Genomic DNA, 135582 nt, shown 5'->3' with positions numbered 1-135582 from the left:
TACTGTCCACATCTTAAGATGGAAATCACCGCTGCGCCGTCCAACTAAGAATGGAAGAAGCTGGTTTTAACTCAGTTGGGCAGGTGGCCATTTGAACTGCAAAGTCTTGAAGGTGTCATTTCAAACCAAAGCGACTAAGGCCCAGATTCTCGCAGGCTGCCACCTTGAGACAAAAACAGCCCCGTTTGCCATCATGTCATCAAGCTGTCAGTGTTTCAAGCTGGACTTGGGGGATATCTGGATCGCTTGTTGGGGATCTTTCACAATAAGCAGGTGGGCTTTCATTCAGGTTTCGTTTTCTTCTCACTTTTAAAGAACGAGGGTTGTAACTTCTTATTCGTGGTGGGTTCTGAGTTTGATCCTCTTCCCAGTTGGAACCCTGTTTGCTGGAGACATTATTTGGAATAATGGGAGGGGATAGAAAAGCCTGAGAAACCCTTGTCCCTTATGGCGGTCTTTCTGCTGTTGAAACACAGGGATTGTCTCCGCAACACGGAAGGCTCAATCAGTATTTTTAACATTCTGCCATTTTTGATGGACGACCAGGTAGGACTTCTAGCAAAAAAACCTCACGAGTGTATTCTAGTCTGAATGTTCCTCACTTTGTCCCTGACTGATCAGGTGACCTGACCTCATGGTGACTTAATAGAAACTCCAGAAGCCAACCCTAAGGGGTGTTCAGTTTGGGCTGGAAACTCAAATGCCAAAAGGGGGTGGAGTCCCTTCCCTGAGGCCGGGGTTTACTCTGAGTTCAGATGAGTTTACCTGTGATTCAAAGTACCTGGCTCCAAGTGTGTGAGCAAATGACCTTTTGGTGATTTGAGCAATGTGGGAAGAGAGAGGACCTCCCCCTTCGAGAGTTACCAGCCTGTCTCTGCCCTGGCCCTCCATGTCATGAGGTTTGCCTGAGCAGCACCTCACAGGCCTTTGAGCTCTTGGAGGTGCTGGCTAGAGTCTCAGACCGCTAGTCCCTGACCTGGAGAGGCAGTTCCAGCCGGGACCTGAACATCCTCTCTGTCTGCAGGTTCTGAGTGTCTTCAGAGGGGAGGAGACAGTGTTCTGGCCTCCAGGACAAACCTCTGGAGCATACGGCAGCTCCACGGGTACTTGGAGATCCTGCCGAGTGCATCTGCCGAGACTGGCAGTTTTTAAAGTTTTTTGAAATGTTTTGATACTTTTTGATACCATTTGCTAATAACCGTTTTGTAGGTTGCCTGCCGGGGTTTTCCACCTCACCCCTATCCTCACCCCCTTGAGCTTGCACTAGACAGCAAATGTCCTGTGGTCAGTGCCAGGATATTGCCCGCCTCCTGTGGCTTTGTCTTGGATCTTGCTCCCCTCCGTGGCTGTGATCTGATACAACTCTTGAATGTTTGTAAGGTCACACATGGCCAATGAGTATGACCGTGACTGTCTTAGGCCCCCAACTGAGCAAGAGGTCACTGATTTGCCAAGAGGACACTCTCACTCCCTTAAGATGCCCCGTACTCCTTCCAAAGCTCCTACCTCAGCAGTGTGCACAGAGTTGAAAAGATACTTGAGGAGAGATCCATAGATCACCTTTCTCATACGGGTTATTTCTCAACCCAGGGCATGGCTGGGGTCCTGATCCACCCTCGTCCACCCATTCCTTTAAAGAAATTTTAACATGGTATCTGTAACAGTGAACCATCCTGCACTTTATAGAATTATTGCCCTCGGCATTGGAGGTTGTTAATTTCTGTGTGTGTGTGTGTGTGTGTGTGTGTGTGTATAACATGGATAGAATCTGTGGCTTCTGAGGATGTTTTGGGGATCTCAAGAAATTGTCTTTTGATTGCCTTAGTTAAAAGAGTTTAATGAATGTACAAATTTGGTGGGTGGTGGGTGGAGGGCAGCGGGGATCAACTATTGCAGATCAGTTTTCTTTGAGAAAAAGAACACCCTTTCAAAGTTACTTAAAGCCCTCTTTACAGATTTCCTTGAAATTGACGGACAAAGTCCTTTGGATCAATTGAGGTTAAGCATTACCAGCAGTCTTCTGTCAAAATTAGTAAGCTATTTGACAATTAAGTAATTTATTGGGTATGTTCTGGCTACTAATGTTATCAAAATCTGTAATCGTGTGTGTTTGTTTTTTAATTTGCTGCTTTTATAGTTGTAACTATGACACTCGAAGCTTTTCTGTGTCTTATTTCTTTTTCATTAATTTTCTGCACGTTGATTCCCCCCCCCCCCCTTTAATTCCATGCAGAGTATTCAATTCTCGAAACACATTAAAATGATTAGCCTGCTAGGGTATGGCTTATTTTATAATTGCATTCCTAGTCTTGTGTGGTTATTGTAATGTTCTTCAGTCCTATTTTCTCTGTCCAAATAAAAAAGAACCCCTTGCATGTTGGGCCCAAATATAATTTGGAAATTACCAGACTGCCTTTTAGCGTTGTGGGATACTGAGACATTGTGCTTCTAATTGCTGCATTTTGCCAGAAATTTCATTCAGAGTTTTGATTGCATCACTAAGTTCTGTGACCTGCAATGAAACTGTTTGCTTAAATGTGTGTCAGTTGGGGTAATTTGACTAGAAAATGAAACTAGACACCGGGGAGACATAATTTATGACAAGCAATTTATTATCTTTATCAGAAAGATACAGTAACATCTCTATAAGAACGGAGGTCACTTGATTTCCCTTAGGGCCCAAGAAGATGGTGCCCCTGCCCTACTGTGGTTTTGCAAGGCCGGCAGACAAGCCCAGTCACGCACGACTGGCATCTTTAGCAATTCAGCATTGGGAGGATGGTGCCAGCGACCTGCCATGCTCACACCTGCAAAATGGATAAGAATTTGCCTCTGAGCCAATGGGACACTGGACACCAGATGCTAAAGGCACTGGGATTCTTTTATTTTAACCTCAGAAGAATCTTAGATTCCAAAGGATAGTTTTCCCATTTGGGGATGAAGAATCCAAGGCTCTGGTTAATGATCTTACCCAAGCTGAATGACCCTTACCCACCCAGCTGCTCAGAGCTAGAATTAGTCCAGGTGCTCCCGAGTGCAGAACCTTAGACAAGGACTTGAAGGCAGGTGGTTTCCTGGGGGAGGTGGTCCCCAGGAAGCCAGAGCGAGACAAGAAAAGAGGATAGTGGTTTAAAACCATAATAATTGATTATTCTTGCTGACAAATCTGAGGGTTGAGTATGTCAGCCAACCAGCTCTCGCCTGCATCTCCTGGGCACTCAGCTGGTGGCCCCGGGAGGCTTGCTGCAGGATGGGGCCTGTGGGCCACTGAAACAGCTGGGGCTCCTCTGTATCCCCCCCCAACTGTCAGTCTCTCCCTCTGTCCCTCCCCTCTCCGCCCCTCCCCCTCTGGCCCCTTGGGTCTCTCTCACGGTGGCCTTACCCAAACTTCTTATGCTCCAGCTCCCAGAGCGAGTGTCTCAAGTATGATTAGCAGCGGCCACATGGCTCTTTCTAACCCGGCTTGGAAAGTCGAAACGTGTCGCTTTGCTTCATGCTGCTCCTTGAGGCCATCATCACAAAAGTCCCTCAAGGGTAGGGTAGGGGAGACAGAGATGGCACCTCTTGCTGGGGGAGTGCCAGCACATTGGGGCAGCAGGTGTGTCCCTGTGTCATCTGCCAGAGGAAGGTGGGAGGAAGCATTTTACTGGTCTTGGGCAGGGCTCCCCCATAAGCCTGCGTGCCCTCCCCTCCTGGGCTGCTCTGTGCCCAGCCAGCTGTCCCGTGAGAGGCCTTGGACAGGAGGAAGCATGGTGTGTGAGGAGGATGCTGTCGGGGTCGTTGAGCCACCAGAATCAGAGGACAGTGGGCCTGTATCAGACACCAGTGGCACCTGCTGTGCATGGAGCTGGATTTTAGCACATCTGCCAGCTCAGACCCCTCTCTGTCAACCGCTGGAAAACCACTACCATTTAAAGTCCCCATGTGGGGTGTTGTGTCCCCAGAAGGGCCCCTAGGATGCAAATATGTGAGCAGAAGGGTTAGTCAGGAGAGTCCTTAACTTTCACTCAACCATCAGCCAAGATTGCTGTCCCCTAACTCAGAGATGGCAGCAAGACAGGTTAGTCTGCACGGGCTCGGGTCAGCCGAAAGGACCAAGACCCGTCTCTTCAGAGCCCCTGTTGGCTGAGGCCGGGCTGTTGTCTCAAGGACCTGCCCATATCCTTGAACTAAGACCAGCTCCTATATCACATTCTCCATGGAGCTTACCAACTATCTGTTCAAGGGTGACAGATTCCCGAGGCCTGGGCTCTGTGCCAGGCAGGCCCTGCTGGAGTTGCTGGAGATTTGATGGTGAACAAGGTGGCCAGGGCCTGCCCATGGGCTGACTCCTCGTGGGGAGAAACAGACCCACATACACAGGGCAGGGAGGGGGATGAATGGACTATACCCCAGCAGACTGAGCACTTTAAATGGACAGATTTCATGTGCGTGAATTGTTTCTCAACAAAGCTTTTTAAAATTTTTCCACAAGGGCAGTGTGCCTGGCAGGTGAGAGGAACCAAAGGCACTGGGTGGGAGAGAAAGTGGAGAAAAATGAGAGCTGGGGACAGATCACAGACAGGGAGGGCCGGGTTCTCATCTTCAAAGGCAAGTGTCTGCCACAGAGAGGGGGAGGTGAGGGGACAGGGGAGGAGGAGGGAGACCCTCCTGACAGGAGGCATCAGGAGGCCTCTGCCCTCATCTGCACCTGATGATGCTGGCCAGGGCAGAGACTTCCCTGATCAGTTCCTCTAGGGAACACACCACTGCTGCCCCAGTCACAAACTACACCTAGACTTGGTGGCTTAGAACAGCAACAATTTAATTATAGGTGGGACCAGCTAGGACATTCTACTGCTCTAGCCAGGGTCTCTCGGTGGTACAGCTCCCCTCACACATCTTTGAGGGGAAGGCAGGCCTCAGCAGGGACCAACTGGAATCCTGGCCTTTCCCACATGGCGGGGTCAGAGAAGTCTGAAGGCAGCTCAGGGCAACCCCAGAGAATGTTCCAAGAGATAGGAAGTAAAAACTGCCAATTTCCTTTTTCTAAAACTTAACATACAGCAAAATGTAGTCTATGTGTGCACAGTTCTCTGACTTTTAACAAATAGCCAAGTCATTATTCACTGCAAAAATAAAAGCCCAGCAATGGATGAATGGATGAATAAAATGTGGTCCATCTGTACAATGGAATATTACTCAGTCATAAACAGGAGTGAAGCACCGACACACTACAACATGGATGAGCCTTGAAGACATTATGCTAAATCAAAGAAGCCAGACACGTAGGACCACATATTATATACTTCCATTTATACACAATGGCCAGAATAGGCGAATTTAGAGAAACACAAAGTAGATTAGCGATTGCTTAGGGCTGGGGTAGGGATAAGGAGGGCGGATCGACAGCCAAAGGGTACAGGTTTCTCTTCATGGTGATGAAAATGTTCTAAACTTGACTGTGGTTATGGTTGCACATATCTGTGACTATACAGAAAATCATGGAATTGTACTCTTTAAATGGGTGAATTGTATGTTATGTGAATTCAATCTCAATCAAGCTGTTTAAAATATTACAGCAATAATTCACCCCAAACTCTGAGTCCTGTGTGTTGGTCTCCCAGAGAGCAATAGGTTGGGAGCCCGGATCTCCCTACTTGGATTCTAAAACTGGGGACAAAATGATGAGAATGGAGGGCAACATTCATTTTGGGTCCACTGTGGGAGCAATCCTGTGTGTGCAGACCTCAGGGGATCCTCCAGGGGCGCTCTAGAGCAGTGCGCCTCCAAAGGTGGTTCTGGAACAGAAGCATCACAGGGAACTTGGTAGATCCGCAGAGTCTGCAGATTTGCAGGCCCCGCCCCAGATCGGCTGAATTTGCTGAATCATCCCCAAGCAACGTGTGTTTTCACAAGCCTTCCTGCTGAGTCTCAGGCATGCTCCACTGACAACCACTGCTCACTAGGAGGTTCTGTCGCTTCCCTCCATCCACAGGTGTTCCTGGCTGAGTCTCTGCCAAACTGCCAACAGCTGTGTCGGGTTCTCACTGCCAAAACCTGGACCACAGGCTTCTCTCCAGCTTAGCACAACTCAGTCTAGGGGGAGCTGAAGCTCCCAGCCTGAAAAGGCTAGTAAAGGTCTTGGAGCAAATCTCTGCAGGGACCACACACCTGCTGCTTCCCAGAGAAACTGAACCGTGCCCGTGGACTTCCTGTTGACAGGGCAGGAAGCCCTGAGGCGTGACCCAACCCTTTGAATGGTCTCCAGCTCCGCTGGCTCCATGGAATCATTTCACCAGGCAACACAATAGTGATTCATCCTCCCTGGGAGTCATGGCCCCACCCTTTCAGTCATTCAAATGTGCTAAAATATGTAATTCCTATATGCAGCTCCGAATTTCTCCGAATGTGTGCCGAAGCTGTGGGCCTTTTGGGCTCCAGACTGAGATGAAGAGACCTGGATTCCAATCCAATGTTCATAACAGTCTCCACCGAGGCTGCACTGTCTCCTGTTTGCAGAATGGGGGCCAGGTCACACTTCTGTGGCATGGACAGAGCATGGACTGTGGGTCAGGAACTTGGATTTTAGCCTTGGCTCTGCTGCATGCTACCTGGGCAGAGCACCTGATATCTTAAATGGGTCTTAAGCTGTGGAATGAGATGGCTGGAGATGACTAGTATCCCTCAAAGTGTGACCTGCAGAACCTTTGTCTCCTAAGCAGCTCCCTAAAGGAGTTCAGGTCAGGAAAGGTTTGGAGGTGATGTCCTCCCTCCCGGAGATTTACATGTGGGTGCACATTTGTATATTACAGCCTCTGAAAGTCCCATCGAAGATGCCTGTCTGACTTAGCTTAAATCTGTATTCCCCAAATTTGTTTGCCCCTGAGCTCCTCCTCCTGCTCCCTCTATCGAGAACTACAAAGACTGTGGGAGACACACCATTCATAAAATGGGACACTGAAAGATTTTTGTGTCCCATTTGTTACCAGAAAGAGGACCTGGCCCTGAGCGGGTCTGCCTAGAGCCAGCCGGTAGTGTGTGGGTTCTTGACTTCATGCAGGAAGTCTCACAACACGAGTCCAGGTGAATTTTAGAGGACATTCATTAAAGCTGGGGAAATGAGCCTACTGGGCTGCTTCAGCTCACTGAGAAGTCAGAGAAAAGGGGGCCTTGGGAACAGGTTTGGGGGCTTCGCCCGGGATGAATGGCTGATGCCCATTGCTGCCCTGGTTGCAAGCCCCGTGGGCTCCCTTAGAGTTTAGGAGGTGCGTGCCTGTGTGGGAAGAAAGTTGGGGGAGGTGTGAGGATGCTCCTGGGAGAGAGAGAAAGCAATGACTAGGTCCTTTGTCTTGAGGTTTTTATTTCTCTTTTAGGGGCCATCTTAGGGGAGGGTTTCAACAGAATATTCATCAGTTTTCTAGGTGAGCTCCTTCAGGGTCATGGTCCTCACTGATTGGTCCGTGCCAGGGCAGGGGGTTGTTAGTAACTGTAGCTGGTCCTGGTGTCACCCACCTGGTTTTGCTGCTTTTCTGGGTTTAGAGCTGAAATACACCTGAGGCCTGGATGTTATTTCTAGGGAGGTAATCTTCTGTATCTGCTGTAAATTGCTTTATTAGTTTGTTTAGCTGTCTGCCTCAGTTTCCCTGTTCCACTTGTCCTGGTTCACTGGCCTGTCTCACCATCAACTTTTAGTCAAAGATTCAGTGACTGTTGCATCACAGGGAAAGATGCCGTGATGATATCAAAGAAGATGCTTAGCTGACTTTTTAGGATATGTTCCCCAGAGAAGACAGTGGCTTCATGTGGTTATTATGTTTTAAGGTCTGGCTTTCAAATTTGCAGATCAAGAATCTTGATTTGATTAATGTATCTGTGATGGTTACTTTCATCTGTCAACTTGGCTGGGCCATAGTGCTCAGGCATTTGCTCAAATATTATCCTGGGTGTTCCTGTGAAAGTGTTTTTTGGATGAGATTCACATTTAAATTGATGGATTTTGAGTAAAGCAGATTGCTCTTTAACATGTGGGTGGGTCTCATCCAATTGGGCAAAGGTCTTAATTTAGAACAAATATTAAACTCCCCTGAGCAAGAGGAAATTCTCCAGCAAATGGCTTTCAGTCTTGAACCACATCAACTCTTCCTAGGAACTCCAGCCTGCTGGCCTACCCTGCAAATTTTGGGCTTGCCAGCCTTTGTAATAACATGAGCCAATTCCTTAAGTCAATTTCTCTCTCTCTCTCTCTCTCTCTCTCTCTCTCTCTCGCGCGCGCGCGCTCTCAAACACACACACACACATACACACACACACACACCCACACACACATCCCATTGGTCCTTTTCTGTAGAGAACACTGACTCCTAGGGCATCCACAAGAGAACAGACTCGGGGACACACCACAGGAGCCGGACTCTAAAAGACAGCCTTCAGGGGAACTTTTCCCAAGAAGCAAACTTTGGCTGATACAGCTGGTCATCCACTTTGTGGAGAAGGAAAAGTAGGCGGAGATAAGAATGGGTATAGGTTCATGGGCAATGGCAACTGGCTTGACTGGTTGGTCAGGGACCTGGAAGAAAAAGATGACTGGGGACAAACAGGGCTGGAAAAGCGGCACGTGGGTACAGAGTAGATCTTTGGATCACATGTAATGTGTTCACTAGAGGACTTTCACAACGCAAGATGCATTAAGCAACTGAGTAAGCAGAATGACTGTCAGTAGATGTCAGCCAGTCTGTCCTTGGCCACCCCGGTGCTGACACATGGGCACATGAACAGAGTAGTCTTGGTGGCAGGGGCAGAGACCCTGCATGGGCTCCATTCACCAAGGTCATCTACCTGCTGCCACTGCCAGTTACACAGGCCAGTGTTGAGCTCCCAATGTGGCACCACGCATCAAGGAGACCCACCTACCAGGTGGTGGCCCGTGGGTTACCTTAGACCCCTCTTACTCTGGAAGGCTCAGCAATTCATCTCCACTGGAACTGATAATATTTCAGGTATAAATTTGCCTTTTTCGTCCACAGGGTCAAAATATATGTTCACCACATTGCTTGGCTCTGGAACTGGAACTTACACCCTAGGCTCCCCTGCACTCAGGCCTTCGGACTTGGACTGGAACTTACCATCCGCTCTCCTGGGTCTGTAGCTCGCAGATGGCAGGTAGTGGGACTTCTCAGCCTCCATAATCACATGAGCCAATTTCTTACAATATATCATTATATATTTATATCTATTTAGAGCCTATTGCTTCTGTTTGTCTGGAAAACCCTGACTAATACTTTATGATAACTTGAAATGTAGAGAAGAACTTATGCATGAAGATGCTCATCAATATTCGTAAGAATGAATCATTAGAAACAATGTATATACATGAAACATGTACAGGACAAAGTATTGTACAATCACTTAAGATAATGTTGATGAGCCCTGGCCGATTTGGCTCAGCGGTTAGAGTGTCGGCCTGCGGTCCAGAGAGACCCGGTTCGGTTCCCGCTAAGGGCACCTTGGTTGCGGTTTGTCCCCAGCCCTGGTTGGGTGGTGCGGGTGGCAACCACTCGATTTGTCCCTTTCACGTCGATGTTTCTCTTCTCTCTCTCCCTCCCACTCTATCTGAACAAAAAATGGAAAAATGTTTTCCGGTGAGGATAAAAAAAAAGTATAATGTTGATGAGTTTTTCTTCTTAATAAAATGGAAAAATACTTGCACTAATATTATAAGAAAAGCCAGAATACAAAATCAGATATCCAATAATAATAACAATAATAACATTCTTATTTCCTAAGCAGTAACTAAGTGACAGGCACTGTCTTGGGTGTTTTATATGCATCATTGAACTTAATTAAATTCTCACCATTACATATATATATATATATATATAGCCTTGGGGATTATATACCAAAAAACCAACAGTGTTTGTCTTTGAAGAGAAATGAGTTTTTTTCTTATTTCTTCTTTGCTTTACCACATTGAGCTTATATTGCCTTGATGATGGGAATGAATTTTTAAAAAACTGGATTTTTTAAAAGTAGAATGGAGCCCTGGCCAGTTTGGCTCAGCGGTTAGAGCATCGACCCAAGGACCAGTGAGTTGCAGTGTTCAATTCCGATTAGGGGAACATACCTTGGTTTCGATTCGTCCCCAGCCCTGGTCAGGGTCATGCGGGAGGCAACCAGTCAATGTGTCCTTCTCACTTCAATGTTCCTCTCTCTCCCTCCCTCCCATTCTATCTGAAGATACATAGAAAAATATCCTCGGGTGAGGATTAAAAAAAAAGGGGGGAGGATGGAGCTTCAGTCTCCTGTCTCTGATCCTTCAACCAATTAATTTCAGATCATGGTACTAATGGGAATAGCCCATGACAGCTCCCTCTCCTGGAAGGCTCTGAACCCCAGAATCTGCCAATGAAGTTAAATTCAAAATTATTGTATAACTAATGTATGAATAGTGCTAACAGCAGCAACATCATCTTATATGCAAATCACTTTTATTTAATTGTAGAGCCTGCACAGCATAGTAATTACCTATCACATGGTGATTATGCTTTTATTATTTTTTAAACTTCCATTACAAGAAATCATCTTAAATTGGAAAGAAACAACCCATGTCACAAGCCAGTTAGTCAAAAACTGTTTTTCTGTTTGGAGGTCCCAGCGTGATCATCATCACATTCACCCCCAATGAAACACCATGTACCAGGCATCGTGCAATGCATTTGATGTCTCAATATGCATACCTCGCAGCTGTGCTGGAGGTTTGTCTTGTTATCACAAGATTACAGATGAAGAAGCAGACTGAGAAAAATCAAATCGCGTGTTGAACGGGCAAAGCTAGAATTCGAGCCTAGGAGCACGTAACTCTGAAGCAAGATCTGAGTCACCAGACTGTGTTGCTGATAGACATGTGTTCTTAAACGTTGCTGTGATGTTCACAAAGGTATGTTGATGGAAACAATCGAAAGACAAGACATGTACTCTGTGCCTCCAGATAAGCACTGCCATTCTCTTGGCTTGTGATTGCATCATCAGATTGAGAGCAACCCGAGAGGTTCTACGTGTAGTTAAACACCTCCTCCTGGACTGTCCCATCTACCCAGTCCAACAAATCAGAACTATGGCATTAGGTTAACATTGTCCCCCCCCCCCCATCAGTTCTTTCTGTTCTTTCCCCTGTTAACCAGCTCCTCTGCAGCATCCTATTCAGGATGGCTTCATTGGGAAGTCTATGAATTTTCTTTGGTTTTAGGTATGGCTCTATCCAGGAGTCCAGAAATTGTCTCCAGCTTGGGATTCAATTACAGTCTCTTTAAAAAAAATTTTTTTTTCCTTTATTGATTTTGGAGAGAGAGGAAGTGAGAAGGAGAAAGAGATAGAAACATCGATGAGAGAGAACATCGATTGGCCACCTCCTGCATGCCCCCCACTGGGGATCAGGCCCACAACCTGGGCATGCGCCCTGACCGGGAATCGAACCGGCAACCTCTTGTTGCATGGGTCGACGCTCAACCACTGACCCACACCGGCCAGACTCAGTTAGTCTCTTAACTTGCACTGTCCGCCTGTCTCTTTGTACTCCTCCAGTGTCACCACCTTCCCACCTCACCTCCACTGGTTTTCATGCCAATGCATGTAAGTATCCCACGTGGGGACACCAAATGGCCTTCCATGTCACATCAGACTACTACAGCGTCGTCTTCAAGTCTGCCCAACAGCTATCTGACTCTCAAGGGCCCTGGGAGACCCTGAAGGATGTTACAAGGAAACCGAGGCTTCCAGCGCTGGCCTTGCTCAGGGTCACCCGTGCTGAGTGGGCAAGCTGGAAACTGGGCGTGGACCTCTGAGTCCAAAGTACACTGTAGATTCCAACTGCATCCATGTTAACAAGCTGGGGAGGGCGGGTGAGTTCAAACAATCACGTTTGTGCCAGAGTGCTAGAGTCACAGATTTTTTTTTTCTTCAAAATCTCTTGATTTTTGTGGAAATAATCCTGCCTTTAGAGAAGCAAAGATATTTGTTTATGTAGGCTAAAGGTGATTGAAAAAATGCCACTCCTCCCCCCCCCCCCCCACTGTCTGCCTGGCAGAAAAGAAAAACCTACATCCAATGAAAATCAATGAAAAACAAGAACTTTCTGGATGAATGGGAAAGGGAAAGGTTTGGAGGGGTGACTAGATCAAGAAAAATGAAAGGGCATTAAGTAGCGATGTCACCACTTTAGCTCATTCATAATGTGAATGCATTGCCGTTAATGGATCGTTTTATGTAGTTTAAATTGCTGTCCCATTCATCATCCCGCTTGGTCTCGGTATCGCCCCTCCGAGGTGGGCAGGATACATTGGATTCTCCTCCCTGTATAGGAACCAAGTGACAGAAAATCCGCGAATCTTCCAAGGTCTTAGAGTGACTTAGAGTCAGAATTAAGAATGCAATCAAGACCCATGGTACTTCTCCAATTACCAGTTATAGAAACAGACACGGGAATGTAAAGTACAGCATAGGGAATACGGTCAATACTATTGCAATAACTGTGTGTGTTGTCAGATGGGTACTAGACTTATGGGGGTGATCATGATGTATATAAATCACTAGGTTGTACACTCGAAACTAATATAATATTGAATGTCAGCTGTAATTAAAAAATAAATGCTTAAAAATGTTTTTAGAAGACCAGTGGTACTTCTTACACTTTCTTTACTCCCTTTCTCTAGCAATTGTTCCCCTGGCCAAGGTCCTTTTAGATGGTGGTGTCTGCAAGCTGTCATACTGTCTGGGGAGGACAGAGACAAGGAAATAGATGCAATGTATAAGTGAGGAACTGTATTATACAAATATTTTACTTAAGAAGAGACTTCAACTATTGAGTTCTGCCACAGAGAGAGAGAGAGAGAGAGAGAGAGAGAACAAGAAGAAATAAAAGGGGAGTAATTCAGTGAGAGAATGGATCTCAGTGAGCATGACATGAGAGGTGGCAATCTGCATTCCCCCTGCCTGCCTGTTCCCTTCCCTCCCAGGGGCATATTGCTGGGCTGAGTTTGACACTGATGCTCATCAATAAACAGATGTCAGATAACATGCCCTGCAGAGCAAGCCATAATTAGGGGCTCAGGAGGACAACCTGAGATTTGATTGGGCTCTGGATTGAAAACTCTCTGTGTTGTTTTTATTATGTGACACAGAGACGGAACCACCCAGGGAAGAAGTCCATGTGACAATGGAGGAAGACATCAGAGTGGCGGAACTACAAGCTGAGAAATGCTACGGATGCCAGTAACATCAGAAGCTGGAGAGAGGCACGGGAGAGGTTCTCCCTCTGAGCTTCCAGAAGAGCTGACACTTTGATTTCAGACCGCTGGCCTCTTGAGCTGTGAGAGAATCAATGTCTATTGTCTTAAGCCCCCCAGTTTGTGATTATATGTTACAGTGACCACTGAGTACTCATGTAGTTCGCTACTAGGCGGGATCTTTCCTGAGACATATGGGACTTCTCTGAGGGGCAAATTTGGCTCAAGGACTCCCAGACAGCTATGTGGACTTTTCAAGATTGTACTGTATCTGAAGACTCTTCCTATCTGGCCCCCTTCCTTCCCCGTGTCTTCCACAGGGGAGAGCCCAACACCCCTCTCTCAAGTCTCTCAATTTCCCGCCCAGATGGGAAGGAACTGCTTCTCAGAGGACCTGAACTAACACTTCCATATCTCAGGTTCAATGGTTGTCAAGATCTTGCCACATTTGCTTCACCTATTTTTTTTTCCCCACTATGAAAATGCTTTAATGGTATCTGTAGAGCATATGACAGTATGTTTTTATTTATTTATTTTTATTGATTTTAGAGAGAGAGGAAGGGTGAGGGAGAGAGAGATAGAAACATCGATGAGAGAGAAACATTGATCGGCTGCCTCCTGCACACCCGCAACCGGGGATGGAGCCTGTAACCGGGCATGTGTCCTGACTGGGAATCGAACCGGGACCTCTCAGTATGGGATGACACTCAATCCACTGAGCCACACCGGTGGGGCAAGAAGCAGTATTTTCTAGTATAACCATCATGCCACTAGCATGCCTAACACATTTGTTGGTAAATAATATCTTGGTATCCTGTAGGCTTTACCTAGACTCCCAGATGGTCTCAAAACTGTCTTCTCACAGTACTTGGTTTGACTCAATTTCCAAGTAATATTCGAACTCTGCATTTGGCAAACCCATTTTTATTTATTTTTATTTATTTATTTTTTTAGTCCTCACCCGAGGACATTTATTTATTTATTGGCATTTATCTTTAGACAGAGCGAGAGGGGGAGCGGGAGGGAGAGAGAGTGAGAAACATACACGTGAGAGAGACACATGGACTGGTTGCCACCCACATGACCCCAACTGGACCCGGGGGCAAACTGCAACCTAGGTACGTGCCGTTAGCGGGAACCAAACCCGGGACTCTCTGGTCTGCGGGCTGACGTTCTAACCGCTGAGCCAAACTGGCCAGGGCAGCAAACCCTTTTTAAAATCCCAATCTGCCTCATTTATAAGAGGTGTAATTTTAGGCAAGATTTAGGCAATCTTCTTTTAGTTTCCTCTGCCCTAAAATGTGGAAACCAATAGCCTCCACCTTACTGGATGTAGTAAGAATTCAGGGAGGTCACTCATTCGTTCATTCATTCATTAATTCATCTATTCATTCATTCAACAACTATTTACTGAATGGCTGCCAAATATCTGGATCTGACAAAGGTGCTGGAAAAATATCAGTGAAAAAGGCCAAGAATCTGGCTTCATGGAGCTTAGAGTCTGGTGGAGGAGATAGGCAATGCCCACATAAGATAACGATGCCAAGCCCTGGCCGGTTTGGCTCAGCGGTTAGAGCGTCGGCCTGCGGTCCTGAGAGACCGGGGTTCGGTTGCCGCTAAGGGCACGTACCTCGGTTGCAGTTTGTCCCCGGCCCTGGCCCTGGTCGGTTGTGTGGGTGGCGACCACTCGATGTGTCCCTTCACGTCGATGTTTCTCTCTCTCTCTCTGTTCCTCTCTCTCCCTCCCACTCTACCTGAACAAAAAATGGAAGGATGTCCTCGGGTGAGGATAAAAAAAGAAAAGAAAAAAAAAGATAACGATGCCAAAGCCTGCCGGCTAGTAATATATTCTGCAGAGAAAAAACAAAGCAGATACCAGGAGGGAATGTGGTGGGCAGTCATTATAGTCAGAGTGGTCAAGGAAGTCCTTCCAGAGGAGGTGGCCCTCAGAGACCTGAGTGAGTGAGGGGACAGAGAGTTTCGGGCAGATGGAAGGGCACCCACAGAGTGAAGTGGGAGCCTGCCTAGTGCCTCAGAGCTGTGACTCTCAAACTTCTTGGTCTGGGGGCTCTTTGCATTTTCCCAAAATTATTAATGACCCTCCCAAAGCTTTTGTTTTTGTGAGATATCGATTGCTATTTACCATTTAGGAAGGAAGACTGAGACATTAAAAAATATGTATGACAATTTAGTAATCATAAGCTCTTTGTATGTCACTGCATAAAAATATTTTAATTTAATTTATTTTATCCTCCCCCAAGGACATTTTTGCATTTATCTTCAGATAGAGCAGGAGGGAGGGGGGGAGGAAGAGAGAGAGAGAGACATCGACATGAGAGAGATACATCAATTGGTTGCCACCCACATGATCCCAACTGGGGCAGGGACAAACCACAGTTGAGGTACGTTCCCTTAGTGGGAACCGAGCCCAGGTCTCTCTGGTTCGTGGGCCAACGCTCTAACTGCTGAGCCAAACTGGCCAGGGCCATAAAAACATTTTTAATGGAAAATAAATATTTTCCAAAACAACAAAAAGATTTGGTGACAGGAGTGGCATTATCATCATTATTATTATTTGTAAAGCTCTTGAATGTCTGGAAAACAGCTGGATTCTTCAAGTGGCTATTAGAGACAGTCTGTTATGATATGTTGTTTTGATTGAAATAGATGAAAAAAAAATCCAGCCTCACCCAGATAATGTAGTTGGGAAAGGGAGGGAGGAGTATTTTCCTGAAAAGGATATTCCTCAAGAGGAATGGCCTTCTTAGATAACTGTGGATATTTTCCTCTGTTGTTCTGCCCAAAGAAGACACATTTCTCAAAGGAAAATTGCAAAGTGGAATGTAAAATCATATCAATTAACTTTTTGTACCCTGTTTGATCAAAATCCATTGGTCTATCTTGTATTTTGAATGGATCTTTTACTCATGCAAGATTTCATAACATCCTACATGGGTCATTTGGAAAATATTGATTCATTCAGTTATTCAGGTCTTCCAAATGTTGAAACATTGCATTATTAATTGTTGTTGTTTTTTTAAAAAATTTCATTTGTTACTATCACCACCAATCTCACCAGAAAAGTCTTTTAAGTGTTGGGAAGTTGCCCAGATTACAATAGTGGAGATGAGTTTCCCAAAACTCTAGTTTTTGTTTGAAATCTTGAATGTTTTAAAAGTGATTTTACAGAGAGGAAAAGGAAAGAGAAAAAAATATTCATTGGTTTGATCCACCATGGAGATCAAACCCACAACCTGGCATGTGCCCTGACCTGGAATCAAATCCGCCACCTCTTGGTGTTCAGGATGATGCTCCAACCAACTGAGCCATACTGGCCAGGGCTGAAAATGTGAATTTATTATGGACAATAACTCTTGTCAAATAAACCCTTCCTGTGTAAATATCACCTTCCTTCCCAAGCAGTCTGGGAATAATAATAATTCCCACCATTTAGTGAGCTCTTGCTGTATGTTCCATATCTTGTTATTATATTTATTTTCACTACATCTCTGCCAGGTATTATTTTTTCCATTTTATAGATGAAGAAATTGAGGTAAAGAGAGATTGGGTAGTATGGCCTGACGTCACACAACTAGTGGTCTTCCTCTATACTTTCAGAGTTCCAGAAAAGAATTTTCTAGGTAAGACAAGCCTTGAAATATTCTGTCCTGCCCTGGCTGGTTTGGCTCAGCGGTTGGAGCGTCGGCCTGTGGACCAGAGAGTCCCAAGTTCGGTTCCCACTAGGGGCATGTACCAAAAAAGAAAGAAAAAAAAAAAGAAAGAAATATTCTGTCCCTTTGGGGCCAAGAATTAACTCCTGCTTGTTGGGTCATGTACCCATTTATTTAGATGGTGAAATATGGATCTCTCTGACAAAGACATACTCATCAAGACTCAGCACAAATGTTACCTCCTGCCCTGGCCGGTTTGGCTCAGCAGTTAGAGCGTCGGCCTGCGGTCCTGAGAGACCCGGGTTCGGTTCCTGCTAAGGGCACGTACCTCGGTTGCAGTTTGTCCCCGGCCCTGGTCGGTTGTGCGGGTGGCAGCCACTCGATGTGTTCCTTTCACATCGATGTTTCTCTCTCTCTCCCTCCCACTCTACCTGAACAGAAGATGGAAAAATGTCCTTGGGTGAGGATTAAAAAAAAAAAAAAAAAATGTTACCTCCTTGGGGAAGGAAGCCTTACACCCTCCCTGGGTTATAATAAAAACTCTTACTATTTGTTGAAAAACTCTTACTATCGCTGCTATAACAACGATTACAAATTTCCTGGCTTGAACCAACACCAATTATTTATTTTACAGATCTGTAGGCCCCAAGATTCACTCTGTTCCTTCTGGAAGCTCCAGGAGAAAATCTTTTTCATTACTTTTTCCAGCTCTGGAGGCTGCCTGCTCTCCTTGGCTCATGGCCTCTCCCTCTATCTTCAAAGTGAGCAGCAAAGCATTTTCATCTCTCTCTCGCTCAACTACCCCTCCCTCTCCTCCTCACTCTCTTTCTTTCCCTCTTCCTTTCTCTCCCATCTGCTTTTTTTTTTTTTTTTTTTTTTTTTTTTTTTTTATCCTCACCCGAGGACATTTTTCCATTTTTTACACAGATAGAGCGGGAAGGAGAGAGAGGAAGAGAGAGAAACATCGACGTGAAAGGGACACATCGAGTGGCCGCCACCCACACGAACCAACCAGGGCCGAGGACAAACTGCAGCCAAGGTACATGCCCTTAGCGGGAACCGAACCCGGGTCTCTCCAGACCGCAGGCCGACGCTCTAACCGCTGAGCCAAACCGGTCAGGGCTCTCCCATCTGCTTTTTAAAAATCACGTCTGATTGTCTGACTCTCCTGCCTCCCTCTTATAAGGACCTTGTGCTTACACAGGTCCCACCCAGATAATCCAACATAATCTTCCCATGTTCAGGTCTTTAATTTCATCACACTTGCAAAGTCCCTTTTGTCATGTCAGTTAACATAGGCACAAATTCCAGAGATTAGGATGTGAACATCTTTAGGATGGGGGGAGGTGCTGTGCCATTATTCTGCCGACCTTATCTCCTTTTACAAAAGATTCTCAGAAAGGTTAAGTAACCTGCTGAAGTTCACTCAGCCAGGGAGTGGGGGAGTAAGGATTTTAATTCTCGCTTCTCTTCACTCTGGGTTCCTCCACTGCTCCTAGACCTATTGGAAGTTCCGGGGTCTGCTAAGCACTGCAAGGCCCACAGTGCTTGTTCATATCTTCCTTTTAAAAGCATTTATCTCCTGCCCTGGCCGGTTTGGCTCAGCGGTTAGAGCGTCGGCCTGCGGTCCAGAGAGACCCGGGTTCGGCCCCCGCTAAGGGCATGTACCTCGGTTGCAGTTTGTCCCCGGCCCTGGTTGGGTCATGCGGGAGGCAGCCACTCGATTTGTCCCTTTCATGTTTATGTTTCTCTCTCTTCCTCTCTCTCCCTCCCACTCTGTCTGAACAAAAAATGGAAAAATATCCTCCAGTGAGGATAAAAAATAAATAAATAAAAAAAAGCATTTATCTCCTTAAAAATACACACACATATGAATGAAAGCACCCTGGCCAGTTTGGCTCAGCAGTTAGAGCATTGGCTCTCGTATCGAGGGTTCGATTCCCAGTCAAAAGCACATACCTTGGTTGCAGGCTTGATCCCTGACATGTGGGAGGCCACCAATAGATGGGTCTTTCTCACATCGATGTTTTTCTCTCTTTCTCTCTCCCTCCCTCCCTCCCTTCCACTCTATCTATTCCTATATCTTTTTTTTTTTAATCATCACCTGAGGACATTGTTACATTTATCTTCAGACAGAGTGGGAGGGAGGGAGGGGGAGAGAGAGAGAAACATCAATGTGAGAGAGACACATCAATTGGTTGTCACCCACACAACCCCAGTCGGGGCTGGGGACAAACCACAACCGAGGTATATGCCCTTGGCTGGAACTGAACCTGGGTCTCTCCGGACCACAGGCTGATGCTCTAACTGCTCGGCCAGGGCTAATTTGTATTTGTTTTGTTTAGGCACCATTATGACAAAAGTTAGATACAAACCATAATAAGTCACCAATGGGTTTTCAGATCCCTTCCAGTGTTTATCCATATATAGACATAATGTTTCTGTGGTTGTAACCACAGCCTGGATACAATATTATATTCCATTTCTCCAGTTTTTTGTTATAAAAATTTCAATTACACAGCAAAGTTGACAGTACCACTTAGATCCAACAGTTAACATTTTGCATTATTTGCTTTCTCTTTATGTATATTTGTATTGATATGATTTTTTTGTTGAATCATTAAAAACATTAACTCATAGGCACTATGACATTCACTCCTAAATTCTTCAGATATATAGCCTAACAGTAAGAACATTCTCTCACATGAGCACAATATCGTTATTACACTATGAAAATTACCAATAATTTGCTAAAATCATCTATATCCAAAGCATACTGAAATTTCTACAATTGTCAAAAAAAATGTTTACCAGCTAAAAAAGAAAAACACACCAGTCCGGCGAGTGTGGCTCAGTGATTGAGCATCGAGCACCAAGAGGTTGCCAGTTTGATTCCAGGTCAGGGCACATGCCCAGGTTGTGGGTTCGATCTCCAGTGGGGGGCATGCAGGAGGCGGCCAATCGATGTTCTCTCATTGATGTTTCTATCGCGCTCTCCCTCTCACTTCCTCTCTCTCTCAAATCAATAAAGGACAAAAAATTAAACAAACAAACAAAAAACCACCAGTGTCCATTCAAGATTCACACATTGGATTCTGGAGAGCCATGCAGGAGTCACTGATACCTTCTAGGAGGACTCTTCACTTCCCCAGAAGGGGCAGGAGAAAATGACCAAGTGCCAGAAACCATGGAGGCCAGAAATAAGTGGTATACTATTTTTCAAATGCTTAAAGAAAAGACCTTTCAACTCAGAATTTAGTGTCCTGATTCAGTGACCTTCGAGGATGTGGCTGTGGTCTTCACTGAGGAGGAGTTGGGGCTGCTGGACCTGTCCCAGAAGAAGCTGTACTGAGATGTGATGCTGGAAAACTTCCAGAACCTGGTTTCAGTGGGTGAGGACAGGCACCCTCTGTAACTGAATGTCAGCTCCCAGGAGTATTTTGATTTCAAATGTTTAAGACTTTGAGACTCTTGAAATGTGTCACCAAATCTAGGGATCTGAATTTTCTAAGTTCTGTGGGATATCTTGTCAATACCGTTCCTATGTTTTTGCAAATTGCAGTTGTAACAACTTGTTGGATTTTAAAATCAGTTGGTGAGTTACATTTTATTGTACTGAATGAAACAATAAAGATAGCATAGCTCATTGTCAGAACTGCATACAGTGTAGCCAATATTGTGAGTAAATCACAACAGATGATCATTTTATCACTCATTGTTTTTAGTACAACAGGTAGTGATCAGAATTTAGAGAAATACTACTTAGAGTGCATGAGAATTGCAGTACTGGAATTACATTTTTTTTTTACCTGTAATGTGTAAAAAAAAAAAAATTCACACATTATTTGATTTTTAAAAACATTGATTTGAGAGAGAGAGAGAGAGAGAGACATCGATTTGTTGTTCCACTCATTTATGCATTCATTGGTTGATTCATGTATGTGCCCAGATGGAGGGTCAAACCCATAGCCTTGGCATATCAGGACAATGCTCTAACCAACTGAGCTACCCAGACAGGGCTCACACATTTTATTTGTCTTTTTAGCTCTTTGATTTCAGAACATATTTTTCATGGCATCCCATTATTTTTAAAAAGACCAGGCTACATGTCTTGCGGAATGTAGGACTAGATCTTTGTGTTGATCTCTGTGGCTTAGCACAGGGTCTGACAATAGTAGGCTATGTTGTTAATGGTTATGAATAACAATCACAGTAGCTAATTTTCGTTGAGGGCTGGCTCTCTTAGCCAATGTACTCACACTCATCTAATTTGATCCTCAGAGAAAGCTCCTAAGACATTTTATTAGTCTCATTCATAGGTGAGGAAACTAAAGGCTTAGGAAAGAGAAGCAGTTTGCTTGAAATTTTTCGGCTAGAAAGGTGGCCAAACCAGATGGTAAACTGCGAAGTCAGAAAGGGGGCTCACTGTTTCTTGAACCAATGACCCCAAAGCTGGTAGGTCTAGTTACACGCATTATGTGTGTAACAGGTAACACTGGGTGTGCTTACTCTTTGCCAGGCCCAAGCGCGTTGTTCGTTTTTCAATCTCCTCCAATTGCCTAGTAAACGGCGTGACAACAGAGTAGGCTCTCAATGTTTACAGATGAATGAAAAGTAAGTGAATGAATGGACGGAAATGTGATCTTCATAAGCCAGAGGACTCTGGATTTTCGCGCTCACTTCGCGGAGATCCTGGCCTAGGGAGACTTTGGGGTTCGGGACCCCGGGGCCGACCTCAGGCTGCCGTTCCCGGCACCTGACGTCCCGGGTCCCGCCCATCACTTCGATGGCCTCCCACCAGGTGAGAAGCCAGGACTGGCGGGGTGCTTTGGCGTTTTCATCTCCGTCCCCTGCCCTTTCCCCTCTGGCACCGCAACGGGGCTCCAGGCGGCTCTTCGTCCGCTCTGGGAAGGACGGCGTCCACCCAAGAGGCGCGGGCTCAGAGTCCACCCAGGGCCAGCTCCCGCCGCGCACGCCCACCTGTCGGCCGCGCAAGCGCAGCGCGCGCCCGGCGCGCCCGGCCTCCCCGCGCCCCGCGGTGTGCTGCCAGTGCGCAGGCGCGGCGGCCGATGCGAGTGTGTATGTGCGGGCGAGAAGATGGCGGCAGCGGGGGAAGCAGCGTGAGGAGTCGGTGGAGCGACGAGGCTCATTGAAACGGGCCGCCATGGCCCTCCGCGGCCCACAGGTAACTGGCGACCCGAGCCCTCGGCGGGAAGGGGTCCCGAGCCGCGGGCGGGCGGGTACCCGGGCGGGCGGCGGCGGGCACCCGCACCCTGGCCCGGAGCGAGGCGTGTGGGAGTGGGGGAGGGCGCCGGGACACGCTGCCCGGGACTAGGCCCGGAGCCTCCCTCTGTCTCCGCACCTCGGCCGCCGGCAGCCGCGGTCCGTTCCGCGCCGGAGCCCCCCGATCCCCCGTTGGAGGGAGCAGCGGAGAGGAGGCGCCGGGCCCGCTCGAAGAGGGCGTGGGGGCGCACGAAGGGGTTAAATCTCCCCGGCTGGACCGCGCCGACCGTGGAAATGGGGCCCTTGTCGCCCCGAGAGGCAGCCTAGGGGCTGCGGGAGGCCCCCGTGGTGTCAGAGCCATCCAGGCACGCTCGTAGCCTCTCTGTCGAGAGCGAGCCACCAAGATTTGGGGGTGCCCCATTTCCCCCATGCCTCCAAAGGTTGCTTTCTCAGCTTGATTGACCACGGAGGGGCTGCTGGTTTTCTTGTTTTTAGGCTCAAGTCTTTTAAAGAGCAGCTTTAGGTTACTGTTGCAAAGAGAACTCAAAATAAGTCTCCAAGACCATACTTTTACTTGCATTTGAGTGACATCTTTTGCACGAATCCATCTCCGCTGGCTGACACTAACGCACCCTGTCACAACAGTATCTAAAGCTTAGGGGACATTTATAATAATCCCATAGTGGAAAGAAAGTAAAATGCACCTTTCGATTTTATGGAGATGTGTGTGTAGAGTTAAGTTGTATCACATCCCCTCCCCCCATTACAGATACTCTGGATAAAAATCGGCATGTAGTAGTATTTGTCAAGCTTGCTGTAGACTGCTGATTTGTTAACATCTAATCCCTAGAAATTGTTGCACTTTTATATCATCTCAATGTTATGCCATCTCAATGTGCTTTTGTGTTAAATACGGGGAGATGAAACAAAGTAGCTACTCGGTAAAATAGTGGCTGGTACTGGTTTTTGTTGCCTTTTGGGAAATGAAGTCGATTTTAATAACTGTTGTTAACTAATGCGCGTTGTGGAATTTAAAACCTGAAAATCTTTTTTAAAAATTAGGTTTTTACAGGGGGCTTCAATTTCGTTAAATTTTTGGTACTTTGCACTAGAAGTTTTCCCCTTTAACTTTTTGTTCACGTGTACATCTACTTTTTAGTATTTAGCATAGTTCTTTGCACGAAAAAAGGGCTTAGTAGTTGAATAATTTTTACAAATGTGTAATTAAGACTTTAAGAGACTTGGTATTTGCTTTTTTCTCAACTTAAAATATTAATGTAAATAGCTTATTAAAATAAGTACAGACAGGTACAAGGGTCATTGTGAACTAATGTGTAATAGAATATTCAGTGATTTTGAAATGAGAAAAGCATGTTTAGGCACAAATCACTTCCATTATTTATTTATTTTTTTAATTTTATTTTTTCTTTATTGATTTTTAGAGAGAGAGAAAGGGAGAGGGAGAGAGAGAGAAACTTCATGAGAGAGAACATTGACTGGCCTCCTCCTGCATGCCCCCCACTGGGGATTGGGCCCACAACCTGGGCATGTGCCCTGACTGGGAATTGAACCCTGCAACTTCTTGGTCCAGGCTCAACCACTGAACCACACCAGCCGGGCCACTTCCATTATTATAAGCACCAATCACATTGCAAAACTGATTGAAATGTTAATTAGTGGTGATAATATGTAAACTTAATTGTAATTTTATTTTCATTCATTGCTCTAGTACTGTACTTAATGTTTTATACAACAGTGTGGCCTATACACATCTTTATAAAATTAGAGTGGCAAAAGTTAGCTGAACATAAATGTTAGCAGCACTTTGGGGTTCTTCTTTTAAAGTATGATTTAAATGATATTAAGTTCTAATATAGAGAGTTTAGCAAAGAAAATGGTATGATTTCTCTCTCTGTTTTTGAAGTAGTAATGTAAACGAAGTTATATGTGATGAGATATAATGACTGGATCCTGCTTGAATCATTTTGAGCATTTTAATAATTTTGTTTTACTCAGTTACCTGCTGCCTTAAGGGTTTTTCAGCCTTAAAAGCCATTCATTCATTAATTCAACAAATATTGAATGCTTACCCTGTGCTAAGTAAGCACAGTGATATGCATATTGTTTGTTTACTATTGGGAATGACAATCACAAAGTAACAGTAAGGGTCCTGTTTTAAAATTGGATTAAGCTTACAGTTTTAATACTTTATATCGATTATATCTTATTTCCATACTGTTGATTGAATCCTGTTTCCCGAATTGACATGAAACAGTGCAAAACTTGGAATCATTTCTAATGCCAGTAGCTTTCAATATTTTAACAAATACAAATGATGAACTTTGACAACTGAAATGTAAATATATCTCTAATTTATGAATATTTGTTGTTATGAGAGAACTGATAAAATTATTTGGGATAATTAATTTGAACAGACCAGTTCTGCCTTAAATCAGAACAAATTTTTGTGATCATTGAAGTCATATAGTGAAATATTCACAGTAATGTTTCCTAGACCCTATTATCATGTGGCTACTGCTGTCCTGGTCCTCTGTAGCAGGCTCACTAAGTCTTTTCATTACCTTGAAATAGAGAGACCCCCACATTTTACAGTATGGGATTTTTTGGATCCAGTTTTCAGCATATGGCTGAGTATTACTGTATTGTTCAATATCTTTATATCTGACAGCTATATTAGTATATTAGTAATTCTTTTTTTTCTTTTTAATCCTCACCCGAGGACATTTTTTTCATTTTTTGTTCAGATAGAGTGGGAGGGAGAGAGAGGGAGAGGGAGAGGGAGAGAGAAAGAGAAACATCGAAGTGAAAGGGACACTTTGAGTGGCTGCCACCTGCACGACCCAACCCGGGCCGGGGACAAACTGCAACCCAGGTATGGGCCCTTAGCAGGAACTGAACCCGGGTCTCTCTGGACCGTAGGCCAATGCTCTAACTGCTGAGCCAAACCAACCAGGGCATATTAATAATTCTTTTTAAAAAATGTTTTATTGACTTTTTAGAGAGAGAAGAAGGGAGAAAGAAATAGAAACATCCATGTGAGAGAGAAACATTGATTGCTGCCTCCTGCATGCTTCCCACTGGGGAATAGAGACCACAACCTGGCATGTGCCTGACCAGGAATCAAACCGGGACCTCTCAGTCCATGGGATGATGCTCAATCCACTGAGCCACACCGGCTGGGCATGTATTAGTAATTCTTGAAAGGGACATTTTTATTGGATTCTCACAAAGCAGCTGAAGTAAATAAAATTATTTGAATACAGGATAGTCAGAGATACCTTTTTTCCTTTGCATAGTGACAACAAAATATTGAAACATGTCCTAAGATTAGTTATGCTATTTAAAGTTCTTGAGTTGATAGTTGTTGCCTCAGTGATTTCTATAGACCAGCAGTGCAGATGAGCCATATCCAGGGCCTCGCCCTCATGCTCTGGAGCCCATCTTGTTGGTACCACAGTATATTGAAAATATAGCAAATAATAAGTGGACCCACCTCGTTCTAAGTTCCTCTTTGGAGCAAAAGTTAGGAGGTGTATTCCAGGCCTTTTTTTTTTTTTTTTTTTTAAATGTGGAACTGACATGATTTAATAGTGTTCACATAGGAAAACTTAGAGGATTACAAAGCTTAATGATTATTTAATGCCAAGCCAACTGGCACATTTACTTTGTGCTTTGCTCGGAATATAGTATTCAAGTAATTGAGAAAAGTTGTATCATCTCTACTTGAATTAGTTACATCAAGGTTATTTTTTGTTTGCTTTGTGTTTTTACAGATTTCAGACTTGTAAGTACTTGCTAATAATGGATCTGGTTTTTCAAGTGGCACATTAAAGGTGGTTGCTGAGGACACTTCTTACTGATAATATACTAAATATGAAAAAGAGGAAGAGTTGGCTTTTGAATTTGTAATTAGACTGTTATATTTTCTGTTTACTGCCACACATGCGAGAGTCACTGTGGCATGAAACATATATTTGTTTAAATGGAATTTACTGGCCTTGGGCCATTGGATTACTGTCATTTGTCACTTTAGTGCTATTTCAGCAGTGTAGATGTTCATTTCCAAAGACTTACATGTGCGTGGACTGCAATTTTCCTGTTTATTGGCGTGATCTCCTAAAAAGTCTGTCTGTGACCATTTCTGTCCAAACAGGCTGGATTAAGAATTTGTGAAGGCATAATAAAGGTAGCCCAAGGGGTATGTTCATAGTATTTGTTTCAAGACTCAGAAATTATAGAATCTATCATAAAGCTAGATGGGGGGCCTTCAGAATGTAGACTCACTAGCTGGCTCATTTCTGACTATTTGAAAGCTCCTCAGCCATGACCCCATTTTCAGCAGAAGACATGAGAAACCAAAATCTGTCAGCCAGTTAACGCCATTCTGCCCCATCTTGAAACATGCCATGCTGTGGTTGCCCTCTTCTGTGAAAAGGGTAGGTGAGGTATGAAGGAAGAAGTGTAGTTTGGGGCTGAGAGAAAGGTAATGCAGAGAATTAAAGCATATACTCCTAGACTTTTTCTTTCTGGCTTACTTGATAATTGTTAGATGATAATATGCATGTAGAGCCCAGTGCCTGCCACCACGTGTCTATGCACTCATGATGACTACTCTTGTGATTAATTGATTTTTTGGGTTATCTGCTTGAAGGCCATCTCCTAAGTCTGCACTCTCCTAAGTCTCACAAATTGTGCATTAGAAATGAAACTGCATCGCCCTGGCCGGTTTGGCTCAGCGGTTAGAGCGTTGGCCCCGCAGTCCAGAGAGACCGCTAAGGGCACGTACCTCTCTTGCAGTTTGTTCCCGGCCCCAGTTGGGGTTGTGCAGGAGGCAGCCACTTGATGTGTCCCTTTCACGTCGATGTTTCTCTCTCTCCTCTCTCTCCCTCTTACTCTATCTGAACAAAAATGGAAAAATGTCCTCGGGTGAAGATTAAAAAAAAAAGAAAGAAAGAAATGAAACTGCATCCCTATAGACAGGCTGGAGCCCCCACTATTCTGCCTTCTTGCTATTTACATTTAGCCCCCACCTTCCCACCATATCTGATGGTGGTGGATTTTTGTCTCCCCATTTGTCTTTATGAAGAAATGCTCCTTTTGCCCTGGCAGGCTTGGCTTAGGAGTTAAGAGTGTAGGCCTGTGGACCGAAGGGTCTTGGTTTTGATTTCCCAGTGAAGGGCATGTATCTGGTTGCAGGTTCGATCCCTGGCTGTAGTCATGTGGGAGGCAACCAATTGATGTGTCTCTCTTGCATCAGTGTTTCTCCTTCCCTCCCTCCCACTCTCTCTAAAAATCAATGGAAAAAGATCCTCAGGTGAGGATTAACAAAAAACAGAAAAGGAAAAGAAGTGCACCTTTCATCTCTGTTTACTGGGTACAGACAAATTGGTATGCACTTGCTCTTTTCTGGAAAAGTAGTCTTAAAAGGATTAAAGTACCGCGATAACTCCAAACTTATATTCTTATTGGAGGTACTGTGAAAAAAAAGTTTAAATGTTAGTTGAATAATGTTAGACATACCAGGTATGTCCTGCTGTAAAGAGACTGAATGTAGGAACAAATACTCATTAAGATTGCACCTGTTGTTGTGGACGGCTGGCTTGAGTAGAAAGGAAGTCCTGTGAGTAGTGTAGCCCCCCCCCGCCGCCGCCCCCCCCCCCCCCCCCCCCAGCTATAGTCCTTAGCTGAGATCCACTGGTTGCACTGGAGGTGGTGGGAATGGTTTTTCAGACCATTTTCTCAACTTATTCTCTTCACTGTAGACAAAAATTAGAAGTTTACCATTATTGTAACTACATGTGAAAAATACTCATTTTTATGTTTTAATATATTGAGTAAAGCTGGATATCAATATAAATTATATTTTGCAAGCCATAGACCTTATGAACTAGAACCGCCTAGGAACATTGAGTATATGGTTCTGCATAGAAAATTTTGATTTGCTTTTTGGTCTCATGAGGTGTTACAGTCTGCATTCATTGTTTTCACATAAACATAATATGTCCTTTGCCCTGGATATAAGCAGTGCATTTTTATTTTTATTCATTTAAATTTAGCCAGGACCAATTAATTTGTGAGTTTAATTGATGTTCTGAAAACTTGTCAGAAGGATTGCTAGTGTTCTTTTTCTTTAGCGTTTCTCCTGTTTTAGACAGTTTATAACTCAGAGGAGGGAAGCAATGCCTCTTGAGAGATTTTCATCTTATCTCATTAAATATATACTCTCCCTACTCTTTCTGAAAATACAAGTCATTTTCCTTTTGATAGGACATGTGGAAGCTTTGGGGGAATAGAAGAGAATTTGAAAATGAAGTTTAATTCTAGAGTTTGGGGACATGCTTGCCCAATGTGGTTAAAAACAAACAAAACAAAACAAAAAACTTCTCTTGATATTTTAAGTAGAAATTCCCATTAAATGGCTGCCAAGATGTGTATATTTATTTGAGAGCTGGGTTGATCTGATAATTGGACAAGGAAGAACATGTTTATTATAAAACACTAAGCACTGCAGTAATTGACATGTGGCGAATGTTGTGCAATGTATAAACTGCATGGTTTATACAGTGCTATGGCTGGTTTGACCCTTGCAGTAACTCTGTAATACATTGTTATTACCATTTTACACAAGTAAAGTGTGATTTAGTTTGTGACTTGAAGTTACATGGCTTCTAAGTGGGTGATCAGGGACTTAAAAGCAGGCCTTGAGACTTCTAAATTCTTTTTCTTTTTTACTTTGCCAATCTGATTTTCTAGAAGAGACTGATAAAAGGAAAACATTTCATATTATGACTTCCCATAGTAATTCCTCAGTGAAATTGATGATGAACAAATGAATGAAATAAAGATTTAAATATTTAAAAACATAATTCTCTTCCTTTCAGATCCTTAATCTTCAGTTTGATATATATATATTTTTTTCCTATGCCTTTATCTTTTTTTAAAAAATATGGTTTCATTGTTTTTTGTTTTTTTTTTTTAAGAGAGAGAGGGAAGGAGAGAGAGAGATAAGAGACATTAATGTGAGAAACATCGATTGGCTGCCTCCTGCATGTCCCCTACTGGGGATCAAGCCCAAAACCTGGGCATGTGCCCTGACCAGGAATCAAACTGGGACCCCTCAGTCCATGGGATGATGCTCAATCCACTGGACCACATCGGCAGGGCTCTATGCCTTTTTCTGTTAGGACATTTTTTTGGGTGGTTGTTCCATTTCGTCATAATACAGTCTGTTCTAACCAGATAGCCATTGAGCTGGATTTTTTGGAGCAAATCTTGTTTTTAAAATTACTGGAGGCATCTATTCAAATATAGTAAGTTTTCTTATTTTTACCTGATTTTGCCAGGGAATAAAGCAGATATAGTGGAGGTTAAAGTGGCTCATTGGGACCCATTATACCAAGGACTGTGAAGTACTGTAGAAATTTCTGAGAAAAAAAATGTCCAAACAACTTTTTTCTTTAAAATAAATGATATTTTGAAGACACTTAACCCCTTAATTATAGCAGTCATGCTTCCTAGTTTTTCTGTTGTAAAAGAGGTCTGGTTCAAATTCAGATGATTATCTCTGTCAGTCACCTCTACACTAGAAAAGATGACTGAGAAGACAAACCTTTTGTTGGAGAGATTGGTAGGTCACCAGCCAGAGTGAATATTGGGGAACTGGGGAATTAACCTGGGTGTTCTCATACCTTCTCCAAAATCAAGTTTTCTCCCCATTTTTTTTTTTTTAATCCTCACCCAAGGACATTTTTCCATTTTTTTTTTTGTTCAGATAGAGTGGGAGGGAAAGAGAGGAAGAGAGAGAGAGAAACATCGACGTGAAAGGGACACATCGAGTGGTTGCCACCTGCACGACCCAACCAGGGCCGGGGACAAACTGCAGCCGAGGTACATGCCCTTAGCGGGAACCGAATCCAGGTCTCTCTGGACCGCAGGCCAATGCGCTAACCGCTGAGCCAAACTGGCCAGGGCTCTCCCCCTGTTTTTTGTTTTTATCAAAATACTGCAATGGCAAAAAAGAAAGCACACCCACTCCCCGCCCCAGGTCCACCTCCTCAGAGACAACTGCATTCACCCATCCACTTCTGATTAATAAAATACAAAATCAGTTCTTCAGGGGTAATTTGATTTTATTTGGAATTAATTTGTAGGACATCAGACCCTTATTCAAAAGCACATTTGAAGGACTGTGTCTTTTGTGGTTGTTCAAAGATTTTTGGTGGCTGAGCATTAGCAATATAGAGCTGAAAAGAGAGTTTTTCTGTGCTTTAGAAGTTCACTGAGTAGTGGGGAGAGAAACAGAGTAATTGGTGAATCCTGTTTTAGGTTGGTAATTTCTGTAACAAAGGTGTCGACAACATAGTCAAGAACATTCACTTATTCGTCAAATAGTTGTTGAGTGGCTCCTGTGTGCCAGGCACTGAAGATGGAGTGATGAGCAAAAACAGTCATTGTCCTTCTTACCAGGGAACTGGCTGCCTAGTGAGGGGGAGACAGTGCTAGTCAGATAATCACAGTAAGGCATGTGTTACTCCAAACTGAGAAAAGCCTCTGGAGGAAGGGAACACAGTCTGTTGGCATGGCCTGGGGAAGTCAAGGAAAGGTGCCCGCAGAATTGGTGCCTTAGCTGAAAGCATGAGATGGTGGGAACGGCATGCGCAGTAGCCCTGTGACTGGAAGGAGTTTGGAACATTTAAGGAACTCAGAAAAAGCCAGAGTGTCTTGAGCTCAGTCCTGGAGATGGGAGGTAGACAGCAACCTTGCAGCCTTTCTTAGAAGTTATTGTCTATCCTGAGAAAAACGTGGAGGAGGACATGATACAGTATTTGACCACAGAACCTCATAATCACATTGTATTTGGGGCTCACACTCTGACTGCCCTATATGGAATGGACTCTAACAGGGTTATAGTGGCAATAAGATCAGTCAGAGGGTTCTTGGACTTTTGATTAGGGAGGGTGTAGTAGATAGAAATGGCATGATCCAAGAGATATTAGGCATAAGATGAATTTAAAAAGGAAGAGTGTGACTGTCAGGGGAAGCTGGAAAGACCTTTCTTCTAGAAAGGTGACATTTAGAGAGAGAAGCATCAGGACAAGGGCATGTAAGAGAGAACATATGGAGAAACAGTCACAAAGCCTGCAGCATGTTTGGGAACCCAAGATAGAATTGTAGCTGATTGATGTATAGGGTGATATGATTGGACAGGAATCTGAGGAGAGGTGAAGGAGCTTGGGAGTCTAAGCCAAAGACTGTGTTTGATCATGTAAGCAGGTGGGTGTCTGGGAAACCACAGCTTTTAGGAATAAAACCACAGGTTGTAGGAAGTGGACAGGTAGTACACGCAGGGTTGTCAAGGGTATTACTCTTCAGGCTCTCCTCCAGATCTGGCTGGGAATGTACTCTTTGTTACCTCAGCATCTGTATCATCTTAAACCCCAAAACTTTGAGGGGAACGTATAGGGCATTCTGTTATGGACATCTGAGACAGATTAATGCAAGGAATAATAGCCCTTGTATGTCATCTGTGATAATTGGATAGAGTCTTTATGGAAGATCATTTGGGATTATTCCCTTTATTTTTTAGGGGAGTCACCTTTAAAAACAATCATTTGTTTTTTTATGCTCCTAGGAAATAAGAAAACATGAAAAATATCACCCATTAGATCCCACGACTCTGAGATGACTGCTGTTAATATAGGCGTGGGCAAAAAAAGTCGATTTATAGCTTGTATGGAAAAGATATGCATGTTATTAACTCAAAAAGAGTTCACAGTGGTACCATAATAATAAGACAAAATACTACAATAATATATAAATAACACATGAGTAAACTCTGTTTCGTGTACTCACAACTGTAAACCTACTTTCCCCACCCCTATATTTTGAAATACTTCCCTTCAGTACTTTTTGTAGTGAATTTTAGACATTTGGGATCATTTTTTTAACTTATTTTTTTAATTAAAATTTTTAAATTACAGTTGATAGTTACTATTAATTTCAGGTGTTCAACATAATGATTAGACATTTAATAACTTGGAAAGTGATGCCCTCGCCTTGATAGTCTAGTACCAACCTGGCACCATCCATAGCTATCATTTTATATATATACACACACATACATACACTACACACACACACAAACAGCTATCATAATATATATACATATATGTATGTGTGTGTGTATGTGTGTGTGTGTGTATTTTAACTTATCTGTATTGTTGAATGTATTACAGATGTCCTTCTTTTTTCCCCCTTGACTCTCTCCTCCCCAATCCTGTCCCCCTCCTGCTTTCCCCACACTATTGTCTGTGTCTGTTGGTTATGCATATATGCATTTAAGTTCTTTAATTTCTCTCTTCCCACCCCACCTCCCCCCCTTCCCTTTGAGGTTCATCAGCCAATTTGTTCTTCCTAATCCCTTCACCTTTTTCACCTAACTTCCCTCCCATCTGGCAGCCAACAAAAAGTTCTCTGTATCTATTTGTTTCTGTTCTGCTTGCTCATTTTGTTTGTAGATTCAGTTGTTGATACAGATATGTATTTATTGCCATTTTATTGTTCATATTTTTTTTTTATCTTCAAGAAGACTAATCAACATTTCATATAATTTCATACTGGTTTGGTGGTGATGAACTCCTTTAACTTTTTCTTGTCTGGGAAACTCTATATGGCCATTGATTCTAAATGATAGTTTTGCAGGATAGAGTAATCTTGATTGTAGATCCTTGCTTTTCATCAATTTAAATATTTCTTGCCACTTCCTCCTGGCCTGCCAAGTTTCTTTTGAGAAATCGGATGACAATTGGAGCTCTGTTGTAGGTAACTAATTGCTTTTCTCTTGCTGCTTTTAAGATTCTCTCTTTGTCTTTAACCTTTGGCATTTATTTAATCCTCACCTGAGGACTTTTTTTTTTGCATTTATCTTCAGATAGAGCGGGAGAAAAAGAGGGCCATATAGAGTTTCATCTTGTTTGGGACTCTTTGTGCTACCTCGACTTGTATGTCTGTTTCCTTCACCAAGTTAGGGAAGTTTTCTGTCATTACTTTTTCAAATAGGTTTTCAATTTCTTGCCCTCTCTCTTCTCCTTCTGGCACTACCATGATGCGAATGTTGGTACGCTTGGAGTTGTCCCACAGGCTCCTTATACTATCGTCATTTTTGGGGGGATTCTTTTTTCTTTTTGCTGTTCTGATTGGGTGTTTTTTGCTTCCTTATATTCCAAATCGATGATTTGCTTCTTGGCTTCATCTACTCTACTATTGATTCCCTCTAAATAATTCTTTATTTCAGTTAATGCATCCTTCATTTCTTTTTCCTTACTGATTTGTGAAAGAGAGAGAGAGAGCTAGACACATCCATGAGAGAGAATATTGAGTGGCTGCCTCCTGCATGCCCCCCACTGGCGACCGGGCCCACAACCTGGTCATGTGCCATGACTGGGAATCGAACTGTGACCTCTTGGTACATGGGTTACCATTCAACCACTGAGCCACACCGGCCGGCCTGCATCCTTAATTTCTGAGTGGTCCTTTATTATATTCTTGAGGCCCTCACTAAGTTCCTTGAGTGTTCTTACAGCAGTGTTTTGAAGTCTACATCTGTTAGACTGCTTATCTCCATTTCATTTAGTTCTTTTCCTGGAGTTTTATTCTGTTCTTTCATTTGAGACATGTTTCTTTGTCTCCTCATTTTGGCTGCCTTCCTGTGTTTGTTTCTATGTATTAGGTAGAGTTGCTATGTCTCCTAGGCTTCCTAGGGTGGCCTGTTGTAGTAGGTGTCCTATAGGGACCAGTGGCACAGCTTCCTGATCACCCAGCTGGGCTCTTGAGGTGCACCCCTCTTGTGGACTTGACACCCTTCTGTTGTAATTGAGTCTTGATTTCTTTTGGCACGTCAGTGGGAGGGTTTTACTCAGGCTGATCAGCTGCAAGTACTGACTGTGCCCACTAACCACCGACCTCTGACTACCTTGGATGATCAGCTGTGCAGGGGCTTACCACACAGAGCAAGACTTACTTCAGCAGTGCTCTGGTACGGACTGAGTCCATTCCTTGCGTGTATCACTTGTGGAGGTGGTTGGGTGGTGGTGCCTTGATGTGGTCTGAAGCTGTCCACTGGGTGTGCTGCCTCTGGGGCAAGGTCAGCCACTGCCTGTGTTCTACCCGGGGCCATAGGTATAAGCTACAAAGTGATCTGCAGATGGCTGCTTCTTGTGCTGGGCTTGGAGGTGCCCAAGCGAAGCCAAGCTGTGAACCAAGGCTGGCTGCTTCTAGTGCTGGGCTTGGGGCCACTTAGCAAGAGGTATGGGGCTCGCTGTGGCCAGATGCTGCTTGTTTGAAAGAATTTAGGAAAATCTGAATCAGGATCCAAGACAGGCCCATTCTTATGGTAAGGCCACAGGGAACAGCTTGGGTAGGCCTGAAAGTTGGGTCAGGCAGGGCCTCAGGGAATCACCAGGGTGGGGCAAACAGTATGGGCCTGGAGTTCCACACATGGCTGCCATCTGCCTGCCCTGTGGGGGAAGGGCTCACCAAAGGAACAACGGCCTCCACCAGCAAGTCTGTTCAGGAGAAAGCTGCCTCTCCAGTTTTTACCCCAATGCCAGACAACTCAGTTCTTCCCCGTATGTCTCTGGTACCTTTCAAGCGGCCTCCCCTTCAAACTGGAGCTCAGAGGGAGCAAGTCCAAGTAAGTCGGTGTGTGGGCCCTTTAAGAAGAGCTGCCTGGGGCTCCAGCAGCTTCAGCTTCTCTCAGCCTCAGTTCCTGCTGGTTTTTACAGGCAGAAGGTATGGGAACTTATCTTCTTGGTCTTGGAACCCTGAGCTGGGTGCCTGGTGTGAGATGGGGACCCCTTACTCCTCAGGGAGGGCCTTCACAGCCGAGGTGTCCCTCCTGAGTTTTATCCGCCGCATGTGAGTGTGGGACCAGTCATTTGTTTCTGCCTCTCCTACCAGTCTCGATGTGGCTGCTGCTTTAATTTTGTAGTTGTAGGACTTCCATTCAGCTTGATTTCAGGCAGTTCTGAAGGATGTTTGTTCTGTAGTTTAGTTGTAATTTTGACACGTGGGAGGAGGCAGGTAGCATGTTTACTTACGCCACCATCTTGACCGGAATCATTTTATATAATGATATTTTAGTTATGATTCTTGGTCATGGTCTTCTCCCATGAGAATCAACTGGCACTGTGATCATCATCCAGATGTACTGAGTAGGGATCCCTGTGACCAGGCCCCAAATCTGTGTTTTGGACAACTGCTGCATGTTATTTTAGCCACACTCAAGTTTCAGAGACTCCATATGTTTTTGTTTACAGCTTTTTCCACTTAATCTGTCGACCACTTTCTCATGAATGGGAGTAACTAAGTCATACTTTGGACAAAAATATTTTAACTTCTTCTGTTTAGGTTAGGTGTGAGCAGCTACCAAAAATACAGGTTGTGCTCTGGCTGATTTGGCTCAGTGGTTAGAGTGTTGGCCCTTGGACCTAAGGGTCACTCATTCAATTCCTGGTCAAGGGCAGTACCTGGGTTACAGGTTCAATCCCTGGCCCCAATTAGGGTCATTCCGGAGTCAACTTATTGATGTGTCTCTCTCGAATCCATCTCTCTCTCTCTCTCTCTCTCTCTCTCTCTCTCTCTCTCTCTCTCTCCCCTCTCCCCTCCCCTCGAATCCATCTCTCTCTCTCTCTCCCTCGAATCCATCTCTCTCTCTCTCTCTCTCCCTCCCTCGAATCCATCTCTCTCTCTCTCCCTCTCTCCCTCCTATCCCCTCTATATAAAAATTAATGGAAAAATATCCTCAGGTGAGGATTAACAAACAAAATACAGGTTGTACCACTCTGAGGTGACATTATCCAATTTTAGCATTGAGTGGAATGAATTGTGGAAACAGAAGCAGCTGAAAAACCAGAAAGTTTTGAAGATCCATCACATTGGATCTTCACAGTGTGATTTCAGTTTTGTTGAAGTTCATTAACTAAATTGATCAGTTCCTTTTTCTCAAACATTTATTCAGCTTTTGGCGTATGCTGAGGGCTGTGTTGGGGTTTGTAAGTTGTGAAACAATTACAAAAAAATCTGTAAATACAAAAATGTTCCCCAAAGCATGAGTTGTTCCGCTTGATGACTGCTGTGCTCCATGTCATGAAACAGGACCCTAATGGACAGTATGGGAGCAGCACCAACCCCATCACAGCTCATTTTTACTGTGAATGTCTGTTGTCCCAGAGTTAGAACTAACTTCTAATTCATCCTAAAGCCTGGTTGTGGACAAAATCTCTTTGGGGGTGTATCACACAGCCAGCCAATTTGCCATCAGACATTCTTTCTGCTTTTGGTTGCCGGTCATGGATTTATCAGCTTAAGAAATTTTTGCCTTAAGTTTTTCACAAACTAATGCTAAAAAAATAATTACTCTTGTTCTATCTTGGTTTTTATACTCTTGGCTTTTCTATGCCATAGCTACATAGTGTGAGTTAAGTGCCAGGTGCATAAACTTTCTTTTTCATCTGTGACTAGAGTTCTATTTTGTGAGAAAAAGGTAAGAAATAGCTTTTAAAAAATCTTAAAAGCATGCTCAAGCCCTGGCCAGTTTGGCTTAGCGGTTAGAGCATTGGCCCGTGGACCAGAGAGTCCCGGGTTTGGTTCCCACTAAGGGCACATACCTCGGTTGCAGTTTGTCCCCGGCCCCAGTTGGGGTCGTGTGGGTGGCAGCCAGTCGATGTGTCTCTCTCTCATCCTCCCTGTCTCCCTCCCCCTCAACCTGAAGATAAATGCAAAAATGTCCTCAGGTGAGGATTTAAAAAAAAAAAAAGCATGCTCAAAACTTTAGTTTTGGTTGGAAGTTTAGCTGACTATAACTTGAACTTGACACACAAGGATACTGTAGCTATATTCTAGCAGTGACTAGACCTGGATACAGAGTTACCAGGGCTGAGTTTGGAAAGAGTTTACTTTTCATCCCAAGATAACATGTTGAACAAATGAGTTTTTGTTGTTGTTTTTAAGGTGGACAGAAAGTAAAGTACATTGCCATTTTGTTTCTTTCCTATTGATTTCTTCTTGGCTGATAGATTTGAGTTAGCTCTGTTAATTAGTTCTTCACTTCTCTATGAAAAAGGAAAGGACTCCAATGTATGTGGTGTGCATGATGAGCTTTGAGGACCCTGTGGACTTCAATTCTGTAGGTGCTCCATCTTTTCTTCTATAGTCCATTGGCCGTTTGTGAGTCCATTGGCCATTTGTGGAGGCCTACAGCCTGCTGGGCCTGTATGGGCCCTGTGCCCAGAGTGGTGGAAGGAAGACATGGCCCTGCTTGGCAAAGGGTAATACCACACAGATGGTTGTTTAACTAGAGCTCTGGCAGGTGCCCTGAAGTGAAGTAGGAGTTCAGGGGCCCTGGGAGTGAACTGATTGGCTCAGGAAGGTTTATTTTTTTATTTATTTTTATTTATTCTTTTGGTACGTGCCCCTAGGGGGAACCGAACCCGGGACTCTCTGGTCCGCAGGCCTTCGCTCCAACCGCTGAGCCAAACTGGCCAGGGCTCAGGAAGGTTTATTTTAATATCATGTATGGTTCTCCTCCAGGGCCCCCACTGCCTCTAGCACAGCATCTTGCCTTAACTGTGTGTCAAATGGATAAGTTAATTGACAAAGATATCAGTTGAAGGAAGTAAAAGAGAACACCTGGTCATCATTTAGTATGTTCAGGACTGCATATGGGTTTTGGTGTTTTTAGTTCTGGCAGGACAAAAACATACAGAACCATGATTAAGAAGAGGTGGGCTACTTCTCATAAAGTATTTCAGATTGATTATAGTTTCTACATTAAGAGTACATGGGTGACCTCTAAGCTTCCTTTAAGGTTTTTCATGGCTCTGTTTATCTCTGTTATGTAGTTTCTTTTTCTTTTTTTAAAAAAATTATATTTATTAGGGTGACATTGGTTAATAGAATTGTATAGGTTTCAAGTGTATGTCTCTATGATATATCATCTATATATTGCATTGTGTGCCCACCACCCAAAGTTAAATATTGTTCCCTCACCATATATTTGACTCCCTTTGCTCTTTGTTGTTATTGATGTTGTTAATCCTCACCTGAGGATATTTTTCCATTGATTCATAGAGTGGAAGGGATGGGGGGGGGGGGGAGAGAGAGAAACACATCAATTAGTTGCCTCCCGCACAACCCCAGCCAGGGCCTGGGATTGAACCTGCAACCCAGGTACATACCCTTGTCCAGGAATTTGCACCCTAGACCCTTCAGTTCGAGGGCTGACATTTGTAACTGCTGAGCCAAACTGGCCAGGGCATGCATGGCTCCCTTTACTCCCACCGCATCCCCCTTCCTTCTGGTAACCACCATACTGTTGTCTGTGTCTATGAATTTTTGTTTGTTTTTCTTATTCATTTGTTGCTTTCAGTTTTATGTCCTACATGAGTGAAATCATATGGTTCTTGATTTTTTTCTGTCTGACTTATTTCACTTAGCATGATACTCTCAAGATCCATCTTTTCTTATGACTGAGTAGTATTCCACAGTACATATGTACCCACAGTATATATGTACTAGATCTTTTTTGTCCAACGCTTTGGTTGTCTCTGTGTCTTGGCCACTGTGAACAATACTGCAGTGAACATAGGGATGCATATATCTTTGTAAATAAATATTTTCAATTTTTTTTTTTTATGGTAGATACCCAGAAGAGTTGGGTTGCTGGGTCATATGGTAACTCTGTTCTTAATTTTTTGAGGAGCCTCCATACTGTTTTCCATAGTGGCTCTACCAGTTTACATTCCCACCAGCAGTGAATGAAGGTTCTTTTTTTTTTTTTGCCACAACCTCTCCAACATGTAATTTCTTGAATCCAGGTTATTTGTATCTGTTTTGTTTCATTGTTTGGGCTGTGTTTCAAGAAATGCAGTCCTGAGATCAGAGAACAATTACTGATGCAAATAAAATGCTTTCACCATAGCTTTCCCATGCCCCGTTGGTGGGCCATGGCAGTGATCCTTTATTAACATGGCCAGAGCAGATGCCCTTATCCCCCAAATTCAAGAGCCAAGGAGCTGTCAGCCTTTAGGTAAAGAACCTAATTGTGTGTCAGTAATGAGCTTGGAAAGAGAACTTTTCAGTTGGCTTACCTGTAATTTTTATATTTGCCACCTTTCTTACCTTAGATATCCCAGCCAGTGTCATCATTAATCCGTTAATTTTGTTTTTTGGAGCTCAGCTATATGCCAGGCACTGTGCATACCAAAATGATTTGGAACAAGTCGCCTCTACTTGAGACCCTCTGCTGTAGACAAAATCCTTTCCTCTGTCCACGTGGCTTGCTCCCTGGCTTTGGGTCACTGTGTTGATTACATTTTCTCAGGGAGGTCTGCTTTACTGCCCGCTTTAAAATTGCACCCGCTTTCCCTCTTGACATCTTCTTGCCTTTGTCTTCGAAGCATTTACCACCTTCTGATACTCTGTATATCTAATATCTTACCATAGTTATTTTATCCATTTTCTGTCTCCCCTTACCAGAATGTACCTTTAATAAGGGCAAGGATTTGTATGTTGTTTTTTTTTTTTTTTCACTGATACATTCCCAGGGCCTAGAACATAAGTGTTCAATAAATATTTATTGATGACTAAATTAATGAAAGATGCAACACAGTTTGTATATTCAGAAAGTCCACAGTTGAGTGTGTAAGAGGCTAATCATCTGTTAAAATCCAGAGTGAGTAACTCAGCAGCTTTTTTAAGAAAATAATTTGCAAAGATGGGACTCTGGAACAGTTTTATAGTGCAAGGAGCAGTTAGCCAGGCCAGTGGAGGCCCCAGAGAAGGCACTCAGTGCGGGTGATACCATGTGCACAGCATGCGGAAGTGCATGGAGACACCTGTAGTGCAGGGCTGTATGGGGGGATGTGGCAGATGAATCTGTAATGGTAGAAGGAGGGAGCCAAGTCCTGAAGCCTCCTGTATGCTCTGCTTGAGCCTTTTACCCTGAAAGGTACTGGGGGACTTGAAAGGTGGTTCCTAGGGACCAAAATAACTAGATTCACATTTTGGAGGAAGCTCTGTGGTGGCCATGTGTGGTTTGGAGGGTGAAGGGTGAAACTGAAAGCAGGAAGACCAGGTAGGCACTTGGAGTGATCCATTTGAGAAGTGCTGAAGGCCTCAGCTCAGGCATTGGCAGCAGGTAGTGGAAGTGAAGGCTTTGGGATAGTCAGGGTGTATTGGGAGCTAGGCAGCTTCATTGTAATGTAGTTATAATAATGCTCTCTTTTTTTTTTTTTTGTTAATCCTCACCCAAAGATGTTTTTCCATTGATTTTTAGATATAGTGGGAGGAAGGGAGGAAGAGACAGAGAGAGATAGAGAAACATCAGTGTAAGAGAGACACATGCATCGGTTGCCTCCCGCACAACTCTGACCAGGGCCTGGGATCCGGCAACCCAGCTATGTGTCCTTGACTGGGAATTGAACCCTTGGCCCTTCGGTCTGAGGGTTGGTGCTCTTAACCATTGAGCCAAACTAGCCAGGGTGCATTTCTTTTTTTCAATAAAAAGGATTAGAATTATACTATATGTTGTTTAGGAAAGTGTTCCTCCCCATTTCTTGCGTTGTGAATATTCTTCATTATTAAATGTTTTTTCTTCAATATTATTAGGTACTGCAGAGTATTCACAAGTTCTATCTTATGCATACTGAAAACAGTATTGTGTGGCATCTTGGGGACCAATTATTTATTTATTTATATGTTCTTTAAGTTTTAAAATTTATCTTTATTGTTGAAAGTATTACAGATGTCTCCCCCCACCCCCTACCATTGACCCTCTCCTCTCCACTCCTGTCTCCCTCATGCCTTCCCCACACTATTGTCTGTGTTCATTGGTTATGCATATATGCATATAAGTTCTTTGGTTTATCTCTTTATCCCCTCCTCCTCCCTTCGCTCTGAGGTTCATCAGCCTAACAACCAATTTGTACTTCTTAATCCCTTCACCTTTTTCACCCATGCCCCCAAACCCCCCTCCCATCTGGCAACCAACAAAAAGTTCTTTGTATCTATGAGTCTGTTTCTGTTATGTTTATTTATTTAAAAAATTTTTTTTAGTTACAGTTTACATTATTATTTTGTATTGGTTTCAGGTGTATGAATCTTTTAAAAAATGGTTTCTAATTGTGAGTTGATTCTCTTCTCAGAGCTAATTATAGCACAACAGTAAATTGAAAGATAAATGTCTTTAATTCATTAGTTATTTTGGAGGCACAGCGGGAGATATATTTTGCTAAGTAATACAGAAAAAGAATTAGTGTTAATTTAAAACACTGCTTCTGGCCCTGGCTGGTATGGCTGAGTTGGTTGGGCATCGTCCCATGCACTGAAAGGTTGCTGGTTCGATTTCTGGTCAGGGCACATGCCCAGGGTTGTGGGCTTGATCCCCAGTAGGGGGTGTGCAGGAGGCAGCCAATCAGTGGATCTGATCGATGTTCTGCTTTAACATCAATGTTTTTCTCTCTCTACCTCTTCTTACCTCTTTCTGTAAAAATCAATTTTTAAAAATCTTTAAAGCCCTGCTTCCTCAGTGGGATGTGGCAGGTCCTTAGCTATCAGTACCCCTTTTGCATCCTTATTTATTTATTTTTTTATCCTCACCTGAGGACATTTTTCCATTTTTTGTTCAGATAGAATGGGAGGGGGAGAGAGAGAGAGAGAGAGATATCGACGTGAAAGGGACACATCGAGTGGTTGCCACCCACACGACCCAACCGGGGCTGGGGACAAACTGCAACCAAGGTACATGCCCTTAGCGGGAGCCGAACCTGGGTCTCTCTGGACTGCAGGCCGACGCTCTAACCGCTGAGCCAAACCGGCCAGGGCTTGCATCCGTATTTTTTATTTTTTTAAATTGATTTTTCTTTTTTAGAAAGAGAGGAAGGGAGAGAGAGATAGAAACATCTATGTGAGAGAGATACATCGATCTGCTGTCTCCTGCATGCCCCCCCCTGGGGATTGAGCCCAAAACCCGGGCATGTGCTCTGACCAGGAATCAAACTGGGACTTCTCAGTCCATAGGGTGATGCTTACTCCACCGAGCCACACCGGCTGGGCTGCATTCTTTATTGTAAGCAGATTATAATTAATTCTGTAGCTTTTACTGCTTCTACCAGTTCTTCTAAGTAACTTTGTTTTTCACTAACAACCAGAACAACTCATTAAGGGGAACATTCCATACTTCCTCCTTAAAATTGGAAGGAAAGGGGTGTGTGTATTCACTAACATAAATACTTCTTGTTAGGCAACTCTAGATTTTCCAAGGTATTTGAAGAGACCATTGGCAATGGCCAGTAAATTAGAAGAAAATCATTTATGTAGAAGCTCCGATTTAGTGATGCACTTTCCTTTCTGGCAGGTGGCTTTAGTAGCCAAGCTTTTGTTGGTTTGGTTCCAGCATATTTCATTAAGTGAGAAATCCTGTAGAACAGATGCACTTACAAGTTTTTGCCCATGTAGCACTCTGTTTAATGAAACACGAGAATTTTGATTCAGTGTTGTTGGCAGTAGTTTGAGTAGGTGGTCAGGGGATTTAGGCAGTTATAAAGGCTGAGCCAGGCACCAACAATCTGAGGTGGTAATTGAGTGATGATGGCACAGAGGCTTAAATAAGGGCAGGCACCCTTACAACGGTAACATGGAGCAAAATACAAATATCACGCACAATAGTTTAGGTAGTGTTTGTTTTGTACCACTAGTAAGAGTGTTTGGACTAAGGAACATGAAATCTTTTTTTAAATTTTATTTCTTATCCTCACTGGAGGATATTTTTCCATTGATTTTCAGACATAGTGGGAGGAGGAGGGCGTGGCAGAAGGGGGGAGAGAGAGAGAGAGAGAGAAACATCAATGTGAGAGAGACACATCAACTGGCTGCCTCCTTCCCGCACGACCCCGACCAGGACCAGGGATGAACCGCAACTGAGGTATGTCCCCTTGACTGAAATTTAACCCGCGACTCATTGATCTGTGGACCGACACTCTAACCACTGAGCCAGGGCGGAACATAAGCTCTTTTTAAAAAATTCCAGCCCTGGCCAGTTTGGCTCAGTGGTAAGAGCGTCGGCCTGCGGCCCGGAGAGACCTGGGTTCGGTTCCCGCTAAGGGCACGTACCTCGGTTGCAGTTTGTCCCCGGCCCTGGTTGGGTTGTGCAGGTGGCAACCACTCGATGTGTCCCTTTCATGTCAATGTTTCTCTCTCTCTCCCCTCCCTCTCCCCCTCCCTCCCTCCCTCCCCCCCACTCTATCTGAACAAAATATCGAAAAAAATGTCCTCGGGTGAGGATTAAAAAAAAAAAAAAAAGTCTTGTACTTATGTAAAGGTCCTTGGCAAGAGGTCATAGGAGTCCCAGTAGGGAGCCTGCAGGAAGCAGCCGATTGATATTGATGTTTCTGTCTCATTAATGTTTCTATCTTTCTGTCCATGTCCCTTCCTCTCCCTCTAAAATCAGTAAAAAACATGCTGTGGTCTGTGGTCTCCTTATTTGTAGATATGCATTCGTTAATGAATTTGTGCATGAATTTAAAAAATCAATTTTATTGTGGTATACTTTAATTAACAATAAATGTACCCTTTTGAGTTTGCAGTTGAGTTTTGACAAATGCATACACCAGGGTAACTACCATCACATTCAAGATATAGAATGTTTCAGTTGCCCAAAATGTCCCCTCATGACTCTGTCATGAATCCTCACCTATACCGAAGCAATTACTGATCTGTTGCCACTGTAGGCTAAGTTTCTCCTTTCTAGAATTTTGTTTATGTGGAAATGTACAGAGTATACTCTTCTATCTGACTTCTTCTCTGCATCTAATTTTTGAGAGTCAACCATGCTGTATGTGAGAGTTCATTCCTTTTCAGTGCCGAGTAGTATTCCATTATAGGGATATTTCACAATTCATTTATCTCTTCACCTCTTAATGGACATTTGTTGTTCCAGTATTTGACTACTCTATGAAATTGACCACATTCATGTACAAGTCTTTGTGTGGTCATATATTTTCACTTCTTTGGGTAAGATACCTAGAAGTAGACTTGTTTGGGTCATATGGTAAGTGTATGTTTTATTTTATAAGAAACTGCCAGGCTTGCCTGGCCGGTGTGGCTCAGTGGTTGAGCATTGACCCATGCACCAAGAGGTCGCTGGTTCAATTCCTGGTCAGGGCACATGCCTAGGTTTTGGGCCTGATCCCCAGTGGGGGGCCATGCAGGAGGTGGCCAATCAATGTTCTCTCTCATCGATGTTTCTGTCTCTTCCTGTCTCTCTAAAAATCAATAAAGAAAAAAAAAATTTAAAAAAAAAAAAGAAAGAAAGAAACTGCCAGGCTTTTCCAAGGCAGCTGTATCATTTTACATCCACATCAGCAGTGCACGAGAATTCCCTTTCTTCCGTATCCTTATCAATAGTTGGTATAGTCAGTCTTCCTTTATTGTGCATCTTTTTTAAGGGAAATATTTTTTTTCCTCAGAAATTTGACTCCATGTTTATGACAGGAAAGTAAATCTGACTGTAAACAGATAGTTAATGGAGAGAGAGAGAGAGAGAGAGAGAGAGAGAGAGAGAGTTACAAGTTTAAACAAAAAAGAGATGCATAAGAAAGACTAGGAGAATGCCTCCCTCTTCACATTGGACACAGGTGACTTATCCTTGGTGGTCAAGGATAGTGTGATGGGGAATAAAAATGGATTTTTAAAAGGTTGACCTGCTTTCATACTTTCTGATCACATCTATGGTCTGTTTTGCGCCCCCCCCCCCCCCCCCCCCCCCGCTTCTAGTTTTAAAAATTTGGAAGTTGATTTTTCTTTAGTTTGGGAGTCCATGTGGTAATTGTGAATGTTTTTTCTCTAGGTCAAAATAGATATTCTTGTAAAGTTTTCTTTACAGCTTAATTCAATTGCCTTGATGATGTTTAAGTTAAAAATGAGATATTATATCTTAATTATATTGAAGGATTAGATTTAAAAATAAAAACTGTGCTCCTGGCTGGAACATTTCTAGTGATAGTTAAAAACAAAAACTAGTCAGAGCAGTCAAGTTAAAATTTTGTGAGCCCACTTATGACTGGGTATTTAAACTATTGTTGTGAGTATGCAGAGGTTATCATTCCTTATCCCTAGAACTTCATTTGTTGTGGCTTTTCTCTTTTTTCTGAATTCATTTGTTCAACACAGCTATTTTAAGCACCTGCTGTATGTCAAGTATTGCATTAACTTCTAGGGATTCAAAGATGAATTTAACTTGGTTCCTGGTTTGGAGGCATAATAGTTTGTGTGCAGTGCATTTGACTGATTTAAAGTATATCGATTGATGAATTTTAACAAATGTATATGTTTGTGTAATCACCTCCACAGTCAAGACGACCATATCTTTCATTTTCATCACTCCCAAAAGTTCCCCAAAATTTCCCCTGTGCCTTCTTGCAACCTGTCCTCATTCATTCCTGGCCCCAGCAAAGATAGAACTATGGTTGAGAACAACTCGGGTTAGAGGCACTGACTCCTGCAGTCAAAAATTTGCATTTAACTTTTGACTCCCCAAAATATAAGTTTTCTCTTGGCATACAGTCAGCCCTTGGCATCCAAGGACTTCCAGCCACAGATCAAAAACAGTACAGGTATTTATTTGGGGAACAAAAAAAACACGTTAGTAGACCTGTGCGGCTAAGCCCGTGTTGTTCAAGGGTCAGCTGTACTGTTTCAGTTTCTTTTGTATTGATGTACTGCTCTTTTTCTCTGTCCCCTCTCCTCAGTCTCCTCCCTTCCCCTGATTAGCAACAAGGTATTTGTAACGGATGTGAAAATAGGTGGGATCTTGAACTTCTAGTAGGTCTATACCAAATAACATGCACTGAATTCATTCTCTAATTTATCAGCTCTGTTCCATGTGATAAAAATTGTATATAGCAAGTTATTGAATAATGAGGGGTGTGTCTATTATCTTGCTGTTTAGTACCAGTTTAGAGCAAAACAAGTTAAAATTTAACTGCCATTGTGTAATGTAACTAATGTAGGCATGGGACTGGAAAGTTGGTAAAAGTGGCTTTCCGTTAATCACATTTTCCAATTTGGAGATGTAGTCTGTCAATACAAGTTTTAGCTCAGAATCTCCATGAAAGCACTTAAAGTATATAAAGCCAACTTATTAAAAATCTTTTGACGGGACTTTAATAGTCAGAATAAAATACATGCAAACCATATGAAACTAGACACTAAATTTCAGTACTTTGACATTTGAATCCTAAGAAGGAAGGACACTGTCTGTGGGTGTGGCTTTGTTACACAGTTTATCCATTTTCAGGACCCATCTGCCCCAAGAAAGTAAAGCAGAATTCTTTTGAGGAACAAGCCTTTTCTGCCTCCTTTTCTTTTGTCTCTCTCTTTTTTTTCCTTTTGTAACACTCATTGCAACTTGCAATCCACTCGCACTGTTACAAAACTAAATGTCACCATGTCCTGAACCCTGTGTTTGTCTAATTCAGAGTTTATTCCCATAATCTAGCACAGTTCACCATGGATAGTTGGTGCTCAATACACAAGGTTAAATCAACGAAATTCCTGCTGTGCTTTGGCTATTTAAACAGTGTCATCCCCAGATATCCTCAAAACCCTCCACCTGGCTTTCCAAAACCAGTTAGCATCCACCAAGTACAGGACTGTGATCAATAAAATTAAGTAAAGAAGTTAAAATGTTTATTTTTATGCAAGTACTGACCTGGTTTTTTTACTTCTTATTTTTACTGAGATACAATTCAAATAACATAGAATTCATGCATTTAGATAAGTGTACATTCCATTGGTTTTAGTGTATTCACAGAGTTGCGCAGCTGTCATTACAGTCAATTTTGGAACACTTCATCCCACACCTATTAGCAGCAGGATCCCCCCCCCCCCCTATTTCTTCCCTCCCCCAAGCCCTTGGCAACCACAGTCTACTTCTTGTCTCTAGGAATTTGCCTCTTCTGGACATTTCATATGAATGGAATCATACAACACGTAGCCCTTTGTGTCTGGCTTCTTTTACTCAGCATCATGTTTTCAGGGTCCATCCATGTTGTAGCCTGTATAGTCTGAGAATATTTCCAAATCCATGTTTCTTAGTCCTTGTTTGATCCAGGAGATCCTTTTGGGACTAGGAAGAACTTTGGAGATTGTCTAGTCCAGCATCCCCTCATTATAGAGATAAAATTAAGGCTTTTATTACTCAAACCAGTTTATTAGTCCTTAATGTTTCTTTTTAAATATGTTTTTATTGATTTTTTTAGAGAGAGAGGAAGGGAGAGAGAGAAACATCGATTGGCTGCCCCTTGCACACCCCCCCACTGGGGATTGAGCCTAAAATTCCAGGCATGTGTCCTGACTGGAATCGAACCAGGACCTCCCAGTACAGGGACGATGCTTCCTTCCTAAATGTTTTATGGGCATGCCCCCTTTTTCCTGAAGTATTTCTTGTATATATGTTTTTCATGGCCTGCCTAGAATGGATCAGAGAATAATCAGACACGAGAACAGTGGGAGTTCTGAAAGACTGAGCTGGGGTCAGCTGGAAAGGAGAGGAAACTGAGCCTCCCAGGCTGGAAGGCCTTGTGGTGTGTTCCCCTGACTGCAGGCCTTTCCTGTGGGTGTTTGCAGCAGCTGGGAAAGGACTACTTGATGTAGCTTTCTTGACTCCATTATTCTTCTACCTTTGGTGGGGGTTGCTTAAAACCTAGAGCACGTTCCAGCTTTGACTTACTGTATTTGATACAGTTATTAGAAGAGTAGTTATCAATGATGACTTATTATTAACGTTTCCAAATACAGTGTGGCTGACAGAGGAACTTCAAGCACGTTCTTTTGTCTTCTCATAGCCCCTGTTTATTGAGCATCTATCTGTATGTGCCAGGCCCTGCACCAGGCTTTGGAAATGCACTTACTTGTTCCTATAATGTAGTCTCCCATGCAAACTTAATTGTCCTATGTTATACCTCACTCTGCTCTTACCGGGCAAACCTATTATGTGGTCAGTGGCATTTTCTTCCCCATTGATTTTATTTTATTTTATTTTTTATTTTTTTTTAAATCCTCACCCGAGGACATTTTTCCATTTTTTGTTCAGGTAGAGTGGGAGGGAGAGAGAGGAACAGAGAGAGAGAGAGAAACATCGATGTGAAAGGGACACATCGAGTGGCTGCCACCCGCACGACCAACCAGGGCCGGGGACAAACTGCAACCGAGGTACGTGCCCTTAGCGGGAACCGAACCCGGGTCTCTCAGGACCACAGGCCGACGCTCTAACCGCTGAACCAAACCGGCCAGGGCTTCCCCATTGATTTTAAATCCTGTGTCACCAGGCACAGAATAATTTTCATCCTTTTTTTTCCCCTTCAAACAATATTTTTTTCCTTATAAATCAACTTTAAAATATATTAATCCTCACCCAGCCAGCGTAGCTCAGTGGATTGAGCGTCGTCCCATGGACTGAGAGGTCCCGGTTTGATTCCTGGGGCACATGTCTGGGTTGCAGGCTTGATCCCAGTAGGGGACGTGCAAGAGGCAGCCGATCGCCCTAGCGGTTATTCCCGGGTTTGGTTCCTGTTAAGGGCATGTACCTCGATTGCAGTTTGTCCCCAGCCCTGGTTTGGTCGTGCGGGTGGCAACCACTCGATGTGTCCCTTTCACATCGATGTTTCTCTCTCTCTCTCTTCTTCTCTCTCCCTCCCACTCTATCTGAACAAAAAAATGGAAAAATGTCCTCTGGTGAGGATTTAAAAAAAAAAGAGGCAGCTGATCAATGTTTCTCACATCGATGTTTCTATCTCTCTCTCCCTTCCTCTCTTTCTAAAAAATCACTAAAAACATGTATTTTTAAAAAAGTACACTTAAAATCTGTAGCATACTTTTTCAAATAATACTTTAAAAATAATCAAGTAAAAGTAGTATAATTGAAAATAGTAGGATAATTTGTGAGGAATAACCAGAAAAAGTCTCCCTGGAACCTTTTTAAGTATTCTGACTGTTGGCTGTGAGGTTGCTTTCAGCCAACTAGTCAGTAAGTCTTGTGTGTGTTTCAGTAGCTCGGGGTCACAGTTCTTCCTCTTCTTCTTTACTGACAAGATTTTATAAAACTATTTGGAATTTTAGTTCTCTTAATAAGATCACTCTTTAAAAAAGACTAGACTGCATATGAACTCAAATAAGAAAGTGTTTTTAGCAGTATGATTTAAATGAGCATTTCATTTTTATTTTATTTTCAGTTTTCCAGGAAGAACATGTACCTAAAGAAAATAACGTAACTATCCTATAGGACATTTGGGTTATCAGTTTAATTTAATTTAATTTTATTTATTTATTTTTTTAATCCTCACCTGAGGACATTTTTCCATTTTTTGTACAGATAGAGTGGGAGGGAGAGAGAGGAAGAGACAGAGAGAGAGAAACATCGACGTGAAGGGACACATCGAGTGGCTGCCACCGCACGACCAACCAGGGCCGGGGACAAACTGCAACCGAAGTACGTGCCCTTAGCGGGAACCGAACCCGGGTCTCTCCGGACCACAGGCCGATGCTCTAACCACTGAACCAAACCAGCCAGGGCAGTTTAATTTTATTTTAAAAATATTTTTTTTGTTCTTTACTGAGTTTTAGAGAGAGGGAGAGAGAGAAAAAACATCGACGGGAGAGAACATTGATTGGCTATGTCCTGCATGACCCCCACTGGGTATTGGGCCCACAACCTGGGAATTGTCCTGACCGGGAATCGATCTGGTGACCTCTTGGTGCATGGGTCGACACTCAACCAGTGAGCCACACCGGCCGGATGGTTATCAGTTTTATGTCTTTCCCACATTCTGAATTAAAGTACAGAGGGTTCTTATTCATAAAAGAAGATAAAATGGAGATCTTTTACCATAATAGTTATACCCTTTATTTAAATAAACAATGTGATTCTAGTTTAGTGATTCTTAGTTGAGTTTTTAATTTAGTAATTTAAATATAATAATTTTCTGATTTCTGTGAGCACTTCTTATTTTCTGATAGGTCCTTTCTTGGGGCAGTTTGTGTTTATTTTATCTGCCAGAATCTCTTTAAGGATACAGATTAGAATTTTTTTTAAAGTTCTCTTCTTTTTCTTGTGTTTGCTATATTTACTAATCTCCCCCCCCCCCCCCCATTTTTCATACTAATTCTCTATTGCTGTTGATTTTTTCTTCACTTGTCTTTGGTGTCCTTTTTTTTTTTAATCCTCACCCGAGGACATTTTTCCATTTTTTGTTCAGGTAGAGTGGGAGGGAGAGAGAGGAACAGAGAGAGAGAGAAAAACATCGATGTGAAAGGAACACATCGAGTGGCTGCCACCCGCACAACCGACCAGGGCCGGGGACAAACTGCAACCGAGGTACATGTCCTTAACGAGAACCGAACCCGGGTCTCTCCGGATCACAGGCCGACGCTCTAACCGCTGAACCAAACCGGCCAGGGCTGGTGTCTATTCTTATATGAGGACTGAAATCATTAGTATTATGGGTGTTTCCTTGGTAATTAGGAAGGTCTAGTTCTCCAATAGGCTTCCCCTGTGATGAATGTTTTCATTAACCTAAAAGTTCCCTTGTGCCTCTCTGTAATCAGTCCTTTCCCAGACCTTGACAACGATTAATTTGTTTTCCGTTGCCCTAGAATGTTATGTAAGTGCAGTCGTACAACATGTAGCCTTTTAAGTCTGGCTTCTTTCAATTAGCATGATGCTTGTGAGTCACTGAGTAGTATTTCAGTGCACACATGTACCACATCTACCTCTTGATGAACATTTGGATTGTTTCCAGTTTTTGCTGATTATGAATAGAGCTGCAGTAAACATCAGTGTACAGGTTTTTTGTGGACTTAGGTCTTCATTTCACTTGGGTAAGAACATAGGAGTAGGATTGCTGGGGTCATATGTATGGTAAATAACTATAAGAAACTGACAAACTATTTTCTAAAGTGACTGTACCATTTGGCTTCTGTATCAGCCATGAAGAGAGTTCCAGTTGCTCCACATCCTTAACCAGCATTTGGTATCATCAGGAATATTTTTTCCCAGCCTATGGCTTGTGTTTTCGTTTTCTCCTGAGTAAATTTTGAGGTTTATGTTTAGACTTAGATCTCTGTTTGCAGTAGGACTATAAAGGAATGTCAGTCAGCAGTGTCACTTCTTTACATACATCTCACCTCTACCTTTCTGCTGCTTTGTTTTCACACACAGATACCTTTCCCTTCTATTTGGTATTGTGCCTGAATGAAATTAACACAAGCTTTTCCCCTATGTTGAAGATAATAAAGACCACCAGAGTAAACTCAGCTCATAATGAAAGTATTTCAGAAGAACATTTCTAAATTGTGAGACTGCTTTATTTTTATCATTACCTTTTTTTTTTGTTAGCAGTTTTATTACTTTAATTGACAATCAGCAGTTAGTTCTTATCCCCATTAACGGTTTGTAGATTTTTTAAAGTGGCTACAGGTACGTAGGTAGCCAGTGTACAGAGCTTGTTTGGTGACTCTTCATTCTTTTTACTTTTTCTGGACAACCATGTCCAGAGATGGTATGGGACATTCCTTATTCCTTTGGCTTGGACATCTTTGTTGAGCCTTGTGTTACTGCGCACATCTGGAGTTTCCCTCTCCCACACAGCAAATTTCCAAATCTGTTTGAGTGGCCAGCGGTTGAAACCCACTCCCTGAAAAAGCTCGTGAATGTTGCTGGTATATTCTCGGGTCACTACATCAGTGATGGTAGAATGGCCCTTCTTGACACCCTTTTTTTTTAATTGATTTTTTTATTTGAGTGAGAGGGGGAGAGAGATAGAAACATCGATGAGAGAGAACATCTACTGGCCGCCTCCAGCATGCTCCACACTGGGGATTGAGCCTACAACCCCGGCATGTGTCCTTAGGGAAATCAAACCGGCGACCTCTTGACCTCTTGGTGCATGGTTCCACGCTCAACTACTGAGCCACACCAGCCAGACTTGACACCATTTGTTAAAGACATCCTGCTGGGCCCAGGCTGGAAAAGAAGCTTCACAGCATCGCCTTCAAGTGCACAATTTCTTTGTGGACTTCTGCATGTCAAGAAGTAAATTATGTCAAGATGTTTTTGTTTTTTAATATATATTTATAGTTTTGGTAGCAACTGCAAAAGAGCTATTCAAAAATGTTTTCCTCTAGAATATAAGTGCATTCTTATCAACAGGCTGTGAGAGTTATTTATTCACATTTACAATAATAATTGGTATATCCATTCATATAATATTTGGTTACTGATTATTTTTTAATCACATGCTTGTATATTTTCCTGCGAATTACTAGTCTGTCAGCTCCATTATAGCAGGGGAACCACAATTCTGTTTTACCATTTTTATTCTTAGTCATGTTGCATAGCACTCAGTAGGTGCTAAATAGTTATTGATTAAATGAATGAATAATTAGTGAGTGATTCTCTTTTGTAGAAATCTAGTCACATTGATTTTTGTCAGTGATTTGTTTCTTGAAGTTCCAGGAAGAATATGAATTTCCAGGCAGTTGTTAAACTTGCTTCTGTGCAGTTTAACTGTTTGTTTTTCCAGAAAGTCACATTCAGAATTCTGTACAGTGAGGGTTTACAACTAGGTTTGTGTCTATCAAATAATATGTTTATCTGTGCATCAGGTTTCAGTGCATTTTTAAGATAAAAATTACATACCTATTTTTAAATATCATTGAGCCCTGGCCGGTATGGCTCAGCAGTTAGAGTGTTGGCCCTCAGACCAAAGAGTCATGGGTTCAGTTTTGGTCAAAGGCATGTACCTTGGTTGTGGTTCTGTCCCCAGCCCTGCATGTGGGAGGCAACCAGTCAATGTCTCTCTCTTACCTTGATGTCCCCCCCACCCCCGCCCTCCTCCTCCCACTCTGTGAAAATCAATGGAAAAATATCCTCGGGTGAGGATTAAAAACAAAAAAAAAGATTGTTCATTAAGATTTTTAGTATTTTCCTTTTTTTGGATTTTCCTATCTTCCCATTTGAACCACATTTTCTGCTTTTCTTTAGTATGTATGGCAGAGAAAACTGAAATGGAAGTAGTGACATGAGTCAGCAGAAAGGTAAATGGAACAACTGGAAATGTTTGTGAATTAAACAATTCTCCTGCAAGCAGGACTCTGCTGTACAAAATTGACCTGTTTTAAAATAAGCTTTAACAATTTCAGAGTATTCTTTGACAGTTTTGTAGAAAAGGCGTAGTAGTATTTTCTTGTTTGTAATTGGAAAATATGATACCTAGAAATCTCACTTTACAGACTTGATTTGTTTAAGAAAGGATCTTGGGGATTCTATCCCAAATATTTCAGAAAGTTGTTTTAATATACAGTGTTTTTTTTGTTTGTTTTTTCCTGAAAGTATATAATTTATATTGTTTATGTGATCAATGATTCTCTCTCTCTCTCTCTTTTTTTTTTTTCAGTATATTTTTGGAGATTTTAGCCCTGATGAATTCAATCAGTTCTTTGTGACTCCTCGCTTTTCAGTTGAGGTAAGACAAAACTTTGTTTTTGAGTATATGTGAAGATATAGTTAATAGTTATGATTTAGTTTTTATCTTTCCGTTGTTAATCCTCCCCCAGGGATACTTTTACATTGATTTTTTTTTTTTTTTTTAGATAGAGTGGAGTGGGGGTGGGAGCAGAGAGAGAAACATCGATGTGAGAAAGACATACTGATTGGTTGCCTCCTGCATGACCCCAGTTGGGTTGGGGATTCAACCTGCAACTCAGATATGTGCCCTTGACCAGGAATCAAACCTGAGACCCTTTGGTTCACAGGCCACTCTATCCCATGGAGTCAAATCAGCCAGGGCTAGTTTTGATCTTTTCATTTATGCTTTTTGATGAGGAATTCCAGTGTACAGAAAAGTGCGAGACTAATAGGAGAAATGCCTGAACCCACCAAGCAGATTTGACTAATATTAACATTTATAAATAGCAAAACATTACAGATACAGTTGAAATTTCCATTATACCCCTTTTTCATCTCATTCCCCCTTTCCCAGAAATAATGACTTTGCTGAAATTGATAAGTATTGTTTTCTGACTATGGTTTTTACCGTCTACTTTGTGTGTATATCAACAGATAGTACATCGTATTGTTTAATATGAAATGTCACATACTATATTCATCATTTTGTAGTTTGTTTATTTTAAGTTAATGTTCTTCAGATTTATCTATGCTGATGCATTTTGTTCTTGTTGTTTCATTTTAATTGCTGAATACAATCGATTGAACACACCACAATTTACCCTTTTCTCTATTGAGGACTGTTTAGGTCTTTAGTTCTCCCGCTATTACAAAAATGTTGCAATAAACATATTTTTTATGTCTTCTCATGCTCTTCTGGGTTTCTCCAGGATCTGTTCTAGGAATGAAACTGCTGGGTTGTGCAACGGTTAACATCTTTAGTTTTACTAGAGACTGCTAATCTACTCTCTAAGTGGTTTTTAACATCAGCAGTGCATGAGACTTTTCTCTGTCTCATTTAAAAACAAAAATATCTTGCCTAATTCTCAGTATAGGCATACTTAAAATTTTGGTTAATTTGATGGGTTATGAATAGGTTGTCATTGTTTTAATTTACATTTCCCAGATTACAGACAGTTGAGCACTGTTTCATGATTTTCATATGTCTCTTAGCGATATGTATTTCCAGTTGTGAAATACTCTATCTCTATCCCTTGTCCATATTTTTTATCAGGTAGTTTGTCTTTTTTCTTACTGATTTATAGGATTTTTAATCTTTGGTTTTGCATATTACCAGTATCTCTTTCTAGCATGAGGGCTTAAACTTCGTATGTGGTACTTTTGTTTTCTGGGTAAAGAAAAAACTTTACTTCATTGTCAAATTATATTGGCTTTTTTTCTCATGGTATGTGGATTTTTGCTTGTTTGTTAATCCTTATCTGAGGATATTTTTCCATTGATTTTTAGTGAGAGTAGAAGGACTTGGGGGGAGAGGAAGGGAGGGAGAGAGAGACATATCGATTGGTTGCCTACCACACACACCCCGACAGGAGCTGTGGATCGACTCTACATGCCCTTGACAGGAAATTGAACCCCAGACCCTTTGGTATATGGGCCGATACTCTAACCTCTGAGACACACCAGCCAGGGCTGGATTTTTGTTTTTTTAAGAAATTTTCCCCTTCTTTAAGGGAATAAAGACATTTTTTTTTCCCTTCTAAAAGTCTTAAGGTTTTTGTTTTAATTTTAGTAGGTGATACAACTGAAATTAGGGTATTGATTTTTGTCTCTGTGTGAGGTGGGGAATCTAATAACCCCTCCACAGTGGCAGTAGAAGTTGTTCCAGTACCATTACTGAGAACTTGGCCCTTAGGTGTAGGGCCACCCTGTCAGGTCACATTTCCATATATAGTTGGTTGGTTCTGGGTCCCCTGTTCTGTGGGTCTTTTGCTTTATCTCTCTATCAATACATATGTTTTAATTGCTACAACTCTATCATCAGTCTTCCACCAGCACATACACTTTCTTCTAATGCTTACAGATTATTTTGGCTCTCCTTCATTCTTACCTCTTCTTAGGAATTTGTGCTAAGCATCTCAAGTTCCATGAAAATTCCTATTGACATTTCAATTAGAATTGTATTAAAATTGTGGATTAATTTGTGGGAGAATTAATGAACATTTTTATGATACTTTTCCTAAACATGATTGTGGTATGTTTCTACATTCATTCAGGTCTCCTTTTATGTTCACTCTTTATGTGATTAATGGTTTCTGTTTTAGTTTAATGAAAACTTACCTAGAACATTTTTTCAGATTTATATTTTAAATATTAAAACTGTTGAAATTGCATTGAAAAGGAAAACTGAGGGAGAAGTATACAGTCTATCATGTAAAATCTTAGTTAACTTTTCATGAAACCTAACTGGCCTTTAGATCCCTTAATTTTAGGTCCCTTGATAAATATGTACAGTTGTACAATTGCATGTATGTTAAATATTTATGTATGGTGGTGTTTTATTTGGTAAAATGGGGCAGGAGAAGCTAATTCCTTAGACTAGGAGTCAAAGGCCAGGGTTGGGGTCTGGATAGGCACTTACACATGACCTTGGCAAGCTCTTTTTTTTTTTTTTTTTCCTTGGCAAGTTCTTTACTCTTCACCTTGGCTTTTTGGATTCTAAAACATTCTTAGAGTTATGGAGGTGGGATTAAATGAGAATATATTGAGAGCATTATTTAAGCTTAGAGATGTAAGAAAGATTTGTTACTTATTTTCTTCTCTTTCATTTTAGAAAAAAGAAACAAAATATCAGTTTTCATTTTAGAAAATGAATAAATATAATTGAGTGCCATCTCTATCTCCTGTATTCATTGATGTTAATAGTTAAGATTTTAAGGAACCTAAGGATATGAGCCACAATGTAGTGAAAACTAAATTATATATTGTATTTTCTAAAGCAATATGATATATCTATGCATTTTAGAATTCTGTAGAATTTAAGGATTAAAGTTTAGTGTTTTCTGCTAAGAAAAGAGTTAATTAGGAAACACGAAATCAGATCCCATATTCCCCAAGCATTAGTGTTGAGGTTCTACTCTGTATACTCTACCAGTGATTCAAGTTTTAAATAATTTCTGTCTTTGAATCACAGTAAAATATGGTGGTACCTGCCAGAACACCACAATCTGAAAGTGCTCTTTGCAATTAAGGTTTTAAAAAGTGATAAAGCCCAACTTCTGTGCTTTATGAAAGCTTTTCTTTTTTTTTTTTTTTTATCCTCACCCGAGGACATTTTTTTCGATATTTTGTTCAGATAGAGTGGGAGGGAGAGAGAGAGAGAGAAACATCGACGTGAAAGCGACACATCGAGTGGTTGCCACCCACACGGCCCTGGTTGGGTCGGGGACAAACTGCAACCAAGGTACGTGCCCTTAGCGGGAACCGAACCCGGGTCTCTCCGGACCGCAGGTCGACGCTCTAACCGCTGAGCCAAACCGGCCAGGGCTATGAAAGCTTTTCTCATGTGTGGGGTTTGTGAGTGTCTCTTTTGCAAGTAAGTGTCAGAATAAAATCTTGGGTTTTCCTGGTGATATAAAAGTGGAAAATGTACCATATTTCAAGCCTGAAGAGCTAGGTTCCTTTCTCACTCTGCCACTTAAACAGACTCGATGGTCTTGGGCAATTTCCTCCATCTCATTGTTCCTTTTTTTTAAAGGAAAAAATTGAAAATGGAGAATGCTTATTTACTTCACAGAAATGTTGGGAAATCATTAATGTATGGTGTGATACGTATTGTGTAACGAACGTTACTAGATACAAGGATGCCAGTGGTAAAGTTATGTCAGACTTTATTTGCATAAAAAATTGCTGTGTCTCATCAAAATGACTTATAATTAGAAATTTTAGTATGTCTGGGCCTATTTGGGTTTTTATGTTTGTTTTTTTGTTTTGGGTTTTTTTGCTTTTGAGAATCCATTAAATGCGGGGGTGGGGTATAACATGTATATCAAAATCACATGTGGTCCAATAACCCACAAAAGCGAAATACAGGGTAATTAACATGATTGGGCTGAGTTATTGTTCTCAATATATAATTATTACAGTTTGGGTGCTTGTATTATAGTAATATAACCATATAGGACATGGACTGTTTAATGTGGTGATTCGTGGTTGGATCAGTGGGTGTATGAGTGATGTTACCTCACTTCTGCATAATCATTTGACTTTTCACCTTGTAGGTAAAATAATTGCACCTCCTACATGCACTGTTCCTACCATGGGGCATAAATTAGAATCCAGCCCTATTTCTTACATACTTTTTTGGCTGTTAGGAGCTTGATAAAGCATGCTTTTCTTTACTTGGGGCCAAGAAATGAAAAACCAAAAATTGGGAAATATAAAATATAAAAACAATTTTATAAAAAATAGTTTATAAAAATATAAATGTTAAAATATAAAAAACACTGTCTTTTTTAAAATGTGTTTTTATTGATTGGTTTAGAGGGAGAGGAGGGGAGAGATAGAAATATCAATGTGAGAGACAAACATTGATTGGCTGCTTCCTGCATGTCCTACACTGGGGATGGAGCCTGCAACCTGACATGTGCCCTGACTAGGAATCAAACCTGAACCTCTCAGTCCATGGAATTATGCTCAGTCCACAGAGCCACACTGGCCGGGCAAAACAGTCTATCGTTCTACAAAAGCATCGCTCCTTTCAGCTGAGAGTTTTTTCTCTCTGTCTTTTAGTTTGCTTGTTTGAAAACTTGCCACTGGCAAGAGGGGATGGTCAATAGTTTAACAGATCAGAAGAAACAAATTCAGCCGAGTGATCATAAAGGCAGACATTGCAGGCTCCTTTTCAGACCACCATGACAAAGTGAATATTGTAGTAAAAAGTGAGTCACATGAATTTGGGGGTTTCTCAGTGCACATGAAAGTTTATACTAGTCTGTTAAATGTGCAGTAGTATTGTCTAAAAAAAACCAACGTATATACCTTAATTAAAAAATAATTAGCCTTGGCCCTGGCTGATTTTGCTCATTGGTTAGCACATTGGCCCATGGACCAAAGAGTCGCGGGTTCAAGTCTGGTCAAAGGCACGTACCTTGGTTGCGGGTTGCGGTTCAGTCCTCAGTCCTGGTTGGGGTCATGCAGGAGGCAACCAATCAGTGTGTCTCTCTCACATTTCTTTCCCCCGCTCGCTCCCCCCCTCCACTCTATTGAAGGATAAATGGAAAAATATTCTCTGGTGAGAATTCAAAAAAAATTAGCACTGGTGGGTTTGGCTCAGTGGTTGGATTTTCAGCCCATGGATTGAAGAGTCACAGGTTTGATTCTGGCCAAGGGCACGTACCTCAGTTGTGCTTTGTCCCCGGCCCTAGCCCTGGTTGGGGTCGTGCAGGAGGCAACCAATCAATGTGTCTCTCTAACATCTCGATGTTTTTCTTTCTATCTTCTTCCTTTCCTCCCTCCCACTCTGTCTGAAGATAGATGGAAAACTATCCTTGGTGAGGGTTAAAAATATATATATTTTTTATTGCCCTGGCCAGTTTGGCTCAGCGGTTAGATTGTTGGTCTGTAGACTGAAGGGTCTCATGTTTGATTCCGGGTTCAGGGTGCATGTCTGGGTTGCAGGTTTGATCCTCCGCCTTGGTTGGGGTCTCGCGGGAGGCAGCCAATCAGTGTGTCTCTTTTACATTGACGTGTTTCTCTCTCTCTCTCTTCCACTCTATCAAAAAAAAAAAAAAAACAATGGAAAAATATCCTCTGATGAGGATTAACAAGGAAATTTTTTTTAAAGAATTTTTTTTTTTTATTGGTTTTAGAGAAGAGAGGAAGGGAGAGGGAGAGATAGAAACATAAATGAGAGAGAACATTGATTGGCCGCCTCCTGCATGGCCCCCACTGGGGATTTGGCCCACAACCTGGGCATGGCCCCTGACCCCGGGTATCGAGCTAGCGAGCTTTTGGTGTATGGGTCGACGCTCAACCACTGAGCCACGCTGGCTGGGCAAGAAACATTTTTTTTATCGCTAAAAACCGCTAACCATTATCTGAGACTTCAGTGGGTAATAATTTTTTTGCTGGTGGAGGGTCTTACCTCAATGTTGATATATTATCTTTGCAATATTTGTAAAGAACATTCGTAAAATGAAGTGCAATAAAATGAGGCAGGCCTTTATACATTTTCTAAAGGTAACTGATGTCTTTTTTAAAGCTGTGCTGTAGTTTAAAAGCCAGGGTGATTTAAAAATGAATTTCTCCAAGTGGAAAAAATACGGTCAGCTTATGAATAATTATGCTTCGAACCCCATTCATAATCATGTTATTGGTGTTCATAATAGGGAGAGACTACTAATTGTTCTTGAAACTTTCCAGACTCTCATCATTGGAGGCAACATGTAGACCACAGCCAGCTACTAGAAGCCCAGGATGACACAGTATAGGCTGTAGGTGCACATGCACGTACGTGTGTGTGTGTGTGTGTGTGTGTGTGTGTGTAGGGGTTAATAGAATTAAGACAGTTATTCTCAGTGGTTTGGTGTCTTAATGAGATATCAGAGGAGAGATTTAGTGTTTGTGGGGGGTTCTTTTAGACAGCAGAACAAACATTGGCAGCACCTTATACAGCCAGTGGGCCAGACATTCCCCACCTCTGCTCAAAAGTTAAAAAAGAAACATATACACACATATTCACACACTCACACTTCTGGGCCAGAACTCATTTCGGCATTCAATAATTCCCACGATTACACTTTAACCAGATTAGTATATCAAGATAAGTGTTTTAAACACACTAACAGAAAATGGTAGTATTGCCTTAGAGTCTGCTGGGTGGTCTCTTTTCAGATCCTGCTTCTACCACTTAACTAGATTTTGAAATACAGGGAGATTTTGTAAAAAGTCTTTTAGTGACTTAAAATTGTATAGATTTCTGTCACCAGGGGGCACCCCAGTGTCATTGATAGGAAAAGGGAAGGCATTCTGTGTATGGGAGTCTGCTAAACTTCTTTTGTGACTGCAGAGGAACAAGACCCTGATTTGTGGCTTCCTCAGAAGCACCTTTCTGCTCCATATGTTCACGCCAGCAATAGATGCTGGAGCACCTGGTGCTTGACTGGTGTGTGGAATGAATGTTCAGGTGCAAGCCAGGGTAGCACATCTCTGCGTACAGAATGCGTTCTCCTTTTGTGTCAGTGAAGAATACTGGGGTGCCCCCACATGGTGGAAATATGTGTAGCTCTCAAATCCTGAAAGCGGTCAGTTAGTTACTTTTGAATAGCACTGCATTTTTTTAGCTTCATATTTGTCATTAGTTCTCTGGGGAGAGAACTTGGTTACTTGGAGCAATATGCTTTTATCTCTAATTATTAAATCAACTTGCTACAAGTGAATTGGAGAAATCAGATGAGGAAGCCACTTAAGCAGTCATTCTCAGTAGTAGTGGTCATGGCAATTACCTGGGTGCCCCTGAATATTGCAGACTCGGGGACCCCACACAGGCATGGGGCCGTTGTACTGCCAATGCTACAGTGAGCTGAGTTTGATAAACACTGGGATTTTTGTTCTTTGTTCTGCCTTCAGGTAACAATTATTTGTCTACTTTCTCTTCCCATCTAAACTTTCTAATTTCAAACATATCCATTTGAAAACATTACCAGCTCTCAGATATTATGGCATAGCTAGGAAGGAGGAAAATATGATGCATTTATAATACCTTTCTGCTCTTTGCGAAGAGGTTAGACACTTGCCATTTTGCTTGATTTCTTCCAAACAAGGAATGTGATTTCTAGCCATTAATTTGGTTATTTAAAGCATTGTATTAAAAAGGGAGCCAGGATTCCAGACTTTCTCTCCCCATTGGTTTTTCTCTACTTCCTGCCCATGGGCTGGCTGAGCTGACATGTAGTGATAGTGAACATGAAGTACAGATCTGGTAACTAAGAGTCTTTACTAGTGGACAAAGACAGGTAGCTGTGGTAGTTATGGTCAGTCACTAACATCCTCTGAAACAAAGGATATATCATAAGAATTTTCTATTCTTATTAATTTATTTTTGTTACAGATGTTTCTACTTTTCCTCCCATTGACACCCTCCTCCCCGAGCCCTGTCCCCAGCATTGTTGTCTGTGTCCATGGTTACACATACATATCATAAGCATTTTATTGCAGCTGATTTACTTGTCTATTGGAGGCTTTTTTTTTTTTTTTTTGGCCTCCTTTTTGGATCTGTTTAATAACAATAAATATTTAAAAGCATTCCTATGGTAGTTTTTCTTAAATGAAGATGGTTTAATTTTACCGGCTTTCCATATATGTTATTTTGATAAAAATGTCCTGAGAAGAAGTTACATGGGTAAAGAGTTTTAATGAAGCATTGCTTTAATGAAGTAGTATGTGTTGGATTTTAACATTTTGTTGAATTAAAATCTTTTTGATTCCTCATGCAGCTTCCTCCATACAATGGAACAGTTTTGTGTGGCACACAGGATACAGATGAACTACCTGATGGTAAGCTTGTTCTGTCCTTTATTTCCCTGTGAATCTGGCCATGTATGCTGGGTGGGCACAGTACCTGGAAACAGTGTTTCCTGTTTGTTCGTACTTTTTGAGTAAACATTCCCTTACAGCTTGATGTTTTGGCTATAAATTACAGTAATCACTGAACCACTTTGACTAATGAATTAAAGTTTATTCTATGCTTCATTGTGTCAGCCATTCAAGATTTACTTAAGGAAGTAGTTCAGTTCTGTTTTTTCCTTAGCAGTTCTCAGTGGTATAAGTATGTTCATCATAGCCAATGCTTTTCTCAGAGTTCTGAACCGGGCTTTCAGCCTGGGTGCGGAGGCTGCTGGGCCCAGAGCTGGCACATCTCTGAGCATGTGCTCCTGGCACGGCTCAGTGGCAGCTTAAATCTGTCGTTTCTGCAGTTTTACATTTATGACCCCATCTTCACGAATGCTCTTGCAAATTCAGGTAACCTCTTTACCTCCTGGTTTGTTACTTGTTTTTGGTCTCTGTCACAGACCATGAGCTGATTCCTGGAGAGGGAGCTTGTTGAGGTACAGTGATTGTGTATTGTTTAAATACACAGTGCCTGATGTTTAAATAACAGCGGGGTCCTTTAATTATTGCAGGCTACCACTGCATAGGTCAAATTTGTTTAGACCATTTTTCAGTTTGGATCACCTCAAAGGCCCTGGCTGGCCTTGGGGAAGCTGAAAGCTAGGCCTTTTCTTTGAGAGCCAGGCATTTGGTTCCTGTTTTGTTAACATGCTCAGATCTGTGAAAGGGGTTTTAATCATAATTTAGGTTTAAATATAAACCTTGAAAAGACTATCCAAACTCTTTAAAGTAAAATCAGAAAGTGATTATATCTAAAATTATCAGCAGTTTTATAAGAAGCAGTGATAAAGGAAATCATAAGGGAAAGAGCAGTTCTAATGATGGCATAGGTTGAGAATAAAATAAATGAAGCTAGGGGGACCCAAAGGCCCTTGCCTTGCTGCCCATTCTGGAGCGGCATTTTTTTTTTTTTTTATCTCTGTCAGTTGGATTTCTCTGTGACCATGTACTTTACACATAGTGAGCGTGCTGCAGATGTTTACTCAGTGCTTTCAAATGTTTCATTATTTTTCTTTCATATTCCACCTTTTTTTCTAGTTCAGTTAGTGGCCCAACATCTTCCCAGTGTCATAGGCTAGACATTGGAGGCTTCACTGTGAGTACCTTTCACAGTGAGCAGACTTTGAGAAACGCCGAGTGTTTCCCTCTCCCAACAAACCCACAGCCTACTTGACCCGAGCATCGAGTTCCCATGTACCCATTTTATTGATTGGGTTGTTCTTTCACATAGATGTTTCTCTTTCTCTCTCCCCCCGCCCCCTTCACTCTGTGTAAAAAATCAATATAAAAATATCCTTGGGTGAGGATTAACAAAAAAAGAAAGAAGAGGAGGGTGGTGAGGGAGGGAGGGAGGGGGAGAGACAGAGAGAAAGAAAAATAAATTAACTAACTGCTCTTTGGTGATTCTTTTTTAAATAAGGAAACAAAATCTGCTCTAGGGCCAGAGGATTCAAATTGTCATATTGACGGTTTTATATGTAAACTTGCTGTTAGGTGTAATTACTGTCAGTAGTCTTTTTTCAGGAACTTTTCATTGTGCAGGTCTCCCCTGCCCCCCCTAACCCCAAGGAAGGGGTGTTGTATCAAAACAAATGAAGAATTACCAGACTAGGCCTCTGTCCCCCATTAACTTACACACACTGGCTTCTCTCTGGGGCTATTTTTTTCTTTTTTAAAGTTCTCTCTAATGGAACACAATTCTTTTAGCATTATGTTTTTTGAAATTTCTTGAAGTACGTGCCTTGAAAAAACAGTTGGCCTCTTATGCTAGACTTGGAGAAATCTTCAGTTATGCACTAAAAATGAATAATAAGGCACGTGTTCTTTTCTTAACTTCAAATTTTTTGTATAACTTCATCCGTCATAAGCTAACGTTGATGCTTGGTGTCTTTTGAAAGACACAATTGATTCTAAAACTCAATCTGATTTCAGAAATATGAACTATGAAAAAACGTACATCCTGGAATGGATGGAATATCTAGGTGTTGTCAACTCGGTGGAAGTATTGAAGGGTTCCAAAGAGTTTTTTAAAGTTCATGGCCTGTCTTTATCTTTTGATACTTTTGGAGGTACTTTCACCACTCATGAAATTAATCCAATATTGATTTATTTGGTGGATGATTAATGTGCATTCATGCAAGGCTATTTTTTAATCCTCACCTGAGGCCATTTTTCGATATTTTGTTCAGATAGAGTGGGAGGGAGAGGGAGAGAGAGAAACATCGACGAGAAAGGAACACATTGAGTGGTTGCCACCCACACGACCCAACCAGGGCCGGGGACAAACTGCAACCAAGGTACGTGCCCTTAGCGGGAACCGAACCCGGGTCTCTCCAGGCTGCAGGGCAGAGCTCTAACCACTGAGAAAACCGGCCAGGACTCATGCAAGGCTATTTTCTGACTTCAGTTAAGGTTGTCAGTGGACGAGATCAGGAAATAATTTTAAAAGTATTTCTGGCCCAGGTTGGTATAGCTCAGTGGTTGAAGTGTTGGCCTGAGAACTGAAGGGTCGTGGGTTTGCTTCCTGGTCAAGGGCATGTTCCTGGGTTGCAGGTTTGATCCACAGCCCCAGTCGGGGCATGTGTGGGAGGCAACCAGTTCATATGTCTCTCTCACATAGATGTTTCTCCACCGCCCCCTTCCCTTCCACTCTCTCTCTAAAAAAAGCAATGGAAAAAAATATCCTCAAGTGATAATTAACGACAACAACAACAAAAAATGCTTCTGAGGTATACTTTTATGTATTTATTTATTTATTAGTTTTTCTTTATTGATTTTTAGAGGGAGAGAGAGATAGAAACATCAATGAGAGAGAACATCGATCAGCCACCTCCTGCGTGCCCCTCACTGGGGATTGGGCCCACAACCTGGACGTGTGCCATGCTGGGAATCAAACTGTTCAACCACTGAGCCACACCAGTGGGGCTGAAGTATACTTTAATATAGGATTATTTTTGATATAGTTTATACTTTTTGAATTATTAACTTACATTAATTAACTAGAGAAGCCATATATATAGCAATGACGTTAAGTCTCTAAATTTGTTGTTGTGATTTTCTTTTATTTACTTCTTTTTTTTCTTTATTAATTTTAGAGAGAGGAAGGGAGAGGGGGGGAGAGATGGAAACATCCATATGAGAGAACATCGATTGGCTGCCTCCTGCATGTCCCCCACTGGGGATTGGGCCCACAACCAGGGCATATACCCTGACTGGGAATCAAACCAATGACCTCTTGGTGCATGGGTCGATGCTCAACCACTGAGCCACATCAGCCAGGCTACTTTTTTTTTTTTTTTTTTAATCCTCACCTGAGGACATTTTTCCATTTTTTATACAGATAGAGTGGGAGGGAGAGAGAGGAAGAGAGAGAGAGAGGGAAACATCGATGTGAAAGGGACACATCGAGTGGCTGCCACCCGCATGACCAACCAGGGCCGGGGACAAACTGCAACCGAGGTACATGCCCTTAGCGGGAACCGAACCCGGGTCTCTCCGGACCGCAGGTGGACGCTCTAACCGCTGAGCCAAACCGGCCAGGGCAGCCAGGCTACTTTTTAAAAAATTCTTACCTGAGGACATACTTAAAGAGAGGGGGTAGGGTGGGGGTGGGACATTGATGTGAAAGAAACATTGATCAGTTGCCTTCCCTGGGGATCAAACCTGCAACCCAGGTATGTGCCCTGACTGGGAATCGAATTGGCAACTTTTTGGTGCATAGGACAACACTCAACCAACTGAGCCATTCTGGTTGGGTGTGATTCTCTTTTAATTATCTAAAAAGCTTATACCTTACTCTCAGGAATAAAGTAAGTTAGTAAAGTCAGATTTCATTGAGGGGTGTTTTTAGACAGGCAAAATATTATTTGCTTTATATTAATAATTCTATTTTAATTTCTGCCTTATGAAAGTCTCCATTAGCTACTCTGAGAGTAGAAGATAAATCTACAGGCTGTTTTTCATATCCCCAAATTATAATTTTATAGTTACTATTTCAATGAATCATTTTTTTTTTTGTCACTTTTTTTTATCCTCACCTGAGGACATTTTTGCATTTATCTTTAGATAGAGCAGGAGGGAGAGGGGAGGAAGAGAGAGAGAGAGAAACATCGATGTGAGAGAGACACATTGAGTGGTTGCCACCCACACGACCCCAACTGGGGCCGGGGACAAACTGCAACCAAGGTACATGCCCAGCGGAAACTGAACCCAGGATTCTCTGTTCTGCGGGCCTGTGCTCTAACCACTGAGCAGAACTGGCCAGGGCTCAACAAATTATTTAGCACAGAAATAAAATGTCAGCTCTGTTAATTAGAAGAAGACTTCAGCATTTCAGTTTTCAAAGAAAAGATAATTATTGATATTTTTATAGTTTGTATAGCTGTATTCTTAACTAATGGGATGTTTACTGTTTTCTTTCTAAATAGGACAAGAATATCAGAGAATCGAGTTTGGTGTTAATGAAGTAATTGAGCCTAATGACACTTTGCAGAGAACTCCCAACTATAGTATTTCAAGCACATTGAATCCTCAGGCCCCTGAATTTATTCTTAGTTGCACAACTTCCAAAAAGACCCCTGACGAAATAGAAAAAGAAGCAAACTACAGCTCCATTGACTGCCAGTACCCAGGCTCTGCCCTTGCTCTGGATGGCAGTACCAACACGGAGGCGGAAGTTTTGGAAAATGATGGCATCTCGGGTGGTCTTGGACAAAGGGAGCGTAAAAAGAAGAAAAAACGTCCACCTGGATATTATAGTTACTTGAAAGATGGCAGTGAGGGTAGCATTTCCACGGAAGTCCTGGTCAATGGCCATGCCAATCCAGCAGTCCTGAACAGCATAGGCACAGAGGATATAGAGTTGATGAGTGATATGTCCTTGCTGGTGACACCCAGGACTTGTAGCAGCCCTCAGGACTCCACTGACTTCGTCAATGACGCTGTGTCTGGTGGTTCTTTTCCCAGAGCCCTGGACAGCAACGCTAGGACTGCAGGGCAACCTGAGGGCTGCCAGGGGCCTGACTTTGAACAGTCCTGCCTTCCTACTGAGGCTGGCAGGGATAGCCTGTTGAGGACAGCTGTGGCTCACCCTTACATTGGGACTGATACTACTGAAAACCTTGGAGTTGCTAATGGACAGATACTTGAATCCTTGGGCGAGGGCTCAGCTGCCAATGGGGTGGAGTTGCACACTGTGGAAAGCACGGACTCAGGCCCAGCTAAGGCCGAGAGCGCTTCCCCTCCTGCGGATGCCCCGGCCTCTGTGGCGGGCACCACTCCCGTCAGTCAGCCTAAGTCATGGGCCAGCCTTTTCCATGATTCTAAGCCCTCCTCCTCCTCTCCCATGGCTTCTGTGGAAACTAAGTATTCCCCTCCTGTCACATCTCCCCTGGTCTCTGAAAAGCAGGCTGAAGTCAAGGAAGGGCTTGTTCCAGTTTCAGAGGATCCCGTAGCCATAAAGATTGCAGGTATAGTTCCAAAGATACAGGTGGAAAGTGAAGAGGGGAGCAGATCTCATCGCCTGTTGAGTGAGAAGCTTGAGACAGTCTGGGCTTATAAACTGCGGTGATAGATTGTTACCCAGAGCAATATAGATTGCCGGTGTATTAATAGGAATCTCTGAAGAATGCCTGTGCTTTGCAGTTACCTCAAAGCAAAATAATATATAAGCAAAATGGGAGGGGGTTGTCATACTTTTATGTTAAGTGAAAAATCTATGTCTGTTACCAGTCCATTTTTTATTGACAAATGACATTTCCACTTCTTGCCTTTTGATCAAGTAATTCTGCTCCATTGTGACTTGTCCTGTTACACCTATTGTATGCCTTTGGTCTAATGGACTTGTCCTATCTGTTACACCTGTTGTACACCTTTGGTATAATTCCTGATTTGGACTCACTTTGCACTGTTTCTTTTCTATATTTTTTAAGATATAAGAAAACATTCGGGTTTTTATTTTTAATGCCTGTTTTGGATTGAGTAAATGGATTTTACTTAGTTTTAGCACATCAGGGTCGCTCTTGAAAAGAAAAAACTAACAGTTTGATTCAAGGTTAAGGTTTTATTTTGAAGTGCTAAGGCTCAAAAGTAGAACCAATTCACAATAAAAATATAAAGCTGCATAATTTGCATTTGTTTTTAAGTTAAAGTGGGAAGTCAGAAATATAGAGGAGCGTGTATGTTGATACATATCTGAGAAGCCAGAGCTATTTCTTCAAGTTTCATCATACCATGTTTAATTTAGTAGCCTACTCTTTAGATTATCACTCTTCTAGCTGAGTTAAAATAAGCTGTCTTATTTAGGCTTTATGTGATATTTTCTGATTTAACATTTTGGAGCACCCAACAGCATTGCCAGGCATGAGGATGAATGCAGCAGTAAGCTAAGCTGTAAAATGTATAATACCTTTTTATGAATGGTCAGAATTCCATCAACTATAAACATTTCTTTTTATGAATGGTCAGAATTCCATAAAATATAAAACATTCTTTTGGCCCTGGCTGGTTTGGCTCAGCGGTTAGAGCATTGGCCTGCGGTCCAGAGAGACCCGGGTTCGGTTCCCGCTGAGGGCATGTACCTCGGTTGCGGTTTGTCCCCGGCCCTGGTTAGTCGTGCGGGTGGCAGCCGCTCGATGTGTCCCTTTCACGTCGATGTTTCTCTCTCTCTCTCTCTCCCCCTCTCTCTCCCTCCCACTCTATCTGTACAAAAAATGGAAAAATGTCCTTGGGTGAGGATAAAAAAAAACATTCTTTTGATGCCAGTAAGATGACAGCAAGCAGTAATTTTTTTTTAAAAAGTGAACATTTTATTTCTTGTACAGTCATTTTGATTAATTTTGGTGTCTGTAGTTCTCTTTATTTTTATGTTTTTATTGATCTTTTTAGAGAGAGAGAGGAAGGGAGAAAGAGATAGAAACATTGATGTGAGAGAGGAACAATGATTGGCTGCCTTCTGCACGCCCCCTCCTGGGATCGAGCCCACAATCTGGGCATGTGCTCTGACCTGGAATTGAACTGGGACCTCTCAGTTCATGGGACGAGGCTCAGTCCACTGAGGCACAGTGGTGGAGCTGCAGTTCTCTTTAAATGAGAAGATAATTGATAGGTCAGTCATTTTGGGCTTCATACCGATTTTTAAAAGCCAGGTGATTTTTTTTATTACAATGTTTAGAATGTATTCTTTGCAAGGGAATGCTGTTACAGTCAGGATAAGACAGTTTTTGTGTAAATGTTTGTATAGATCATTAAGTTAAAAAAGCTTACTTTAACCTATAATGAGAAATGCATGGTGGGATGATTTTTAAAATGTGCTTTTTAAGTTGAAAGTCTTGAAGGTATTGTAATTATACTTTTGTTCCTAAAAATTACTTCACAAAGGAAAACCTTACGATAAGAAAAGCTTCATTTTAATTTTTATAAAATATACTTTTTTTTTTTTTATCCTCACCTGAGGACATTTTTCCATTTTTTTGTTCAGGCAGAGTGGGAGGGGGAGAGAGGAAGAGAGAGAGAAACATCGATGTGAAAGGGACACATCGAGTGGCTGCCACCCGCACGACCAACCAGGGCCGGGGACAAACTGCAACCGAGGTACATGCCCTTAGCGGGAACCGAACCCGGGTCTCTCGGGACCGCAGGCCGACGCTGTAACCGCTGAGCCAAACTGGCCAGGGCTAAAATATACTTTTATTGATTTAGAGAGAGAAGAAGGGAGAGGTAGAAACATTGATTGCTGCCTCCCGCATGCCCCCCACTGGGGATCGAACCCGCAACTGGGGCACATGCCTCAACCTGGAATTGAACTGGGACCTCCCAGTCCATGGGACGATGCTCAATCCACTGAGCCACACCAGCTGGGCAAGAAAAGCTTCATTTTAAATGTTTTAAAACATTCTAGTCATTTGACTTTAAATGTGATTTAATACATAGTTTGCTTTGTTCTGTGAATGTTAAAGTCTAAATAACTTGTTATATCTAATGTTAACCCACTTTGTAAAATACTATGAATGTAGGAGCTCTTAATTACTTGTATTAGTGGAGAGCATTGCTACAATCCAAGTAATTCTTTTTGAATTCATGTAGTATGTTTTCCCATGCCCCTCCCCCAACATTTATTTTCTTAATCCTATTTTGATTAGGCGAGTTACAAAGATGAGTTAATTATCTGAGCAAAAGTTTAGTTGCTTTTAAAATACGTTATTCTTTTGAGCTTGTTTATTGAGTCTTAGAAATATAGAATGTGGTTGCTGATTGTTTTCTTTTTCTTTTTTTTTTTGATACCTGCCCCTAGCGGGAACTGAACCTGGGATTCTCTGGTCCACAGGCCGACGCTCAACCGCTGAGCCAAACTGGCCAGGGCGATTGTTTTCAATATTACTTTCTATAATAGTAGTCACACTAAATAACACTTGGAATCATATAGAGCTTAAAGTGGTATTGTTTGGAATTTTTTTCCCAATGTCATATTCTCCTACTTAGAGATTTACTTTATAAAAATGATAAAAAATATATTCAATTTGTTATGTCAGATCCACTACTACAAACTATCTTTCAGTGGGCCTGCTTTTAAGCATAGGCCCACTTATTTTAAGCAGCATAACTGAAATTCTAGCTCCATTAAAAGATCTGTTGATTTTGATTATTGTAGTATTGCCCTGTAATAACATGTAACTGGTTCAACTGAGAGAGTGGTTTTTATGTTCATCATTGTACTTATGGGCTTTTGGAAAAGAGGGAGAAAGGAACAGTTCAGATATTGTCAACTGTTTTTTGAATTCTTAGAATAATAACAATATCTACAGCTAATGTTTGATCTCAGGTTCATTTATTTTAGATGTTCACATTCCTGGATCATCAGCCCTGTCATTACGTCTCTGCTTAAAATGCCAACTAATTTTTGTATAACCACAAGTGAGATACTAATTAGGAAGACAAATGAACTGTAACAAAATTATGAATCACATATAACGCATTTGAAAGTGAAATACATCCAACTCTTGATTACTCGTAAACTGTTTATCCATTACATTAATGGGTTCTGCTTTCAACCTCTTGGTGGCAGGGCCATCTTCACAGTGTAGATTATTTGTCAACGTTTGTTCCATTGGCTGTTTCTTAAATATAAACTCTATTTAAGAAGAAGATGGAGCCCTGGCCGGTTTGGCTCAGCGGTTAGAGGGTTGGCCTGCAGTCCAGAGAGACCCGGGTTCGGTTCCCGCTAAGGGCACGTACCTCGGTTGCAGTTTGTCCCCGGCCCTGGTCGGTCGTGCGGGTGGCAGCCACTCGATGTGTTCCTTTCACGTCGATGTCTTCTCTCTCTCTCTCTCTCTCTCTCCCTTTCTCTCCCTCCCACTCTACCTGAACAAAAAATGGAAAAATGACCTCGGGTGAGGATGAAAAAAAAAAAAAAGAGGAAGATGGAAGGGTAGAACACTTCAACTAAAACATCAGTAGTGGAGAGAGCAACACAATTATACAGGTTGGATATGCTCAGGAAAATGAATTTCTGTATCCATGTTTAGTTGATATGTAAACAAAAATTTAGCCTATTATTGATCTTTGTTTTGGTGGTTTATAAATTATATTTATACATTCTCCTCCCCTCTGGGAAATGATTTCTCAAATATTTTGCACTTTCTCTTCAAATTCTCCAAAGTAGTGACAATGTGGCATGCCCTAAGCCAAAAAGAGGTGTAGTACCTGTTGGCAGGAGTCCACCCTTGTGGGTTGAGAGTTCAGTCCATACGTGATTTGATATGTATATGTCCTCGCTGATATTTATGATCTGCTTCTATTTTATAGAACTAAACTGAGACCCTATCTTACTTAATAAAACATAAGCTGATGTGTAATCAATGGATAGTGGTACATCTGGGTCGTTTTGCTGTCCTCCACATGATGAGGTCACCAAGATAGCATATGTTCTTCCAAAGTGATGTAATGAGGAAAAGAAAAACACTTGGTAAATGTTCTGAACAGTCAGGAAGTTGACATAAAAGCAGGTCAGCATGTCAGAATGTCAATTATGGGCCAGTTATTGAGCCTTAAGAATCAACGAAGTTCTGCACTTTGCTTTTTCATGGATTTTAAATGGTAGTATGACCTCTAAATTTTAATTTTAGGAAAACAAAATTTGATATGTAAAATACATATAGGAATAATCATAGCTTATATTGACTTAAAAGTTTATAATGCTAGTTATTGCCACTGAGTTTATAAATCATTTAATTTGGATTGTATGTTGCAACAAGTGAGTTGCTATATATGTCTTAAAATACAAGAAAGGCTATTAACCACTCATTTTTTCTGTATGTCAGATTTCATCAAGTTGAACTTTAATTTCAGCCATTTAGTTTTTGAGCTATTACAGAAGTGAATATGTCAGTTTCAATTTCTCATCTTTTATGTGATAGGAAGTCATTCTGGAATTTTTGTACCATTCCAATAACATTGTTTTGGGGAGACCCACCAACTCCTGTGAGAAAGGTGGATTGGGGAAGCCATTTTCCTAAAGTTGCTCTCTGAATAGGTCTGAGTAGTAAAATTAAACCAACAATGATTAATTGAAAAGAAGGGAAAAGTTTGTTATTATAGTAAATGATTAAAACAAGGGAAAATAGCTTACCAAAAATGCTGGCTTGGGACCACATGTAAGATTTAAAGTTTCAACCTCAGGAAATAATCCTGTCTTCTCTTTGGCTATCCTTTCTGGTTTAGAAATTTTTCACTTTTATAATTATAGTTCTTATTGGACTTTAGGGTAGGAATAAAATAGTAATGGAAATGGTGGATATTATTATAAAAGGAACTTAATTAAATAGAACCAAGAGTTTTGTGGCCGTATTCATACTGGCTTGTCTGCAAGCCATGAATAATTGACTTTTAAATTATAGCAATAGGATTCATTCATTTTAACAGGATTCAATAATAGTAGCGGGTGACTGCAGGAGTTAGAGTGGTCTTTGCATCTGTGCTGTTTCACCAGGAGGAGGAAGAAGAGACGCACACTGACGAACTTCATCCGAAGTTAGTGTCTGACTTAGTGTGCGGTTCTTCCGGGGCGTGGGAGGAGTGGGGAGGCTCAGTGTACAATATATTACAAAAATGAACCCATAAATGGTTTGGATATTTGGTTTTAAGAGAAAATCCCAGACAGTAAGATAATTAATCTTAATTTTTTTTTTTTTACAATATTTAAATCCTTTTGAAATGGAACTTTATATGTATTGGCAAAACTTAAGGAATTTTCTTGGAGTACTGAAAATTGTTGGTTCTTTAAAACTCTCCCATAAATCAGTATTAGCTCTTTATTTTCTAGTAAGGATTGTGCAGTGTCTGTGATGAGCTGACAACCCTGCTCGGTGTTTTCTGTACGTGTTCCATTATCACCCAGTAGCCTGCGCATAGCTGATGGTGGTGCATCTCTGTTCCACGTGAGGAAGGAGTGAAGTCGTCTGCTCCAGGGTGTGAAACGAATGAAGTGGTCGAGCCAGGGTGTGAACCCAGGTGTCTGGTTTGTCTTCTTGGACTCTTGCCCTTGTCTGCTTTTCCACAGGGGCGCTCCTGGAGGTGTTCTGAACTGTGTGCTAGAATGACCTTTAAAGTTCACTGGGTCATTTCTGTCAAGTTGGAATGCAGTCATTTACCATAACTAGCAACTTTGGTCTCCAAATGTTTAATTCATCCCATGTTACTGTCTTATATGTACTTACAGTATGCCATTCACTATCTAGGTCAGTGAGTAACGATTGCCTTGCCTTAAGGGTTGTCTACAGAATAAGATAGGAAAGGAACAGATGGCAGCTCTTATTAGAAGAAAGCAAGAAGGAATCATTTGCAGAGGGACGTGGATAAAGGAGAGGAGGGGGAGACTTGATGTAGCCAATGGGGATGGCATTATCAGGCTAGGGACAGGCCATGAAGTCCTGTTGCCCTGGATAGGGAAGACAGCTGAGTAGTTAGCAGTGTGTAGGTGTTGTCTATAAGGAGCTTCCTATCTAGGGAGGGAGCTACTTATCCCTAATACAAGGTAACCAGTGATGGTGTCTGTTGCTATGGAGATTAATAGAGTGTGCAGCTCTAAGATGCCTTCAGGGAAGACTTTCCAGTCATTAGTCAAGCTTACTTTGAGAGTTTGGGATCTTTGGAAGATAGTAATAACAGAATGATTTTGTATTTTAGCTTATAGGAGACTTGTCACAGTAGAGAAATTTTTTCTAGAATAACAACATAATCATTAAGGAAACTAGATTGTTCAGTGTTTCTGTTTTCTACGTCTGTAAAGAATTATTAACATACATTTATGAATATTGTACCATAAGGCTCTTTCAAAGACTGTTAAAGACTTGAAGCTAGTTTTGTACATTTGCTAAAGAATCCTTGGTTCTACATTATGTTTCGGAATGTTTGCCTTTTTAATGTCTACTTGGAATGTTCTGTTACTTGCAGTTATGGGACAAACCACTAGGTGATGCTAAGAGACTTGACCTTCATATTGTGTAAGATCAACAATGAAACTGCTTTTTTACCTGCCTGCTCCTTAAAATAAGCAAACCAACAGTAATGGCCCGAAGCTGGCATCAATTCAAGGGAAGAGTTTATGTAGAAACCAAAGGTTTCTGTCTAACCAGTACATGCTGTTTCCCAGCTGAATGTTGGAAAGAAGTCGGCTAATAGTTAATTTTAAGTTGGATCTATTCTCCTGATTCCATAGGGTTTGAATATTTCATCCTCCAGTTGTGCATATTATTCTGGGCATGTGGCTTAGTTAAGAACATAAGAAGAGATGTATTTTTCAGTGGAGCTTAGGACAAATGGTTCTTCATGTTTTTTGCATCTGCTTTCCTTTTGAGAGTGGAGTTAGCCTTGCAAATGATTTTTTTGTTTAACGAGATATGAATTTAAAGTACCTTTGATTATCTATAAACATGGTTTTTTTTCTTTTTGAGTCTGTTAGAAGAAGGTAAGTTTCAGATCTTGTATACCTGTCCCTGGCCATTTTCTTTCCATATTCCTCCAGTCTGTATTGAACAGGAATTAATGTCATCAGGCCCCTTCCCCACCTCCCCCTTGGACCTTCACCCCAAACCCTCACCCTAGAAGATTTTGTCCTCTATGCCTTTGAGACCCTGGAACTTGCTTCTTCCCCTACTACTAATTCAAACTGCCCATTCTTCTGGATCACTGTAACAGGTTCTTCTCGTCTGTCACGCAGACTTGGTGCTGCTTAGGGTTCCACTTCTGACCCATTGCTTTTCTTGCTGTGTGTGGTGTCAGAATGCATAATTCCAGTCCAAGCCGCAGGGGCCTGTGTGTTTGTTAAGTATAGATATATTACCTGTCGTCTGTGAGTATAAGTATTCTATTTGCTGGTGTCATCTGGGTACCTCTTATCAGCACCTCTAAAAAGTAGACTCATTATCTTATCACAGCACAAAACAGAAAATAACCCATACATCCTGTTGTATTTGTTCTTTGGTAGAAGGCACCATTACCCCAGCTGGAGATGATCTTCTGATATCAGCTGCCATATGTTGTCATCAGCCCCTGGCTGCCTCAGGGTTTTTCCAGTCCTTGGATTGGGCTGAACGTCCTCTCCACTGACCGACCCCCTTTGAGCTTTACCTGCCCTGTGGTGTCCCCTCTTCACTGTGTGCCAGCTGTCCTGCAGCAGGGCCCCTCTTGGTCATCTCCGTGCTTCCCGGAGCTGGTGCCCGGCGGGGCTCTGCAGAAGGCAGCATGTTTGATAGAGGTCCTGGGATTAGGAAGGCCGTTGCTTTGGAGTCTTAACAGTTCTGTAAAAACTTAATATTAATTGGTTCTAGATATAAAAAAATAGTGGCAAAGATTTACAGATGCTATGCCAGGTGTTCATTGGGGATTGATGCTTATTTGAAAATGCAGGGGGTTTTGTAGTGTTTATATCAAATGATTGCCATTCTATGGCCCACATCGGAAATCATGGACTGCTGTGATACTACGGCTCACAGACAGATCTTAAACCTGTGGAGAAAAGTTAGTATTTGAAATCTTAGTGTAAAGGATTTTAAAGTGGAACCCATTGTCTACTGAGAAGAAACAACAGCCTCTGGAGTCAACTAGACCCAGGTTCACGTATCAGCTCAGTTATGTGACCTCCACCAATGACCTAACCCCTCAACCTCAGTTTTCTCCCTTGTACGGGGAATGATAACTGGTGTTTGTTTGATAGGTTTGTTAGGATGGTTATGAGTAATACAGATGAAGCTCCTAGCACAGTGGCTGCCACATGGGCAGTACTGTCTGTGCTGGGTGTTCTCACATGGAGGCTTGTGGTTTGGGTCTCTGTTCCTCATCCAAGCCCAGTAGTGTTCCCTGTAGTAAGAGAAGTGAGTGGAGTTTTGCAAGTTTAGTTTAACTGAACAGATTCCACTGGGTTCTCTTGGGCCTGTAATGTTTTACTTTTTATAAATGGGAAAATTATTCTCCATGCTTCCTCAATTAGAGGAAAGAGGGCATTTACCCTCACAGAAGGGAGGGAGGAAGACGTGTGTTGACATTAGAACTTTGCAAATTAATTCCTTCATTTAATGCTTGAGCCTGAGACCTGCCAGTCCAACTGTGTTTCAGAGAAAGGCTTCTTTTGTTGGAGTGATGCTGTGGATAGTTGCTACCATCAAATGCACGCTCACCCAGTGCTGCTTTCCTAGTACACAATTGAAAATAAAGGGAGGCTGTGTGGTCTGGCCACGCACAGCCCCGCCTTCCAGGTGATCACAGGCAACTAGTTAACCTTTCTGAGCCTGTTTCCTTATCGGGCGAAAGGGGATAGTGGTGGCACTCCTGCGTTACTAAGGATTACGTACAGCCAGTTAACATGTACATTGTAAAGCACTGCTTAGTGTAGAAGGTGTCCACAAATTGTAGCTGTCACTGTTAAACGTTGCATAACAGGAAAAAATAATTTCTGGAAAAAATAATTATTTAACACCTACATTTTTAAATCATTAAAGCATTACTTAAGACTATGAGGAAGAGTGATGTCCAAGGTTGAAATCCGAGGATAGGAAGCTTGTTTCTAAGGGAATTCCAGTGTACAAAACTCCCTAAACTCGACTTTGAACGAAAAATATAATGTAGTTAGTAGAAGATAGTGGTCCCAAAAAAGGAGTATTGTTACTCACTGAACAGTCACCCGCTGTGATGTGTTGTGCCCTCGGGTGGTTGCTGGGATTCAGACATGAATGAGACTCTGGCTCTGTGTGGAAACACCTTTATAGCTAGGGTTTGGGGACCATGCTGTTACCGAGCATGCCTAGCTGTCAGTCTTTTCAGTCTGTTCTCTGATACTGACATGGTGTTTCTTGTTAAAATAGTTCTCATGCTACCTAGTTAGATTCCCAGAAGAAGACAAATAAATGGTGGTGTTTGGGGGGGAGTATTTTTTAAAAATTGTAATCATACAATGTACATGATGTTGAATGGAATGAAGCTTTGACACCATATACTGTATCTCTGGATATGTGCTTTATTGGAGGGGTTTTGAACACTCTCCCAGACTAGAGCATAAGAATTTACTTCACTGTTATTCATTAGATGTCATTAACTTCTTAAATATGCTTCTTTACTCTTTCAGAGTTACTGGAGAATGTAACCCTAGTACATAAACCAGTGTCATTGCAACCCCGTGGACTGATCAATAAAGGAAACTGGTGCTACATTAATGCTGTATCCTTCTTAGATGCTGTCCCCAAGGCCGGCTCACTACTGTTTTCTCATCCTCGGGCATGTTTGACTTAGTTCAGCTTCCATGGGGCTTCTACCCTAAATTTTGAATCCAGAAACTTGATTCCTAACTTAGTCTGCCTATCTTGCTTATAAACAGTGTTATTCCTAGTAATAACAGAATGAGGCAAGTTTTATTCTCAGTAGATGTCCCAAATAATAGAGCAGAATGACCACTTAAAGCTGGAAATATTGTTTTCATTGATTTATCTTGGTGGAATCAAGTTCTTGTATGTAAACTGCTGATTGCAGAGTAAACCCTTAAGTGGATATCAAAAGGCAGTTATCCCCGTGATTATTTGGTTTATTCCCTTTTGTGTTTACATATCTAAGTTGTTCAATGTCCTTGGCTTATTTAGTTTTATATGTGCTTGTGCTTGATGTGCCTCTTGGGAATTTGGCTCATCTGTTTCTTTTCCTTTACACTTCCTTACTGCCGGTACACAGACACTGCAGGCACTGGTTGCTTGCCCTCCGATGTATCACCTGATGAAGTTCATTCCTCTGTACTCAAAGGTGCAAAGACCTTGTACGTCAACACCCATGATAGACAGCTTGTAAGTAAGGTGCTTAAAAATGTGTTGAGGGCCCTGACCAGTTTGGCTCAGCGGTTAGAGCATCGGTCCTTGGACCGAAGGATCACAGGTTCCATTCCTGGTCAAGGGCACGGACCTGGGTTGCAGGTTCGATCCCCAGTCCTGGTCAGGGTCATTCGGGAGGCAACCAGTCAGTGTGTCTCACATTGATGTCTCTGTCTCTCTGTCTCTTTCTCTCTCCCTGCCCCTCCCTCTCCCTCCCTTCCATTCTCTAAAAATCAATGGAAAAATATCCTCAGGTGAGGATTAACAACAGTAAAAAATGTGTTGAGGGAGTGGGTTTTTCTTCTCTGACAGAATTCAAATAGTTTAGCTAAGTTCTTGATCACCTGCAAACGTTGGAGCTTTGTTTATCTGGGTTTTTTTAGATTTGGTGAAATAAATTTTAGTGTTTACCAATTTATTACTTAAAATATATAGAAATGTATTACTTAAAACTCATATAGAAAAGATTTAAGAACTCACTAGCTATTACAGCATTTGTTGCCTAAAGTGTGCTATCTTCATACTATTAGTAGCCTATTTAGCCATAAGGGCTTTTTAGTAAAAGCATTTCTTATAAAATAATGTACTACTAAATATTTTTCCTCCATGTCTAGTGTTCGGCTAATGAATGAGTTTACTAATATGCCAGTACCTCCAAAACCCAGACAGGGTGAGTAAAAATGAGCTCTTCTGATGTCATTACATATTGGGAGTTGTGAAGTCACATGGCTGAATTTGATAAGTTCCATCTTGTTGGAAAGAAAATGTTTTTTTAAATATAGGTTACTATACCTATGCTATTTTCAACATTAATGGGCATGGGAGGGAGTTTTGATGATTTTGTTCTTCATCACTTAAGACTTTCTCTTTGTTCTGAAAGTCTCTGTTCTGTCTCCATTGCAGCTCTCGGGGATAAGATTGTGAGGGATATCCGCCCTGGAGCTGCCTTTGAACCCACATATATTTATAGACTCCTGACGGTCATCAAGTCGAGCCTGTCTGAAAAGGTTTGGAACTTCTCTAATGTAGCCACTATGAAGTGTGGCCTTTTACCCCATTGTGTGCCTTAACTGTTACTTATTCATTGCTTGCCCTCTGCTTTAAGTGCTGTGATTGGTGGGTGTGCTCAGTAGAATTAGGCTTGTTATGGAGTCAGTCGCTTGAATTAATTTAAAGAGGATGGTGATAATCATCATAATCAGAGCCAACTGATGTATCATTCACTGTGTGCCAACTACTGTTGTAAGTTGCTTTCATATATTAACCCTGTGAGTAAAGTATGATTACTCTCTCCTTGTTACATTTGAGAAGTGAAGTCACTGTTCCAGGTCACACAGCTAATAAACAGCAGAGCAAGTGTCACGTCAGCTCCTTAACCACTGCACTGTTCTGCTGTTCGGGCTGAATGGGCTGATGTGGCCTGGAAGAGCGGCAGCCTTCAGAAGAGTTTCTTCTGTCTTCATACTTGCATGCTTGAGCACCTCCTCGGGTCCTTGACCCAAAGGACACATTGGGGCTGCTGATTCCACAATTCCCCGTGTGAATGAGCTTGTGCAGGGAGGAGGCCCTAGACGACCAGTTCTTGTTCTATTTCATTTAACAAAACGGCAACTTTTAAGTAGCTTTTTGTATTATAAAGGTAATGTATAATTATTGTAGAAAATTTCAGAAATACAGAAAAGCATAATAAAAAATGCCTATTAGTTCTGTCACTTAGAGATAAGTGTTTAATCTGTTTCCCCTTTCCTCCTTCCTCCCTGTCCCCCAGTCTCAGCTGCCCAAAGAAAAATGCACACACTCTTAGGGGAAGTACCTGGAAATGTGCTGAGAATTTAAGAGGAGGCATAGGTTGAATATGCAGGTGTTACATTCCTTGCAGGTCTTAATAGTACGCGGTTGAAATTAATGTAATTGTATTTGACTTTTTCAGGGTCGACAAGAAGATGCTGAGGAATACTTAGGCTTCATTCTAAATGGACTTCATGAGGAAATGCTAAACCTAAAGAAACTTCTCTCACCAAATAACGAAAGTAGGTCGTGGTGTGTTTGCTACAAAAATGTGTGAGAACATTTTCTTAAGAATTGTTGTTATTATTATTTTAAAGAAAGTTTATTGATTTTCAGAGAGGGGAAGGGAGAGAGAGAAACAGTGTGAAAGCACAACATCAGTCAGCTGCCTTCTGCACGGCCCCCAGTGGGCATCAAGCCCGCAACCCGGGTATGTGCCGACCGGGAACCGAACCAGCCACCTCCTGGTGCACAGGACGACACCCAACCAACTAAGCCACATTGGCCAGGGCTTAAGAATTATTTTAAAATAAATGTTATAGCCCTGGCCGGTTTGGCTCAGCAGTTAGAACGTCGGCCTGCGGTCCGGAGAGACCCGGGTTCGGTTCCCGCTAAGGGCATGTACCTCAGTTGCAATTTGTCCCCGGCCCTGGTTGGTCGTGCGGGTGGCAGCCACTCGATGTGTCCCTTTCACATCGATGTTTCTCTCTCTCTTCCTCTCTCCCCCTCCCACTCTACCTGAACAAAAAATAGAAAAATGTCCTCAGGTGAGGATAAAAAAAATAAACAAATAAAATAAATGTTATATGTTTGTATATTTAGCTGCCCCACCCCCCACCCCCCGCCTCCGTCATTTGCCCTTCAAAATCACTTATTTACTCATTAGGATAACTAATTATTTTTACATTGCCTATTATATACCACTGAGAATGTTATATTTGGATAAATCAGAATTTATCCAGAACCTTTGCTTTTTTCCTTCAACTTTTAATTAGGAAAATGATCAAATAGAGAAGCTAAGAAAATACTTTGGTGGATACCCGTATAACCGCTGGATTCTGTGATGGTTACATGTTGCCATTCTCTCTCTGCATACACACATGTGTTTGTGCATGTTTTTCCTGAATGGTTCAAAATAAAGTTGCAGATAGCACTTTAGTTTTCCCCTGAGTTGCTAATGCATACATCTCCTGAAGATAAGAGTATTCCTCTCTGTGACCAGCATCCTTATCAAATGAAGAAAACCAATTGTCACTATCCAATACTATCTGCTTCCCAGTCCGGCTTCAGCTGTCTCTGATTGCCCAAGAATGTCTTCTGTAGCAGTTTATGTGAGCAGGGGTCCAGCGGTCACACATGTTGTGGATTCTTGCTGTAGAGCACACCCTGAGTTTGGTTTTATTTAAAACTATGAATAACACATCCGTGTAGATGATGCATGTAGAACTTTCTTCTGTGTTAAATGTGTTTGCTGTTCTTGTTGTGAGCAGCAGCCTAAGCAGACTGTCTCCTTTGCAGAACTTACTATCTCCAATGGACCCAGACGCCGCCCGCTGAACGAGGAGCAGGAAGAACCAGGCGAAGGGAGTGAAGACGAGTGGGAGCAAGTGGGCCCCAGAAACAAGACTTCAGTCACTCGCCAGGCGGATTTTGTTCAGACCCCCATCACTGGCATTTTTGGAGGACACATCAGGTTAATGCTTTTCTGGAATAATTTAGTATTTGTCTTTTTCAGGGTTTTGAGATTTTTCTAAAAGGGAAGGGTTTAAGACTTACCCTGAGAAGTTTTGATGTAATGGTTTACCTCTACACTTCTGTGCCCTCTTCCCTTGGACGTCCAATACTTCTCTTGCCAGACCCCATTGCACTCACACTGCCCATCTGGCCTTTCTGCAGAGGGCGCTGCACCCCGGGCCTGTCCTCTCCTGGGCACTCACTCCCCTCCTTCGACGTTTGCTTTCATTCAGCCCTACTGTTCACAGCTAGGTAGGAAGGGAAGGACAAGTTACTCGAAACACATCTTTTGTTAAGAGAAGAAATTGTTTGTCTGATTGGAGGAAGTTAAGCAGTGGGACCAAGTGAGTTAGAAAGTTAAGGGGATGTGGGAGAGCTACTTATACATAAAGGAGGACATGTGACCCAGGCTGGGGTACCTGGCACCTCCTCTGCCCCAGTTCCCTCAACCAACTGCTTTTCACAAGTTCACCAAGTCTTCCTGAAAGGTTTTTGTTTGTTTACATTAGAGCCGTTCAGTACTGCCATGATGTGGAATTCAGTAAGACTCGTGTCGTCTACTGGGAGATTCACTCACCCAGTCTGAAAGGGCCTCATTATAGCACATTTCCTCTCAGCAGAACTACCAGGGTGGTGTCTTAGTGAGACTCTCAGCTTTCCGTTGTCCCAAATGCTGTGTATTCACAAGAAAGAACACCCTTTCACGGCGTCGAGGGTTAGTTCAATCTCTCCCTGCTCTAAAACAGCTTAGATTGAGTACCTTTCAACAGGCTAATGAAAACCTCAGAAAATCTGCACCAACTCCTCCCTGGCTAGTCAGTGATGCTGTAGGACTGCATTTAGAAGCCAGTGGTGCCACCATGTGACCTTGAACAAGTCATTTCTGTGTCCTTTGCTGTGAGTTACTCCCAGAGCCCCTTTCTATTCTGGAATCTCCATGTCGGCCTGCACTCAGGTGTGCTCTGGGGAATGCCCGGCCTCCAATCGCTGCTGCGGTAACTTGTTTTTACCAGATATAGCTCCTTGGGTTGGGCCGTGTTGGGAGAAGGAAGCAGGGGTCCAGGTCTGTGAGCAGCAGTGCGAGGAGGCCGAGTGTGATCTGAGCTCTCCATTAGCCCAGCAGCCTGATGTTAGCATCCTTGGGGCACTGCTCGGATGGGAGAGCGGGGTGATGAGGGGATAGAACACATGGGTGTAAAGAGAGCACCGCACTTCTGCTCAGACAAGTGTCAGGATTACCGTGCCACTGATGGCCCCCATACCCGAAGGTCCCCACTATGTCCGAGGATGACCAGTGGGAAATCCAGAATCCACTTTGGGGCATTTCTAGCTTAGCCTGAATGGCTCTGCCGTGGTCCCTTGCCTCAGCCTCTGTGGGCTTTGTGTTGACATTGGTTGTTGATATGTCTTTTTGAAAAATGGTAAAGGAAAGATAAACACTTGCTTATAATTTAGGGACTTCTTTTATTTGCATAGCAGCCATTGTTCAGGATGATTCTTTAGTCAGACCAGTTGAAAGGTTTTCTTCTAAAGTTTGTCCCCTTTCTCCCGGGGCACTTTTGATAAAGTCCAGGCCCTTTGAGCCAAGAGGACCACTTCTTGATTTCTTCACCAACTTTAATTAGTGATTTTTCCACCTTTCTCTGGAACCAAGGGAGTGGCAATCATACTCAAGTCTTTACACTAGAAAGGGGTGTGGAGATACTTCCTCAGACTGCACTGGGAAAGCGCCCGTATGAAAATCAAACCCTAAGCAGAAAAGCTTTTAGCTTGCTCTTCATTTATCTGGTCTAAGAAATCTGAATATCGTCCTGGCTGGTTTGTTCAGTGGTTAGAGCATTGGCCCGCGGACCAGAGAGTCTCAGGTTTGGTTTCCTCTAAGGGCACGTACCTCGGCTGCAGTTTGTCCCCGGCCCTCATTAGGGCCGTGTGGGTGGTGACCACTCGATGTATCTCTCTCACGTCGATGTTTCTCTCTCTCTCTTCTCCCTTTCTCCCTCCCATTCTATCTGAAAAAGAATTAAAAAAAAAAGTCTGAATATTTAGCCACACCCATTTTATTCCGTTTATAAACTAGGTCACCCAGGCTGCAGAAATAGAATCCCTTGTTGAACTCTTGGAATGTTTCCTTGCTGAGGCTAAGTGACAGATGGGCCGAACACACAATTTTTACTCAGAAAAACTTAGAAAAAGAAAAATGAAATGAAAAACCAGCTAAGAAAACAAGGTTGAATTGGCAGCCTTCTTCTTGAGGGAGGTAGCCCTGTTTCCTGGAATGTTAACTTGTTTTTTATTATACGCACCCTGCTCTTCTTCTTTGTAAGTCATTTTTATAGGGGAAAATGCCATTAAAAATATTCTGTTTACCTTGAGGTTTCCTCTCTTTTATTAGAGCAGGCTGTGATACTTTGAGAAAATGAAAAGTGTCAGCATTTTGAGGCCACGGTGAGATAGTCACATTTATTAACTGGTGCATTAAATAAATGGTGGAGTGGAGGTGAAGGGATTTGAAGGTGAAATATGTTTTCTTCAGAGCACTTGAACTGGGAAATTATCAACTGTTGGATACAGTTGCTAGAAATACTTAGGAGGTGGCATTCAGCAGAATTATTTTTAAATTCAGTATATTTTTGGCCTTTTCTGTTCTCTGGTCTTCTGAAAGTGATATTGAATAATCTTATTTTCACTGTTTATTCCTCTTCTCCTGTTGGATAACCTTAAGAGAAAGTGGGAAGGAGTGGTCTCTTAAGTTTTTTGTTTTTGTTTTTAATTCTTAGGTCTGTGGTTTACCAGCAGAGTTCAAAAGAATCTGCCACTTTGCAGCCATTTTTCACATTGCAGTTGGATATCCAGTCTGACAAGATACGTACAGTCCAGGATGCGTTGGAAAGCTTGGTGGCAAGAGAGTCTGTCCAAGGTTATACCACAAAAACCAAGCAAGAGGTATGTCCATGGTTGATCTTGAACCTTTCTACTGAGGCACTCTACTGTGGTAGAAAGAACACAAAATTAGGAACGAGGACAAGTGTATTTGAGTTCTGCCTCTTAAATCAGTTACTTACCTTTTTTGGACTGAAAGTTTTCATGTTTTTCGATGAAATGGTTGAAACAGATGATCCTAGCAATCTCCTTCAGCACAAGGTAACGGTCTTACGGATTACTTATCCCGAGCTGCACTTCATTTTCTGGTGCTCGAATCATGACACCACGAAATTGCACTGTCCCTGTCGGGCTGAACAGCTCGTTTACATTCCTGACATCCTGGAGCACAATTTCACGAGATTAGTCAGGACGGAAAAGATTCATGGCACATCTGTTTTGCATTTGATTGTAGATCTTCAGGGACATTGAAATGTAGAAAGCAGTTCTATTGCCTGCTGCTCTTTGATTTGATCTGGAAAAGGTAAACCGTCTTTAGGTCAGGAGACGAGGGGCAGGTCACAGCTCAGCGTGGTGCACTTGTCGCGCAGTCCGGGGGATGGGTCAGGGCTGCGCTTCGAGAACTGCTTGGCTCCTGGCTGTCCAGACGTGCCAGTTCGTGCCCATTTCCAGCTCTGCGCTTGAACGTCTTCTCCCTCTATGTCCTAGATCGGGGCAGTGAACTCATACATGTGTGTTGGGAGGTGAATGCAGGCTGGTTATTTTTGAACAATTTATAGTATTCCTGCAAAGCTTGATTTAAATAATAGTGCATAGTGGCTGCAAAGTGATGAAAGACATCCCGGCACAGAAAAGCTGTCAACTCCTTGCACAGCTGAGGTGGACGTACCCTTGCCTTGCAACTCGTGCTCTGAGTAAAGGAACAAAAGTAGGATGTGTTCCTCTGGGGTCTCTTGCTTTGGATTGGTCAAGCCAGCCTCTTGGGGGATTTACAGAAATTATGCCTAATCTTCTACCATATTTTCTGATTGCTTCTCATGGGCAGTTTTGTTTAAAAGATAAAGGTAGTAGCCCTGGCCATTGTGACTCAGTGGATAGGGTCATGAGTTAAATTCCCAGTCAGGAGCACATACCTGGGTTGCAAGTTCAGTCCCTGGCCTCGGGTGGGGGCATGTGTGGGAGGCAGCCAGTTGGTGTGTCTCTCTCACTTTGATGGTTCTCTCTCTTTCTCCCCCATCCCCCTTCCACTCTCTAAAAATCAATGGAAAAATATCCTCAGGTGAGGATTAACAAAAAATAAATGAAAGATAAAGGTGGTAGGAGTCAGTGACAAAACCTTGGCAGTTGGCTTTGTGAGTAAGCTGAGCAGATTCTGGGGGTGGGCCGAGTGGAAGAGAGAGAGAGTGGGTACTTGTGTCAAGAGAGGTCGGTTCGTGCGGCAGGGCTGTGAACTTGGTTGTGGGGACTGGGGACTGTCCAGGGCTCGCTCTGTGGCAGCTGTGACTCCAGAAGTGGACTCACTGTCCTGGCCACCGTGCCACTCGTCCTGCTGTCTTCTCGGAGCCACTGTGTGGGCTCCTGCTGCTGCTGAGGCTCTCCCTGGGCCCCAGGAGGGCCCGTCCGCGGTGTGCCTGTCGCTCTCCCTGCTTCCGCTGCTTAGACCTGGAGTTCCGGGAGGGCGTGTAGTGGGAGGTGCCGATCGAGAGAGGTAGTTGTTGGCTGTTGTCAGAGGGTGGTAAGAAAAGCTGAGTTATTCTGTTTGGCAGGTTTAGAGGAAGGATCCAAGAAAGAAGGGCGTTTTGGTAGAGCCTTGAAGTCGCAAAAGAACATTGCTAACTGTTCTAGCTCCATGGTCCTGGTGGTGTGTGGTTATCAGATAAGAGTGAGAATACTCAGAAAAGCAGATGTTCGAGGAAGGAATGTTTTGGACAGCTTGTGATATCTGTAAAGAGCAAATGACACATTTTCTGGAGTGTGTTTTTTTTTAATTTACTTTTTAAAATACTGAGTTTAATTATATAACATTTTTAGGTCAAACGTCTTTCTTTTTCTGTGGGAACACAGAATGATGGTCCATGAGAAAATAGGATTATACAAAATATTTGCTATATAGAAAAGGTCTGCTTTTGTTGAGTGATGAGAAAATGTGCCTCAATTTGTCTGGAAATCCAAAACACATCGAAGAACTTCAGATTAACCTCCTTATGAATTGCTTGAAGTATAAGGTCAGCATCATAGGTCATGACACTGAGAGGCATCCTGGATTTACTCTGATCTAACTCTCGATTCACAAGTGAAAGCTGGAGACATCATCCCTGCTTTTAACTGTGGAGTTGTCGTCACACTTTTCATTAACTCACAAATTCTTGTTAGATACAGAGGCACGAGAATACAAAGATGCACTGGGCATACAGAAAGGCAGAGGGTGGTCTTCACACCGAGGGTCTTAGTCCAGGTGTGCAAACAAGTATGGAGGGGTTTATAATCTCGGTAAACCTAAGCAGTGATAACCACTGAGCTTGCTTTCCAAAAGTCTGGCCTTTAACATGCCTTTAGCCAAATATATGTATAGTCCTCCGAAAACTTTCTCACCACTTTATATATCCTGCTGTCGTTTAGATTGTTATTTCACAAATATTTTCAGCCAAAGTATTCTCCATGTAAATACAGGACTCATTGAAGAATTTATAAGTACAAAGAACAATAAAGGAATTAAGTATTGTTTGTGAAGTTGCATTTCAATAAAAAGCATTCATTAGACCTATGAAAGTACATATTAAATTAATGGTTAGAATAAGTAGTTTTAGGGGTATTTAAGGCATCTAATTCAAGAAACACATTAGCCTCAGATTTACTAATACTATGAGAGTTATTAAAAAACAAGCTAATAAGTACATAACTCAAGGTGCTACTAAGGTTTTTGGTGGTTAGGCCAGTATGTCGTTGGTGCCACAGAGCAAAGGTTCTTAGCATGAGTTCCCAGATGGGCTCGGGCCAAGGAACCCTCTGCAGGTGTGTTTGCAGAGGGCTATGCATCTTTCTAAGAAGACTCAGTAGCCTCCTCAGGTGTTGGAAAGCTCTCTCCACCCAGAGTGGTGGAGACGCACCGCACACCCTTGGAGGAGTCGGCCTCAGCGGCCTTGGAGGGGGAGACGGCGCGGCCTCTGCTTCCCAGGTCAGCGGCCGCTGTGCCTGCTGTGCTTTGTGTCCAGGTGGAGATCAGCCGACGGGTGACTCTGGAGAAGCTTCCTCCTGTCCTCGTGCTGCACCTGAAGCGGTTTGTTTACGAGAAGACTGGCGGATGTCAGAAGCTTATCAAAAATATTGAATATCCTGTGGACTTGGAAATTAGTAAAGGTAAGGCATGTCTGAGGCAGGGGCATTTCTGGTGACAGTGCTCCTGGAGACATCAGTGAGCTTGGCATGTGAGCATTTCTGTTGAATGTCAAGAGGAAGGCATTTTTTTCATGACTTTTTGTTTTAAATTTCTTGACTTTTAATAGACCTATATAAAAAATGCCTTTTGTTGTTGTTAATCCTCACCTGAGGATATTTTTTTAATTGATTTTTAGAGAGAGTGGAAGGAGGGGGAAGAGAAAGAGAAACATTGATTGGTTGCCTTACACACACATCCAATCAGGGCCGGGAATCGAACCTGCAATCTAGGTACGTGCCCTTGACTGAGCTCTAACCACTGAACCACACCGGCCAGGGCTAAATGCCTTTTTAAAATTAAAGACAAAAATAAGTAAACCATATAATCTTACTAGATTAGAAAAAATAGGTCTTATCCATCAAAATGAGTATCATTTTTCTATAAACAATTTATAGGTTAATGGTACAAAATAATTTTTCTTATATTGCATATTAACAACTCTGTGGACCAGCCTGGTTAAATGGACTTTTCTTAGTGAATTGGGACTGTTTCCCATAGGACACGGAGGGTTTCTTGGGCCTGGTTGCAATACAGATTAGGAGGTTTGCGTGTCAGCCACACGTCTGCATCAGGTGACCTGGCTCAGCAGCAGCGGCACATTCGGGTTCTCTTGCTACAAGTACAGCTCAAAGGAAACTTTCCTCGAAATCTTCAGAATTTGTGAAAAACGTTTTGTGTGATACGGAAGCTTGATCAGGGGCACAGCAAGTTAGAATTGGTTCTCAAAATATCAAGGTGTCCAGAAAACAGGGAAGAGGACATGGGACAGCGTCTGTGGGTCTGGTAGAGCCCCTGGGTCCCTGTCATCTTCCCCTTCCTTCCTTTTCCCCCCTCAGCAGAGTAGCCATATTTCTTGCCTTTGGGCCATGTGACTAAGGAACTGGTGGGTGGCTGCCTTACGTTTATGATCGGCTTCTGCGGCACCCCAAGGATGTTCCATTTCCTTCTGCTTAAAATTCAGCTTCGTTCTCAGGAGTTAGCACCTTCAGTGGATAGGTTGGACTCCTGTGCCAGCTCATGGTCCTTCCCTCCCTCACATAGTGAGTGGCTTCATTGGTAGGCAGCATGTGTGTCCGATCCCATCTGAGGACCAGAACAGGGAAGAACTCACACTGGGTCATCCGTCCTGTTTTGCAGGGCTTTCGGGAACTAGCACACAGACAGTCACCAGGTGTCCTTTGAGCCACACTTGCGTCTTCCCTCACCCCCAGTTAACCACCTGATGGACCGACTGGTGTGGTTTCCTACACTGATTTTATTTGCATAGCTTTTCTTGATACATGTACTTTTGTATCAGCTGCCACCTCAAATGCTTTCTAGAAGGAGACATGCGACAGAGGTGAGGAGTAGAGAAGGAGCATTTATCTCCAGATGACCTCTCCCTGGCGTCTTAGTAGCACTTCTGCAAAGGGAACTGTGTGCATTAGGGGCTGAGGGCTCCGGCTGCACCAGCCTGTAGACAGCACCTCTGTTGCAGGGAAACTTGTCCCTGCTGCACAGTTGAAGTTTTGTGGTCTAACTCATGTGTAAGACTTTTTTTTTTTTTTTTTTTTTATCCTCACCCGAGGATATTTTTTCCATTTTTTATACAGATAGAGTGGGAGGGAGAGAGAGGGACAGAGAGAGAGAGAGAGAAACATCGACGTGAAGAGACACATCGAGTGGCTGCCACCCGCACGACCAACCAGGGCCGGGGACAAACTTGCAACCGAAGTACGCGCCCTTAGCGGGAACCGAACCCGGGTCTCTCCGGACCGCAGGCCGACGCTCTAACCGCTGAGCCAAACTGGCCAGGGCTCATGTGTAAGACTTTTAATTCTTGGGTTTTGTTGTTGTTTTTTAATCCTCACCTGAGGATATATTTTTTTTTCATTTATCTTCAGATAGGGAGGGAGGGAGGAAGAAAGAGAGAGAGAAAGAAGGAGGGAGGGAGGGAGGGAGAGAGAGAGAGAGAGAGAGAGAGAGAGAGAGAGAGAGAGGGAGAGAGAGGGGCATACAGACTGGTTCCTCCTGCACGACCCCAGCCAGGGCCGGGGACTGAACCACAACTGAGGTACGTGCCCTTGACCAGAATGGAACCCAAGACTCTTTGGTCCGAGGCCAACACTTCAACCACTGAGCCAAACCAGCCAGAACTGTTTTGTGTGTGGTTTTTTTTTGCATTTAGGTTGGTACCCCCCCCCCCTTTTTTTTTTAGAACATCTGCTTTTAAGTGGTTTCTAGCTTGAGCTTAATAGGTTCAGTGTATTGCTTATATATATTTTTAAATATCTTTTTATTGATTTTTTACAGAGAGGGGAAGGAAGAGAGAGGGATAGAAACATTGATATGAGAGAGAAACATCCATCTGCTGCCTCCTGCATGCCCCCTATGGGGGATTGAGCCCACAACCCAGGCATGTGCCCTGACTGGGAATCGAACCGGGACCTCTCAGTCTATGGGATGACACTCAATCCCCTGAGCCACACCGGCCGGCCTGCTCATATTTCTTGAATGGATTGGTTTTGGTTTCATCTTTCACTACATTATGCAGCTGATTTCCTCATGGGTCATTTTGTATGCAAGTAAAGGGATGGCGTTCTGTTTCCCTGGTCTACCAGATGGCTTATGTGAGTGGTGACTGTTATTACCTTTGCTTCTGTTACTCTGAGCCTTTCTGTTTGTGCTTTTATAGAGGGGACCTGTTGATATTTTGTTTTTCAGAACTGCTCTCTCCAGGAGTTAAAAGTAAGAATTTTAAATGCCACAGAACCTATAGACTATTTGCAGGTAAGTGCATTTGCATACTGTTTTCCTATGAAACAATGATAAGGGGTTTCTACCCAGGCACAGTTTTGCCATAATACCTCAACATAGAGAATAGATTTCACTATCAGTATCACTGTAGACTCTTAAGTCAGGAAATCCTTTGAAAATGTGTTTTACCTGAACTTTGATCCTTGGAATTGACAGAATGTCCTCTTGGCTCTAAGCTGAGCCCAACGTAAGACCTCATTTGGCATGACCGTCTCTGTCTCTGAGACAGAGGAGTGGGTTTGGGCTGCCAGGCTGGCACTGTGAGAATGTGGCCTTGTCCTGCTGCAGCTGTGGTAGCTGTGCTCCATGTGCTTGGAGTGACAGTGACGGAGTCACCCAGCCAGTCTAGGAGTCCCAGACTAGAGTTTCACCACATCCTCTTCCGTGTGACACTGTCCGGTGTGCATGAGAGGGTGGCCAGAGCTCACTGGCTCCTGTCAGTCACGGGAATCCCCCGAGGGAGGGCGAGGGGGGCACTGGCACAGCCCTGTCCTGGAACTGGGGGCCTGGCACTTCCTGCTGTGCCAGCTTGTCTTCTAGGCCTTCCTGCCATTCTTTCTTTTTTGTATCATGCCCCAGAGGCTTTGTCTCTCTTTTGATAGTTGTCACTTGCGATACTGGTGTTTGCTTGCTTTTCTGACTCCTTTCATTAGAGTGTTTTAGCTTCTTTATCATCCCTCCTTTTGTGTTGCCTTTGGTGAGCCTGTGTGTAACTTAAAATGACACTACTTGACCCTCACATGTGTATTAACCTTTACATTAGATATCTTTCATGTATCTCATTTATTTTTTACAACTGTCCTGAGGAGTAAGTGGTGGTATCCCCATTTTATTAAAGAATAAACAGAAACTGTTGCCCGAGAGGATCATTCACCATGGTGACCTGCAGAGCAGGGCTTCATACTCCTCTGCCCTCGGCCCGCTCCCAGGGTTTAGGATGCTGGATTGGTCCTGGGGCATGGTGAGTCCCTGTGCCACGTTAGCAGGTGTTTGGCCCATCGGCTCTTTTCCCCACCAGGTACTATTCCTTTGACTTTCTTTTCTCCCCCGAGGCAGCTGGCTGGTCGTGGCCCCTCCCCAGCCCACTGGGACCCCTACAAGGTGGCAGTGGGCACCTGTCCTGCCTTGGGATGGAGGCCCTGAGGCCACAGTTGGCACTCAGACTCTGCAGCCTGCCTCTGCAATCGGAGAAGTCCCCGGGACCCAGCCTGGCTCCCTGGGGTTTGGCACTGAGGTCCCAGTGCTGACTGTTTCTGGGCGGTCTCCCTGAGCTCTCTCCCTTTGGGACCCTTGCAGGGGAAGGCTGATGGCCAAGGCCAAGGCTTAGGAGTTCCTTGTCTCCTGGTGAAGGGGTCCCAGTGAGAGCACATGCTCCCCCACCGGCCACAGCCTGGGGTTCACACCTGAGCTTTCACCTGCACCCTGAACCCTCAGCTTGCATCTTCTAATCTCAGAATTAAAGTTGCTGAATTAGAATTGCTTGTAAAATGAAAGTGAAGAGGTACTTTGTGAAATGGTTCTGGTTGTGGGACCACAGAACAGGTTAGTAAAATGTATGAGCTTTTATGAAAGTGCTCTTGGTTCACTGTTGTCCCCGTCAGCTGGGCGGCAGCCTGTCACTGCGTTAGTTACCAGGGCTGCTGCTAGAGACCCGAGGACGCACAGAGTGCTGTGCTCATGGATTTTTGGAGTGGAAGTGTCTTACAGGAAACACAAATGGGTTAAACCCACAGGTCCTTTAAGTCCTGCTGGCTTGGTCACTTTGGAAAAGCTCTTTCTTACCCAGGTCAGTTAGATCTTGGAGGTGAAAATCCAGAACAAGCAACCCAAAGTGGGTGTGGAGTCAGAGTGTCTTCCCTGCCCTGTGGCAGCCCCTGTGCTGGGCCGCTATTGGTTCCCACAGATCGCTCTGTAGTCTTGCTGTGCTGTGTGAGCAGTCATCTCCATCACATGGCTGCCAGGGTCGCGCCTCAGCAGAGAGGCTGCGGTGTGCAGAGTCCAGGCTCTGCAGTGACGGCAGCCTCAGCACCCTTCCCAACCAGCTGAGGTGGCCTGGGGTGGATTTGGACCACCTTAGAAGTGACACCTGTTGCTAGAGCCTGGTGACATTCAAGCCCTTTATTGCTGAAAGTCCCCACCAGCTAAGTCTTGTGCCTCTCCAGGGTATTGTCCTTTATGCTGCTGCTGGTAGTGCACACTCACCTCTACAGAGTGTCACTTGCGACTTTGTCCCTCACCCAGGCTCATGTCTGCTGTTGGCCGGCCACCCTTCAGCCCCTTCTCTTACCAGAAAGGGAGGGATGTGTCCTCTGGCTGTCTTTTACTATATTCATTGCATATTTCAACAGGTATATAGGGTGTCCAAAAAAAAATGTATGCACACTTGGAGTACTTATAAATTCCAATAGGTTAAATCTGAAAAGAAACATCGATTGAGCTATCAGCTATTAAAGTGTTTTAGGCCTTTGACTAAGGTTTCTTGATTGACTTGTAGAATTTTTAAAAAGTAAATAAGTGGATTTTTTTTTCTTTTTCTGTTTAAACACTGTTGTAGAAAAACAGCAATTTTTAAAAATGTTTTCATTGATTTTTTTGGTTGTTGAGAGAAAGGAAGGGAGAGAGAAACATGATCGGCTGCCTCCTGCATGCCCCCCACTGGGGATCAATCCCACAATGGGGAATCGAACCAGGACCTCTCAGTCCATGGAATGACGCTCAATCCATTGAGCCACATGGCTAGTGCCATCTCTGCAGGTCTGTTCCACAGCTACATACTCAGACTGCCCAGCTAATAGTCCTGGCGTCTCTCCTGAGACAGGTGCTGGGAGTCATCATAGAAGGCAGTTCACAGAAAACTTAGGATTCTCATATTTTCATGTAATAAAGTATATTTCTATGTCACCAACAATCAGTTCTGTGGAACTTCATCTTATTGCAATATAATTACTAATTATTCTAGTTGGTATTTAGGTTTTTCCTTTTTTTTTTTTTTTTCACTGTTATAAAATCTTTTTCTGAGATTCTAATAATCTCTTTAGAACAGTCTTACAGTGAAGTTGGCTAGATCAAGGGCGTGAACATTTGTGGATGTCTGTATTTTCAGATGGTGATTCGTGTATACTGCTTTTGGCTCTGTAGAGGTGTCTTTCATGTTCTAATTACCACTGTTCTCTCTAAAGTATTAAATATTCAGATGGTTGATAATCTTTGCCCAAAGGGTTGACAAATGGAACAACCTTATTTAATCGGCATTTGTTTTATTGTTTGTGAAGTATTGAACATTTAAACTAAATTAAGATGTGTTGTATAAGTTTTTATTGTAAATTGTTTAAGGTTTTTGTGTTGGAATAAATTGCTTTGTGTGATCACATTTCTCTCACCTATGTTGGTATTTCATTCGCAAGAAAGGCAGATATTTGAGGTAGTCAGGTGGGTACGTTTGTGCTGTGGGTGTGCAGTGCTGTCTCACCGGGTCTCCTGCCGGGCCCTCTCTTCCAGTGGTCTACCATCACGGCAGCAGTGCCACAGGCGGTCACTACACCACAGACGTCTTCCAGATCGGCCTGAACGGCTGGCTGCGCATCGACGACCAGGCCGTCAAGGTGATCAACCAGTACCAGGTGGTGAAGCCCACTGCAGACCGCACAGCCTACCTCCTCTACTACCGCCGCGTGGACCTGCTGTAGCCGCCGTGCGCTGTGTGCTGAGCTGCTTGTAGAGCAGCGGCTTCCTGACTCCTTCCTCTCGTGGCTCCTTAGAGCGACTCTTCTTCCCTTTTGCAAAAGTGGGCTAGAATGAAAAGGAGATGCCTTGGGGTTTGAGCGCAACAGTTTATGTTGTCTTCTAACTTCCAATCAAAATCATTTGGTTGAAACAGACTGTCGCTTGATTTAAGAAAATACACAAATACCCATAATTCTGAAATAATGCTGATTCCTGAGTAAGAAGGGGAACTTGCATTTGATTCCCAGTCTGATTGCTTAGTAGAATAAATTCTGCACCAGCAACACTTGTAAATTTGTGAAAATGAATTTTATCTTTCCTTAAAAAATGAATTTTTTAATCCATCACACTTTTCTCCCCCACCCTTTAGTTTTTGATAAATGATAAAAATGAGCCAGTTATCAGAGAAGAAATAGTTCTTCAAAAGAAAATAAACACAAAAAGTAAGTTGCTGGTTCCTAACAGGAAAAAAAATACATTTTGATAATTGTGCGATGAGAAACTGCTTACGTGCGCATCACAGATCACATCTCTGTCATTAAGGTGTTAGTCACGTGGATGGGTGGTGGTAACTGTTGCCATTAAAAGATTTCAAATTGCATTCATGCTTCTGTGTACACATAATGAAATATGGGCGAAATAATGAAGATTGATCTGAAGTCTGCTCTGTTGAATTCTGCTGCCCGCTCTTCTATAATGCTGCGTTTCTAATTGTACACAGTTTAGTGGTACCTAGGACTATAAAGTTGTCACCCATCAATAAAAATCACACAGTGGATTTAACATTGCGCCTGGTGCTTCTTTGACTGTGAGTGCCTCTTCTAGCAACTAGAATTCAGGCCCTTCGAGCAGCCTGACGTGTTCGTCAAAGGTGAACTGAGATACCCAGGTTACGCTTGTCTAATGTTTCCAGTTATAGCTAGTGATTTGGGTAAATGGGTTTGAGTCTCTGAGCTGCAGAAAAGGGGAGGTGGAGTGTCCCCCTGTTGTCTCTGTGCCCCTAGGCATTGTCAGCATCACCGACGAGGTGGGTTTAGATGGCCTAGCAGCTTTCCATCGTGTGCCACCGGGGCATCATGCGGCACGGACGCCACCTCGGGCTGTGCAAAGGAAGCCTTCCCCGACAAGGCGTGGAGAGGAGAGAAGGCAGACACACTCGGGCAGGCCCCTCCGGCGGTTCCTGTGTCCCTGGTGGCCCGGCTTTTGGCCCCACGCGCACAGTTCACCGCGGTGTCCTTGGATCTCCGGAGAAGCGGTGTACGCGGCCTACGCCTGCTTCCCAAGCTCCTCCGCCCACAACCTGGTGTTCCCAGGCACAGCCGTGCCCCTCCCACATTCAGAGCTTGCTTTTAAATGCCAGCCCTGGCACTGGCCACATGGCCTCTTCACCCTGTTGTGACCCTACTCTTCGATTCACTTGGCTGACTTACAAGTCACATTACAGTTAGCTTCTCATTAAAATAATGTACAATTCTTATGGAAGACATAGTGTTTGGAAGCCAAATTCATTTTGGGGGAAGCAACCCACACCAGCAGTAACCCAGCTAAAGATGAACCGAAACCTTGTTCGGAAGCACTTCATCGAGTCCAGGGTTGTGCTGTGAGCCAGGTCGTGTCCCTTCTGTTGGGAATGGCTCATCTGTCCTGACTGTGCACTCGGCCTCCATGACGGGTGTTGGTCCTCCTCACCCAGCTGGATAACGTGGTTCTTTACTGTTTCAAGTTCCCCAGGTGTCCTGTGTGAGTCGAATGGACTCCCTCTCCAAGAGTAAGCCCTCTGACCCGGAATGCCTTTCACATCGACGTGAGAGAGGCCTAAGGATGCTGTTGTTGGTACACAGCCTGCTTCCAAACCTTAAAACACATCCTGTGTATTAAGATGAGAAATTTTCCCTCAATTATTATTCAGGGATTTCTACATAATTTCTAAATTGCTAAGGTGTATATTTTGTCAAGCCCACAATTTGTTGAGACATTGAGGAACTTCCTTTGAAAGATCTCAAGTCTCTCTGAAAAGTGGTATAGATGAACTAAGTCCAATGGGACATTCCAGTGTCTTGGTCAACATGCACCGTGTAGTGATACTGATCCACTCATGTTGCTGTCCCCTGTGGTACACCCGGACGTTTTATTTTTTTAATGTTTCATTGATTTTTAGAGAGTTGGTGAGAGAGGTAGAAACATCGATTGGCTGCCTCTTGCATGCCCCCAACTGGGGATCAAGCCCACAAACTGGGCATGTGCCCTGACCAGGAATTGAACCTGTGACCTTTTAGTGGATGTGTCAGTGCTCAATCACTGAGCCACACCAGGTGGGCACACCTGGACATTTTAATTCAGCCTTGTGGTAGCCAGCAAAGGGTGCCACTCTCACCCTGGACACGAGTATACTGGGTTTGTAAGGTGAACGCTAGCTTTGTTTGAAAGAGAGCCTGCATCACCCTGTACCACCTACCAACTCCAGTTGTGTTTAGGCAGATGTAGCTTTCCAATTTCTATTAAGCCGGTCAGCACACCCAGCTGCAGACAGAATAGCATAGCTCAGGAAGGGACAAAATCTGTCGCAACGAGATGCCAGCCTGGAATTAAGAACTATCTACATTTGGTCCCTGGAGTGAATAATTGGCCCATGGATGGAGAGTAAGATCACTCTAGTAAATCCAGCATTTTCTAGGCTCCCAAGTGAGTTGTGGACTTATTCATGTTACCTATACTTGAGATTTTGAACTCATTGTTTAGTATTTTGTGCTGCAATGTTTAGGTTTTTCTGTGTTTTTTAACCCTCAAACCCTCACCGGAGGATATTTTTCTATTTATCTTCAGATAGAGTGGGAGGGAGAGAAAGAGGAACATCGACGTGAGAGGGACACATTGGCTAGTTGCCTCCTGCACTAACCGGACCAGGGCCAGGGACGAACTGCAACTGAGGTACTTGCCCTTGGCTGGAATCGAACCCCAGATACATTAGTCCGCCGGTGGATGCTCCAACTGCTGAGCCAAACCGGCCAGGGCTGTTTAGGTTTTCTGTAAGTTTCATAGACTTCTGCTGGCTTTAGATCCTTTACATTTAGGATTTTTTCCTTGCTGTTGGGGATATAAATTTAGTGGTTTTCCTTCATTAGCATTTGATATGTCTTTCTAGATGGCTCTTCAACTAATGTGAATGCTGAGTTATTGTCAGAGTATATTATAGGGAGATTTTTCTTAAATGTATCAATTATTACAAGACTGAGAAGTTCTCTGAAGGGAAGAATGTAATGAGGTTTATCTGGATGGCATATTGTTTGCCCAATAGCCAAGAAAGTGCACGAGCCACTCTGGGTTCCATTCAGAGTGAAAAACGGTGGTCATTTCTCTGTCTCATTTGAATAACTGTAGTTGAGCTGCCCGGGTGGCTCAGAACCACATTGTGCTTTCATTTCTCCGTGTAGTCGGTCACATCGACATGATCTGATGTGTGGGCGGCGGGAGCAGGAGCCTCATAGGCAGCAAATGCGCCATTCGATGTCTTTTCCTCCGTGGAAATGTCCTAGGCTCTCCTCGGCGGCCGCACTTGACCAAGCCAACTGGTTAGAAAATGGAGATCGCCGTCCACGTCATTCGCTTTGAATTAACCCAATAAACCAGTGTTTCGGGATTGCGCGGCTGTCCGCTAACTTGCAGGGATCCATGATCATCGCTTGTAGCCGTGCAGATCAGTCTGATGAGGTGTGTGAGTCCATCCGGGGAGACGCAAGACCCATGGCTTTTCGAACACTTCTAGAGCTCAACAGAGAAAACCCAATGAGGGCAGTGCATCCATAATGCCAGTTTCCTGAGGGGTCAGTGGATCCAGAAAACATTAGACAAAATCCGAGTGGTTTAAAAATAGTTCCTGTCTGGCAAGGCCACCTGTGAACAGCAACTCCACACACGATGCTGTGTTTTTCCTTTAAATCCAATCACAGCAAGTTGTCCGGCCTGCATGCTTTTCCCTCAGCAAACATTTTCTCTTGCTCCCTACGATTTTTTTTTTTTTTTTTTTACGTGTTATTATTCATCTTCTGGTCTGACCATTCCCATCTTATTTCAATCTTTTGGAGAAAATCTTATTTGCTTGGAAAATGAAATTCACTCCATAGCCTGGCTTCACCTTATGATGCTTGTTCTTTTAAGGAGTGAGCAGATGAACCCGTGAACAAATGTTTGGGCTCTGTCTGTCCTTACGCCTTGCCCCCACGAGAAAGGGTAGCTTGTGTTAGTTAGCAGGTGTTTTGACTCTCGGATGTCACGCTGATAGCATCGAAGATCTTTTCACTTTTGGTAAACTCCGTTTTGTAATACACTCCCGCTTAAGTGCTTGCTCTTAGTCTTACTTATCATTGATTGGGAGAGTATTGTTTGTTTTCTAACAAGTGAAATGTTGAGGTAGCTTTATTTATTCTACCGGATCAACCCGATCAAGATGTTTGTGGCCCTGGCTGGTTTGGCTCAGCGGTTAGAGAGCATCAGCCTGTGGACCAGTGATTTGCAGGTTCAATTCCGGTCAAGGGCACATATCTCGGTTGCGATTTGTCCCCGGCCCTGGTTGGGGTTGTGTGGGAGGCAACTGGTTGATGTGTCCCTCACGTTGATGTTTCTCTCTCTCTTTTTCTCTCTTTCTCCCACTCTATCTGAACAAAAAAAATGGAAAAAATGTCCTCGGGTGAGGATTAAAAAATAAAAAAGATGTGTTTGTGCATTTGGAGAGCTTCTGGATAGACTTTGCGCATTTGGGAACCCGATAAACCTCAACCTTAAGCTTCCATAAACATCTAAACCCATCCAGAGTGTATTTTGTGCTGTCTGCCATCTTCGTAGTTTATTTACCAAGTGTTGGTGGCTCTGGGATTAAGAGGTTGGGTCTGTCACTGACCTCGGGTTTCCCCCCTGTCCTTCAAAGAAAGCAAATCTCTTTACATGCTTTCTGAGTATTTGGGGATTTAAAAAAAAAAAAAAAATCATGATTCTGCTTTTAAAAAAGGATTGGAAGTCTTTTGTGTAGAATGTGGATTCACTTCCTGATCTGAGAATTGACTCTTCTCCTCATTCATTTTTCCCTTTCATCAGTGGGGCCCGGCCCTGGGCTCTTGGCACTGTCGGCACGTGTGTCTGTGTGCAAGGCCGCCGCTCACTGCTGCTCAGGTAGCTTCTGAGACCCGTCGGGCTGGATTTGCTTTCTTGCCCGTTTCATCCCATGGCAGCTGATAGCACAGTGCTCCGCCCCTGTCAGCTTTCCCGAGAACGCCACCCCCCCCCCCCCCCCGCGGTCCTCCTAGGGGTGCTGCAGCGGCGTGAAACTCTGTTTATGAAAAGGTGTTAATTTACTTTGCAGTGAGGCACACTGACTTTCTAGGAAGACATCCCGTTCCTGTGACTTCAGGTGTCCCCTGCCTCTGCGGTGCCCGCCCCCCTCCCAGCGAGAGGCACAGGCTGCAGAGGAGGCCTCCGCCGGGCTCCTGGCCTGGAGCATGTCCGCGGGCGCTGGCACCAGCCGCTCACAGCAGCACCCTCTGTGGCCACCTTCGGGGTGCTCTGCTTGCATCTCCTCTGGCCTCCCCGCCGCCCCTCCCCGCTTTGCGACGTCATTTCTGCGTTGGCTTAGGGCTTGGCATGGATTCTGTTTAAGATGTTCCCAGAGGCTAAGACTTAGGACTTCCTACAGCCCTGGCTGGTGTGGCTCAGATGGTTGGCCCACACACCAAAAGTTTTCGGGTTCAATTCCTGGTCAGGGCGCATACCCGGGTTGTGGGTTCAGTCCCTGGTTGGGGCGAGTGCAGGAGCCAAGTGATCGATGTTTCTCTCTCACATGGATGTTTCTCTCTCCCTTCCTCTCTATAAAAAAGGCAATTAAAAAAACTTAAAAACAAAAACAAAAAAAGCCAAGGCATGTTCTGAGCTCCACCGGCACTTGGCCCTGGGCCATGCATGCTTTCTCTGCAGAGTGTTCCGCTGGGCGCCCGCCCGGCCTGCTCCGCCCCGACCGCCCATGCGCCGTGCTCACCCGCACCCCGCGGCCTGCCTGCTGGCCGACTTCAGCCACTTGAGAGTAAACTGGAATGACGCAGAGGCTGGTGGGTATTGCGAAGAAACCGAAGGGGACAGTCTGGATGAACTCTTCATGCTTGCAGCATTAAAACAAAAACAACAGTAATGAAATGATTAAAAAGTGGGTGCAGCCCTGGCCGGTTTGGCTCAGCAGGTAGAGCGTCGGCCCGCAGACCAAGGAGTTAAGGGTTCGATTCCGGTCAAGGGCATGTACCTCAGTTGTGGTTCAGTCCCCGGCCCTGGTCCAGGTCGTGCGGGAGGCAGCCAATCGATGTGTCCCTCTCACATCAATGCCCCCCCCCCCACACACACACACTTTATCTGAAGATGAATGGGAAAGAAATATCCTCAGGTAAAGGTTACAAAAGAACCCGAAAACTGGGTGCAGAAGCCACACAGCCTGTGTTCCAACCTCACCCTGCAGTAGTTAGCCACGGGAGCTCGGGGAGGTGGCTCGTGTCTGTGAAATTGCTGGAGGTGTCACTGCCACCCCACATCAGACAGGATTAGGTAAGGTAATGGGTGTCATCTGTTAATACAACGTTGGGGCTCAGTGAGCCCTGGAAACTGGGGACTCTTTGGTGTCATCACGGGGCCTGGGGCTGGGGCCTTGTTTCTGGCCACTCTCCTTTGGAATTTCCATCTTTTACCTGCCTCGACCTTTGACCTTGCTTGCCCGTCCTGCATGTGAGAGTGTCTGTCATCTTGTTCGTTCTGGGTGCTCCTGGTCAATTCAGACAGCTGGGCTTTGTCCCGCGCCTGGTCAGGGCCCACAGGAGTGGGGGATGTTTGCTGCTGGCCGAGTTTCCACTAAGAAATGAGTGTGTCCGGGTAAGTGGGCAGCCCTGTCAAGGACCTGCCAGGGAGCGAGCCCATCGCTCAGGGGAAGGGGAAGGTCATTGCTCCCACCGTGTCCCTGGATTCAGATGCACAAGCAAAGGCTGGCTGTGCACACATGCTTTGTATTTTTCTGTTACTACTATTCACAGCTGTAATTGGGACTTTTATTAAAAACTAAGCGTCACCAGGACAGAAAAACCAGTCAGAGACTGGTCCAGCCTAAGATTTGGAGCAGCCTAAGATTCATTGTCAAAGAAATAGTAATATAAAGCTTCAACTCACCCACGATACAACTAAGAAACCTTGCAAACCTCATTTGATCAATACAGCAAACAACTTAAAATGATGCTTTCCTTCTGTATCATGACCACTTAAGGGCACAGAAAGGGTGCGGCTGTAGGAAGGTAAAGGAGATGGAGGAGAAGGGGAGGGCTGGGGTCTAGCCTGGTCCCCCCATGGACGCAGTCAAACCGAGACAGGGCATCACTGCAGTAGGCTGGTCCTGACCGCTACCAGCCACTGACCACTCGTTAACCCTAATGCCCTAATCCCTACAGAGTAGTTATATCTCTTCCGGAAACAAAGTTTCCCCCGCAGGTCTGAAGGTCTCAGTTACTTTGATATGGTTTGCATTTTATCTTTTTTTTTATCCTCACCCAAGGATACTTTTCCGTTTATCATCAGGTAGAGTGGGAGGAAGGGAAAGAGAGGGAGAAAGAGAAACAGCGATGCAAGAGAGACACATCGACTGGTTGCCTCCCGTGCAACCCAGGCTGGGGAGGAACCGTAACCGAGGTATGTGCCCTTGACCAGAATCGAACCCGGGACTCATTGGTCTGTGGGCCTATGTGCTACCGCTGAGCCAAACCGGCCAGGGCTGGTTTGCATTTTAGAAATACATTTCGGCCCTGGATGGTTTGGCTCAGCGGTAGCACGTCACCTGCGGTCCTGAGAGTTCAGTTCCCGCTAAGGGCATGTACCTCGGTTGCAGTTTGTCCCCGGCCCTAGTTGGGTCATGCAGGTGGCAGCCACTCAATGTGTCCCTTTCACGTCGATGTTTCTCTCTCTTCCTCTCTCTCCCTCCTGCTCTATCTGAATAAAAAATGGGAAAATGTCCTCAGGTGAGAATTTAAAAAAAAAAAATTCATTTCGGAACTTTGGAGTTGTCCATCTGCTTGGCCCGTGCCATGCTCACCAGCTGGTGGGCCGCCCCACTTGGGTTAAGTGCCCAGCGCTCAAAGGTTACACCGTAAACCCACATTTACGCTGACTTCTGAGTTTTGTTCTTCGGAAACCAAATCTATTTCCGTGTTTTGGTCTTGCTAGTCCTAACGGCGACAGTGTACAATGTGAATCAAAGGGAAAATAAAACCCACTGAGAAAAACAAAAAGGAATAAACAGGTGACAGTTGCTTGTGGCCAGGCTCAAAGCCCCGGAGCTCACTCTTCCTGGGCGGTAGCCACAGCGCTGTCCTCGCGGGGTCTGGCCGGAGCGCCCTTCGCCGCAGTGCTGGGTGGAGCTGAGTCCGGCTCCGAGCTTGAGCAGGAGCCCGCTGACCTCCTGGCCCACTGAGCAGGTGACCCCCTGGGTCTTGGAACACCCAACCATGCTGACACCCCGGAGCCGGTTTGTGGCTGACTGAGCACGGAGAGGTGGGCCCCCTTTTCATGGAAATGATGAGCTCTCCCAGTTGGAGGTGCCACAGCCGTGAAACCTGGGGTGGGTGGGGACCCGAAGCCCTGGATGCTGTGTGCTCTCGCTCACTCGCTGCGTCCGCGGTGGTTTGGAAAATATTGTGAAAGAAGCAAGTGGCTACCATGAGTCTGCATGTTCATATGGTTCACATTTGACTTGGAATACCCGAAAACCAAACCCTTTAATTTCCCTCGAGCAAAAGTGATACATTGACTAAAATGTCTCATCCTGCTTAAGCGGGAGCCGCGGCGAGGACGATGATGTAAAACTCTTACCGGGAGCCATGGTGCTGGAGCGCGGGGCTGGACTGGGGTTCCGGGTGCAGGTAGGACTTACACATGGCGAAGCGCACACATCGTAAATGTTCAGCTCAATGGGTTGCATATGTACACACCATGTAAATGTATAGAGCACTTCCAGTACCCCTGGGCCCTCGAGCTCCCTCCCTGTCACTACGCCCATCCCTAAGGGTGACCAGTACCTAGCATCTATTATACATTAGTTTCTCACCCTCAGCTCTGTGGACATCTGGGGCCCATAATTCTATGTTGGGGGCTGTTCTGTGCACTGTAGGATGTTAGCATTCCTGGCCTCGACCTACTGGATGCTGGTCCCACTCTTCATCCAGTTGTGACAACCAAAAATGACATACATTGCCAGATGTTTCCCGGGAGACAGAATCACCCCTGGTTGAGAGGAACCATTGCCATAGATCATTTTGACCGTTTGGAACTTTGTATGAATGGCACCATGCAGTATGCCCACTTCGTGTCTTTCATGTAGTATAATTTCTCTGAAACTCACCCATGTGGTGATTTGTCCCAGTAGTTTGTTCTTTTTCAATGCCGAGTAGTATTCCATTATATGAATAGACTGCAGTGTATCGATGCCTCCTGTTGTTGATGGACAGTCTGTCGTTTCCAGCTGGGGCTGTCATGAGTAAAGCTGTGAAGGTGTTCCTGCTTGTCTTTTTTTTTTTAAATCCTCACCCAAGGATATTTCTCCATTTTTGTTCATACACTCTGTGAGGGAGGGAGGGAGGGAGGGAGAGAGAGAGAGAGAAAGAGAGAGAGAGAGAGAGAGAAACATTGATGTGAGAGAGACACATTGAGTGGTTACCTTCTGCACAACCCTGGCCCCAACCAGGGCCAAGGATCCAACAGCAACCGAGGTACATGCCCTTGACCAGAATCGAACCCGTTACTCTCTGTTCCACAGGTCAGCACTCTAACCGCTGAGCCAAACTGGCCAGGGCTCCTGCTTGTCTCTTGGTGCATGTGTGCCCTTGTTTCTGTTGGGTGCACATGAGTAGACACTGTCACGCTCACAGAAATGTATCCAGAGTTTGCCAGTTTTAATAACAGTGTATCCACTAATAAATCAGTCTTAAAATGATAAATCTCAACAGCTGATTGATCTCACAGCTCTGCCTTTCATAGTTCAGAACGATGTGAAACCCTTTCCTTCCTGATTACCATTTATTAAATGCCACGCAGATAACATTGAGTCTTTGCACAGTATCTTCCTAATCCTCGCTGTAATCTTAGAATGGGGGCGGGATTGGTCCCATTTGTGAATGAGGGAACTGAAGCTTAGCTAATAGTTTGCCAAGTCACCTCATTTTATCCCCCATGGCATTCGTCCTCTCTCCCCTAATTTGCTCCCATTTTATAGCCTCTATGAGATGAACAGAAACCGGTGCCCACATTTTCTGGAGGGATGAGTGACAGGTGCATGCGGCAGGAATCCTGCTCCTGGGCTTCAGGTCCCGCCCTCTGGCTTGCCACCCCTCACCTGCCACCCCACAGGAGGGCTACCCAGCCCATCTCAGGGCCTGAAGCTATTCATTCATTCATTCATTCATTCATTCATTCATTCATTTTTGGTGGTATGTGCTCCTAGCGGGAACCGAACCCGGGACTCTGGTCCGCAGGCTGACGTTCGACCACTGAGCCAAACTAGCCAGGGCTGAAGCTTCACCTAAGGGACCAACTGCTGATTCAGCTCGCAGCTGCCCCTTTCATCCCAGTCACACGTTTGCCATCAAACGCCCAGACAAAAAAACCTGAAAGCAAATACCCTTTTCTGGTGTATCACCAGGAGTTGTCTCTGTCAGTTGTTTTTTTTCCCCCCGCTTCCAATCTCCCTATTTCTGTAGTCCGGTTTTTCTACACTGGGCATTTTTTATTTTCTAAATTTAGAGCTATTTTCTCCCCTGTGTCTCCCCTGCTTGGTATTGCCAGCCCAGGGTGGCTGCTAAAGCCCCTCCCACCCACCAGGGGTCCCAGGTTCTCCAAGGTCCGAAATTTGGTCTTGTCGCAACTCAAGAAGAGGCTTATCTTGATTTCAGTAACTGGGGAACACATCTGCCAAGTCTGCTCCCTCTTGGAATTCAAGTACTGGTTTGAGAGTGTGAGATTCAATTGCATGCACCCAAAATGCAAGTATCTAATTCCGCCTTTAAAATACAGAGAGCGCAAGCCGCCGTGGCATCGTGCGCCATTCCATCGGGATGAGTTCATCACAGACAGATCCTAAACCTAAGGATTAAATTCTCTTTTAAGTATGTACGGGTTTCCAACTTCTGGGAAAATATGCCTGCAAAGAACGTCTTTGGGGTTTCATCAAACACTTGGAAAATAATCTGAAAACATTTTTCCAAACCCTGAATGGTTCCAGCCTGAATCCTAATTGATACTTAATAACTATGTCTATAGGGACTTTCTTAGTCGGCTTTTATTGCTGTAAATAGAGAAGGAGCCCTCGTCGGTGCTGAGAATTTATACCGGTGCGAGTGGGCATCGATCGCCAGTAACACTGCTCCAGCCAATCTGTCTCCACCCTCACAAAACAACCTTTTCTTTCCTCCCCCTTCGCAGAAATACTTGCCCCAAGTCCGCTTTTAATCTTTACCAGAATCAGACCTTGGGTCAATTTCAAGCGTTATTTATTCATTCATCAGACTGTTACTGAGCATTGACTCAGTGCCAGGTTTTTCTTGTAGTTGCAGGGAGATCAAAAATGAAAGGAGGTGAGAATTTTGACAACTCCAGTTGAGTTCACGGTCAGTGGGAGAAAGCAGGACCCAGGTACAAGAATAATGTGGTGAGTGCTTAAATTACAGAGCATACAAAGTAAAACACACAACTCAACAACGCATGCGCAAGTTTTGTTAGATGTATACTTAAGTGTTTCATTTGGGGGGAGCTTTTGTAATCAGTGCTATTTTTTAATTTTCAGTTATCAACTGTTTATTGCTAGTATATAGAAATATGTATGATTGGTTTTTGTATGTTGACCTTGTATCCTGACACTTTGCTAATAAATTCACTATGTCTATAAGCTTTCATGGGTGCCTTAAGATTTTCTTCATAGACAATGATGCATGCAAAGAGGGACAGTACTGTTTCTTCCTTTTCAGTCCTAATGCCTGTAAATTCTTTTTCTTGCAACATTTCAGTGGCTGGGCCTTTCAATAAAACGTGGTATTGGAATGGTAAGAATGTATGTACTTGCCTTGTTTCTGATCCTACGGGAAGGCGTTTGGCCTCACGCCATTAAATTGAATGCTAGCTGTGGAATTTTTATAGATACCCTTTATCAGATAAGGAAGTTCCTTTCTACTCTCAGTTTTTTGAGTGTTTATCATGAATGGATGTTGACTTCTGTCAAATGTTTTTCTGTACCAATTAATATAATCACGTATATTTTTTTTCTTCGGCCTATTAACATGCCGGATGACGTTGACTGATTTCTTGACTCCATCAGCCTTGCATTCCCAGGATAAACTCCATTTAGCCCTGGTATAATATATTTTTTATATAGTGCTGGATTCAATTTGCTAATACTTGCTGAGGATTTTGGGGTCTGTGTTTATGCTGCGTTCTGGCCTGTACACATTTCTTGTACTGTCTTCTGATGGTTTGGGTCTCAGAATAAAACTAGCCTGAGAAAATGAATTGGTAAGTATTCTCTCCTCTTTTATTTTCTGAGAGACACTGTGTAGGATTGGTGTTACTTTTTTCTTTAAAGGTTTGATAGAATTCAATAGCAAAACCATCTGAGCCTGAGGATTTTTGAGGGAGAGGGTTTTAACTATTGAGTTCAATGTCTTGAATAGATAAAGGGCTAGAGGATGATCTCTTTCATCTTGGATGAGTTCTGGTCATCTGGCTTTTCAGGAATGGTTCTAATTCACCTAAGTTGTTGTGTTTCTGTGCATAGAGATGCTTGAAGTGTTCCCTCATTACCCTTTTAATATCTGTGTGGGCTCTCTCTGGTGGTAGCTCCTTTTTGTTCTGGATATTGGTCATTTGTGTTCTCTCTGTTAGTCTTGCTAGAGGTTTATCTTCTGTCTGAAGATAAATGCAAAAATATCCTCGGGTGAGGATTAAAAAAATAATAATAATAATTAAAGTACCATCTTTGCCCTGGCCGGTTTTGCTTAGTGGTTAGAGCATCGGCCCATGGACCAAAGAGTCTCGGCTTTGATTCCAGCCAAGGGCACGTACCTTGGTTGTGGTTTATCCTCAACCCTGGTTGGGGTCATGTGGGTGGCAACCAATCAATGTCTCTCTCTCCCATCAATGTTTTATTTTTTCTCTCTCTCTCCCTCTCTCCTGCTCTATCTGAAGATAAATGGAAAAATATCCTCGGGTGAGGATTAAAAAAAATGAAAAAGTAAAAAAAGTACCATCTTCTGGTTTCATTTATCTTTATGTTTTCGGTGTCATTGAGTTTGGACTTTCATCTTTATTATTTCCTTTCCTCTGCTTGCTTTGGGTTTATTTTACTCTGATTTTTCTGGGTTCTCACCGTGGGATTGTGGATTAAGATTTAATTAGGGAGAACTATTTTTCTCGAATTCTTTTCAAATGCTATAAATTTTCCTCCGAGACTGGCTTTAGCAGCATCTCACCAATTGTGATGCTTGGTATTCTCATGTTCAGTTCGTCACCATATTCTAAGGTCACTTGAGACTTTTCCTGCATGTGCAGCTCAGAGGTGTGCCTGGGGGTTTGTGTACCACTCCCTGGGGTCGCTCTCTTGAGCACCTCCCCACCCTCCTCTGTCCTAACAGGGGTCCTCCTTCCCCTTCAGTGGCCAGAGAGCGAGGCCCTGGCTCCCTGCCCTGCAGTGTTGTTCCGGCCACTGCCTGCCTTTAGGTCCAGGTCGTAGAGGACGAGAGCGAGGGAAAAGCTGTGGGGACCAGCACATTCTTGGGACCGCGGATTTTCTGATCAGAAAGGAATCTTTTCGCCTTCGGAGTTTCAGGTGCCTGCCCAACTGTCTCCCTGCTGCATGCGTCCTGGGGCCAGCCCAGGAGCAAGTGGAAAAAACACCATGAAGGGAAACTGACTCAGGGCACCCCCCCTCTGACTCTTCAGAATCTCCCTTTGGCATCTCTCGGTCCAGAAACGAGTTCGCTGCAGTTCGCTCTGCCTTGCCCAGCGCACAGTTCTCGGCCCGCTGCCTGTGACTTCAGGCCAGGAGCCAGTGGCGGGCAGGAGAGGCGCAGATAGGCCCGGCCTCACCTCGCGCCGCTGCCCCAGGAGGGCTTGAGTTCTGCTTCCTTCCTGTCTGCCTGCCCCGTGGACTCTCAGGGTTCCAGAGAGAGCTCCCGCGGGCTTCGGGGTTGTCGCTGCATTCAGTGGGAAAGCCAGGAAGGGCCATGCTCACACTTCTCGAGAACCCACACCTGTGCAATTGGATTTATTAAAATTTCTTCCCTTTATTGGTTTTAGAGAGAGAGGAAGGGAGAGAGAGAGAGAAACATTGATGAGAGAGAACATCAATTGGCCGCCTCCTGCATGCCCCCCACTGGGGATCGGGCCCACAACCTGGGCATGTGCCCTGACCGGGAATCGAACCGGCGACCTCTTGGTGCTCGATGCTCAGTCACTGAGCCACACGGGCTGGGCGCAATTTTATTTTAAATAACAGTAACCTGTGGGCGCGGGTGGCAGCCTAGGGTGTGGTGGACACATCGCAGGGACCCAGGAAGTCAATCGCGTTCACACTGCGAGAGCCATTTTCCTTTACGAAAGTGCATGTTTCCACCCCGACTTCAGCTTCTCTGGGCACGCGTGCGTTCCTCAGCTTGACTCCACATTTGCACGTCGGGCTGAATGTTGTTCTGCTCTTCCCTGGAAAAGGGGCAACGGCCAGCGTGCAGGGGTTCTCAGGGAGCTTGTCGAGTCCTGTCATGTTACACATGGAGAAGGCAGGGTGCGAGGAGGGAGAGCGTGGCAGAGCGGAGCACCTGGATGTCCTGCCCCCCAGGGCCGTGCCGCTCTGACACCGGACAGAGGGGTGCGTGAACCCCAGGTTTCCTGGAGGACACCGCGAGGGGTGCTCAGGGTCTTGGCTAACGGCAAAGAGCATGACTCAGGGAGTGAATGTCCTTGGGTCAGCTGCACACAGCCAAGAATCTGTATTTTTAAAATGACTAATAAGAGCCACCATTTATTAGACACTGACCGTTAAACACCAGTTACTAAGCACTCATGAGCACCTCGTAATCCTCTCATTTGTTTCGACACGGCTCTCTGAGGTAGACCGTGGTCACCATCCTCATTTACAGAGGAGACGAACGAGGCCCAGGGAAGGGAAGTGACTCTCCCAAGGGCACACAGCGAGGAAGCGCTACGGCGAGCATTCGAACGTAGGCCCACTCTGTGGTGTGTCTTAGACAGGATACATCGAAAAACAGAATTCTGAAGCCATGCCCTCCCAGTGCACACGCAGGGGCGGGCCTGTTTCAGTGACGTGCCTTCAGAGTTTCGGTCTGCTGCTGCTCACGGCGTTTCTAAGAACCAGCCGCCGGCCCCTGTCAGCCAGCATGTCTCCCTGAGACCTCATCAAGTGGCTACGTAGTCGCCGCCGGCTCAGATGACTTTAATTTGTTGGTGGGAAACGTTAGTGAAGAACAGTTGCCCTCGAAGCCTTTGTACGTCTGTGGTGTTCTGTTTTGATTAAGAATTCTGGGAAGCCGGAGACGTTCTCTGTGAAGAGCTGCCACTTCCCTGCCCAAGCTGGCTCCTTCTGCAGATGGAGCAAGATCACGTCACTCGTGGGGACTTGATGACCTTCTCTTCCGCTGACCTGTTCCAGTCTCGGTCAGCAAGACTGACTCAGAGGTCCGAGTCCCCGCCCCTTCCTTACGGCTTGTGAGGAGGTGGAATCTCCCCAGCTCCCCATCGTTTTGATTAATCTCAGAAACAGGCCCCAGGGGGCTGCTCTGTGACCCCATTCAGGCTGTGGGTGTGCACCAAAAACATCATCCCTGCCCTGGCCGGTTTGGCTCAGCCCGCGGACCAGAGAGTCCCGGGTTTGGTTCCCGCTAAGGGCACGTACCTCGGTTGCAGTTTGTTCCCGGCCCTGGTTGAGGTTGTGTGGGTGGCAACCAGTTGATGTGTCTCTCTCATATCGATGTTTCTCTCTCTCTCTCTCTCTCTCTTCCTTCCTTCCTCCCTCCCGCTTTATCTGAAGATAAATGCAAAAATGTCCTCGGGTGAGGATAAAAAACAAACCAAAAAACCCCACAGCATCCCTGTCGTAGCTGGCATGCACGCAGAGCTGCGAGAGGTAGCTTAGGTGGCGGTTTCAGCTAATAAACAGGTTCAAAGTGAGGACAGACCCTTCGGCTGCAGGTGTGCACGGTTGACCAGGTATGTGCCTTCTGCTCCAAATTCACAGGATGCCCTGTTCATTCAAGTCACCTGGCAGCCACGGTCCTACCTTGGACGCTGCCTTAGAGGCCGGGAAGGCTGCTGGCTTCCACGTGCCGGGCGGTCCCTCCTCTCTCCGCTCTCTAGGGGTCGCTGTCAGAACTCCTCTTTTTCCTCCCTTCTTTTTCTCTCTCTTCCAATTCCTTCTCTATTTCTTTCCTTTTTCTGTTCTGCACACTTCCCCCCAAAGTAGTGCATGCCCACTCGAAACATTTTTGTCAGGCATAGAACAGGAGGGAAAACCCCATCATCCCATCATGCACATTTGTGCGCATTTCTTCTTTGGCCTATTCCTTTCTTTCTTTATGTATCCAGGATTGTACACTTGATGTGATGCTACGTTCCTTGGTTTTCATTCAGTATGTTTCCCCAGGCCGTGGGACACACCATCACTTTTAGTGGTGGTTCCAGGGATTTCGGTGTGCATCTTTAACTTATCATAACCGACTTAGAGTTAGTATTAAATTACTTCAAGAAAGCCCATCTGGTGTGGCTCAGTGGGTTGGGCGTCGTCCCATGCACCAAGAGTTCACAGGTTCAATTCTCGGTCAGGGCGCATGCCCAAGTTGAGGGCTTGACCCCCATTGCGGGGCGTGCAGGAGGCAGCCAGTCAATGTTTCTGTCTCTCTCCCTCTCCCTTCCCCTCTGTCTCTAAAATCAATAAAAACATATTTAAAAAAAATTACTTCAGGGAAATAAAGGACCCTTGCAACAATATATTTCCATTCACCCCTCCCCCATACTAAATGCTACTGTAGTCACGAAAGTAATTTCTTTTTTTTTTTTTTTTTTTCCTCACCCGAGGACATTTTTGCAATTTTTGTACAGATAGAGTGGGAGGGGGAGAGAGAGAGAGAGAAACATCGACGTGAAAGGGACACATCGAGTGGCTGCCACCCACACGACCGACCAGGGCCAGGGACAAACTGCAACCGAGGTACATGCCCTTAGCGGGAACCGAACCCAGGTCTCTCCAGACCGCAGGCCAACGCTCTCACCGCTGAGCCAAACCGGCCAGGGCACAAAAGTAATTTCTATACACATTGTAAACCCAGCACCTTAGTGGTGTTGGAATAATATGCTTTAAACAATCCAGCTGATCAGTTTGTTCTTTTATGGATTGTGCTTTTGACATTGTATCTAAGAAATCATTGCCTAATCCACCCACGGTCACAGAGAGTTTCTCCTATATTTTCTTCTAGACGTTTTATAGTTTTCGGTTTTACATTTAGGTCTATGATTTGATTGAGTTAATTTTTGTGTATGGTGCGCAGTATAGATCAAAGGTAACTTTTTGCATACGGATATCCAATTTTTCCAGCACCTTTTCTTTCCTTATCCAATTTGCCTTTGTGCCTTTGCAAAGATACATGTGGGTCTATTTCTAGACTCTCTATTCTGATTTATTGATCTCTTTGTCTCTTGATACCAGTACCACATGATCTTGCTTGTTTTCCAATAACAGTCTTGAACAGGAATGTGTATCTTGGTTTTTTTTCAAAGTTGTTTTGTCTGTTTTATATTCTTTGTATTTCCATATGCGTTTTAGGACCTGCTTGTTAGTTTCTACCAAAAAAGGGGAAAAGATTGCTGGGATTTTGATTGAGATTGTATTTAACATACAGATCAATTTGGAGAGATCTTCAAATTGTGATTCATGAATACAGTGTATTCATTTATTTAGGTGTGTAATTTCTTTCACCAACATTTGTAGTTTTTAATGTATAGGTCTTGTTCATATGCTGTCAGAGTAAACCTGAATACAGTGTATTCATTTATTTAGGTCTGTAATTTCTTTCACCAACATTTGTAGTTTTTAATGTATAGGTCTTGTTCATATGCTGTCAGAGTAAACCTATGTATTACATATGTTGTATACTATGGTGAATGGTATTTTAAAATTTGTATTTTTTAGTATGTAGAAACACAATTGATTTTTGTATTTGATCTTGTATCTTGCAATCTTGCTCTAATTACTTATTAGTTCAAGGGCCTTTTTGGTAGACTCCATATGCTTTTTGTACGTAGGTGATCATGTTTCCTGCAAATGAGGAGTTCTGCTTCTCCCTTTCCAATTTGGATGCCTTTCACTTTTTTCTCTTGCCTTATTGCACAAGCTAGCACCTCCCTTACAATGTTGAATAGTAGTGGTGAGTGGACATGCTAATCTGGTTCCAAATGTTAGGTGGGAGCATTGAATCCTTTACTGTTTATTATGATATTAGATGTAGACTTTTATAAGTGCTCTTTATTAAGTTGAGGTGATTTCCTTCTATTTGTAGTTTACTGAGAGTTTTTATCATGCCGAATGCTGAATTTTATCAAATGCTAAATCTATTGAAATGATCATCTGGTTTTTCTTCTTTAGTTTGTTGATATCACGAATTACATTGATTGATTTTTTTTTTTTTTTTTTTTAATCCTCACCCAGGACATTTTTCCATTTTTTGTTCAGGTAGAGTGGGAGGGAGAGAGAGGAACAGAGAGAGAGAGAGAAACATCGACGTGAAGGGACACATCGAGTGGCTGCCACCCGCACAACCGACCAGGGCCGGGGACAAACTGCAACCGAGGTACGCGACCTTAGCGGGAACTGAACCCGGGTCTCTCAGGACCGCAGGCGGACGCTCTAACCGCTGAGCCAAACCGGCCAGGGCACATTGATTGATTTTTAATAATTCTTTAACTTGGAATGATTTTAGTTTTACAGAAAAGTTGAGAGCTAGTGCAGAGAGTTCCACTATACTTTTTGGATCATGATCCAATTCTACATAATGTTGTGTGTCATATCATTACAGCTTTGGTGATAAAGTCTTTGAGAATGTTCCTGTGTCCCTTGTGGACCTGCCTCATCCTTTTTATTCTCCCTCTGATACTGCAGTATGCTGTACACTCAGTTTGTTTTTTCCGCTATCCCAGCCGTAGAATCAGCCGTTTCTCCAAAGAGCCCTGGTTCTTTTTACTGGAAAATGGTATATGGAAAACCCAGATCGGAGTGCTGGGCAGGAGGGGTGGGGGTTGGGGGAGGCCTCTTTTTCTATATTGCTGTATTTGGCTTGCTAATATTTTGCTAAGGATTTTCACACCTATTCTTATGCGAGATGTTGGTCTGTAGCATTCTTTTTTCTTGTAATATCCTTGTCTGGTTTTGGTATCAGGGTGATGCTGTCTTCATAAATGAGTTGTGTTTCTTCTTCTTGTGTCTTCTAGAAGAGTTGGTATTAGAATTGGTATGATTTAGTCCTCAAAGATTTTGTTGAATTTACTGGTGAGCCATGTGAATCATGAGTTTTCTTTATAGAAAGTTTTTTTTTTTTTTTAATATGTTTTTATTTATTGTTTTAGAGAGAGAGGAAGGGAGAGACACAGAAACATCGAAGTGAGAGAAAAACATCCATCAGCTGCCTCCTGCACATCCCACACTGGGGATCAAGCCTGCAACCCAGGCATGTGCCTGACTGGGAATCAAACCGGGACCTCTCAGTCCATGGGACGATGCTCAATCCACTGAGCCACACTGTCTGGGCTAGAACAGGCTTTAACTATAAACTCAATTGCTTTAAGTGCTATGGGACTATTAAGGTTATATGTTTCTTCTTAAGTGAGCTTTGGTAGTTTGGTCTTTCAGGGAATTTGTTCATCTCATCTAAGCTATCAAATTTATTGGCATAAAATTGCATTATTCTCTAATATCTTTTTAATGTTTTTGGGCTCTTTAGTAATGTTCTGTCCTTCCTTACATTGGTCTGTCTTTTCACTTTTTTTTTTGTCTTTTTACTTTTTATCTTGATTAGTCTGGGTAGAAATGTATTTATTTTATTGATATTTTCAAAGACCCAGCTTTTTTGGCTTTATTGGTTTCCACTATTATTTTGTTTTCAATTTCAGTCAGTTTCACAAATATTATTTTCTTACTCAAAATTTTATTTGTTCTTCTTTTTTCAGTGTTATAAAGTGGAAATTTAGATAATTAATTTGAGGCCCTTTTTCAAAATATAAGCATTTAATGTCAGTTTCTCTGGAAGTGTTGCTTTAGTGGCTTGCTACTCATTTTGACATGTTGTGTTTTAATTTTTATTCTGTTAAAATGCTTTATATTGTCCTATGTGATTTCTTCATTGACCCATGGGTTAATTTCCAAGTGTTTGGAGATTTTAAAGATTTTTTAATTGATTTTTTTTTTTTTAGTTTAATTCCATTGTGGTCAGAGAACATATTTTGTAAGATTTCAATTTTTTAAAAATTTGTCGAGATACAGATTTTTAGTTAGATTATGATCTATCTTAGTGAATATTTTATTTCTCAAAAACTGTGTGTCTGCTGTGTTTGGGTGGAGTGCTCTTAAGTGCTAATTAGGTTGGTTAGTGGGAAACTTTGTTTAAGCTTTTCATAACCTTTCTGTTTCCTGTCTACTTGTTCCATCAATTAGTGCAAGAAGAGTATTGAAATTTCTAGCTATGATTTGGATTTATCTATTTTTCCTTGCAGTTGTATAAGTTTTTGATTTATGTGTTTTAAAGGTCTATTATTTGGCACATACACCTTTAGGAATTTTATATGATCTTGATTAATTGGCCATTTTATTATTATGATGAGTTTCTCTTTATCCCTGGAAATGTTCCTTGTTCTGAAGTCTACTTTGGTACTAATAACACCACTGTAGCTTTCTTTTGATTAGTATATGTTGGATGGGATATATTTTTCCATCCCTTTACTTTTAAAAAAAAATATGTTTTTAGCCCTGGCCGGTTTGGCTTAGCGGTTAGAGCATCGGCCCGCAGTCCAGAGAGACCCGGGTTCGGTTCCCACTAAGGGCACATACCTTGGTTGCAGTTTGTCCCCGGCCCTGGTTGGGGTTGTGCGGGAGGCAGCCACTCGAAGTGTTCCTTTCACGTCAATGTTTCTCTCTCTCTCTCTCTCTTCCTCTCTTTCCCTACCACTCTGTCTGAGCAAAAATGGAAAAATGTTCTCTGGTGAGGATAAAAAAAAAAAAAATGTTTTTAGTGATATTTTTTTAGAGAAAGAGGAAGAGAGAGATAGAAACATCAATATGAGAGAGAAACATTGATCACTGCTTCCTGCATGACTTCCACTGGGGATTTAGCCTGTAGCCTGGGCGAGAGTCCTGACTGGGAGTCGAACCAGGACCTCCCAGTCCATGGGAGGACACTCAGTCCATTGAGCCACATCAGCTCGGTTCCATCCCTTTACTTATCTGTATCTTTTTATCTAAGATAGTTGATCCTTGCTTTTTTTAATACCATCTGACAACCTCTGCCTTTTAATTGGAGTGTTTAGGCCAAATACATTTTAAAAAATCAATATAGCTGGATTATTTGTTATATATATATTTGCTATTTGTTTCCAGTTTTTCTTCTTTGTTTTTTCTGCCCCATTTTCCTTGTCTTCTTTTAGATAATTACACAGCTTGTCTTGTCACTGGAAAGAGACGGTCTGAGGCAGGTCTGCCCCAGCTTGGTCCGGAATGTGTGGGTTTTGGGCAGGAAAGATTTCATTATATAAGCCCTGGTGATTCTGAGAGTATCTTTCTTAAAGCCGGGGACAGTGAAACAAAGGAAGGGCTTAGGATAGGAGAGGAAAGAGCACAGCAACAGGAGTGAGCCCAGGAGGTGCTGCCTCGGCCCTTTGGAAATATGAGGAAGAGTCAAGCCCAGGTGTGGCTGCTCTGGCCCTTTATACCCTCACAGAGGCAGAAGAAGTGAGCCAGCTGGGCTGTGTGGACTCAGGGAGCAGGTTACAGCGGCAAAAGGAGGGCCCTTGGAGACAGGTTCAGGGTGTTAGCCTGGGACAAGCTGCTGCTGCCCACAGCTCCCCTGGGGTTGCAAGTCTCCTGGGAACCTTCAGAACTCTGGAGAAAGAAACCAAAGATACATGCCTGAGGAAAGAAGGGGGAGGGGGAGGTGTGGTATGCCCAAGAGAGAGCATGCACTAGTCCTTTGTCTTAAGGGTTTTTATGTGTTTTCTAAAGGTGGAATTTTAGAGGAGGCCTCAGGGGAGGGTCTCAATAGAATATTTATCAGCCTTGCAGGTGTGTCCTTTGATACGCTGCTTCATCAGAATGAGTGTGTAGGGTCATTCTCTGGTCAGTTTCACCTCCAACGAATGTCACGGAAGAGGGACTGGGACTGAGGGAGGTCTGCCCCAGCACAGTCTAGAATGTGTAAACCATTTGCTTCTAAGTGTCCTTGCTTAGGGAAGATAAGACCTTGTGATTTATTGTCTGGCTGTGAATTGCTTGGTGGTTTAACTCTCTGTCTCAGTTTCCTCGTTCCACTAGTCAAGGAACGTTCCTAGCTTCTTACTATTCTGTCTCAGTCCGATTCCAATTTATCTGTTATTTGCTTGCAAGTATTTAAAAAGTGAAAATTCCATTAAAGATGTATACAAAGTACAGGTTTTTTCCTAACATAATGAGAGCGATCACGAGATGACTGGTTAAGGAAAAGGTTGAGAATAAGAATACATATTTGAAAGTACCTCTGTTTACCATTAGGAAACAGAATAAACCTATACTGGAAGCTGAGTGCATTTTATTCCCCAGGTTCACAATTGGGTTATCTATGATTTGAATCATCAAAGGAGTCAAGTGGAGAGTTCTAGAAACTTGGGAGAAATGAAGTCATGGGCCGAAAGGCCAGCCGTCTGGGATGAGGTGCTCACCTCTGCCCCCCTTTCCTCAGCTTCTCCTCCTCCCCTCATGCCAAGCCTCGCTCTCTGCAGCTGCATATCTCATGCTCCAAAACTTTCCTAGCCAAAGACACCTCCCTTCAACTAGTATTTCCAGTTCTTATCTTTGTTAAGTACAGTTTCTTGGGTTCGCTTTCATGTCTCTCCGATAGATCAATTTTATGTAGGATGAGAGGGGGTAACAGCGAGCAAGGCACTGCACTCAGAGTTTCCCTCCATTAGTCCATTCACTTCTCCCACCAACACTGTGAGGCTCACATTATTATTAGCCCTGCTTTACAGCGCTGAGACGGAGGCACGGGCCTTTAAGGAAGCTGCTGGAATTCAGGCTGGGTTATCCAGCGATCAGAAGCCACGCTCTTCACGCCTAAGCTGTCCCGGGGAAGCCTGACGTGCATGCATCTGCTGTTTCTGTTTTTTCTTCCCCATGGCTGAAGCACCTTATTGCACAAGACCTTCTGAAACATCTCTCCCTTCAGATCTCAGCCCTGGGGAGACAGAGGAAGGGAGATATGGCCTCTGTCTGACAGATGCTTGTCATAAAATGAGGTGATGAAACCACTGTAACAGTGAGCTATTGCCACAGTGATGCTGAGTAACAGACCACCTGTAATGGCTCCCACGTCTGCAGGCGAGCTGGAAGTGCGAGGGGCGGTGTTTCCTGATCTACACCAGCTCCCCCCATCTCTGTTCTGTGCCCAGTGTGACCTGGCCATGGCAGAAGCCCATTGGCCAAAGCCAGTCACATGGCCAAAGTCAAGAGGTAGGAAGTACTCTCTGCCCGTCAGGAGACCAGGAGAGGCCCCAGGGTCATTGGGTGTAGAACAGTCTTCTAACAGAGTGAAGAACTGGAACCGATAATTCAATCTACTTCCTCCGTTTGGACAAGTAAATAAAGTAATTTGTATGATACACTTGATATTAGCCAAAAGGCCCCCAAGAAGCTATGTGTAATTTGTGTGATAAATGCAGAAAGTGAGGCAGCAAAAGATGCTGCTAAGGAAGACAGAGACATAAGCAACTGACCTGCCAACCACACATCTTCAGAGAGGAGGCGACATTTGTGCTGGGTCTTGAAAGGTGGAGTGGAGTTCCCCAGAGAGAGGGCTAGAGCATGTGCAAAGGCCCAGGGGCACGAAAAGCCCCCTTGTGAGCTCAGAGGACAGTGAGGCTGACACATAAGGCGGGTGGGGGCAGGGAGTTGGGGGCAGTAGAGGGAGCTGACCCCAGAAAGCAGCCAGTAATGAAGCTAATGAGGTGTCTTGGTCAGGCTTGTGTTTTCTGATGATAATTCTGGCTGCAAAGTGGACAACAGAGAGTAAGCACAATAGTGACTATCATTTATAGGCTTTAAAGCAGGTAAGCACTGCCTTGTCTGGTTTGGCTCAGCAGTTAGAGCGTTGGCCTGCGGATCAGAGAGTCCCGGGTTCGGTTCCCGCTAAGGGCACGTACTTTGGTTGCAGTTTGTCTCTGGTCCAGGTTGGTGTCATGTGGATGGCAACCAGTCATGTGTCTCTCTCACATAGATGTTTCTCTCTCTCTTTTCCTCCCTCTCTTCCTCCTGCTCTATCTGAAGATAAAATGCAAAAATGACCTCGGGTGAGGATAAAAAAATAAATTAGTAAAGTAGGTAAGCACTTAATATGCCTAATTGCATTTAAATCTCACAATCTATTTTTTTTATCCTCACCCAAGGACATTTTTCCATTTTTTGTTCAGACAGAGCAGGAGGGAGAGAGATAGAGAGAAACATCCACATGAAAGGGACACATCAAGTGGCTGCCACCCGCACGACCCAACCAGGGTCGGGGACAAACTGCAACCGAGGTACGTGCCCTTAGCGGGAACCGAACCCGGGCCTCTCTGGACCGCAGGCTGACGCTCCAACCGCTGAGCCAAACTGACCAGGGCTAAATCTTACAATCTATTAAAATAGGTATTGTTGCCCTGGTCAGTTTGGCTCTCAGCTGTTAGAGTGTTGGCCCACAGACCAAAGAGAATGGAGTTTATTTTGGTCAAGGGCACGTACCTCGGTTGCAGTTTAGTCCTCAGCCCGATCGGTAACGTGCGGGAGGCGACCAGTTGATGTGTCTCTCTCACATCGATGTTTCTCTCTTTCTCTCCCCCCTCCCCCAACTCTATCTGAAGATAAATGGGGGGAAAAAAACCTTGGGTGAGGATTTAAAGAAGCAATAAATTAAATAAAATAGGTATTGTTTTTTTGTTTTTTTTTAATCCTCACCCGAGGATATTTTTGTACAGATAGAGTGGGAGGGAGAGAGAGGAAGGGAGAGAGAGAGAGAAACATCGACGTGAAGGGACACATCGAGTGGCTGCCACCCGCAGGACCAACCAGGGCCGGGGACAAACTGCAACCGAAGTACGCGCCCTTAGTGGGAACCGAACCCGGGTCTCTCCGGACCGCAGGCCGACGCTCTAACCGCTGAGCCAAACCGGCCAGGGCGGTATTGTTTTTTAACATTCAAATCAATGCATTTTTTTTTTTTATTTTGAAGTATTTTTTCATTGGTGAAGCTTGATTTTAAAAAAGAGGATTATGTTTTTACAACACATCTATGTGCTTTCCACTTATACTTTGGGGTGTGTGACCTTTCTCCTTATTCACCTCAGGGGGACTAGGGGTGCTGGCAAGTGCAAAGCAAAAAAGGAGTTCCAAGTTTAGCTTTTAGAGTTCTTATTGGTTTTTTTTTTTTTTTGAGAGAAAGGAAGGGAGACGGAGAGAGAGATAGAAATATCAACGAGAAAGAAGAAAAGCATCGATGGATCAAGCCCGCAACCCAGACATGTGCCCTGACTGGGAATCGAACCAATGATGTCTTGGTGCGGAGGTCAGCACTCACCCACGGAGCCACACTGGTATTGAGACAATAGTCTGAAAGACAAAAGGGTTTTCTAAATTCCTTTAGCTCTTACTTATGCATCAAGAACAGGCCTGTTGTACTTGACCTTGAAGCTGACTGTCAGCCAGAAGGGAAGTAAAATTCAGTGCTTCATGAAAGGGGCATCCTTGCAACATGGAAGGCGGGAAGTCCTCCTGTCCCAGCTCCAGCTGGGTGAGGGGGGAGATGGAGATTGAAGAGAGATGGGGACAGCACGTCCTGAGCTGCCCCACTGCATCTGAATCCCGGGGTTGCGGGAGGGAATGGAAGGCTGGAAGCAGAAGGGCGGAGAGCCACCCCTAATGCTACGTGGAAGGGAGACCCCCGTGCACGGTAGTCCAGCTCCGACGTGGGTGGCACAGAAGCCCAGACTGCTGGTATGGCCTGGTTAGGAGAGAATGACCAGAGTGAGCCCCAGCTTGATATAGGAGGTTGGATGAGGGCCACTAACATGATATTTCCAAGAGCTGACCCCCAGACCCTGTGACTGTGACCTTGTCTGGAAAAACATTTTGCAGATGTGACCAAGTAGCAGATCTCAAGATGAATCATCTCGGTCTACCTGGGTGAGCTCTAACCGCGATGGTAAGTGTCCTTATAAGGAGAGAAGAAGGCCACATGAGGACGGAGGCCTCAAGCAACGCCCAGAGCCATCAGGAGCCGGAGAGGCAGGTAGGATGTTCCCCAGACGCTTTGCGGGGAGTATGACCCTGCTGACACCTTGATTTCAGACTTGCGGTCTCTACAGTGGGGAGAAAATAAATTTGTGTTAAGACCCCAGTTTGCACCCAGCTGGTATGGCTCAGTGGTTGAGTGTCAACCCATGCACTAAGAGGTCACTGGTTCAATTCCCAGTCAGGGCACACGCCCATGTTGTAGGCCCGATCCCCATTGGGGGCACTCAGGAGATGGCCAATTGATGTTCTCTCTCATCGATGTTTCTGTCTCTCTCTTCCTCTCCCTTCCTCTCTCTAAAATCAATAAAGAAAAAAAGTAAAAAAACAAAAACAAAAAACCCCAGTTTGCGGTCATTTGTCATGGCAGCCCTAGGAAACTAATTTTGGCTCCTGTGTCCTGTAAAAGGATCTGAGGGTGGGGGTGGGCTCCCCTTCCCTAGCAAAACTACACAGACCCTAAACTCTCCTCCCCACCGGGCGGCATCTTAGGCAGGGAGAGTGGAGGGAGACGCAGCCGCGAGAGGCTCCAGACGGCACGTCCGCGGACCGTGACCTCAGACTTTTCAAATGAACAGAGATGATGTCAAGTGAGAAATTGAGACTCTGCTCATTGTCAAGTTTCAGCGAAGTGCTCTCCCCAACCACCAGACACACATCCCCGAGCAGACGGGGGTGCGGAGGTAGCTGCCCTCCTCGGACATGAGAAATGCGCGGAGGAGGAGGAGGAGGAGGATGGCTCGGGGGGACACCAGGACGTGTTGGGCTCCTGCCCACAGCCTCGGCCACTTTCAGGTGTAGCCTGGTCAGAGCTTCCGCGGGTGACTCTGGGCTCCCCGGATGGTGGCGGGACAGCTGCTGTCCAGCAGGACACTGCAGGCTCTGGAGCCCTGGGGATGCCGTGACGGCCCCTCGGGCCGATGTACTCACCGAGGGGCCACGTGTGGACCCCCAGACCGTGCAAAGTCTGAGGCTGGCTGCTGTCCATGTGTGCAGCTGGAATGTGTTACTCGGTTGCTCGAACAAGCACCAGAAGGAACCCAGGGCATTTCTGGTAAAGAGACTGCAAGGAGGCGCCCTCGGCGTCATGACTCAGGGCCCTGCTGATGCCGTGTGGTCTGCGAGCGGGGCCTGGAACAGCTCCTGCAGCCTGTCTGACTCACGGCGGTTCCCCTTGGGGGCGGCCCAGGAGCCCACGGCCCAGCTCTGCAGCTGCCCCGTGCCCTTCTGCAGGGACAGCCCACTGTGGATCCGTGTTCATGTCCTGTTGCTGCTGGAACACGTGACCACCACCTTAGAGCCTCCAGGAGAGAATATATTTCTTTGCCTTTTTCTTTAAAAAAAAAGAAAATTTTTTTTCTTTATTGATATTTGAGAGAAAGGGAGACAGAGAGAGAGAGAGAGAAATATCGATAAGAGAGAACATCGACTGGCCGCCTCCTGCACGCCACCCGCTGGTGATCGGGCCCACAACCTGGGCATGTGCCCTGACCGGGAATCGAACCGGTGACCTCTTGGTACATGGGTTGACGCTCAACCACTGAGCCAAACCGGCTGGGCTCTTTTTTTTAAATCCTCACCTGAGGATATTTTTTCATTTATCTTCAGATAGAATGTGAGGGAGAGAGAAACATCGACATGAGAGAGATACACCGACTGGCTGCCTCCTGCACGACCCCAACCAGGGCCAGGGATCGAACCGCCACTGAGGTACGTGCCCTTGACTGGGATCGAACCTGTAACTCTTTGGTCTGAGGGCCAATGTTCCAACCGCTGAGCCAAACTGGCCAGGGCACCTTTTGCTTTCTTTCTTTCTTAAATTATTTTTTAAATTGATTTTAGGGAGAGAAAAAAGGAGAGGGAGAGAGAAAGAGAAATATCCACATGAGAGGAGTCATCCATTGGCTGCCTCCTCCCGGGGATCGAGCCTGCAACCCGGGCTTGTGACCTGACAGGAATCAGACCGGCAACCTCTGGGTGCACAGGACAATGCCCAGCCAACCGAGCCTCACCGGCCAGGGCTCTTTGCCTTTCCAGCCTCTAGAGGCAGCGGTTCTAAACCTGTGTGTTGTGACCCCTTTGTGGAGTCAACGGACCCTTTCACAGGGGTCGCCTAAGACATAACAGTAGCAAAATTACAGTTATGATGTGACAACGAAAATAGTTTTATGGTTGGGGGTCACCACAACATGAGGAACTGGATTAAAGGTCGCGGCATCAGGAAGGTGGAGAACCTTCCTGCATTTGTTGGCTCTGGACCCCTTCCTGCATCTTCCATGTGCATCACTCCAGCCTCTGCCTCTGTCATCACGTCACTTTCTGACTTTGACCCCCCGCCTCCCTCTTATACGGACCCTGTGATCACATTGGACCCGCAGGATAATTCAGGATAATATCCTCATTTCAGGACCCCTAACTCAGTCACAATGGCAGAGTCCCTTTTACAGTGCATCGAGGGTTGCAGAGTGTCCCCCCCAAATGCATGTCCACTAGGAATGTGGCCTTATTTGGAAATAGAGTCTTTGTAGATACAATCAAGTTGATGTCATCCTGGATTCGTGTGGGCCCTAATCTAGCCACTGGTATCTTGGTAGGAAGAGGGACATTTGCACACAGACGCCCGGGGAAGATAGCCAAGTCGAGATGGCGGCAGAGATCGAAGCGATGTGGCCACAAGCCAAGAATGCCAGCGATTGCAGGCAGCCACCGGACGCTGAGGGACAGGCCTGGGGCTGGTTCTCTTCCAGAGCCTTCCGAGGGAGCGAGGCCCTGCTGAGTCCTTGATTTGGGGTTTCTGGCCTCCAGAGCTGTGAGTGCGTACGTTTCTGTTGTGTTAAGCACCCCCATTGTGGTCCTTTGTCACAGTGGCCCTAGGAAACTAATGTACCGTATGAGGGTGTGGACACATTGGGGGCTGTTGTTCCACTGACCTCTGTGCTGGGAGGGCCTGGAATGTGGAGACTGCGATGTGGGAGGGGCCTGGCCGGGGCCTCGAATCCCAGCCCATCACCTTGCTGTGTGCCCATGGGGAGGTCGGGCAGCCCCTCTGGGCCTCAGCCTCTTCACCAGTGAGAAGGGGACAACATGACACCTAGCCCTGCAGAAAGCGCGAGGATGGGCCGGAAGACTCCATGGGCTCTGATACTGGAAGTTCTTACCTAACAGATATGGCGTGAGCACCTGGAGGCTCAGTGTGGCTCGGGGCTGCAGGCCCATTTTGGCCCCTGGGAAAAGGAAACGGTTCCCTCTCCTGAGATGACGAAGCGGGGTTGTTGCGCGAAGGTCATGCATATTTCCACCTCCGAGGTGTGGAGGAGGCGGAGGCAGCCCTCGGGCTGAGCTGCTAGGAAGCTGTATCAGAAGCCGAATCAGCTCGCTAGGCTGCTGTACCAGAGATTGTTCTCACTGTTCTAGAGATGACAAGTCCAAGATAAAAGTGTTGGCAGGGTTGAGTCCTCTGAGGCCTCTGTCCTTGGCTTGTAGATGGCCGTTCCTCCCTCTGTGCACATCTGTGTCCCAGTCTCTTCTCGTAAGGATGCCAGTCGTATTGGATTAGAACTCAAACTGATGACCTCATTTTACCCTCATCACCTTTTAAAAGACCCATCTCCAAGTATGGTCACATTCTGAGGTGCTAGGGACTTCAACACAGGAATTTGGGGGACATCAGTCAGCCCATGACAGAAACATCAAGTATTCTCAGGATTTTCCACTGGACCATTGGCTCTTTGGAGGGAAATGGATGACTGTCTCTCCCTGACAAGGTTTACTGTTACATGACAGGATCTGTTCATTAGCCTTTGCTGCGGAACAAAGCGCCCCCAACTGTAGGGGCTTCTAAACAGTGACAGTGTCATTCTCACGGTCTCTGGGGTGGCAGACTGGAGGACCCTCTGTGGCTTCGCCAGGGCGCACTCATGCAGCTGCAGGTGGCTGACAGCTTTACTGGGGCTGAGGGGCCAAGGCTGCTCGCTCATGCCCCGCAGGTGGTGTGGCTGTCAGCTCGGGTGCCCTGGTTTGCCTCTCTCGTCCTCCACTAGGCTGGACTCGGCTTCTCTGTAACATCTCCTCTGGGTTTGAGAGAGCGAGAGCAGAAACTGCAGACCTCTTGAGTCCCAAGTGACAGGTGCCCCATCACTTCTGCCATAGTCTGTTGGCCAAAGCAAATTACATGGCCAACCCAAGTACACGAGGGCAGAGAAATAGATTCCACTTCTTGATGAGACCAGGGGCAAAGTCACATTGCAAAAGGGCAAGGACACAAAGGCAGGATTCACTGGGAGCCATCGGCATAATGATTGACCACATTGACATTTTCAGCTTTGCTTGGTTTGAAAGCAGGACCCAGTGAGCAACAGACCCCAGTCATTCAATGGATGCCAATGATCAGGAGCATGTTCGCGCAAGATGAGATCATTCCTGCAATTGTCCCCAGGTCAGAGCACCTGCTAGGACTTGCACATGTACAGGTCTCATGAATTCACTTACTCACCCAGCCAAAGCCTGCCAATAGCTCTGGAAGGTCTGTCTTCCATTAGGGCCCACAATTGCCTATTTAACAGGAACACTGAAGCCACCCCATCGTTTGAAAACAATCATCTCAATTTATCTTGGTTTACTTAAGAAGGAAGACAGGGCCCTGGCATGTTCTATTGAATAGATCACTGGCTATTAATGACTTTTGTTGTTACCATTATTGAGCAGTTTTTTGGGAGTTGGAGATGATTCTGTTATACTCAGCAAACACTTGGTGAGCGCCTGTTGTGTGCCCAGCTCTGATATAAAAACAAGGAAATGACTGATCTTTTTTATCCCTGTTATCTGTTGCTACACAGGAAACCATCCCAACATTTAGTGGCTCAGAACAGCAGCGATGATTTCTTTTGCTCATGTATCAGCTGGGAATGGAGGACCCATTCCGGATGGCACATTCTCATAACTGCACGTGGTGCTGGCTGTTGGCTCCTCTCCACATGGCCACTTGGGCTTCCTCACAGCATGGTGGTGGACGTCCAAGAGCAAGTGTCCCAAGGGGAGGATGTGGAAGCTGCTACTTTCTTAAGGTCTAGCCCAGTGTCACTTCTGCCACATTCTTGGCCCTACAATTCAAAGTCAAGGGAATAGCGTCTTCCCAAAATTCATGTCCACCGGGAACCTCCAATTGCGTCCTTATTTGGAAGTAGGGGCTTGTAGATGTCATGATTTAAGATGAGATCATACTGAATCAGGGTGGCCCCTAATCGAATGGGACTGGTGTCCCTATAGTGGGAGAATGCAGGACCTGATCAGAAGCTGGAAGAGGCCCAAGGATGCCCTCCTACAGGCTCCAGAGGGTATGTGAGAAATCAAATTTCCGTTGGGTTCGGTCCCCAGTTTGTGGTCATTGGTTCTGACGGCCCCAGGGCATTAATTCTGTCATTGACCCTGCTTTTCAAACTTTGAGCACAAACTATACCTGTCTGATTGCTTTCTGGGGTTGGGGTGATTAGGGAGTGTCCATAAGCGGTAATGCTCGTCAGGAGAGTATTTATAGAAACAGGGGAGGCGAGAACTTGGAGAACAAAGATGGAGGGGATGACACTGACTAAGAATCCGCAACAGTTAACTTGTCTACTACAACAGCACTGTAAGGTGGGTCTGTTGTTGTTCCCATTTTACAGAGGAAGAGACTGAGGGGCAGAGAAGTCAAGGCACGTGTCCAAGGTCTCAGGCCAGGTAGTGGTGGAGCTTGGATTCAGGGCTCGAGGGGGGATCTGGAAGCTCAGTGCCATGGGAAGTGTGCGGGCCTCTCTCCAGCAGGAGGGTGGGGTGCTGTGGTATTCTCGCTGGGGCTGGAGGGGAGACCAGTTTCCATGCTATCGGTCCTCCCCTCTCCCAGGCGGGCGTGGAGGGGTCCAGCTCATGCCCTGGGAGCAGCAGCCATGGGAGAGGCTGGGTTTCCTCCCAGGCTGACGGAAAAGGTTTGAATCTCCTGGAAACACCACACCCTGGGCGTGGAACCCAGGACCCAGCCTCCTGTGGAAAAGCCCGATTGTCTTCCAGGGACAAAGCAATCACCGTGGCAGCATCTGCCCAGAGAGCTGGGTTTTCTGAGAAATTCCCGGTCATGGTTGTCAGTGTTCTCCGACTTGGATGTTGGAGAGAAGAGCGAGGGCAGGATCCCTGGTGATGGTAAGAACCCAGGCGTGTTTCAGACATGGGTTTGGGCTGTTCCAGGTTCATGATTTCAAAGAGTGTGAGCACGAAGTTTCCTGTGAAATTCTGAAATAAAGTCTCCCCATTTTAAAAAAATTGATTTTTTAGAGAGAGAGGAAGGAAGAGACAGAGAGAAAAACAGCGATGTGAGAAACATTGATCGGCTGCCTCCTGCATTCACCCTGACCGGTGATCGAACCCACAACCTGGGCATGTGCCCTGACCGGGAATTGAACCTGAAACCTCTTAGTGCATGGGATAACGCTCCACCAACTGAGCCACACCCACCAGGGCAGAGTCTCTTCATTTTTAAAAGATATAATCATACTTCCATTTTGTCTTTTCCCCCCCAAATGAAGAGGTGCCAGATGGATGATTCAAAGGAGAGAAAAATAAAAAATAACAAGACGTTTTTTGTCAAATATCAGATCTCTTTTCCTTTTAAACTAAGGATGTTATCAGGATTAGCTACTATGAGGAACAAAGACCGCACCCTTCCTTTCCACCTAAATAGGGATAGACATTTATTTCTCTTTTATGTCAAAGAAGTCTGATCTACGTAGTGGGGCTGGTATAGAGATCTACAGTGTCATGGACTTAGGTGGCAACATTTATGGCTTCTGTTTCCAAGGTACCTCATGGTCCAAGATGGTTGCTGCCCTCCAGCCATTATACCCATATTCCAGGCAGGAAGGAAGGAGAACAATGAAAGGTGAATTTCCACCCTTATGGAAACTTCCTTGACGCCACACAAAATTCTTTAGCTGAAATATAGTTCAGTAGACAGGAGAAGCTACAGGGCAGGCTGGGAAGAATATTTTTGTAGCTGAGTGACAGTGTACTCAGTTAGAATTCAAGAATCTTTCTGTTTTTAAGAAAGAAAAGAGAAAAGGTATCAGGAGGCTGGCATGACTTTGGCAGGGCGGCCACGGACTGTGTCACCCCAGGTGTTGATGATTCGGCATCACTTTTTATCAACTTTCCCTTGGCTGAGGAGGAAGGATTTGTGAGTGTTCCAGGATAATTGTTTATACTTCAAAGCCATAAAAGCATTTCTATTCCAAGTCCTGTGACAACAAGCTTCCTGAATGTTCTAGTACTTTCTAACCAAAGAATTCAGTAGGACACCCTCCTGACCACCCCATCGCCTCAACAGGTACACCCTTCTGACCACCCCATCGCCTCAACAGGTACCCCTCACTAGACGAAAACTCACTGCTGGAATTCAGGACTCGAATAGATTCAGAAAGAGAGAAGGACCGACTTGCATCAGATGTAGTAAATCACTACATTATTCAAATCTCGGGTTTTGGAGTCCACGGGGTTCACACCCTGTACCTCTTGCTGTGCGGTCCTGGGTAATGTATGTGTGTGAACCTGTTTTCTTCTAGGCGTAATGGGGGTGCAGTAGACCCCTCCTCACAGCATTGGCATGAGGAGGGAATGCAGGATTCCTGTCAAGTGCTCAATAGACTTGGGGCTCCTAGTTCCCTCCTGTGAGCTCAGGGTCCCTGCAGGTGCCGAGAGGAAGGGAGCTGTTCTGGGGGCCGTGGCTGACCATCCTCTTTGATGACAGGAGCTCTCTCCAAAACCTTCATCCAGCTCCCCAGGGATGCCTGTGATTTGGAAGGCTTGCCTTCCGGGGGCTCCCAGCTCTGTTCCTCCGGGTTAAAGTCTGCATTGCTTAGCGGGCGTCACTCAAGGCTGTCACTCCCCGCGGCGATCCCTGCTTGCGCACCGGGGTCCGGGCTTCTGGTCTTCACACATGCTGCCCTCTTCCCAGAGAGCCCTCGCCTGCCTCCTGATCTTTCGTCTAGCCCCGGCTGTCTCTGCTGTCGCTGCCCAGCCCTCTTTCCTGGGGCAGCTGCTCCACCGCCTCTCCTGTCACCGTCCCCTGCTGCCTGGCCACTGGGGGCGCTAGGTTAGCCCATCCCGAGGGCTGTGCAGCGGTGTGTGTCTTGCTTTGGGTTTCCCCCCAACAGACTCCAAGACAGGATGTGACTGCAAGTCCTTTCTTGGGGGAGAGGGTCCCAGGAAGTACCAGGAGGAGGGTGAGGAGGTGAGACAGGACAGGAAGGAGTCCATCACGAATGGCTGTGGACCAGCTACCACTGTGGTCCCTGGAGCGTAATCCCCTGGGGCGTCTGGGGGCCGGTGCTGCCCCGCCTGAGCGTTGAGGAAGCGGGGTGTCTATGCTGCAGTTCTCATCACAGTGGCGGATGCTGCTCCGGGGGTGTAGTTCCATGTGGATTTTGGCCTGCGATGAACTCCGTGCCCAGCATCAGCTCTGAGGCAAAGGAATGCCTGTGCCCTCAGCTGGCGGTCAGGCTGCCATGTTCCACAGCCATCCTGGCTACGGGACCGGGACGGGCACCATGGGTTCGGCCGGAGTGGGCATGTGGCCTGAGCCAGGCCAGTCTGTCTTTCCCTGGGATTTTATTTCTCAATTTGTAGCCAGGTGGGAGGTGCCTGCCTGTTGAATCACAGAGCTGGACAGGGTTGAATCGCGCTGCCAGTGGTCACCTCTTCTACCTCGTGGGGTGACAGGAGGGAGCCAGGCAGAACACAGAAAGGAGCCGGGAGGTCAGGGGAGGGAGGGAGGGAGACATGGCCGCCTTATTTGGGGTTCTGGCACGTCTCCTGACTTCCCACGTATGGAAACCGACACTTCGCCTCTTTTTCTTCCTTCCGTCCATCCTGCATCACGTCTGTGACACCTCAGTCTACCCCTCGGTCCAGACACCCGCCCCTCTCCTGGGCTCCTGGGAGCCCTCTAGCTGCCTCTGTACTGCACTTGGCACAGGGTGGCATTGATCGGTCACCCAGAGCCCCTCCATTAAAAGCCTTGTCTCACGTCTGCCTTCTTCACATCTTTTTTTCTGGAATGCCTGGTCCAAAGAAAGTCCTCAGTAAATGTCATCAAACAGAATAAAAAAGGAACTCCAGCATTCATTTATTTTTAAAAGTCTATTTACATTTTCTGCTTGTATTACTTCTTGCGGAGTAACTCGAGTTGGGTAAATTGGCTGTTCACTGTTGCATAAAGAATTCCTTTAATTTGCCCTAAACTACCTCTCTCAAACATTAAGGGATGCCCATCATATTCTGGGATTTGGTGTCCACTTTTCCTACATGAGTCATATTTTTTATATAGTTAAATAATCCCACAGCTAAGCCTTTAGCTAACCAAACTCTTGTAAAAAGCTGTCCTCTCTTTATATGGCTAGTTAGACCTTGTCCGTTCTTTCCTATTTTTCTCCTACACTTTTCAGCATGTTCCGTGGCATGTAGCAGATGCTCAATAAATATTCACTGGATAGCTGAATGAATGCAGAGATACCCCAGGAGGGTAGGGTGACTCCTGGGACCCTCTCCCCAAACTTCAGGGTCCTTGTCTTAGTTTCGATTCCCGGAAGCAGACCTGACCTGAGGATTTCGGGGCAGACGGTGTATTTGAGGGTGCAAGGAATAGAGGGAAGAGGTGAATGAGTGAGACAGGAAGGGCAGGAACCTGATAAAGTGTGCACCACCTACCGCACGGCTGACTAGAGAGTTCTTCTGGGAAACGCCCACCTCTGAAGCTTTTCAGCTGAGAAATGGGACCTGGGGTATTAATATCCCCAACCCTGTAAGCCATTGTTAGCTGTTGCCCCAAGTGGGTATTAAACCCTAGGCATTTTGGCCCTGGCCAGTTTGGCTCAGTGGTTAGAGCATCGGCCTGCAGACCAGAGAGTCCTGGGTTCGGTTCCCGCTAAGGGCACGTACGTCGGTTGCAGTTTGTCCCCGGCCCCGGGTGGGGTCGTGTGGGCAACCAGTCGATGTGTTTCTCTCACATCGATGTTTCTCTCTCTCTCTTCCTCCCTTTCTCCCTCCCACTCTATCTGAATATAAATGCAAAAATGTCCTTGGGTGAGGATTTAAAAAATTAAATAAATAAATAAATCCTAGTCATTTGGGGACCGCCACGCTTGTGGGCTGAGTGGGTTCTGACAACTCAAGGACAGCCCTCCCCAGATGCAGGGGTGGCTTTTGGAAGCCAGGGGGCCGTACCTAGGAGTGGTTGGGGATTCTAGGGACATGAATGGAACACTGATGAAGTCTGCTTCAGCCTTACAGGTATATATATATATATATTTTACCTCAAGCTACTGCCTTCCTGAACCCTGGGCCTTTTTCTGGCTGTGCCCACAGACTCTTTGCTGTGGATCGTCCCTATCCCGCTGAACTTCGAGGGTGTCCGCTCAGCGTACAGTGCCTCACCATCACGTTCATGTCGCCTGGCGATGCCCCTTGGTCTCATTGGATTGGCCAGGGGTAGACATCTCTCCTCACAGGGCCCGTTGGATTCTCTTGTTAGGAAGCTAGAATGGGGATATGGCCGGGCCAGCCTGAACTGGTCCCTTCAACAAGGGAGATGAGAACCTGTGCTGGTGGGATGGCATGTCCTCAGGGAATAGAAGAGGGTCCCCTGTACTGAGAGGGGAGAATGCATGGTGGTGCCAGGAAGCCCGGCACCCTTCCAGGACTAATTCTACTTCTTGGTTGTTTTTATTTTATATGTTTATTGTAATTCTAGTTCTTTGAGGGTCTTGACTGTCCTTGGATTCCACAGTAACTCAGTATCCTACCAAGAAGCCCCTTCCCTGCTTGCACTGACCTGAGCATGTTTTTGTTACAGCTCCAGTCCCTCAATATCTGGCCTTAGATCCCCCCTCCAGCAGGTCCTGCACTGCCCTCAGAGCTGCCTCCAGCAGCAGAGGTGGAACTCGCCCTACATCCTTCCTCTTCTGTAAGTCAAGCAAATCCATCCCACGAAGGTCCCGGAGGACCGCATGATTGGCATGTCAGTGCAGAGGTATCTCCATCTTTCTTTTCCTTTTGGTTCCTATTTCTAAGCCATGCCCATCACAAAATGATGCCCTCATATCTTCATGGCTCAAATTCTTAGTGGTCTTTGATACGGAATCGAGGCTTCACGACATTCTGTAGCTGTTGAATGGGTGTGTCCGGGACAAACGAAGCTAGAACTCCCCGGCCATAGCTCTTGATGTCCAGCTCAAGAGACTCCAGTGAAAACAAGTGGTGAAGAAGATGTTGGTGTGAGTTCAAGACCCATCAGCCCTATCACACTGAGATAGGAAAGAAAGACCTTGATCTTTGCTGCAAATGATTAAACCTCAGACCATCTCGCGCAACCCCACCACTCAGCACTCACAACATGCATGGTCTTGCCATCAGCCCACCTTGGTTCCAGGAGAGCCATTGGGCAGAGGGCTGGACCCTCTCCAGGATGTCATGACCAGGCCCACATGTTCCTTTGTTCAGGTTGAGCTTCATTACGGTTCTTCAGAAGGGCCTTTTCCTTTGTCTCAAACTCTCCATTACTTAACTCCTGCCTGGGTAGCAAACAGGATCCTTTTCTGGGATTTCCAAAAATGTCAGCGGTCACTCCTTTCCCATGAAGATTTTTGGGTGCATCTGGGTCCTTTCCCATTCATGACCTCCCAGAAACTGGTGTTGCCCATGACACACCATCTTATTCAAAATCAGATGTTAAGTTTTAGACATTTTTTGGAAATCTAAGATTACACAATGATGGAAAAGTTGGTTAAAGTTAAACGTTCCTGTCTCTTTACCCTGTTGGCTCTATCAACAGTAATATTAACTAATACTTGCTATGTGTGGGTATTATTCTAATTTTTCTAATTTTCTCTATATAAACCATTTACTATTTTAATAACAGCCCTAGAGGAGAAAGAGGCCATTGTCATCGGCTCCATCTTACAGATGGGGAGCTGAACACAAGGCCAACAGCTGGGAAGTAGAGGAGCTGGGATTGGAAGCCAGCCCAAATGGTTCCAGACAATGGCCCAATCAGCAAGCTACTGACTCAGTCTGCCCCTAGGGTGATCCAGCCTGGGAGGCAACTGTAGCTCAGAGAGGTCAGGTCACTTGATCCGCAGGTACCTGGTGGAGTCAGGATTCAAACTCATCTGTCCAGATGCAAACATGGGGCCCCTTCCACTGGACTAACTTAGCTGTCTATGGGCTTGGGCTGGGAAGAGGGTCTGAGGAGCTCTCCTGGATCAGCAAGGAGCCTGCAGAGTTGCCATAAAAAGCATCATTAAGGAGGTGGAGGCCCGAGTTAAAGCTGTGAACAGTCTTAACCACCCCCACCCCACCCACACGCTGGGCCCGTGAGAAATCAGATCCCGTGTAGCTTTCCTTCCCCTCTGCTGGGTTGGAGACCCCGTTTATCCCACTCCCCTGTACCCAAGGTTTAATGCTACACAAAGTGACAAAGTGGTGGCAGCTCAGTGGGCAAGAGCATGAGTTCAAATCACAATTCCTCCATTCGGGAGCTGCTTACACTCCCTGTGCCCAGTTTCCTGATGATTACAGCCCCAGCCTCAGGGGATTGTCGTGGGTGGACAGGATGCTGCCTATGGGCTGGGTACCTGAGAGACATCTATTAATAATACAAGGTCTGCCCTTTGTCAAAGTGAGCACTGTTGTTCTGGAGGAAGTTAGTTCACCCCTGAATTCCTCAATGCTTGGAACAGAGCCCAGTTACATAGGTGCTTAGTAAGTATTGACGAATGAATGTTGGGCTGAGAATGATGTTTCAAAAACAGAGAGAAAGAAAAGTGAAAGAAATAAGAAAAGGTAACAGAGGATGTCTACATTATTATTTTTTTTCCAAATATATTTTTATTGATTTTAGAGAGGAAAGGAGAGGGAGAAATAGAAACATTGATCTGCTGCCTCCTGCACGCCCCCTACTGGGGATTGAGCCTACAACTCGGCATGTGCCCTGATGGGGAATTGAACCAGTGACCTCCGGTGCATTGGACCATACTCAATCCACTGAGTCACACCAGCTGGGCTCTACATTATTCTTTATCTACATTTGAGCTGCACCAAAGTCTTGGGCAAGTGTTTCTGGCTTTCTGAATCCATGTCACACATTCCCTACCAGTTACCAGGGGCATCTTCTTCCCTCATCCCTGCCCCACGAATTCTCCATCTTTATTCCCCCATATGCTCTGACCTGCCTGTGTGCCCCAGGCCCTGAGATCCCAGAGGGGGCTTGTCTGAACCAGCTCACCACTGCAGAGCACAGGCTGGTGCAGTGATTCAGTGGGAGGGGGTGAAGGAATGAGTGATGAATGAGCTGATTTAATGTCTTCATGCAGCAGGACGGGCTCCTTCTGCGTGTGCTGGCACCCAGTAGGACCACACTTTGTGACTGAGTGGAGAGCACGGACAGGGAGCCCTTCAGCTCCTCCAGCCTTCTTTCTTCACCTACCAACAAGGGCCTTGAGCTTACATGTTTCAAAGGCTATTTCTTCTGGCTCTAAACTGTTTTGTTAAAGATACTAAGTGTCTGCGGGCAAAACAGAGCAAGGTTTGACTTGTGTTGCTGCCCACTAGCAATGGGACTCTTCTCCAGGCCTCTACTGCCAAGTCTGTGAAATGGGATAATTTCCATCACTGGATTTCTGTGAGCATGGGTTTGGATAACGAAGGTAAAGGCGTTTAGCGTTAGCACGGTTTTACTGCCCTCATTCAGTATCATCTAGACAGAGACAGACATTGCCACTGAGGCAGGGTGACATGCGTGAACTTTTCTACCCATGTACAGAGGACGAGAATAAATTTAGCAAGTGTGCATTATGCGTCACAGTTTACAGAGCTCACGCCTTTCCCGAT

The 135582-nt window shown here is 44.3% G+C and overlaps 1 protein-coding gene across 2 annotated transcripts; it reads left to right on the top strand.

The window, feature by feature from the left end:
* Nucleotides 1-22020: 22020 nt before the first annotated feature.
* Nucleotides 22021-95843, top strand: USP10 (ubiquitin specific peptidase 10). Of its 2 annotated transcripts, XM_036274998.1 has the most exons (14): nt 22022-22115; nt 53683-53751; nt 62186-62246; nt 66788-67828; nt 77974-78065; nt 78570-78679; nt 79318-79373; nt 79607-79710; nt 80634-80733; nt 82010-82184; nt 85003-85168; nt 88318-88462; nt 91245-91310; nt 94836-95843. In XM_036274998.1, the coding sequence occupies exons 1-14, from the start codon at nt 22095-22097 to the stop codon at nt 95021-95023; spliced, it is 2394 nt and encodes a 797-aa protein (XP_036130891.1). In that variant the 5' UTR covers nt 22022-22094; the 3' UTR covers nt 95024-95843. The 2 variants fall into 2 exon arrangements, with proteins under 2 accessions (XP_036130890.1, XP_036130891.1); XM_036274997.1 differs by lacking the exon at nt 88318-88462 and having other exon boundaries at nt 22021-22115; nt 94836-95008.
* The last annotated feature ends 39739 nt before the right edge of the window (nt 95844-135582 follow it).

Source organism: Molossus molossus, unplaced genomic scaffold, assembly GCF_014108415.1.
Source record: "Molossus molossus isolate mMolMol1 unplaced genomic scaffold, mMolMol1.p scaffold_m16_p_21, whole genome shotgun sequence".
NCBI classification, from domain to species: Eukaryota; Metazoa; Chordata; class Mammalia; order Chiroptera; family Molossidae; genus Molossus; species Molossus molossus.
Note: the sequence above shows the minus strand (reverse complement) of the source record. Positions and strands in the feature narration are given on the sequence as shown.

Coding starts and splice junctions, on each gene's coding strand:
- USP10 (XM_036274998.1), top strand. CDS start 22,095: ATGGCCCTCCGCGGCCCACAG. Junction 62,247..66,787: donor TACAGATGAACTACCTGATG/GTAAGCTTGTTC, acceptor CTTTCTAAATAG/GACAAGAATATCAGAGAATC. Junction 88,463..91,244: donor GGACTTGGAAATTAGTAAAG/GTAAGGCATGTC, acceptor TTTGTTTTTCAG/AACTGCTCTCTCCAGGAGTT.